General features: G+C 46.5%; 3 protein-coding genes across 7 annotated transcripts; 1 reads left to right on the top strand and 2 right to left on the bottom strand.

The window, feature by feature from the left end:
• The first annotated feature begins 6,440 nt into the window (after positions 1–6,440).
• On the top strand, positions 6,441–38,950 carry PTPN23 (protein tyrosine phosphatase non-receptor type 23). The gene is made up of 25 exons (XM_058557207.1): positions 6,441–6,574; positions 17,238–17,312; positions 29,908–30,035; positions 30,290–30,366; positions 31,061–31,110; positions 31,270–31,401; positions 31,674–31,754; positions 31,848–31,979; positions 32,067–32,114; positions 32,539–32,595; positions 32,725–32,783; positions 32,965–33,044; positions 33,158–33,272; positions 33,368–33,433; positions 33,843–33,988; positions 34,301–34,612; positions 34,696–34,850; positions 34,954–35,105; positions 35,195–35,374; positions 35,470–37,222; positions 37,303–37,487; positions 37,608–37,712; positions 37,800–37,938; positions 38,032–38,145; positions 38,220–38,950. The coding sequence occupies exons 1-25, from the start codon at positions 6,491–6,493 to the stop codon at positions 38,697–38,699; spliced, it is 4,905 nt and encodes a 1,634-aa protein (XP_058413190.1). The 5' UTR covers positions 6,441–6,490; the 3' UTR covers positions 38,700–38,950.
• A 355-nt stretch (positions 38,951–39,305) lies between these two features.
• SCAP (SREBF chaperone) lies at positions 39,306–100,978 on the bottom strand. 5 transcript variants are annotated; one of them, XM_058557233.1, is made up of 23 exons: positions 100,919–100,978; positions 72,510–72,729; positions 63,304–63,433; positions 53,606–53,763; positions 52,557–52,777; positions 52,266–52,371; positions 51,220–51,392; positions 50,708–50,834; positions 49,109–49,221; positions 47,905–47,999; positions 46,354–46,452; positions 45,973–46,191; positions 44,754–45,130; positions 44,054–44,242; positions 43,780–43,981; positions 43,580–43,695; positions 42,926–43,451; positions 42,743–42,828; positions 40,717–40,799; positions 40,443–40,609; positions 40,180–40,260; positions 39,773–39,979; positions 39,306–39,690 (listed from the first exon to the last, which is right to left on the bottom strand). In XM_058557233.1, the coding sequence occupies exons 2-23, from the start codon at positions 72,629–72,631 to the stop codon at positions 39,445–39,447; spliced, it is 3,843 nt and encodes a 1,280-aa protein (XP_058413216.1). In that variant the 5' UTR covers positions 72,632–72,729; positions 100,919–100,978; the 3' UTR covers positions 39,306–39,444. The 5 variants fall into 5 exon arrangements, with proteins under 5 accessions (XP_058413216.1, XP_058413231.1, XP_058413205.1 ...); XM_058557248.1 differs by lacking the exon at positions 100,919–100,978 and adding an exon at positions 80,806–80,972 and having other exon boundaries at positions 42,926–43,448; XM_058557222.1 differs by lacking the exon at positions 100,919–100,978 and adding an exon at positions 80,806–80,972.
• A 9,547-nt stretch (positions 100,979–110,525) lies between these two features.
• On the bottom strand, positions 110,526–121,710 carry ELP6 (elongator acetyltransferase complex subunit 6). Its single transcript, XM_058557391.1, has 7 exons — positions 121,583–121,710; positions 119,725–119,803; positions 118,636–118,706; positions 117,578–117,696; positions 116,284–116,485; positions 113,992–114,138; positions 110,526–112,797 (listed from the first exon to the last, which is right to left on the bottom strand). The coding sequence occupies exons 1-7, from the start codon at positions 121,634–121,636 to the stop codon at positions 112,669–112,671; spliced, it is 801 nt and encodes a 266-aa protein (XP_058413374.1). The 5' UTR covers positions 121,637–121,710; the 3' UTR covers positions 110,526–112,668.
• Positions 121,711–122,766: the final 1,056 nt, after the last annotated feature.

A 122,766-nucleotide genomic window follows, 5' to 3' on the forward strand; every position in this document is an offset into this window, starting at 1 on the left:
GGAGATATTACGGGACTATGTAATTACCCTGCTACTTTACTTCTCAAGTCCACTAATTTTAAGTCTATTGATGATTTTGCCTGAATTATTAATATGATGGTTGCTGAATAGTGGTTTTCTAATTTCATCCTTCCTTGTACATCTAGTAATTGGCTTTCTGCTGTAAAGAAGGGCTTTTCTCCTCCCCCAATTATTTATTTATACCTGTATAAATTCATGTATTCTTTTATTCAACGAGTTATAATCCCTTACTATCCTTATTTTATTTTGATGCCTAATTGCCCTAGATTTGGCAGGGGAAACCTCTTAGGCTGACTCCTGTGTTTTATGATGTCTTTTGTGCAACAGAATTTCCTAATTCAAATGAAGTTAATTTATTGATCTTCCTTCATGGCTGGTGCTTTTTATAGCTTAAGAAATCCTTCCTTCTTGGCTTTATAAAGATATTCTCCTATGTCCACTTTTAAAAGTTAGAATTTTGGTTATTAATATATCTGGAATTAACTTCTTATGTTAACTTTTTATTGAACTATAACGTATATACAAAAATGCTCAAAAGAGTACAGCTTGGTTTATTTACCTCTTACAGGAGTAAGTACCAAACAAACTCCCGTAACCAGCATTCTGTCAAGAGACAGAATTTTCACAGACTCCCACAAGCATCTCTTCCGTCCCCACTTCCAATCGCTGCTCTCCCCCGTCTCTCCTGACTTCAGACACTACTGGAAACATGGTGTGAAGTACGCTCTGTTATCAGTCAGGATTTTCCAGAGAAACAGAACCAACAGGAGATGAATAGATAGTTGATAGACAAATAGATAGTTGATAGGAATTGGCTCATGTGATTGTGAGGTTTGAAAGTGAAAAGTCTGTAGGGCAGCCCCGCCGGAAGCTGGAAACTCAGGCATGAGTTGATGTTGCAGTCTTGAGGCAGAATTCCCTTTTTTTTTTTGCTGAGGAAGATTTTCCCTGAGCTAACAGCTATTGTCAATCTTCCTCTTTTTTGTATGTGAGCCAATGTCACAGCACGGCCACTAACAGATGAGTAGTGTAGGTCCGCACCTGGGAACCGAACCCAGGCTGCCAAAGCAGAGCACGGCAAACTTAACCACTAGACCACTGGGGCTGGCCCAAGAAAATTTCTTTTTTCAAGGACACTAGTCATTGGATGAGGGCCCATCATAATCCAGTACAGCATCATCTTAATTTGATTACCTCTGCAAAGAGCCTATTTCCAAATAAGGTCACATTCACAGATACCCAGGGGTTAGGACTTCAACATACCTTTTTGGGGGATACAATTCAATCCATAACAGACTCCAACATAATTTTTTTATATGGATGACCAATTGACCTGCATCCTTTATTCAATAATCCCTCCTTTCCTCACTGGCCTGCAATGCTACCTCTGGAGTCCATTAAGTGGACATGGAAGTCTTCAGTCTGTTTCTGGGTTCTCTATTCAGCTCTGACGGCCTAATGTTATGTTCCTGAGCAAATACCCACACTATTCCAATTACTCACCTAACAGGTCTTCTCATTTTCTTTCTCTTCTTTAAGACTGTATAGACTCTTCTATGGCCTTTGATTTTCCACATAAATTTGAGAAACACCTTGTCAACTTCCACGCACACACAAAAGTGGGAGTTTGACAGGAATTGCACTGAGTCTATGGATCACCTCTCTTCTTCCAGTAAGCATTCCCTCCTCACCAACCCGATTAGGCTCTCTGCCCACTCTGGGTTTGCATTTTCCCCACCCCATTCTGTGGAGGTGATTCAGCCTAAGCACACCAAATCCCACCCCAATTCTTCCCCTGTGGTATATTCCTTTCTCAAGTCCTCCTCACATGTTCCCTGTGTGTGTCCATATATGCCAGACCTCACTCTGAAGACCCTGAAGGCAGAATCTGAGTGGTGCAGTTCTTCTGTCTCCACCCTCCCCTCTATAGGGCCCAGAACAGAGTCCTGGGAATCCACAATTCTTGATATGGGCCCTTCCTCCTAGTCACCACCTCCCCTCCACAGTTTATCAATACAGCAGCCAGCGTAACCCTTCAACTTAGGTCAGATCATATCCCTCCCCTGTTCCAAACGCTCTCATGGTTCCCCAGGTCATCCAAGGAAAAGCCCAAATCTTCAACACAGTTTTTGAGACCCTACCCCATCAGCAACCCCCCACCTCACCCCTACCCATTGCCTCTCTGACACCATCTCCTGCTATTCTCCACACTCATTCAGCCTCAGCCACTCTGGCCTCCTTGCTGTCCTTCAGGCATGTCAGGCACTGTCTTGGCTCAGGGCCTTTGCATTTCCTGTTCTCTCTTTCTAGAATACTTTTCCCCTAGCTATGCGCCTGGCTTGCTCCTTCACTTCCTTCAGATCTCTGCTCAAATAGTATTCCCTCAGTGAAGGCTTCCACGACCACCCAATATGAAAGATATAAAATTGCAAATGGCCCCCTCCTCATACTCCCATCCTCCTTTCTCTGCTTTTTCTTCTTACCGTAGCAGTTATTGTCATCTCATATACTGTATATTCTTTATTGTGTTAATCTATCTCCCCTAACTAGATTGTGACCTTATGAGGGCAGAGATCTTTGCCTGTTTTATTCAGCAGCGTGTAAAACAGTGCCTAGGACACAGTGAGTGTTGAATAAATATTTATTGAACAAATGAACTGGGAGGGAGGAGACCCACGCCTAGCCTGGACTCTTCCATTCACTTGCTGGGAGACTTGAGTGGTCCACTCCCCAATCCAGGCCTCAGTCTCCACATCGATAAAATGGGGGAGGACGTCTGTCTGCCTCTGAGGCCCTTCTAGGTCTGCCGAGTGTGATGGATGTGTGTCTGTATGTGTGTGTTGTCTTGAGAAAGGGGTGAACTGACCTGGCTGAATGGGGTGTTTGCTGTCCCCTTGTGAATGGGCCTACTCTTCCCCAGTCCTATTGAGTCTTATGCTTCCCCAAACTCCCAACTCTGCCCATCTCTGTGAAGAAATATGTGCACTAGGAGGGCACCCCAGAGACATCTTTTCTGCTGTCTCATCTCCACTGGCCCATCCCCAACCCATTGCCTCAGCATTGAGGCCTCCTCACAGGGCCTCTTGGTCTCTGATGCCTCTTATACCAATTGCCCTTCATGTCACTGTGACCCTGTGTTATGGGCTGAATTGTGTCCCCCCCACCAAATTCAAATGTTGAAGTACTAATCCCCAGTACCTCAGAAGGTATCTGAATTTGGAGATAGAGTCTTTAAAGAGATAATTAACATGAGGTCATGAGGGTGGGCCCTAATCCAATATGACTGGTGTCCTTAAAAGGAGATTAGGGGACAGACATGCATAGAGGGAAGACCATGTGAAGACACAGGTAGAAGACATCCATCTACAAACCAAGGAGCAAGAGCTCAGAAGAAACCAACCCTGCTGACACCTTGATCTCAGACTTGTGGCCTCCAGAATTGTGAGAAAATTAATTTCTGTTGTTTAAGCCACTCAGTCTGTGATACTTTGTTATGGCAGCCCTAGCGAATTAATACACCCTGGCACTCACAGGGTATGTCTGTTGTAGTTCAACTGCAGAAGCTTCATGTAGGGCCAAAGGGGTCCCTTTCTATAAAGAGGGCAAGTGAGGCTAGAGGAAGGAAAGACAGTAGGGCCAAAGGGGTTGCTCTGGTAAGCACATGTGGGAGGGACCCAGCTGCCTGGCTCCTTTGAATCCTGGAGCCTAGCCCCAGAGCTCCCATTTGCAACTGCAGTTCCACCCACCTGAGATGCCTGCCTCTACAGGTGCTGTCTTACAAGGCCCAACTTAGGGCTTCCTACTCCTCCCATCCCCTCCTGACTGTTCCAGCCCATACTGACCTGCAACTGCTTATCCTGATCCCTTGCTGGCCTCATGCTTGGGGCCTGAGCTGTGTCCTGTAGCCAAACTGCTTCCTGTGGCTGCCTCCCTCCTTAGTCCCACGTCCCGAATCTTGCTTCTTTCCTTGCTCAGTGATGCTATGCTAGAGTCTCCCACCCCCTAGCCTGCTCTGGTCCCAACTGCCGTGTCTACGCTAGCAACTCCCCTATGGCTCACCACTACCTCACCCTCAGAGAACCTCAGGATGGGCTCCTGCATTTAAATTACTATAAATTGTGTTGGGGCAATTTTCTTCCCTTCCTCATTGTTGGGATTTTTCAGAGCATGGGCCTTATCCTCAATTCCTCCACCTCTGACCAGGTGACCCCAGGATGGTCCTCCAGAAACAAGCTCTTTCAAAATGCTGGTAAATTTTTCTCTTTCCTTAAAAATAAATAAATAAATAAATAATCTGCAAGGTCTTGCATTTTCTTTTCTAAAATTTTTTTATTGTAGTAAAATATACCTAAGTTTACCATTTTAACCATTTTTAAGGGTACAGTTCAGTGGCATTAAGTACATTCACATTGTTGTGCAACCATTACCACCATCCATCTTCAGAACTTTTTCATCATCCCATACTGAAACTCTGTACCCATTAAACAATAACTCCCCATTCTCCCATCCCCCAGCCCCTGGTAAGCACCGTTCTACTTCAGTCTCTATGAATTTGACTACACTAGGTACCTCACATAAGTGGAATTATACAACATTTGTCCTTTTGTGTCTGGCTTATTTCACTTAGCATAATGTCTTCAAGGCTCATCCATGTTGTAGCATGTATCAGAATTTCCTTCCTTTTTTTTTTTTTGAGGAAGATTGGCCATGAGCTAACATCTGTTGCCAATCTTCCTCGTTTTTTCCTTTTTTCTCCCCAAAGCCCCGGCAGATAGTTGTATGTCATAGTCGTACATCCTTCTAGGTGCTCTATGTGGGACGCCACCTCAGCATGGCTTGATGAGCAGTGCCTAGGTCGGTGCCCAGGATCCGAACCAGCAAAACCTGGGCTGCCAAAGCAGAGCACGTACGAATTTAACCGCTACGCCATGGGGCTGCCCCAAGAAATTTCCTTCCTTTTTAGGGCTGAATAATAGTCCATTGTATGGCTATACCACATTCTGTTTATCTATTCATCCATTGATGGACATTTGGTTTGTTTCTACCTTTTGGCTATTGTGAATAATGCTGCTATGAACATTGGTGTACTCACATTTTCTTTTGCTCTCACTCCAACTGGCATGAAGGCAGGCCCTCGACTGAGTCTTGAAAAGTTCTGGAGTCTCACTGCAAAGGTGATCTAGACCCTACAGTGTAGGTGAAGCCTCTCTTCTGAGCCCAGGTCCTGCATCCTACAATCCCCTCCACATCTCCTGTTGAATGACTCAATGACATCTGTACCCAGCTTAACACAGACAGACCTCAACTTTTGCTCTTCCTCCCAAACCTGTTCCTTCCCCTGTTTTCTCATGTAAACAGCCCTGCAGCCACTCCGCTACACTAGATGGAAACTTGAAAACCATCTTTGACACTCTCATTCCCCTACATGCATTCACCCCAAGTTCTGACACCTTTTGTCTCCAAAACATTTCTCAAATCTGCCCACTTTTCACCTCCCTCTGCCCTAACATCCCCTGTCTCCTGGATGACTACAAAAGGATCCTCACTGATTTCCCTGCTTCCACTTTTCCCCTCACTATCTCCAACCTATTCTCCATCTTTTTCTAAAGATAGGTAATACATACACGATTTTAAAATTCCCGCTCTACAGGTCACCTCTCCAGAGGCAACAACTGTTCTCTGTTCCGTGGGCCCCTTCCAGACAGTATGGGCGAACCAGGTACTCACATGGCTGTACATCCTCACCCCCACTCCATCTACCCACATTGCTCTGGGCCTCCTTTTTTCGCTTTACACTCCATCTAGGCGTTCTTTCCCCACCATCACAAATGGATGCGTCCGTCTCTTAGGCAGTGAGTGCCTCGCCTTCCAGGTTGGACCGAGTGTGCCAATCTTCGACCAGTCACCCCTCTGTTCCAAAGCTCGGCACTTCGGGCGAAACCTCTTGCTCTCTCCTTAGCCTCGTCTCCCTCCCGGCCAGGCGCCCACCCTCCCAGGGCTCAGTTTTCAAGTCACGTCTACCGTAGACATGCCTCCGTCCTCCACTGAACTCGACACTGCTTGGGACTACAAGTTTATACGTGCTTTCTCTAACGCCCTTCTCGGGACAAGTGCGCCGCGGCCGGAGGCAGGCCCGGCCGGTCTATTTGGCCCGGAAGAAGTTCAGCTTGCGCCCAGCCCGGCAGCTAAGCAGAGGAAGACTATCACTCCCAGGAACCATCTCGCCCCGGGCTGGAGACTCGCCCTCCACGCGCTCCCTGCGGAGGAGACTTAGCATGCGCGTCGGAAGCCGAGCCTGTGCGAAAAGCTGCGCGGGCGGGGCAGGGACTGCATCTCCCAGCAGGCTGTGCGGGCATCTTTTCGGCCCCGCGTGATGGGTGACTTCCGGCGGGGAGGGGCGGGGCGCGCGGCTGAGCCAGCGGCTGGAGCAGCTAGGGAGAGGCCGGGTGGCCGGCGGGCGCCAGCCGCCATGGAGGCCGTACCCCGCATGCCCATGATCTGGCTGGACCTGAAAGAGGCCGGTGACTTCCACTTCCAGCCGGCGGTGAAAAAAGTGAGTGCGCCTCGCACCCCCTACCCCCTTCTCCCGCGTATCTCTGTCGTCTGCCAGCGCGTGACGCCCCCTGCGAGTCCATCATTTCTCCAGGCCCTGTCGCAGGGTCAGGTGAGGCCAGGATGGGCCTCCGCTGGCTTTGCTCAGCCTGGTCCACCCCTACCCGCCCCCCCGGGCGCCTGCACACCAACCTCTCCCTCCTTGCCCGCCCGGGGCTAGCACCGGCAGTCTCCTTGGAACTCGCTTTCCGACTTCTGCCCCGGGCCTTCCACGGTTCCCACCGAGGCACCACGCTTCCTCAGTGTGACGCTCTGGATTTAGTTCTGCTCCGCCCCTCCTCCACGCCAGGACAGCACCGCGGGGAGCGGGGGTGATCCTAACCGTCTGGGTTGAGCTACTGTGCCCGACCCTCTGTACGCTGTCAGTCCACGATCGGACTGAGATGGATGCTGAGGATGGCTCCCGATGTGTTTTAAGACAGGAGCCCCGGTGACCCGGGAATGTCTGACTTCTGCGGTTGGGGTCTCTTGACACTTGGTGCAGTTCTGTCTGGTCTCCTCAGAAGAAGAAACCAATTCGGGAGCCCCTTTGAATCAAAAGATACAGTTCCATACTGCTTTTCATGACTGCCTGCAGGGGATAAACATGTTGTAGCTCCCGGAGAGACCTTAGCAGTCGTTTTGTGGAACCTTCAGTTGGACGGAGGAGACAGGCTGGTTTGGCGTTGGCTGAGGCAAGGGACCTCTGTGGTGAGATCAGGGGTGGTTGGTACAAAGAGGGACCAGGTGTTTTGATTGGGCATCTGAGACATCTGCCTTGGGAGGGACCACCTGGTAGCATTGGTAGAGGATCAGAGTAGAAGTGAAAAAGAACAACCAGGAGTCTGTTGCCGGTTGACGTCATTGTGGTTTTAGCACAGCAGCTGCCAAAGTAAGTCCCAGATAATCTGGATGCTGCACCACTCAGCATGGTGCTTGAGAAAAGAAACAGGAGAAAGAAAATGGGTGTGGAAGTAGTTTCCCAAGAAGCTGTCTCCATTCCTCTCTTTACACTGCCGCTGCCTTAGTTCAGACACTAACAGTTTGTATTCCTTTGAGTCCATCATTTAACCTTTTTGGGCCTCTTTTTCCTCATTTGTAGACCAGGAAATTAGATTAATTGATCTAAAATTCCAGAATTTTTTTACCTCTTCCTCAGACTTTGGTCTCTTTTCCATCAGCCCTTTCGTAAAGTATGATTAGATGAATTTTTCTAGAACACAACAAAACTCCTTTGTTTTCTAGTTCAACTCTAACCCATTCAGAGTTGACCTACCCCGGTTCTTTCAGCATTTTTTGAGGGCCCAGTATGTGCTTGATCTATGTGCTTCTGATACAAGTAGCCCGGATTGTGTTCACAGTCAGCCACTTGCTTCCCTTGACATTCTCTGTATGTGTGTTCTTTTATGCCTTTGGTTGTGGAGTTCCTCCTACCCAGAAGAGCTCTCATCTTTGCCCTGAGGGATGGGGATGGGGCCATTCTTTAATCTCTCTATATTTGTTCTGTTCAGATTTCAAGGTCCAGTTTAAGCTCTGTCTCTTCCACAAGTCTTTTTTAATCCTTTCGTCTGACTTTATCTTTCCCTTCTCTGAATCCTGTACTCTTTTCATTCTTTTCCTGGTGACAGTTATGTGTACTATGTTTTAACTCTGCATTTCAATTGTAAGTGACCTGAGAGGCATTTCCATGTTCCTCACATCATAGCAGGGTCCCCTCTACATAGTTGGCACTCAGGAAAACGTTTTTCAAATGACTGAATTGACAGTTGAGAGGGAATTTAGAAATGGTAACTATAAATTTCTGGAAATCTAGTGGATAAAAATCTTAGCTCAGAAACTCCAAGGAGATATTTTTGTTTGAACTTAGCGTTTGATGCTCTGGTCACACCTAGACTACAAGGTATTATGTGAGCAGTGGCTTCCTTGGGAGCCCCTGGGCTTCCATGAGAGGAGTTGCTCAATAGCCATTTAGCCTGAGGTGATATCAGATGCTGAAAAAGCAATTCCTTTCCTGAATATCAGTTCTTTTTCTTTGTTTCCTCTTTTTTGGGATCAGGAAAGATATCACCGTTTATTTGATAGGTTAAGATTGTGGCATGAACCCACTGAAAAGGAATAGCAGTCTGTGGGTAGGCTGGGCTTAAAAATGGCCAACTCTCTCAGGGTACCATGGAACTCTCTTCCTACAGAGGAGACTGCAGAAGCCACTGCAGCCTGAGAACTCTTCCTGACCTGGGCTCCTCTCTTCAACCTTAGAGCCTCCACTCTGCCTTCTGCCACTGGTACCCTTGTCCTTCTACCCTTGCTTTGAGCTGTGGGAACCTTCACCAATGACTTGGTGCTAAGGGATAGAATTTAATTTAGGATAGTGGGGTAAAAATTGGTTCTCTTCAGGTCAACCTGTTGAGCACTATGCTTAGCCCTGATAGTACAGACGAATAAGAGATACTCCTTTTTTTTTTTTTTGGTGAGGAAGATTGGCCATGAGCTTAACATCCATTGCCAATCTTCCTCTTTTTGCTGAGGAAGACTGGCCCTGAGCTAACATCTGTGCCCATCTTTCTCTATTTTCTGTATGGGATGCCCCTACAGCATGGCTTGCTGAGCAGTGTGTAGGTCCGTGCCCGGGATCCGAACCCACGAACCCCAGACCCCTGAAGTGGAGCATGCAAACTTAACCACTACGCCACTGGGCCAGCCCCTCTTTTTTTTTTTTCATGGAATTAGTAGTATAAATAGAGGAAATTTAAAAATTAGATGGTGACATCAGTGGAAGAGTAGAAGTATGTGCAGTGTACAGAAGTACCAGCCTAAGGAGGGGCCATCAGGGAAGGCTTGCCAAAGAGATGGATTTTGAAGGATGAATAGGAGTTTTCCAGATAGATAAAGGATGTCTTTCTTTATGAGGCTGGGCTTTTGAAAAAAACTTTGGGGGCTGGCCCCGTGGCTTAGCTGTTAAGTGCGCGCGCTCTGCTACTGGCGTCCTGGGTTCAGATCCTGGGCACGCACCGACGCACCACTTGTCCAGCCGTGCTGAGGTGGTGTCCCACATACAGCAACTAGGAGGATGTGCAACTATGCCATACAGCTATCTACTGGGGCCTTGGGGAGAAAAAGGGAAAAAAAGGAGGAGGATTGGCAATAGATGTTAGCTCAGGGCCGGTCTTCCTCAGTAAAAAGAGGAGGATTGGCATGGATGTTAGCTCAGGGCTGATCTTTCTCAAAAAAAAAAAAAAGAAAAGAAAAAACCTTTAATAATGGTTAGTATTGGTTTTCACTCCTGATGGACACGCCTTCAATTATGGAATAATGTGAAATAAGAGTCAGGGGAAGAGCAAGGTGGTTTTGAACTGCAGTGCCAGGCTTTAGGTTGGGATACCTGGACCCACATAATTTTTTTTTTGGTGACAAAGATTAGCCCTGAGCTAATGTCTCTTGCCAATCCTCCTCTTTTTGCTGAAGAAGACTGGCCCTGGGCTAACATCCATGCCCATCTTCCTCTACTTTATATGTGGGACACCTGCCACAGCATGGCTTGATAAGTGGTGTGTAGGTCCGCACCCGGGATCCAAACCTGTGAACCCCGGGCCACCGGAGCAGAGTGTGCGAACTCAACCACTGCACCACCGGGCCAGCCCGCCACATAATTTTTTAGTGGGGAAATGCTGCTGGCCCTGCACCTTCTTTCATGTGTTTTAGAGCCCAGAGTGCTGACTCAGTGGAAACTGATGAAGGATGACTCTTGTGTTCTTCATCATGAGTGATTTGGCCAGACGTGTTAGTGTTTGAAATTCTTTCCTCTTCCAGTTCCAAACACCAGCCCTTAACCAACTGCAGTTGAGCTCAAGTCAAGCTCATTTGCACTGAGGTGTTGCATCTGTCCCTAATTCATTCATTGAACAAATAATTATTGAGTGACTATTATGTGCCAGCTGTGGGAATTCAGGGCTGTATGTGATGACAAAAATCCCTGCCTTCATGGAGTTTACCATCTAGTGATCCACATAGTAACCTCAGGGGCCAATGTACCATATGATAGCCAACCTGCCAACCAAGTGGCTTCTTGGCCTCTCCCTTCCTCCCACTCTGGTTGGATTGATTTCTCTAAATCTCCGCTTTCCCACTAGGTTCCTCCAGAGAAACTGCCTCCTGTTTAAGGCCTGCTGCCACTTTGCGCCTGCCTCTCTAACTTCAACTCCGCCAGGCCTCTCCTACAGCCTCTTTTTCTTCCACATCCGGTCATTGTCCTTGTTCCGGTCCTTGCTGGAAATCTTTTCCTCCTGTTCATCACCCGGGTTGAACCATACCTCTTCAGGGCCCCTTTAGCTGCCTGGCATGTGTACCACCCTCCTCCAGATTCAGACAGGTCGTATAGCTCCTGTCACTCAGTTGACCTGCACCACAGAGTGCACACTCTTGTTGCTTCTTGCTGTTTATCTTATTCACATGTAGATAGAGCCTGATTTTCAGTTTTGTGGAATTTTTCCCCCCCTTCCAGATTTCCCATGGGACAGCTGACTCTCTTGAAAAGCTTGCCCCACACACAGAAAGGGAAGTGAGACGACCAGAGGCCTAAAAGGGCCCTGGCTTCTCAGCAGTGAGGAGCACAGGACGTTGCCAGTTACCTATGGTGGTGACCTGTCTTATCTCTTGTTACAGATTTAGAGTCACTGAGCCAGTCTGCCTGAGCCTGTCTGCACACTTGTGTTTTACACAGAATGGCTCTAGGCACAGATGACCTGGATGGTCAAGTTCATTCTTCTGTAACTTGAAACTCATACACCAGAGTCGTATATCCATTTCGCACCAAATTCTTTCCTTTACTTGGGAAGTAATAAATATTTGTGTGTAAAGAGTGTGTAACAAGTGTTGGTTGAATGACCTAGTCTAGTTCTAGCACCTTCCAGGAGATGTAACTTGAGTCATCCTCACTGGTGTTGTTCAGACAGGTCGAGGGGCCATTCAAAGGAGATGTGGGAGAGAGGCCTTGAGTGTTATGTAGGGTTAGACTAGGCGAGGATGAAGGTCCGCTCTCATCCCTGGGGCTCTTGGCCTGTTACTTGGTCTTAGGCTTGCTGACACCGAGGGACTAAAGATTTCCCTTGGCAATAATACTTCTTTCTCTGAATAAAATTAATCTCATTTGAAATTCAGTGGCAGAGCATATATTGTATTAATTAACAATACTGTATGTGGGACTCAATTTTGTGTGTGTTTCTGTGGAACCACTTAAGGAATGCCGCATATTTGAGTCAACCCTGCAAGTGGAGAAAAAAGAAATATAATGTGTGTGGTGAAAAAGTTAATTCTAATACATGTGATGCCTTTTATTGCCCTTTTTTGGGGAGTTATTGCTTTAACTAGACCCATGAAATTTTAAGATGTTATATCAAATTAAGAGCAAAAGCTAAACACCTCAGCCCAGAGGAAAAAAAAAGAAAGCCTACACAGAAGAATGAGAACATGTGGGTACAAGAGAAAGTGACACAAAAGAATATCCCTGTGTCAGGGGTCCAGAAATGTGGCTTAGAGTTCTAGCACTACCAGTGCTCATCTCTGGTTCCCGTTTTTCTAATCTGCAGAAGAATGGCAGGACCCAGGATGGGTGTTTCCAGTGATCTCATCTACTTAGAAAATTCGGTGCCGTTTATTGCTGAGGAAAAGAGCAGAGTACCATCATGGAAATAGCCTAGACGTTGGAATCAGACAGACCCTGGTGTGGGTCCCACCTCTTCCACTTAATGGCTGGGTGACCTTCAGCTGCTGCAAATGATGACATCACTAATCTGGTCCTCACTTTTCTCACCTGTAACCTGGAACTAATACCTCATAAGCTTGTGAGAACCAAGAGTTAATGCATGTGAGTCCCTAGTACAGGTCTTGGTGTATTGTAAACAATATCTTCAGCTTAGCATCCTCTTTCTCTGTTTAGGAATAGCTTAAGTCCTTATGACAGCTCTGTGAGTTAGACATAGCAGGTACTATTAACCCTATTTTACAGATGAAAAAAACCAAGCCCAGATCTTATAGCAACCCAGGGGCACAGCCAAGACTCAATACTCTGTCTTAGTAAGTCTCTCTGGAAATGGCCTTTCCATTCTCTTTCATTGTTTTTCCCTTGTAACTCCTTCCTTTCCTGTTTTTCAGTGGCTCTAATGACATGCAGTTAACATAGACCTGTCCATATGTCTTATTGTTCCCTCAAAAAAGGATCCCCAACTGCTCCAAAGCCTCGGTGGGCTCCAGAGGTTCTCTGGCACTCCCAACCCCAACCAGCTGTTAGTTGTGTAGGTCTACTTGGGTCCTGTCAGTGCCTTCTAGTTTCTTACTCTTGATCTGTGGTGCCAAGGTCCAGGCTCTACCTGCTGCTGGGCCTTCCTTCTCAGGCTCTGTCAGGAGCCTCAGATTCTGAGCAGACTTTGTTATGAGCTCTGCAGAGTTTTGGACCATAGAGAGACTGTGAGAGGGTTGCTGTCCTTTACTCTAGAACTTTCAGCCAGCCTCTTTCCTCTGTTTAGTAGGGGAGTGATCAGCAGTCCATAGAGGATTTTGTCAGAGTTTAAAAAATAACCTGGCTGCTCCACTGACTATGTGGCCAGAGATTTATTTTCTCTTCCTGTTTTTTAGAGTTATTTGTGAGAACCATATTTAAAAAAGAGAAATGGATTGATCTGATATGTGGTTAAGAAATGGACTCTGGAGCCCAAGCGCCTGGGTTTCAGTTATTGCCCCATCAGTTACTAGTGCTGTGACCTTGGCAAATGCACTGACCTCTTTGCCTCAGTTTCCTCATCTGTAAAATGGTGATAATAGTATCTCCCTCTTTGGGTCATTGCTCAGCACTGTGCCTCGCCTGTGGTAGGAGCTCAGTAAGTGTTTGCTGCTGTAGATCTTGGAGGAAGAATGAGACACAGGTAGAAGGTGACCTCTAGGGACAGTTTTCTGGGGGTGGGGGCAGCATCTCTCCACTTCACCCTTGTGTGAACAGCAGGGACAAATGTTCTTAGTGATATCAGGTGAAGCCTTGTTTCTAGGACTCTCAGATACCCCTCTAATCCCTTTGGCCTCTATCCCATGGGGCCTTGAGGCTCCACTTTTACTCCTTTTCTCTAGCCTCAGAGTGGGCAAACTAAAATATTTTATTAAAAGCAGATTAATCAAAGAACATGTTCCCTTTTTTTTTTTTTTTTTTTTTTTGGTGAGGAGATCAGCCCTGTGCTAACATCTGCCAATCCTCCTCTTTTTTTGCTGAGGAAGACTGGCCCTAGGCTAACATCCGTGCCCATCTTCCTCCACTTTATATGGGATGCCGCCACAGCATGGCTTTACAAGTGGTGCGTTGTTGCACACCCGGGATCCGAACCGGCGAACTCCGGGCCGCCACAGCGGAGCACCGGCACTTAACCACTTGTGCCACCGGGCCAGCCCCCCATGTTCCCATTTATTTTTTATTTTTTTAAACATTTTTTGGAATGTTACAGGATATACTATATATATTTTTTTAATTTTATTTATTTTTTTCCCCCAAAGCCCCAGTAGATAGTTGTATGTCATAGCTGCACATCCTTCTAGTTGCTGTATGTGGGACGCGGCCTCAGCATGGCTTGAGAAGCGGTGCGTCGGTGCGTGCCCGGGATCCTAACCTGGGCCGCCAGCAGCAGAGTGCACGCACTTAACCGCTAAGCCACGGGGCCGGCCCACATGTTCCCATTTAGATAGTCAAGTTTTACCTTACAGCTCAGGCCACATTTTATATTTGTGGTTTTTGGAGGGACTGAGGGGGAGTGGGGCTGGATCAGAGTGAGGATCTTAACCAGGAGCCTCAAAGTGTCTGTGAACCCCCTAAAATTGTTGGCAAATTTGTGGGTTTATGCATAAATGCATAATTGAATATTTCTAGGGAGATTTCTTTAATGGCTTTTATATTCTCAAAGGACCCACAAAAGGCTAAGAACCTCTGACACAGGGGGACATGTTTTTCAGGTGCCATTTAGCTCTTCAGCAACTCTTAAAACATTACAAAGTTCAGACATACAGAAAAGTTGAAAGAAGAATGCAGTGCTCACCCAAATTCTCTCTACCTAGTCCCCCCCGCCCCCGCCAAAGCCCCAGCAGATAGTTGTGTGTCATAGCTGCACATCCTTCTAGTTGCTGTATGTAGGACGCGGCCCCAGCATGGCTGGAGAAGCGGTGCGCCGGTGCGCGCCCGGGACCCAAACCCGGGCTGCCAGCAGTGGAGCGTGCGCACTCAACCGCTAAGCCACGGGGCCGGCCCTCTCTACCTAGTTTTGATAGTTAACGTTTCACCATATTTGTGTGTTCTCTCTATATATACATATATGTACACATACATATGTGTGTGCGTATACATAGCTCATGAACCTTTAAGTTGTACACATCTCAGTACATCCTAAGAGTAAGGACATTCTCCTACATAACCACAATATTAGCATCACACCCAAGAAAACTCACAAAAATTTTCTGCTATAATTTATATTTAAATTTCACCAGTTGTGCCCAAAACATTTTTTATGACTTTTTCCCCCCAAACTCTGATCCAATCAGTGTTCCTATATTCTATTTAGTTGTTCTATTTCTTTAATCTCTTTTAATCTAGAATCGTCTCCTGCTTCCCCCCTCCCCCACCCAATGACATTGATTTTTCCAAGACTGGGTTAATTGTTGGGTGAAATGTTCCATCTTCTGAATTTTTCTGAGTGTCTCATTTTACTGTTATTCAATTTGTTTGTCCATCCTCTGCATTTCCTGTAAAGGCAACCATTTGCTGGGTATCCAGCACATCTAATGAGGCCCCTACCATTCCTGACGCACTCATTATTTGAGATTGGGATGGGGTCACTGGCATGACCCTAATGTGGGGCACACAGTCTGATGGAGGAACGTTCAGAATGTGAGGAGAGCAGCAGCTAACATTCAAGGAAGTGACATTTCAGATGACTCTTAGTAGAGACGGTGGGGACAAGCATTGAGACCTGAGAACAGTAATTCCAAAGTACTGTTGGCTGGGTGTGTCCCTCGGAGGTGCCAGAGGACAATCTTTGAAGGCTGTTGGGAGCCTCGTAAAGGGCCGTGAACTCTGTGCCGAGATTAGATTTGGTCCTGGAGGCTTTGGGGAGCCACTGTTGCACATTCTTTTCAGATTACAGTTTTTGTCTTTAGATTACAACTCGTTTCCCATAATCTCACTATCCTGAGAAAAGCATGTTTTGATTTATTTTTTCCCCCAGAGGTGTGTGCTTTCAGAAGGATTTAAAGTTAGGAGTGACATCAGAGTTTTGTTAGAAAGACAATTCTGGCCACTAGGTAAGGGATGGATTTGAAGGGCTGGATTTGTCCAAGCCATAGGTGGTAGGGGGATAGAAAAGAGAGCTCAGGGACACATGGGACTTTCACAAGCTGAAACCAACAGAAGAGGGGTCAGGGTCAGAGGTTTGGGAACATGGCTGGATGGTGCTGAAATAAGCTCAGTGGTAGCCTCTCTTCTGCCTGTCCCTCCCCTTCCTTTCCCTCCCAGGGCAGCTAGGAGCTATCGTGCAGCCTTCTAGGTTTCCATATGACTAATTCCTTAGCCATGTGTCATAGACACTGGGAAGGGACCCCAGAAAAGGTGAGTGGGCCACAGACATGGTGTGAGTGTGCTGCTTGACAGAGCAAGCCACATCTTCTCAGCCTTGACAGCCTTCTTCCATCTCTACGTCACATACCGTGGTTACGGTCTTAAGGAACCTTGTGAGTTGGGCTTCAGTGCCCTTAGTGTTTGTGAAATGAGTGGATCTGGCCCCTTAAATTGCTAACCCAGACACCAGGCAGCAGGTACTGCAACAGGGGTAGTTCCAACTGCCTTAGTCTGTTACTCTTAGGTGAAAAGAGGGCCCTTTGGTCCCCACTGTGCCTCCAGGCTGGTAAGTGTGCTCAGTGTCCAAGACAGTCAGCTCTTGAGGTGGTGAGAGCTGTTGTGGGCAAGCATGCCAGTTTCCTCTCTGATGTGGGCAGTGACCTTCCCTTCTCCCATCTGGGTCATTCCTGTCACACATCCGCAGGCCTTTCCTCACATATGAGGACACTGCAGATCACTTATTTCTGTGGTGCCCTTTCCCAGCCAGGAGGGCAGGCTGGTGAAGAAGGCTTTGCACACCCTCTCTTGTTTGGTGCGTCTTCCTACATTTGCTGTCAGGTTAGAATTATGGTTGTGACGCTAGAACACAGCAGGGTCTGCTCTGTGAGGGAGGCTTGAATTTGTGGTCCGTTTTGGGATGCTCAGTAGGATCCCATTTCAGCCAGCGAAGTTCCCTGGCTTCCTGAGCTGGCAGAGTCCTGGACTTCATAGAGAGGGCTGAAGCATGATGAGGACCAGCCAAGGTGTTCATGAAGGGTCATCCGGTCTTATTTCCCATTTTGCTCAAAGGAGGAGGCTCCCCTGGTCAGCATCTTGGTGCTGCCCCATTTATGCTGGTAGAGGTACCGATGGTCCAGGAGATGAACTCATGGTTGTGGGCCTGGACTTGATCCTAAGCCCTGACTGGTGATTGCCGAGGACTCAGAGGGCAGGAGTGGGAGCAGAGGAGTCTTCTGTATCCTTGGTTTACATTCTTCTCTCTCTCTAGTTTGTCCTGAAGAATTACGGAGAGAACCCAGAAGCCTACAATGAGGAATTGAAGAAGTTGGAGTTGCTCAGACAGGTAGGAGGATGGTATTTTTATGCAGATGTGAACGGGATTGGTTTGATAGGGAAGTCAAGAAACCACCTGGAACTGTGTTCTTATTTTAATTTAGAATCTTTTCCTCTGTAAAAGCAGCAAAATTAATGATAGGAAAATTTGAAAATACTGAAGAACAAGAAAAAAAAACAAAAACAAAAAAGAAAAACCAATCTTAAAAATCCTTTTCACAATTTTTTGTATATATATTTTAAATTTTTATTCATATATAATATATATAGTATGTAAAACCACAGTAGGATCATATGTCACCTATACTGCTTATGTAGCCTGCTTTTTCCATTTAACACATTGTAGATGTTTCTGTATCAGTGAACATACAACAGTATTTTTAATGGCCTGCAATTATTATGCTGCACTGTAATTTAATCAGTCTCATCTTGGAGAATGTTCGGTTATTTCAGTTTTTCACGGTTGTAAATGTAACCCATGTCTGTGCATACTTGGGTATTTATAGGATAGTTTCTGTAGGAGTTAGTGGGTGAACAGGAGCACCTGTTTCAGTTTACAGCCCCCAACAGGGTGTGCACCTGCTCCTGCTGTTACTTTTCAATTCTGGCAGTCTGACAGGTGAAAAGGGTATTTAATTTTAATTTTCAGTTATTTGGTCAATAGTAAGGTTTCACAATTGTTAAGGTGTTTGTTATGTGTCTTCTTTTAGGAATTGTCTGTTAATGTCCTTTGTTTTTTTTATTAGGGTATTATACCTTTTTTCTTATTAATTTATAAGACTCATTCATACATTAATGATATTCCTCCTTTGTCTTATATGATGCAAATATTTTTATCAGTTCACTGTTTTTGTTTACTGTGTTTTTATTTTTAATTTTTTGGTGAGGACGATTCACTCTGAGCTAACATCTGTTGCCAATCTTCCTCTTTTATTTGCTTGAGGCAGATTAGCCCTGAGCTAACATCTGCGCCAGTCTTCCTCTATTTTGTACGTGGGTCACTGCCATGCGTGGCTGACAAGTGGTGTAGGTCCGTGCCCAGGATCTGAACCAGCAAAGCCAGGCCGCCGAAGCGGAGTGTGCCAAACTTAACCACTACATCACGGGGCTGTACCCTGTTTATTGTGTTATTAATGCAGACTTTTCAGATTTTACTTTTCAGATATATTTCAAAAATATAAATGTTTAAATGTTTATAGGGCCAGCCCCATGGCTTAGTGGTTAAGTGCGCGCACTCCGCTGCCGGCAGCCCAGGTTCGGATCCCGGGCGCGCACCGATGCACTGCTTCTCCAGCCGTGCTGAGGCCACGTCCCACATACAGCAACTAGAAGGATGTGCAGCTATGACACACAACTATCTACTGGGGCTTTGGGGGAAAAAATAAATAAATAAAATTAAAAAAAAAAAAAAAAGGGCCGGCGCCATGGCTTAGCGGTTAAGTGCGCACGCTCCGCTGCTGGCGGCCCGGGTTCGGATCCTGGGCGCGCATTGACGCACTGCTTCTCCGGCCATGCTGACGCTGCATCCCACATACAGCAACTAGGAGGATGTGCAGCTATGACGTACAACTATCTACTGGGGCTTTGGGGGGAAAAATAAATAAATAAATAAAATTATAAAAAAAATAAATAAATAAATAAAATAAATGTTTATAAATCGGGTCCATCTCATCAATGCTTTGATATGCACTGAGAAAGCCTTCATCACCCAAACAAGGTGCAGTCACTGATGTTCCTTCTCTGGTATTTGTGTGGTTCTTGTTTTAACTTCAAACTTTATATGGCACTTAAAGTATATGATATGTGAAGGAAGGCTCAAACTTGAACTTTTTCTGCATGGTTTTTCTGCTGTTTTGAAGTACTCTTATGCTGAATTCTTATATATACTTTACATCTGTTCAGAATTTCCTGCTCTCTTCCACCATCTATCTGCCTCTGCCAGGCCCACGATATTTTAAATATTGTATCTGTTATACATTTTACTGTCTGATAAGACTAATCCCTGATAATAAATTTCTTTTTCAAGTTTTCCATGGCTATTCTCACATGAATGTTTCTCAAATGAACTTAGAATCTTTTTGCTAAGTTCTGCAAAATAGTGTTGGGAATTGTATGAGCTCATAAAATTTACAGATTGATTAGATAAGAGTCAACATCTTTACAAGGTTGCTTTCCTCTGCATTTCTTCAGATTTTTTTTCAGGCTTCTCAGTAAAGTTACATACAATTTTCTTCATGTAGGTTTTACACATATCTTGTTAAATTTATTTCTGTATTTTTGTTGTTGTTGCTGTTATTAGTGTCCTTCTGCCCCCATTATATTTTCCACCTGTTACAGTTGGTGTAGAGAAAAGCAATTGAGCGATTTATTTTGTTAATGCTCTTCTTTTTGATAGTATTTCAGCTCATTTTCTTGGGTTTTCCAAGTACACAGTTCATATCATGTACACATAATGATTTTGCCTCCTTCTTTCCAACAGTTGTTTTCTTGCAGTTGGCAGGCATTTCTGGAACAATGTTAATGATTGTGAGACTGTCTGTCTTTGGCTTGCTTCTGGTGTCTGAGTAGTCAGCACTGAGCACAGTGCTGGCTGTTGTGCTGGTTTGAGGCGACCTGTTCCTGCGTTTACAGTGCTCAGTGGTGGTGGGCATCACAGTCCTCTTAGCAGCTCTCATCTCGGGGCAGGAGTGTCAGCACAGTCACTTCCCTTGTATTCTGATGAATTAACAGATCATAAAATCTGTAGAAAACTTGGAAAATAAGAGAAATATAAAGAATAAAATAGCCATGTCCTGAGACAGCCTTTGTGATCTTGTACACATTCTTTTTATTTAAAAAGCCAGAAGTTAAAAAAACATTGCCAAAGCATTAGTAGACTAAATCATTTTAATTGATAAAAGATTTGCTTAAATTTTATTATAACGGTGTTTTCAACCTCTCTTTCTTTCTTTTTTTTTTTTTGGTGAGGAAGATCAGCCCTGAGCTAACATCCGATGCCAATCCTCCTCTTCTTTTTTTTTTTTTTTTTTGCTGAGGAAGATTGGCCCTGAGCTAATATCCATGCCCATCTTCCTCCACTTTATATGGGACGCCATCACAGCATGGCTTGACAAGCGGTGCATTGGTGCATGCCAAGGACCTGAACCCACAAACCCTGGGCCACCAAAGTGGAGTGCGTGCACTTAACTGCTTGTGCCACCGGCCCGGCCCCTCAACCTTTCTTAACTTGTGTCCCTTAGCAATAAACAATGACCAATAACCAGATGTCATTTCTGTGTTTAATGTTATGCAGTTTTTCCATTTTTTTAAATAAAAATTACATAATGTTGAATAATTTCGACCTCAACTCTTCCTTTGCCCCAAGTTGAGGGCAAAGCTTGGTCCCCAAGAAAGAGAACTAAGAGGAGCTGTTTGTCGATCCTCTTTATATACTGGAGTTCCAGTCATGCATTATTTATTCCATAACCAAACATTTATTGAACCCTGTCTTAACCTTAGGTACTCTTCTAGGCACTGTGGATTCAGCAGTGAACAAAGTTCCTGTGGACTAGTGTGGAATTCTAAATAAGATTCTTTGAGCAGAAAGGCGCTGGTGTGGCACCATTGGCATTAGGCTGAGTCTCCAGTGGCAGAGAAGAGGTCTGGGGAGCCAAATCCTGAAAAAAAGATGCCCAGTGAATGAGTGGCTTCACGTGGGATCCAGAGAGTGTGACGCTGGAGTGGTGGTTTCGTTTGGCAGTCTTTTGAGTGAGGCCTTTATTCTTTCATTTCCACGTGGCTCATCAGATGCCTCCCTCAGCCTCCTCAGGTGGTATGGTCCTTCCCCAGTCATCTGTGCCATGGTCAGCATAGGAATAACAGGTATGCAAACTAGATTTGGTGTAGGCTCACTTCTCAAGCAAGAAGCTATTCTACTGCCTACAGCGTTGTGAAAGAGTTGGAAACAGTGTTATCAAGGCCAAGTGCCAATTTGCTTATTTCACTTGGGAAAAATTTGGCCCTGAGTTTGAACAGTGGAAGGCTCCAATTAAGGGAGCAGCACATGAGTCCATTGCGGATCCTCTGGATAGGTATAATATCCATACATTTCTGGATTTGATTGAAGTTACTAGTCCGTGCTGGTACTAATTTCTGAATAGCTGACATAGAAAATGTCAGTAGCCTAGTTGAAAATGTATCCAAAATTAACAGGTCAGTTGTGTACTAAAAACAGTCACCAATACTGCTGGTTTATTGCAAGGATGGCTGCATTGGTGTATGGTCGGTGATAGACAAGAAAATACTTAACACTTAATATTCTACTGTATGGATATACCACATTTTTGTTTATCCATTTATCTGTTGATGGACACTTGGGTTGCCTCCACCTTTTGCCTATTGTGAATAATGCCACTGTGGGTGTACATGAGTTGTATATGTAATGCCCATGGGTGTAGAGATATCTCTTTGAGATCCTGCTTTCTTTTGAGTATTTCTTTTTTTTCTTTTGAGTACCCAGAAGTGGAATTGCTGGTTCATATGGTAGTTCTATTTTTAATTTTTTGAGGAACCACCATACTGTTTTCCACAGCAGCTGTACTATTTTACATCCCCGCCAACAGCGCACAAGGGTTCCAATTTCTTCACATCTTTGCTAGCACTTGTTATTTTCTGTCTTTTTGATAGTAGCCATCCTAATGAATGTGAGGTGGTATCTCATTGTAGTTTTGATTTTGCATTTCCCTAATGATCAGTGTTGAGTATCTTTTCATGTGCTTATTGGTCTTTTGTATGTCTCCTTTGGAGAAATGTCTATGTAAGTCTTTTGTCCATGTTTGAATCGAGTTGTTGTTGTTAAGTGGTAGGAGTTCTTTATATATTCTGGATATTAACCTCTTATCAGATACACGATTTGCCGATTTTCTCCCATTCCGTAAGTTGCCCTTTCATTCTGTTGATTGTGTCTTTTGATGCTCAGAAGTTTTCAATTTTGATGTAGTCCACTTTAGCTGTTTTTTCTTTTGTTATTTGTGCTTTTGGAGTCATATCCAAGAAATCATCCCCAAATCCGTTGTCACGAAGATTTTCCCCTTTGTTTCTTCGAAGAGTTTTATAGTTTTAGCTCGTCTTTGATCCATTTTGAGTTTATTTTTCGAAATGGTATAAGGTAAGGGTATAAGTTCATTCCTTTGCATGTGGATATTTAGTTTTCCCGGCATCATTTGTTAAAGACTATTCCCTCATTGAATAGTCATGGCACCCTTGTCAAAAATCATTTGACCATATGTATTAGTTTGCTACAGCTCCCATAGCAAAGTACCTCAGATTGGTGGCTTAAACAACAGAAATTTATTTTGTCACAGTTCTAGAGGATCGAAGTCCAAGGTCAAGGTGTTGGCAGGGTTGATTTCTTCTAAGGCCTCTCTCTTCAGCTTGCAGGTGGCCATCTTCTACCTGTATCTTCACGTGGTTGTCCCTCTGTGCATGTCTGTGTCCTAATCTCCTCTTGTTATAAGGACAACAATCATATTGGATTAGGGCCCACCTGTATGACCTCATTTTATTTTAATTACCTCTTTAAGGCTCTGTCTCCAAATAAAGTCACATTCTGTGATACTGGCTGTTAGGGCTTCAACATGTGAATTGGGGTGGAGGACACAATACAGCCCATAACACCATATATGTGAGGATTTATTTCTGGGCTCTCCTATTCCATTGATCTATATGTCTGTCTTTATGTCAGTATCACACTGTTTGGATTATTGTAGCTTTGTAATAAGTTTTTAAATCAGGAATAGTGAGATATCCAATTTTATTCTTTTTCAAGACTGTTTTGGCTATTTGGGGCCCCTTGAGATTCCATATGAATTTCAGTGTGGATTTTTCTATTTCTGCAAAAATGTGCTGTTTGTGATTTTGATATGGATTGCATTGAATCCCTAAAAAGTAAAATCCAAAAAAGTAGATCACTTTGGGGAAGTTTGCCACCTTGACAATGTTAAGTCTTCTAATACATGGATACAGGATGTCTTTCCATTTGTTTATGTCTTTAATTTCTTTTGGCAAAGTTTTATAGTTTTCGGTATACAGATCTTTCACCTTCTTGGTTATGTTTATTTTTAAGTAATTTATTCTATTTTTGTGTGTGCGTGAGGAAGATTAGCCCTGAGCTAACACCTGTCACCAATCTTCCTCTTTTTGCTGAGGAAGACTGGCCCTGGGTTAACATCTGTGCCCATCTTCCTCCACTTTATATGGGACACTGCCACAGCATGGCTTGATAAGCAGTGTGTTGGTGCGCGCTTGGGATCCGAACCCCGGGCCGCCGCAGCAGAGTGTGCGCACTTAACCGCTGCACCACTGGGCCGGCCCCATGTAATTTATTCTTTTTGATGCTATTGTAAATGGACTTGTTCTTTTTTTTTTTTTTTTTTTGCTGAGGAAGATTCGCTCTGAACTAACATCCACTGCCAATCCTCCTGTTTTTGTATGTGAGCTGCCACCACAGCATGACCATTGACAGTCAGATGGTGTAAGTCTGCGCCTGGGAACTGTACTCAGGCCACTGAAGCAGAGCACACTGAACTTAACCACTAGGCCACCGACGCTGGTCCTGGAATTGTTCTTTTAATTTCCTTTTCTGATTGTTCATTGTGATTGTATAGAATCAACTGATTTTTGTGTACAGATTTTGTATCCCACAACTTTGCTGAATTCATTATTAGTTTCACTGATTTTATTTTGGAATCTTTATGGTTTACTGTGTATAAGACCATGTCTGTGAACAGAGATAATTTTGCTTCTTCCTTTCCAATTTGGATGCCTTTTATTTCTTTTTCTTTTTTTTTTTTGTGAGCAAGATTGTCCCTGAGCTAATGTCTGTGCCAGTCTTCCTCTATTTTGTATGTGGGATGCTGCCACAGCATGGCTTGATGAGTGGTGTGTAGGTCCGCGCCTGGGATCTGAATGCGCAAACCCTGGGCTACTGAAGCGGAGCATGTGAACTTAACCACTCCGCCACCAGGCCGGCCCCATATTTCTTTTTCTTACCTGATTGCTCCAGCTGGGATTTCCAGTACTATGGTAATAGAAGTGGTGAAAGTGGGCGTCCTTGTCTTGCTCCTGGTCTTAGAGGGAAAAGCTTTTCAGTCTTTTACCAATTTAGTATGATGTTAGCTGAGGGCTTTTGATATGTAGCCTTTGTTATGTTGAAGTAGAGGAACTTACCTGAGTTTTAAAGAAGGTGACACTTTCTTAAGAGAAGAAAATTGTCAAAAAGGTGAATTATCTCACCACTGTGTTTTAAAGTAGTTAAAGACAACTTTTTATACTTGAATAACACTAGAAGGTTTAAATAAAAATTTTATTTATGATTTCAAAGTATAGGAGATTATATCTTTCCCCTAAAACAGGGATAATTAATTGGTATCTTTATATATGCAAAAGAGATATTCTTTAAAAACTACTTTATATAAATTGAATTTTTTAAAAAATATTTTAGTCTCTTAAGTAGAAAACAGAAAGTAGAGTCACACACCATTGTTACAATAATATTAGCTTTTATAATTGCCATGTATATACCTTTACTGAGATCTTAGTTTCTTAAAGTGGCTTCAAGTTACTATCAAGTGTCCTTTCCTTTCAATCTAAAGGACTTCTTTTAGCATTTCTTGCAGGGAAGATCTGGTGGTGATGAATTCCCTCAGCTTTTGTTTACCTGGGGATGTCTTAATTTCTCCTCAGTTTTGAAGGGCAGTTTTGCTGAATATAGGATTTTGGTTAACAGTTTTTTCTTTGAGCACTTTGAATATATGAACCTACTGCCTTCTGGTCTCCAAAGTTGGTGATGAGAAATCTGCTGATAATTTCATTGAGGATACCCTGTATGTGACGTGTCACTTCTCTCTTGCTGCCTTCCAGATTCTCGTGTGTTTCAGCAGTTGGATTATAACGTGTCTTGGTGTGAGTCTCTTTGAGTTCATTCTACTTGGAGTTCTTTGGGCTTCTTGGATGTTGATATTCATGTCTTTCATCAAATTTGGGACATTTTTGGCCATTATTTCTTCAAATAGTCTCTCTGCCCTTTTCTCTTTCTCTTTTCCTTCTAGATTTTCTACAGTGTGTATGGTGGTCTGCTTGATGGTGTCTTACAGGTCCCTTAGGCTCTCTTCACTTTTCTTCAGTATTTTTTCTTTCTGTTCTTCAGACTTGATAATTTCAGTTGTCCTATCTTCAAGTTCACTGATTCTTTCATCTGCCTCCTCAAATCTGCCTTTGAATCCCTCTAGCAAATTTTTCATTTCAGTTATTGTACTGTTCAGCTGCAGGATTTCTTTTTACATTTTCTCTTTCTTGATATTTCCGTTTTGTTCCCTACATTGTTTTCTTGACTTTCTCCACATCTTTCTTTAGTTCTTTGAATATCTTTAAGTCAGGTGTTTTAAAGTCTTTGTCTAGTAGGTCTCCTATCAAGTCTTTTTCAGTGACAGTTTCTGTTGGTTTATTTTTTTCTGTTGAATGGGCTGTAGTTTCCTGTTTCTTTGTATGCCTTGTGATTTTTTTTTTTTGTTGAAAACTGGACATTTGAATCTAATGATGTGGTGACTCTGGAAATTAGATCTCCCCCTTCCCCAGGGTTTGCTGTTTTTTTTGTATGTGTGTTTTCATTGTTGTAGGCTGTCTCTGTGCCAAGAATCAGCCTGAGGTGTGAACTTAAGGTCTTCTTAAGTTTTTTCTGAGCTTTTGCTTTTCCCTGGGTTTGCATGATGACTTTATAATTTCCTCTATATGTGGTTGCTTTTGAATATAATAGTCTTCAATGTTTGGCTCCCAGAAGGGAAAAAAGAAAAATGAAGGGATGAAGGGGAAGAAGCACTAGCACTTGAAATCCCCTTGAAGTCCCTTCAGCCAGAGCAGAAGTTGCAACAACGTCTGCCTTCCTCTTTGCACCTCAGAGATCAGAAGCAGTAATTAGTGATCAGAGCACAGATCTCTGATATTTGGAGAACAGAGTCCTTATTGCCTACCCTGGCTCCCACAAACGGTGCTAGCTGCTCCAGGAACATGTGCAAGGCTGCCTGTACAGGGCTGGGAGCTGGGTAGCTGCTACTGTTCTAAGAGCTGATAGTCACCAAAATTTATCATCCATGCTTTCCTTTGCAAGTTGCAGGCCTTCAGTAGACTCCAGAGTTCCAAAATAGTTATATCAGACAGATTCTGCCAGTGCGATTGTTGTCTAGGTGAGGAGACAGATTTCTGGTGCTTCCTACGTCTTTCCAGAATACTCCTCATAAATTAAAAGTTTAAAAAAAGATTTTATTTGAATAGTTTGAAAACCAGCAAGATAATCTTAACCCCTAGGACCACCATTTTATACACACAGGCGCATATGCACACAACAACCCTAGGAGGAGTGTTGTCACTCATCTCCAAAGCCTCTTCTGAGGCGGCTCCTTTAAGGTGTAGGACAGGCAGCCTGCACAGAGCAGTGGGCTGGAGAGAGCCACCCTCACGTGAGCTCCAGAACAGGACCCTCTAAAAAAATGAATAGACCAAAAATCTCCCAGACTCAGCAATATATAAAGTGAAAATAAAATATAGTAACTAAACTATTACAGCAATTTTAGGACTAACATTGGTCTAGTTTTTAGTGAATTGCAGAAAATGTATCAAAGTATGGAGACATACAAAGCAGAAATAGCGTAAGTCAAGTTAACCTTTTACCATAAGTCAGTGATTTGCAATGGAAATGGAAGGTGGATATAAATTTGGGAAGCTGTCGGCAACCTCTTTTCCTGATCTGGGCCTCTGTTTCCTCATCTGTAAAACTGGGGCTGGGATAGTTGTCCCTAAGAAGACTTTCCAGTTGTAATTCTGGAATAAATTCTTGGCCCTATGATTATAGGGAATAACACTGACAGGTGTGGTGAGGGGGTTGTTGAAGGGGTGGGGGAGTGGGTATGGTATGGTGTCAGAGCTTTCTTTCTGACTCTCCTGTTCTGCTTGCTCCTCCCACATGCAGTTCATCAGAGAGTGTGACAGCCCGGGGTGGGACAAGAGGGGACTGCGTTCTTGGTTGGATTAAAGGGTGCAGGTGGATCTGTATGACCTGGAGGGAGGTTTGCTTCCATTGTTTCCCAAAGATGGTTTTAGGAAGTTATCAACTTAAAAACTAAATTGGCCAGTTGTTTTACCCGCAAAAAGAGTTTATTTGGGAACAATCAAAAAGAATTGCAATTCGGGATATAAAGGCTGTGGCAGACCATAGGCAAATCTGGAGAACAAAGGAGGGGAGCTTGCCTTTTTTTTTGGTAAGGAAGATTAGCCCTGGGCTAACATCTGTTGCCAATCCTCCTCTTTTTGCTGAGGAAGATTGGCCCTGGGCTAACATCCGTGCCCATCTTCCTCTACTTTATATGTGGGACGCCGCCACAGCATGGTTTGATAAGCAGTGCATAGGTCCACTCCCGGGATCTGAATCTGTGAACCCTGGACCGCTGAAGCAGAGCCTGCGAATCTAACCACTACGCCATGGGCCAGCCCTGGGAGCTTGCTTTTATAGAGAAAAAAGGGGAGTTGGGAGGGGCTGTAGTAAACAAGTCCTTTGGAGGAAACTGGGAGTCTAGAGTATAGAGGCTTCTCATTGGCTAGATTGCTGCAGTCTCTCATTGGCTGGCCTCTTGCCAGGCTGGGAGAGAACTCTTCCTTCTCCTGCTGGGTAGTAAAGTAGAAAACACCTTCTTGTCGGAGATGCAAGCCAATATCTCTTCCTGTTTGAGGTAATTGACCATGTATGATAGGGCATGAGAGGCCCCCTACAGGCCTTCCTGACTCCAATTTAGTTGAAGTTTCTTTTATTAATTTCACAAAGTACGAAGACAAATATTTTTTATTTTAATCTTTTTGTATATGCTTTAGTGAGTATTAAAAAAATGTGTAGTTAGCACATCAAACCTGTTATTTCAGAGATGTAGCTGCTTACGATGTGGCTCCACTTTAAAAAGTGGGTTGACTTAAAGAAAAATGTTAAATACAAGTGGTATTTGATTGTGGCAGAGATTATGATGGGGAGGGAGGCTGCTAAGAATGACTAGATTCAAGAAGCCCTGGCCTGTGGGACAGGCCCCTTGAGGTGGCACCTCAGCAGTGTGGCTGTGACATGCCTTATCCTTGCACTGGGCATTCTAAAGGCCTTACCATAAGGGAGCTTATCGTTCCTGTTCAAAGAGGAGACTGAGGCCCAGAGGGGAGATGGTCTCCCACGACACTGTGGGGAAGTGGTGTTCAGTGGGACTAGTGCCGGGCTTTTCCTGCTCTGCTGTCCCTTCTAAGAGCATCCTAGGCAACAGGCTCAGAGCCCAGCTCTGGAATGTAGTGTCCTGGAGGATTTCCTCCAGCTGGTGCCTGCCAGCTCTCTGCTGGGCCCCTCGGCTGCTGGAATCCTGGTGAGGGACTCTGGTCCTCTCCAGCAGGTGGGGCGAGAGTATCACAGCTCTTCTAGCCGATCTCCTTTGTGCACCTGCTTCTTGGAGGGTATATTGTCTGCTCTTCTGTTTGTTTGAGCAGAGAGTTCATTTGCTTTCTTTTGTTTATTCCCAAAATGGGAATAGCTTTATTGTTTATTATAAAAATTGAAATATTCAATATAAAGACTACATTAACAATATAAAGAATTAGATATATGTCTTTATATGTGTGTATAGAATAAGAGAAATTACTTAAACCCTCTTATCCAGGGATAATCACTTAACATTTTGGTGTATAACTTCTCTAGTTGTCTTTTTGTCTATATACTTAGTTGGATATCAATATCTATATAGTTTTACATAAGTGAAATCATACGGCTCATCTGTTACATACTTTTTTTTTGCGCAACAATAGACATGTCATGGACATCTTAACATCTCAATAAATAAAGATCCTTGTCTTCAGTTTTTGTGGCTGCAGAGTATTCTCTTTTGTGGGTAGCCTTGACATAATTTATTTATTTATTTATTTATTTATTTATTTTTTAAGATTTTATTTATTTTTATTTTTCCCCCCAAAGCCCCAGTAGATAGTTGTATGTCACAGCTGCACATCCTTCTAGTTGCTGTATGTGGGACGCGGCCTCAGCATGGCCGGAGAAGCGGCGCATCCGTGCGCGCCCGGGATCCGAACCCAGGCCGCCAGCAGCAGAGCGCGCGCACTTAACCGCTAGGCCACGGGGCCGGCCCGACATAATTTATTTAAACAATCCTCTTAAATGGAAATTTTGGTGGCATCCAGTATTTGACCCTGTTAATAATGCTGTGATAAATACCCTTGCATGCTCATCCAAGCATTTGCTTTTCTGGATATCTTACTGTGTATTTTTAGATATAGAACTGTGAATCAGACATTAGGTATATTAAAATTTTTAATGCATGTTGTAAACTGCCTTCCAGAAAGGTGGGAGTGATTTAGTCTGCCAGTGCTGGCTGGTGGGATAGTTGTTGAATGACTGCAGGTGAGCTGTGGGCTTTCTTTGGATCCCTTGGAGTCTCCCAGCTCTGGTGCATATTTCCTGGGCATTTGTGTGGGCAAACAGGCCTGCCTGTCCTCTACCCCAAGTGATGGCAGGCCTGCTTCTCCCATCTGCCTCCCAGAATGCTATCCGTGTCCCTCGGGACTTTGAGGGCTGCAGCGTCCTCCGCAAGTATCTAGGCCAGCTCCACTACCTGCAAAGCCGGGTCCCCATGAGCTCGGGCCAGGAGGCTGCCGTTCCTATCACCTGGTGAGAGCTGGCAGGCAGGGCTGGGGGGAGCCTGGAGGGTACCTGGGACAGCCCAGGGGTGTCTGGGTGGCGGGGATGCCCCTTCCCTCCCCTCCCCTTTCCTTTCCTTGCTGCGCAGGATGGGGAGCGGCTTGGTGTGGTCTCCCCAGGCCTCCCTCCCTCTCACCCCACATTGGGATGGCTAGTTCCCTCACCTGGCCTCAGGGGCCTGGCCAGCTCCTTCCCTCAGGATGACTAGGGTGGCATTTCTACAGGACTGAGATCTTCTCAGGCAAGTCTGTGGCCCATGAGGACATCAAGTACGAGCAGGCCTGCATTCTCTACAACCTTGGTGAGCTGCCTGGCCCCTTGCCCATGGCCCTACCTCCCAGCCCTGCCAACCCAGGATCTCAGCTCAGCAGAAGGCCACAAAGGCAGTGGGCTGAGGGAAGGAAGACACCTGAATTCTGGCCCCTCCACTGCATTCCCCTAGCTCTGCTAGCCTCTTTTCTGGGCCATTTGGAGCAACCCTGCTGGGAGAGGCTCTACTGGGTTGGCTGCCACATGGCGTTGTCGCTGTGTGCTCTAGCCAGTAGAGATGGCCTCTCTTCTTTGACTGGGCAGCCCCCAAGCCCCCTTGTGGCTTTGGGCTGCTTCAGGCAGAAGGAGAACAAGGCTGGACTCAACCAGCTCTGCTATCAACCCTGATGACTCAGCCTCAGCTTGGCTCAAGGGAGAAGCCTGGGGAGCCCCAGAGGTCTTCAAGACCGGACCTGTAGGCTGGGGGCTATGGACAGGAGTCTCTCCTTCCTGCACTCCCACCCCTGCTTGGTGCAGAGCAGGAGACTGAGGGGCTTTGCTGGTCTTCTCAGTTTCCCCGTTTGCTCCAGCTTTGGTGTCCTTGGACCAACTGCCTCGTTCTCAGACCCCTTTTTTCCTGGTCACGAGTGACAACACTACCCCCTCTGCCTTACCCTCGACACAGGTGTGGGCAGCCTGGGGAGTAACCACAGGCTAGCCCTGACACCATGTCTCTGCCTCGCCAGGGGCACTGCACTCCATGCTGGGGGCCATGGACAAGCGGGTGTCTGAGGAGGTGAGGAGGAGGGGAGGGGCAGTGGGTGGGACACAGGACATAACCAGGGAGGGGTGCTGAGTGTTCTCAGCCTCCAGAGTTTGAGTCCTGCCCTGTGAGAGTGGACACAGGCAGCTATCTGGCTCTGCCTCTGGCCACGCTCCCCCTCTTCCCTCCCAGGGCATGAAGGTCTCCTGTACTCATTTCCAGTGTGCGGCAGGCGCCTTCGCCTACCTGCGTGAGCACTTCCCTCACGCCTACAGCGTTGACATGAGCCGCCAGATCCTCAATCTCAATGTCAACCTTATGCTGGTGAGGAGGTGCCCTTCTTGGGGCTGAGTTGAATCCAGGGGAGGGGACAGTTAGGGCTGGATCCTAGACCAGGCCCTGTGCAGATGGCAGTGAGGGACAAATAGAGGGCCTTGGCCTTAATCTTTTGAGCCCCAGGAAGCTGGGGCTGTGCTTCTTGGAGTGGCGGAGGCTGGAAGAAATAGGACAGTGAAGTGGGGATCCCTGGGTCTGCCCGCTGGGAAGGGCAAGGCCCCCAGGTCAACAAGGGAGTGCACCTGCATTTGTTGTCCCAGGGCCAGGCTCAAGAGTGCCTTCTGGAGAAGTCGATGTTAGACAACAGGAAGAGCTTTCTGGTGGCCCGCATCAGCGCACAGGTAGGGACAGGGGTGGATGGTGGTCCTCAGGGGACTGAAGGCAGGCTTCTGGTTTACTTCTGACCCCCCACTGACGGCCCCTTCCTGGCTCAGGTGGTGGATTACTACAAGGAGGCATGCCGGGCCTTGGAGAACCCAGACACTGCCTCACTGCTGGGCCGGATCCAGAAGGACTGGAAGAAGCTTGTACAGATGAAGATCTACTACTTTGCGGCTGTGGCGCACGTGAGGGCACTGTGGCCACTGGGTCTGGGCTGGGCTGAGTTACCACAGCTCAGAAAATAAGTAGTGAGGTCTCTTCTTCTTTTCCAGCTGCACATGGGGAAGCAGGCTGAGGAGCAGCAGAAGTTTGGGGAGCGGGTGAGTAAGCTCTGACAAAGAGGGGACTCAGAACTGGTTCTAGCCCTGTTAGTGAGATCCTGACGGAGTCCCCTCCCTTACAGAATAGATAAGGCAGTCTTCCCTCTGTCTCACCCCCACATCCCTGGCCACCCCCCTGCTGCAGGCCTTGTGTTTCTTATGTGTTGTCCCACCTGTGCAGCCCTCATCCCTAGGGGACTGAGGACGTGTAGCAGGCTCCCCTCAGTGGATGGGTAGTTGGAAGTGTAAGGTTTAAGGTAGAGCAGGGTGTGATGCTAACCTTGGTGCCCAGCACCTGACTGCCTCCTCAGCTTCTTGTCTTCTAGTGGGTCATCTGATAGCCAGGCAGGGTTCGGTGGGTGGCAGAAGGAGTACAGTCCAGGCAGGGAAGGACGGACCAGGCTCTGCCCGCTGCCCCCCACAGGTTGCATACTTCCAGAGTGCCCTGGACAAGCTCAATGAAGCCATCAAGTTGGCCAAGGTAAAGCTGAAGAAGAGCCTGGCTGCCCCTCAGGGCTCTGAGAGTACAGGGAGCAAGCCTAGGGGGGCTGAGGAGTCTCCTGGCACTGGCCTTGGTTGGTGCTGAGCACCCTCCATCCCTACCCCACAGGGCCAGCCTGATACTGTGCAAGATGCACTTCGCTTCACTATGGATGTCATTGGAGGAAAGTGAGTCTGGGGGGCTAGGGATGGCCCTGGTTCCTTCTTATTAGGAAGGGTCTTGGCCCTCTGCCTGCATCATTGGGAGGAAGCCACCAGTGCCAGAGAGCAGTGGTCCACATCGGGGGCTAGGTCCTGGATCCCCACTGATCGCCCAAGACTCCCCACTCCCGCTTCTCCTGACTCCCAGGTACAATTCTGCCAAGAAGGACAACGACTTCATCTACCACGAGCCTGTCCCAGCACTGGACACCCTTCAGCCTGTGAAAGGTCTGAAGCTGAGGGGAGGCCAAGGATTGGGGTAGGAGGAGAAGACAAGACAGAACAGAGGCAGACTCAAGGTTTGTGGGCTTGGTCTCCACAATTCTTCCTTCCCCTCCCAGGTGCCCCCTTGGTGAAGCCCTTACCAGTGAACCCCACAGACCCAGCTGTTACAGGCCCTGACATCTTCGCCAAACTGGTACCCATGGCTGCCCATGAAGCCTCCTCGCTGTACAGGTGGGTGGGAGGGGCTGGCCCTATTCTTAGCACAGGTGGAGTTGGGATGTCTCAAGGGACATAGGCTTCCAACAACTGCTCTGTCACTTCTGCAGTGAGGAGAAGGCCAAGCTGCTTCGGGAGATGATGGCCAAGATTGAGGACAAGAATGAGGTCCTGGAGTGAGTGCAGGGCTGGGAGTGGGAGGCGTGGGGAGTACAAGCCAGACCTCTGTGGGGTCCCCAGTGCTGCCTGCAACAGAGAGAGGAGTAGTGAAATGTCTGGTCGCACCACAAGATTTCCTTGCTCTGCCCTCCCTGCCCAGGGTCTCGTGGGCTATGTGTGTAACATGAGTCATGTGTCTTGGGAGAAGAGTGTCCCTTCTGTCCCATTGTTTTCAGCAGTGCCCTCAGCATGTTCTCTGAAGCCAGGCCAGACCAGACTGGTGCTGGAAGTTGGAATGTTGATTTGCTCTCTGCTAGGACCTCAGACCTAGCTTCAGTGGTGGGGGACTTCAGTGGTCTGGGACTGGCCTTAGTCAGCTCCTTTTACATGTCAGCACACAGCTCCTGGTCCTGTTGTCCCCCACAGCCAGTTCATGGATTCAATGCAGCTGGATCCTGAGACAGTGGACAATCTTGATGCATACAACCACATCCCGCCCCAGCTCATGGAGAAGTGTGCGGCTCTCAGTGTCCGGCCCGACACTGTCAGGAACCTAGTCCAGTCCATGCAAGGTGAGCGAGGGGGAGAGCAAGCAAGTGGAGTACGGGAATATGGAAGTCATCTGCTATGGCCTTCTCCATGTCTCCTGTTTGCCGAGGATGGAAGTTGCACCTCTCCAAGCACCTGACGCAAGCACCCACCCCCCACACCTCCATGGATTGCTATACTCTATGTGCCCTACATCTACATTGTTGAGGGAGCATTGGGCCATACACAAGCCCTTCACTAAGTGGGCAGTCCTGTCTCCTGGGGGATGGGCCACAGTGGGTGCCTGGCCTACTTGCCTCAGGAGCTGTTTCCCCCTTTCCCACACATACCCCCAGTGCTGTCAGGTGTATTCACGGATGTGGAGGCCTCCCTGAAGGACATCAGGGACCTGCTGGAGGAGGATGAGCTGCTAGACCAGAAGTTGCAGGAGGCAGTGGGCCAGGCGGGAGCCAGCCTGGCAGTCTCCAAGGCTGAGCTGGCAGAGGTGAGGCGAGAATGGGCCAAGTACATGGAGGTCCATGAGAAGGCCTCCTTCACCAACAGTGAGCTGCACCGCGCCATGAATCTGCACGTTGGCAACCTACGCCTGCTCAGCGGGCCGCTGGACCAGGTCCGTGCTGCTCTGCCCACGCCAACCCTCACCCCAGGTGAGCCCCACCCCTCCCAAACCCATGGGGAGAGATGTGGAGCTAGGAGTTTCTCTGGCCTCACTGACCACTACTGCTCCCAGAGGACAAGACTGTGCTGCAGAATCTGAAGCGCATCCTGGCAAAGGTGCAGGAGATGCGAGACCAACGCGTGTCCCTGGAGCAGCAGCTGCGTGAGCTTATCCAGAAGGATGACATCACTGCCTCGCTGGTTACTACAGACCACTCAGAGATTAAGGTCAGGTTGGGTGAGCAGGGTGGAGGGGCTCTGACATGGGGCTCCACCGTGAGATGGTGAGGCCCTGAGTATCTGTCCTCCACCCCCCAACACACTCCCTCAGAAGCTGTTTGAGGAGCAGCTGAAGAAGTATGACCAGCTGAAGGTGTACCTGGAACAGAACCTGGCTGCCCAGGACAACGTCCTTCAGGCACTGACAGACGCCAATGTGCAGTATGCGGCAGTGCGGCGGGTGCTCAGTGAACTGGACCAAAAGTCAGTGTCTGGCCCTCTGCTCTTGCCCAGAGTCCCTCCTGGAGCTAGGCTCCAGCTGCTCACCTCCTGCCGGCCCTTCTGTCCACCAGGTGGAACTCCACACTACAGACCCTAGTGGCCTCTTATGAAGCCTATGAGGACCTGATGAAGAAGTCCCAGGAGGGCAAGGACTTCTATGCGGACCTGGAGAGCAAGGTGACCGCTCTCTTGGAACGAGCGCAGTCTATCTGCCAGGCCCGCGAGGCTGCCCGCCAGCAGCTCCTGGACAGGTGAGAGTGGCCTGGGGCCCAGGCACGGCTGCAGCCCAGACCCAGGCTGTGCCAATGGGAGTTTGGCTCCACTTCTTACTTACGTTGTCCCACAGGGAGCTGAAGAAGAAGCCGCCACCACGGCCCACGGCCCCAAAGCCGCTGCTGCCCCGCAGAGAGGAGGGTGAGGCAGTGGAGATAGGAGACCTGCCCGAGGAGCTGCGCAGTCTGCCCCCTGACATGGTGGCTGGCCCACGGCCACCCGACACCTTCCTAGGAACTGCTGTCCCACTCCACTTTGCTCCCAGCCCCTTCCCTGGCTCTGCAGGACCAGGACCCCACTATCTCTCAGGCCCCTTACCCCCTGGTACCTACTCGGGCCCCACCCAGATGTTGCAGCCCAGGGTCCCCCAGGCACCAGGGCATCCTGCAATTGCTGTGGTACCTGGACCTGCTCTCTATCCAGCCCCTGCCTACACACCGGAGCTGGGCCTTGTGCCCCGATCCTCCCCCCAGCATGGTGTGGTGAGCAGTCCCTATGGCGGGGTAGGGCCACCCCCAGCAGTCACAGGTCTGCCCTCAGCCCCACCTCCCCAGTTCTCCGGCCCTGAGTTGACCATGGGGGTTCGGCCAGCCACCACCACAGTAGATAGTATCCAGGCCCCCATCTCCAGCCACGCAGCACCACGGCCAAACCCCAGCCCTGCTCCTCCCCAGCCCTGCTTCCCAGTGCCCCCACAACAGCCACTGCCCATGCCCTACACCTACCCTATAGGGGCCAAGCAACCCCTCCCAGCCCAGCACCACTTTTCTCCTGGGATCCCTACAGGTTTTCCAGCCCCAAGGGTTGGGTCCCAGCCTCAGCCCGCACAAGCAGCATTTGGGACCCTGCCCCCCCAGCAGCCCCTTCCGCTCCAGCATCCACACCTCCTCCCACCCCAGGCTCCAGGACTGGTAGCCCCTCAACCCCCCTATCCCTTTGCCCCCCAGCCTGGTGTTCTGGGGCAGCGACCACCACCCCTGCACACCCAGCTCTACCCCAGTCCCTCTCAGGACCCGCTGCCCCCCCATTCAGGGGCTCTGCCTTTCTCCGGCCCTGTGCCCCCTCAGCCTCCCCATCCCACCCTGGCATATGGTCCTGCCCCTGCCTCCAGGCCCCTAGGCCCCCAGGCAGCCCCTCTCTCTATTCAAGGCCCCCCGCCTGCCAGCCAGCCTACCCCCAGTCCCCACCTCGTGCCTTCACCTGCCCCATCACCAGGGCCTGGCCCAGTACCTCCTCGGCCCCCAGCAGCAGAGCCACCCTCGTGCCTGCGCCGCAGCACTGTGGCTGCAGATCTGCTCTCCTCCAGCCCTGAGAGTCAGCATGGAGGCACTCAGCCTCCTGGGGGTGGACAGCCCTTGCTGCAGCCTACTAAGGTGGATGCGGCTGAGGGCCGGCGGCCACAGGCCCTGCGGCTGATTGAGCGGGACCCCTATGAGCACCCTGAGAGGCTGCAGCAGTTGCAGCAGGAGCTGGAGGCGTTTCGGGGCCAGTTGGGCGATGCAGGGGCTCTGGACGCTGTCTGGCGAGAGCTGCAAGATGCACAGGAACACGATGCCCGTGGCCGTTCCATCGCCATCGCCCGCTGCTACTCACTGAAGAACCGGCACCAGGACGTCATGCCCTATGATAGTAACCGTGTGGTGCTGCGCTCGGGCAAGGATGACTATATCAACGCCAGCCGTGTGGAGGGGCTTTCACCATACTGCCCACCCTTGGTGGCCACCCAGGCCCCACTGCCTGGCACAGCTGCTGACTTCTGGCTCATGGTGCATGAACAGAAAGTGTCGGTCATTGTCATGTTGGTGTCTGAGGTTGAGATGGAGAAGGTGAGAGGGAGAGGTTGGGTGGGCGCCCAGGAGGGACCCTGGAGAACCAGCCCTAACTGCCCCATCTATTTGCCCCTCAGCAAAAGGTGGCACGCTACTTCCCCACTGAGAGGGGCCAGCCCATGGTGCACGGTGCCCTGAGCCTGGCCCTAAGCAGTGTCCGCACCACTGAGACCCACGTGGAGCGGGTGCTGAGCCTGCAGTTCCGTGACCAGAGCCTCAAGCGTTCCCTCGTGCACCTCCACTTCTCCACTTGGCCTGAGTTGTGCGTATGCCGCCCCGGCTGGTGGTTGGGGTCCTGGGGGCTGTCTGCTCCTTGGTGCAGGTAGGGGTGGTGAGGGCCTCAGATCAGGTCTGGCTCAAAGGCCCTGCCCTGCCCCTGCAGAGGCCTACCCGACAGCCCCAGCAACCTGCTGCGCTTCATTCAGGAGGTACATGCACATTACCTGCACCAGCGACCCCTGCACACACCCATCATCGTGCACTGCAGGTAGGGTGCAGGTAGGGGGTGGGCAGCTGCCTGAGGTTGCTCCTCTATGGGCTTTTGGGCTGGCCTTACACTCCCTTCCTGCTGCAGCTCCGGGGTGGGCCGCACGGGAGCCTTTGCACTGCTTTACGCAGCTGTGCAGGAGGTGGAGGCTGGAAACGGGATTCCTGACCTGCCTCAGCTGGTGCGGTGTATGCGGCAGCAGAGGAAACACATGCTACAGGAAAAAGTGAGGGTCTGGGCAGGCGGGTGCTGGGATGGGCCTTCTGCCCTAGGGTCACAGGGCCCTGCCCAGCTGACCAAGCCAAATGCACCTCTGCAGCTGCACCTCAGGTTCTGCCACGAGGCAGTGGTGAGACACGTGGAGCAGGTCCTGCAGCGCCACGGCATGCCCCCTCCGTGCAAACCCTCGGCTGGCACAAGCGTCAGCCAGAAGGTGAGGAAGGAGTCCCTAGGGGCTATTGGGCCAGCCTCGTGGACCCCCGTTTTCACCCAGTTCTGTCTTCTCAGAATCACCTTCCTCAGGACTCCCAGGACCTGGTCCTTGGTGGAGACGTGCCCATCAGCTCCATCCAGGCTACTATCGCCAAGCTCAGCATCCGGCCTCCTGGGGGCTTGGATTCCCCAGCCCCGAGCCTGCCAGGCCCCGTAGAGCCCCCTGGCCTGCCGCCAGCCAGCCTCCCAGAGTCTACCCAGCTCTCATCTTCCTCCCCACCCACTCTCTCGTCACCCCTGCCTGAGACCCCCCAGCCTGAGGAAGAGCAGCCAGTACCTGAGGTCCCCAGCCTGGGGCCCCCCTCCTCTTCCCTGGAGTTGCTGGCCTCCCTAACTCCTGAGGCCTTCTCCCTGGACAGCTCCTTGCGGGGAAAGCAGCGGATGAGCAAGCAGAACTTTCTGCGGGCCCATAATGGGCAGGGTCTGCGGGCTGCCCGGCCCACTGATGACCCTCTCAGCCTTCTGGATCCACTCTGGACACTCAACAAGACCTGAACAGGCTTTGCCTGCCTGGTCCTTACACTACATCACCTCCCATGCCTGTCTGCCCATGCTCAGCAGGGCCTCTCGGGGCAGGCCTGGTCTCTTACTCCCATTCCTGCTGCCTTCAGCCCTGCCTGGCCCAGCCCGCACCCCTGTGGGGTGGAGATGCATCACGGGCCTTGGGTCAGGTTCTGCTCCTTTGTGGGACCTAACATTTTTCAGCTCTTTGCTATTGAAGTAATAATAAACCAACCTATTCTGTGGCCAGTGTCTGTCCATTGTTGCCTCAGGGAGGGAGCCTGAGCCCCAGTAGCACCATCTGAAATGTGGTATGTTTAGTGGGCTTGGATGTGGATGGGTAGAAGGATGACCTTGAGCCACCATTGGTTTCCACACCTCTGAAATGGTTAAGTAAGAAAGCCTCTAGTGCTCGCTTGCTGTGCCTCCCCCACCCTGTAACTGTCCCTATCCGCTTCTTGTATAGCTCCTGCCTGGAGCGGCTCTGAGGTGAGAGAAATCTAACCAAGTGCTAAAGTTTAAGCACAGGGAGGGAGTATCTTAGTGACGCAGACTCTCCTCTAGGGGAAGAGGCAAGTAGAGCACAAGGCCTCTGGCAGATGTGATTTAAAAAAAAAAGTAGTTTAATAATATTACAGTCATGAGGCAGCTTGCAGAAGACTTGTCTCCTCCCCCCAGTCTAGGTCCAGTGCATTGGCCCTGTGTGGCTGGCTGAGAGGGGCGCAGCTGCTGCCCACCCTCAGTCCAGCTTTTCCAGCACAGAGGGCACATACACCAGGCTGAGCTCGCTGCCAAAGTTGCAGACGATGGCAGCATTGTCCAGCACCAGGATCTGGCGGGCAGGCTGGGCCTCACTGTTCTTCCCCAGGTAGACTGTCTGTAACAGGTCCCCGTAGTTTAGGTCCCAAAAGGAGACACAGCCCTGGCCGCCGGTCACCAGCAGGTTGTCTGAGATGACACCCAAGCTTGCACCACAGCCCAGGTCCTAGAGGCAAGGACATGACAGGCTCAGTGTCTTGAGTCCTTCTCTAAGACACGAAGAATACTGTGGCTCCCAACCTGCCTACCTGCTGAATGGAGTAGAGCTTGATGCCTGTGCTGCGGTCCCAGATGCTGATGAGGTCATCCAGGCCACTGCTGATGACGCAGGAGGTGGTACAGGTGAGGGAGGTGACATCCCCACGGTGAGCGAACATGTGGCTGACCCGGCTGCCAGTCAGCACATCCCAGAGGCAGATGGCCCCATCTTGTCCTCCACTGGCCAGCACCATGGTCTAGGGGAACAGGCCCAGGGAGCCGGGTCACTGAGGTGGAATACCTTGATACATAAAGGTGTCCTAGGGCCCTGGTGGGTGTGGGCCCTCACTCTACTTTCCAAAAGGCCCTTGGTGGCCAGCTCCCAGGAATCAGAAACAAGGGCCATGGCCTGGCTTGGTACTCCTGCACCCCCCACAGCCCCCCACAGGCCCCTCACCTGGTCAATGTACACAGCTGTGATGGCCCCTGAGTGGCCCTGCAGGGTGAAGAGGCAGCATGAGTCCTCCAGACGGAACACCTGGGGGCAGGGACGGGCATCAGGTTCTGGTCTCTCCGGTGTTTTCCAAATTATACTTTGGCCAAGAATTCCCTTGCACAATTCATCCAGGACACCTCCAGGCTCTCCCTGACTGACCCCAAATGCTCCTCGTCCCTTGTGCTAGGCCACCCTGGCACCTAAGAGATGGAGCCAACACTCACTCTCAGTGTGTGGTCTTGGCTCCCAGTCACAAGGCGCCCGGCAGCGGCCTTCAGGGCTGTGATGGGTTTCTGGTGTGCACAGGGTACTGTGTGGGTCAGGCGACAGGCCACCGTGTCACTGCTGCTGTACACGGGGGATGCAGGGGAACTGCCCCGCCCTGGGGTCCCTTGGGGACAAGAGGCCAAGTGAGAGATCTCGGAGAAGACACCTTACAGGCAGCCCCTGAACTCCACCCACCAGGTGCAGGCACCTGCCCAGCCCAGGCCCTCTGACCTCGGAACTGCAGCGGGCTGAGGGCAGTGTGCGTCTCCAAGGAGAAGAAATCAAGAGAACCATTGAGCCGGGCAGCCACAATCCTGGAAGAGAAGAGCAGCTGCCAGGGGGCTCTCCCTCAGAGCCCCCAGCCTTGAGGCCAAGCACCACGGCTACTTGACAGGCTCAGCTCCACTGAGCATGTGGGAACAACAGAGACAGGAGGGACCATGGCCAAGAGAGAAGGACAGGTGCTGGGGAACAGATGCTGAAGCTGGATGGCCCAGGTTGCAACTCTAATTATTAACCTCTCTGTGCCTCAGTTTCTTCATCTGTGAAACGGGGACAACGGTACGCACCTCACAGGGTGGTCACGAGTAAATGAGCTAATAAATGTAAAGTGGTACCTGGGGAACATCACCTAAGACTGCAAACTAAAAGGAAAAAAAAAAAAAAAAAAAGAAAAAGCATGGGGAGGGTTCCTCTTCATAGCCTGGAGCTAAAGGAAAGGCTTCTGAGCAGGGGAAATAAGACCTGAGGTGGGGCTGTGTTCTGCAGCTGCAGGAGGTACTGCTGTCTCCAGCACATAAAAGCAGCTTCGACCCAAGGACCACCCACTCCACTTCCTTTTTCCATAAAGAAACAAGAGTTTTCTTCACTGCCTAGGAATTCCTAGGCACAGGCTGACAGGCAGAGATGAGGACATTTGCCCAGTGGCCCCAAAGCCTCGAAGTGAGTGGGGCTCAAAATCTCACTCAAGCAAAAGGCAATGCATGTCTACAACCTCCGCCCAGGAACTGGAAGGGCCCACGGCAGAGCTGGGGAAGGCTTGGTGTACGGAAAAGGGGAGGGCAAGGAGGAGAGACCATGGTCACTAGGAACTCTGCCCGTTGGACTGAGACCATGGGCTTTCCCTAAAACTGAAAAAAAAAAAACAAGAAGCAAGGGAGAATTTCCAAGCTTGGGGATCCTAATGAACTTGGCGAGGCTGGAGGGTAGGATGCTGAACAAGGCCTGTGCAAGAAGCCTGGTGGTGGCAGGAATGACAGCAGCAGCCAACAGAAATCGAGAGAGGGGCCAGCCCGGTGGCATAGCAGTTAAGTTTGCGTGTTCAGCTTTGGTGGGCCTGGGATTTGCCAGTTTGGATCCTGAGTGTGGACCTATTCACCGCTCATCAAGCCATGCTGAAGTGGCGTCCCACGTAGAGGAGCTACAACTCTACAACTATGATATACAATTATGTACTGGGGCTTTGGGGAGAAACACGAAAAAGAGGAAGATTGGCAACAGATGTTAGTGCAGTGCCGATTTTGCTTAAAAAAAAAAAGAGAAAGAAAGAAATTGAAAGAGCTAAGGACAAGGGGTACCCCCTAGCCCAAGAAAAAAAAGCTCAAGCTCTAGCTTAGATGGTGGTGCCACATATGGTCAGGGACCCTGGAAGGAAGAGCCCATATGAGATAGGCAGGTGAAGCACTCAGCAGGAGGCACCTGGTCATGGGTGAGACCTGGGTTTATGAGCCCAGAGGTGGAAGCCAAAGCCCAGGTGGCTGAGACCCTCCCAGCCAGATGGAGATGGAGCCCTGGGAATACCTACAGCCAAGAGGCGTGCTACGGAGGGAGGTGATAACAGTGTCCAGCATCAAAGAGAAAGAAAAGTTTTAACAAGAAGGTTCTTCTGAAAATGCATTTTTCTATAACTGAAAATGCAGCCAAGAAACCCAGAAAGGTCAGTATTGACAGGCTTATTAGAGATACTTTGGCTTCAGAAGGGTGAGCCACTCCCCACTGTCACAGTGGTTAAGGGCCCTGGGAGCTCACCATTTGCCAAGCCCTATTCTAAGTGCTTCCTACCAGTTAACTCTTTTGGTTGTCACCCCTCCTGTTGAGGTGGACTACCCACTGTTCACAGGTGTGGGGCTGGGCACCGAGAAGGGAAGTTGAGTCACACACCAGTGAAGGGGAGCCAGGACTCAAACTCAGAGAGTATGGCCTGGCCAGGAAGGGCTGGGGATGTCTGGGGTTGAGCCAGGCAACCCAGCACTCACACCTTTTGTCCAGGAAGACGAGGGCCGTGATGCCCGAGGAGACCTCCTCGCTGCTGCAGTGTAGCAGGCCCTCGATGGCATCCCATACCTGCAAGCCCAGAAGCTGTGAGCACCTGCGGGCCAGGAAGGCCCATAAGCCCCCAGTGTGGGGGACCCCTCTGCCCACCTCCAGCCCCTCTGCCCACCTCCAGCCGGCCACTGCTCCGCCCCACCACGATGAGGTTGCCCTGCAGCTCCAGGCTCCAGATGGAGCCGTCTGCGCTGGGGGCCCAGGTGAGGGAAAGGGAGCCCTTCTCTGGAAGAGAGCCCCCCTCATCCTCAGGGGCCTGGGGCAGTGTAGGCCCAGGTGAGGAGGGGCGCAGGGCTGGTGAGTGGACGGGCGCCAACCCCTCCTCCTGGTACACTCGCTGCACCAAGCGGCTGAAGTCGTAGCCCAGGGAGTCCCGAGTGCGGCCGCAGCCCGCCCGGTGCCGGGGCTCTGGCTGAGCGGGTTCTGAGAGCTGCAGCTGCGCTGAGAAGTTGGTATCAATCAAGCAGGTGAGGTCCGGCTGGTCCCCGAAGAGGGAAGGTGGTGGGGGGCCCCGGGGGCGGTGCCGCAGCGGAGGGCTGTCCCCAAGCTCCTCTGGGCCACCCTTCCCGCCATCTGACAGCCGTTCCCAGCTCTCCTGAGCCTCGAACACACTGCCAACACCACTGTCCCGGCGCTGCCTGCTGGGGGAGCCAAGAGGGCAGAGTGAGGACAGTGGGGGATGGCAGGGGATGACAGGGAATGGTGAGAGGTAGGGGGGGACAGAGTCGGGGTTGGGACAGGGGAGGGGCGTGGAAGGGGGGGCCCCTACCCTGGGCGTGGGATGCGTGTGAGGCAGTCCCCAGTCTGTGCATCCCACACGCAGACGTGGCCCGCCAGGCAACAGCTCACCAGCAGCATGCCATCACTGGCCAGACATTCGATGTCCTGCGGAAGCGTGACATGCACATGGGCATGGGCACTGGCATTGGCAAGGCCCCAGGCGCCCCCCAGGCCCTGGGTCACACTCACCATGAGGTGCCCACGCAGCACCAGGGGCACAATCTCTGTCTCAGGCGGTGCATAGCCATAGTCGTCACAGGGCAGGTCCCCGCGCCGCCGCCGGCCCGGCCCACTGCCGGGCTGCCCGTAGTTGCGCGGGCAGAGCACGCGGTAGAGGCAGAGCAGCAGCAGCACGAGGAGAATGCCCGCGGCCAGGCCAAGCGCTGCCACCCTGTGCCAGGTGGGACAGTGGTAAGGCGCGTCCTGTCTCTCCCACCACCACCCCCGCCCCCACGGGCCTTACTTGTACAGAGTGACATCTCCATGGGCCTGCACCACACCTGGCCCCTTGGGGCCGGCCTCCCAGAGCCCACCTGGCCCGGGCTGCAGCGGGGGCCAGGCACTGCGGCTGTCCTGAGGGTGCCGCCCCTCCAGGGCCTCCTTCGGGTTCAGGTGGAGCGTGACCGGGATGACAGGCAGCAGGCTGATGTACCTGGGACCGGGCAGGTGGGGAGCCTCAGAGGGGATGCCCTCAGAAGGGTCCCTCCTGCTGCTGCCCCAGACCCCTCCCTATTCTCCACGCAGGACTCAGCTCGACCTGCCCGACTCAGCAACCACCACCCTCTCAGTACAGTCTTCTCAGTATGGGTAGTGGGGACAGAGGTAGGCCTCTCCCCAGCCCAGCTCTGGTACTCCAACCTTGCTCTGTCACAGACACCAGCACTCAAGCAGCCATCCTTGCAGTGCGGGCTGTCTCCATCACCCATCCTGGCACACAGCGAGCAGTAGCAAGTGGGTGGATCTCATTCTCACCAACAGGCAGCAACCTGTGACTCCCCAGAGCAGGGCCCAGGGCCACCGTCTTGGGTTGTGGCTGCCTGGAGCACTGGTTCCTACCTCACAACCTTATGGGTATTTTATTATTTGAAAGGAAACAGAGAATTCAAAGCAGTGGGTCTCCTACCACCCAGTGAGGAGGTGACTACTGGCACAGCCCAACTCACCTCTTTGCCAGTGTGATGTTGTAATAGCTGAAGAGCGTCGGCCAGTGGCGGAAGGACAATTTCCTCCAAAGTTCCTCGTCCTCAGGCCCCCAGGTTACCTCTGGGACTGGACTGTCATAGACACCCTCTATCGGACCACCAGGCTCGGGTAGCTCCCCTGGCAATGTCTGGTTCTCAGGTAACTTAGGGGCATCAGGTGGGAAGATGGAAAAGGCAGGGTCCGGGTGGCTGGCAGGCAGCACACCACTAGGCACAGGCATGGGAGTCAGGGCGCCCTCGCCCAGTGGGCTCTGTTCTGTCACCTGGGCAGCAAGGTAGGTGCGTAGCCCTGCTGGGTCTGTGTACACCAGGATGCCGATCCAGACAACAGTGCCAGCCTGCAGGGGGACATTAGGTGCTCAGTGGGGCCTCTGGGAGGAATAGGCAGCTCCAACCCCCAGCAGACTTGGACTTCATGCTAGAAGGAGGCAGCATGGGGACCTCAGGCCTGGGGTGGGGAGAGAACACAGGCCCGTATCTGTCCTTCCCTTCTGTTTCCCCAGTCCTCCCACTATCACCTGGGGCCAATTGCCATTGGAGGGACCTAGTTCCCCTTCTATGGTCACGGTTTGGGTTTCCTGGCCTGGAAATACAGAGGAGCACCCTTGAGTTTGATACAGAACTTTTCTACCCCCAGTGCCCATCTCAGCGAGGGCCAGAAAGCTGCCACCATTCCCATGGCCAGAGGGAGCGGCTGCCTGACCTGCTCCAGAGACAGCCACGGGTCCTGGTCCTCAGACGGCCTCAGTCTTGCTGCCCTCCCACTTCCATTCGTTGGGAGAGGTGCTGTCGGCCAGCAGCCATCCCAGCAGGTAAATTACTTTACCCAGCATTTTCTGATGTCTGCACACTATGTAGCAGCCAGTGAACCCCGACTCAGGGAATCGTGATGGTTCCATCTCAGAGCACCCCATTTAGCAGGTTCCTGTCCCAGGTCATTCTGGGGAGATGATGACTCCTCAACCTGACAACCTCAGGGCTGCTTCTCCCAGAAATAGGCTTATCACCTCAGAAACCATGGGGCCTGGGCAGGAGGGTATGGTGGGCAGCTTCCCAAAGCTGGGCTTCAAGAGGCCACAAGGGCCTGAGGAGCATCCCCCACCTCCAAGGCAAAGTACAAAATTCAACAGGGAATTGAGTGCTGGCCCTTGGAGGAGGGCAGGGCAGGGAAGGCAGGTACCATGATGAGGCGCTGAGCCAGGCGGGTGCGGGCCAGGAAGTAGATGACACGCAGCCTCTTGGGCAGCCGCAGGTTCCGGAAGGAAGATGGTTGCAGCGTGATGGTGTAGGGTGTGGATGGCCGCACAGCCAGTTGCCTTTCGAAGCGTGCTGGCCGCCCCACTGGCTTAGCTGGGGGCAGGCAGGCCTCAGGGGGCAGCCGTTTGTTCAGGTCTGCTAGCTGTTGGGGGTGCAGTGGTCAGGGCCTGAGCGTGCTGTCCAGAGGCTGCCCACATGGGGCCACTGCCCCTGCCCAAGGTCTGTACCTCTCTCACCCGAGATCCCCTGAGCACAGCCAGGGCTGAGGAGAAGGTGGGTGGGGCAGGGCTCAGCCCTCTCCTACCTCCATCCGGCGAATGTCAATGGACAGGACAGTGGTGAAAAACAGCATCTGAAGGAAGAAGTCAGACACCAGGCCCACAACAGCAAAGAGACAGAACTCCTGGAATTAGAGCAGATGAAGGGACACCATGACCTCATGGCCCAGCACCCTAGAGAAGCAGTTCCCTGCCTGCGGGCACCTCAGAATCTGCAGGGCAGTGGCAGGCAGGGCAGAGCAGAGATAAAGAAGAGAGATGCTGGTAGTTCTGAATCTGGGAGTGACCAAGGACAGGAGGGACAGTGCCAGCGGCTCCCTCCCTTCCCACCAGGGGGCAGCAGAGACCCCTCACACCCTTATCCAGAGAAGGCTGAAGGGTGGGTGCTCTCCCTGAACCTTCTGATCCCCCTAGAGAGGAGGGCCTGACCCAACTTGGAAAGCTCTGAGCCCCATCAGCCTGCTACCCAAAAAGCCCTCCCCCACTGAGCCCGTGGCCCTGCTCATCTGCCATGGACCAACACATACCCAGAGCCCAGGCCTGACCCGATTTGAGGGCACTCGGAAAGGTTTCTGGCCAGTGACTACAGTGGACCAATGAAGGGAGGGAGAGAGGCCAGGAGGGAATTAATTCTGCCCTAAAATTGATAAAATGTAGTCTCTGCTCCCCAAGCTCTGTTGATAGGTGGAATTTTCTAAGATTTAAGTTTTCCTCCCCTGCCCTTGTTTGAGACCTCTGGCACATCACCACAGCTTCTACTCAAATCTGGGGTAAGATGAAGGATCTAGCACATGATGGCACAGTAGTCATGATGGCTCTAATGGCCCAAGACTGCACTATGTCCTGCAATTGCTCTCTGGGCCATCTGGGGGAAAAGCTTGGAGCCCTTATGCTCCCTGCTCATCCCCACACCTCAGCAGGCCTACCAGCCCTGGGAGAAGAGGAGGGGGGAGATGAAGCATCTTCTCTTTGTGCAATTCCTCCCAGAATGGTCGGCAACAGTCTGGGCTTCCGACACAGTAGGTCCACCTCCACCTCTGCTCACAGCTGAGTGAGGGCACTTTGCAAAGAGCAGGGGCAACTCTTGGCAATGGCTGGTGGCCCTCCTACGGGGAAGCCATGTGTCTGGAAGCTGCAGCTGTGGCTCAGGGCTAGGGCCAGGAAAGACAGGACCAGTTAAGGGGCCCCACAGTGTTTCTGCCTAAGAAATAGGGAACCAGATCTGACTGGAACTGCACTGGCAGTGCAGGCCAACCGCCAGCCTCCACTGTGCCCACCAAGCCCCCTCCTGCCACTTAGCTGAATGAGAGAGCATAAGAGGACAAAGCCAGAGGCAGAGCCTGCTTGGCTGGGAGCTCAATGCCATATCCCAGCCAGGGCTTACTAAGTACTTCTCCTCAACCAGGCATGCTGGGAGCACCTTGTGCACAGTAACAACCATCTTGGCAGCAAAGAGGCCCCATCTCATAGACGAGGATGCCTGTGTTGAGACGGGTGCACCCTATGCATGGCTGCACAGCTGGGGAACCCAGCAGTTGGTTCCACGCTCACCCAAGTGGCAGGCCTTGGGGCCTTACCTGGATAGCGGGCACTAGGGTGAAGTAGCCAATGAGGATAATGCCCAGCTCTGTGGCCATGTTCTTCATGATGGACCAGCTCTCGCTGCTTAGGCCTGCAGAGAACAACAGGGCCATGGGGCCAATACATGACCTCTGTCCACTATACGTCTGCACACAACCTCGTGGTCCTCAGAGGGTGGAGGCATGGGGAGGGCACCCAGCCTTCTGAGGCAACCATTCCACAAAAGTACCCAACCCTCAGGACTGCCAATGCCTGGGCTCCAAGGTGCTGCCATCACTGTACAGCTGCTGCAGGTAAGGGGGGTCTTGGAGGGTACAGGGAAGAGCTATATCCATCAGGGGCAGGGAGAAGCAGATGCTGAGATAAGCAAACCCAAGAGGAAAGCCAAGTGCTACCCACTCTGGCACATCCAGCCTCCACACACTGTCCTTGTCTGGTCTGCATAGGCACAGCGTGAGTGTGTCTGCCTGCCACGTGGCAGAAGGGCTCCAGGGACAGAAGAGTTAGCTGTGTTCTTCCTCAAGCCCCTCCCCATGGCAAGCCCCTGGGCCTCATGCTATTACACGGTTGCAAGCGTAAGGCTCTGAGCACCTAGTGGGTAGAGGCCACTTTCCTTCATCTCCTCAGAACTCCACATCTAGCGCAGGGCCTGGCCTCTCACAGAAGCTCAGAAAGCTCTGCCGAATGAATAACAGCTCATCTCCAGCCCCATTCCCACAGATAATGGGGTTAGGAGGAGAAGGCGCAAGAGTTCAGACCTCCAGGCCCAGGCTCTTTTTTCTCGCATTCTCCAGAATCCCAGATCCCCAGCTCCTGCCACTGAGGCCACAGGGGCTTTTCTGGCAGGGTTGGAGGCAGTATCTCTGAAGTGGCCAGCCCCAGGGGCCTGGGCCTAGTGTGGTGGAGTAAGGCAGGAAGAGAAAACACCAGGTGCCAGTCTGGATGAAGGGGCACACATGAGCCTCACAGCAGAGTCCGGTTTGCTTTCTTATTGACACATGAAACAGGACAAAGTATAGCCCAGTGACTCCATGGTTCCTCAGGACATGTGCTAACAAGCTGCCAGAGCCTGGTTGCCCACTCCATATTATGCAGGAGGCCAGAGCAATGGAGGCCATATTATGCTGGGGCTCCCTGCTTCCTCAAGCGTAGAACAGGCCCCTCCCCCTACCTTATCCCCACGACTCCCCACTGTATTACCTTGGGCGATGCGCAGCTTCACCTCGAGGTCCACTGGGGTCGAGACCACCGACTTGGTGAGCACCAATACGTTCTCTAACCCAATAACCACCACAAGGTAGGGGAAAATCTCACTGAGGAAGAGAGGGAGAGGGTGAAGACAGCGCTGAGGGCCCCCAACACACAGCTGGTTCTCAACAGGTCTGGGCCCTGCAGAGGCTGTGGGGTCTGCAGCCTGTGGTGGAGGCTGCTGAGTGACTCCCACAAGCACAGGGCAGAAACACCCCCTCCCCACCCGCACCCAACAGGGCCTCGGTCTACAACAGCTCTCAGCTTTCAAGCAGGCTTCAAAGCCTTGCCAAGTGGCCGGCAACCATCCCTGTCTCCACCTATCCAGCACAGTGGAAGGAGGGCCAGAGGAGGTGCCCCCTGCCGCCCAGCTGCCAGAGCACACCTCCCCCTGCCCTTCCCACACCAGACTGCCGGCCAGAGGAAACAACCATGGCCAAGACCCCACAGCAGCACTCCAGGCCAAGCCATCAGGACTAAATGGAAGTGGGATGAGACCAGCCTAAAGCACTACTCACCTCTGTGGAGAAGATGTGTTTGAAGAACTGTTCCTAAAGAAAACTCAACTAGCTATCCGAGACCACAGGCTCACACTACTAGTAAGTGGACTAAGAGAAATCTACACACAAGGAACACAAGCGGAGGTATACCTCACCAGGATCTCCACTATGGAGCGGTGCAAGTGAGGGGTCTGAGGAGGGCACAGCAGACAGCTATGGAGGGAGGGGGTGTTTAGCACTGTGAGGTTCAAGAAAGGAAGCAGGTGTACTATGAGCAATGAAAGTAACAGAAAATACAAAATCGCTGTTCCTGCAACCAGCCTGGCAATCCATGGTAGGGGATAGGCCAATCGGTTAGTAATCACTAACGGATAGACAGGTGGGGCCTAGCCAGAGCCGAGGAGAACGAAGCCTGAGGACAAATTCAGGGCAGGGCTTCCAACCCAAGATTCAGAGAGAAATGGGAAGAGAAAGCAAACATCAATGGAGAAGTGACAAATTAGAGTGTGCTTGTATCTTTTAAAAAGCTTACTCTAAAATGACCTATTTTATTAGGCATGTAAATGTTTTAATAGAAAAAAAAAGAAGCAATGTACCCTTCTCTATCTCACACCCATCTGCGGCTTAAGCCATCAAGGAGCAGTATGCACGTGTATATATAATATATAAACACAAACATCCACATACACACTTTTATATATATATATACACACACACACGCAATAACATAGTCCTATATATATATATACATAAACACACACTTAAACACACACACTCTATACATACACATATATACACAAATATACACATATAAGTACATATATACACATATCTATATATTATATGTACATATAGATATACTATACATACATATGTACGAATACAAGCCAGGTAACTTAGAGAGGAAAAAAATGTACCTCTTAAATGTCAAAATAACAATGTGAAGAAATGGGGTAACAGCAAGTGTCCAGTCTAGGGCAGGTCCAGAGATGCAAGGCTCTCTGGCCTGAGGACCTACCCTGTGGCCCAGTGGAGCCTGCTGGGGACCTACCCGCCATTGAGGGTGGGCGTCAGGCCGAAGAGTGTGCAGAGCCCCACAGACATGAGCAGCGAGCTGAGCACTGTGACCACGGCGGCCAGAGCCAGCCCCCACTTGGACTTGACCATGTCGATCTTCCCTGGAAGGCAGAGAGAACACATCAGGGCAGCATCTCCCCCAGACCCTGGCACACACGGGCCCTTCTTAACTGAGCTCCTAGGAGTAGAGTGTGCCCTGAGAATCAAGGAAGGGAAGGCTTCTGGTTTAACCAAAGATAAGGATGACCATGTACACTTCCCAGTCTCAGGAACATAGTGTGTCTTTTGGGAACCCTAACCCAGGGTCTTTTCTTGAGAAGCGAGAGGAGCCCTGAACCCACCCCTGAGACTTTGCCTGGGGATGTGACCATCCCACCAGGCATGTTCTACATTTTTCCAAGCCATCTCCAGAGGCAGGGAAGTGGGTGATCTAGAAATGCCCATTTAGCTTGCAGAAAGCCCCCAGCCTCCTTGCCGTGGACCTACGTGTGGAGAAGTAGATGTAGGCAAACAAGATGATGTAGGTGGTCACAAGGGGGATGAGCTCGGCGATGCCAATTTCCTCCTTGAAGTGCACATGGACCAGGTTCTCTGCCCGAAGGCTGCAGTTGGGGCTGGGGTGCAGGAGCATCAGGCGGGCCCGCAGGCTGCCCAGGAACCTGGTCATGGAGCAGGGTAGGGTAGATGGACTGTTCCTCTCGGTCCAGGGGACAAAGACAATCCCTGGAAGGATGGTCCATCAGGGCTTCCCTCCTCCCCTTGTGTTGCAGGGAGCTCATCTGTGGTGTCTAAGCTTCTCGGTAGTTTCCAGGGGCGTTGGAAGAATTATAAAACTGGCAAAGTTGTCTCAGGAGCTCCCCCTGCTCCTTCCTCAGCACCCCTTTCCTGACCTGTCACACCACTCCAACTGCCAAAGGCCCATGACAGCCAACTGGAAGCATCTTTTTTTTTTTAATTTTATTTATTTTTTTCCCCCAAAGCCCCAGTAGATAGTTGTATGTCATAGCTGCATATCCTTCTAGTTGCTGTATGTGGGACGCGGCCTCAGCATGGCCGGAGAAGCGGTGCGTGGGTGCGCGCCCGGATCCGAACCCGGGCCGCCAGCAGCGGAGCACACACACTTAACCACTAAGCCACGGGGCCGGCCCTGGAAGCATCTTGAGGGCCCTCGCCCTTGCTGGGGAGCTGCCTGCAGTGCTCTGTTGGGAAGGACTCTGAGGCCACGAGGAGCTCAGTAGTAATCAGCTGGGGACCCCTGCCCTAGGCTCAAGAGAGACCAGTGGAGGCACCAGGGCACTGAATTTTCCCAGCACTGCCTTAGTCCCTTATTCTTAACCAGCTATCAGGTCATCCCCACACAAATGTGAATAGACAGCATCCTTCATTCCAAGGGACATACACATTTCAACAGGAGGTCTGAAAACTGCAAGTTCCCAGGGGGCATTCTAGACACTCCAACCAGAACAGGGACTACTCAAAGCCTCATGTCATTCTACAGCCCAGTCAGCAGCCCCAAAAGCTGAAGGCCTTACTTGGCATGGTACCGCTGGAAGACCAGGGTAATGGTGTATGAGACCATCCTCTTCCTGGTATAGAGGCTCACTCCGCTGTACTTCCCAGGAACACCAAACAGCAAGTCTGCAGACAGAAACCAGCAGGTACTGACAAAAGAACGGCAGCTGCCGTAGAGCCACCTAGGACCCCACCCCTCCTCCACCCTTGGAAACAAGGGGTAACCTCTGATCTGCCAAAGCACCCATCAAAGAGGACATGGAGACCGACAGGCACTCTCGCAGGTCCTCGGGCAACCTGCCCTGGCGTACCTTTGAGCGTGGCTGAGGTCTGCAGGGTTTTCGGCTCGTGCTGATGGATGGTTCTGATGATGTCAGGATCAGCATGGAAGCGTTCCCGGTCATTCTGCCAGAAGTTTCCAGGGGACAGCAGCAGGCATCCATGCTCAGGGAGCAGGTTCCGGAGCTTCCTAAGGCCTGGCAGCAGGTCGGTGACCTGCAGGCACACCTCCTCCAGGCTCCTGGTCCCAGAGCTGTGCAGGAGATAGGATGAGGCACTCCCTGTGTCTGCTAGCACAGAGCCGGCCCACTGTACTTACGGGGTACCCTCTGTCATCAGGTTCCCAGATGTCTCCTATCTCAAAGAGCCTGAGGATTAGGGCAGCAGGGGAAAGTTCTTCCAGGTGGTCAACAACCAAACCGTGTGGCTGTCTGACCTCCAAAGTGCATCCGGAGCCCAAAGGCCAGTCACTTCCGAGGAGAAGCAAGTTCTGGGAGCATACACAGCCCCACCCATTAAAACAACTTGGCCAATTCAGTAAGCAGAGGGGATAGGATAAAAATTAGGGGCTTTGTTTCATTCACCAAAATGCCCATCAAAGCCCTCAGCTAACTAAAGCCTGGCGGGTGAAGCAGCCCATGAAGCCAGCATGCTCAAGATCTACTGATGGGATGGGGATACCACTTGGGTTAGGGCTTCAGAAGCATATCCCCAGGTAGAGCATGCTTCTCGTCAGCACGGCCACCACTGTTACATTCACATCTTATGACCCTTAGGCAGCAAGCCATCTGAGGCATGAGTCAATCTGTTCTCAGTCAGCTCACCACAGGGTCACCTACTCTATCTGAGACCTGAGGATGAAGCTCAGGGCTCTATCTGTGCCATCTGCAGAGGTCCAGGGGGAATGCAGCCACAGTGGACGCACAAGGATGCTGGGAAATGCAAAGCTGGCTCACTCACCATCCTTCTTGTTTGCTCAGTTTCTGCAGAGCTGGCTGGCTCAATGGAGTTACACTGAGGACTGTACCCTCCTTCAGTACAGAACGGGATTCAGGGAGGCTGGGGTCCCTGAGAGGAATACCTGTCTCTGAGCACATGGTTCCGGATCTCCTCCACCAGCTGGAATGCCCGGGACAGAGGTGAGCGGAACACATCTACTGCCAGGAGGTTCTTATGCCAAGGAGACACTGAGGACTTCACAAATATCTGCTGGATATAAGCCACCGGGGCACCCACATACTGCAGAAGAAATGGGGGAGGGGTAGAAAGGTCAGCTCAGCATAGGAGGGACAAAAATGGGTCCATATTCAGTAAGGATTTACTGAGCATCTACTATGGGCAAAGCACTGTGGGGCCAAAGGGACAGGCCTTCAAAAATGAAGATGTCCACAAGGGGCTTTTTACCATTTATGAACCACTTAGGAAGTGGTTACCCAGTAGACCAGGGGTAGGCAAACTATGGCCCACAGGCTAAATCGAGCCCAGCACCTATTTTTTTAAATAAAGTTTTACTGGAATACAGCCATGCCCACTCCATTCTGTACTGTCCGCGGCTGCTTTCACACAACAGCCGAGGTGAGTGTTCACAACAGAGACTGTGTGACCCACAATGCCTAAAACATCTACCATCCAGCCCATTATGGAAAATGTCTGCTGATCTTGCAATAGACCCTAAGCTCCCAAAAGGGTGTAGCCTGCCTTATGGACCCTGGTTTTGCCACTTGCAGGTCAGCGGTTTTTGAAAATCAAAAGACCCAGTTTTAAATCCCAGCTCTCCAATATGGCCTTGGAAACGTTTCTGACTTCTCTGGATTCCAATGTTCTCACTGGGATGGGGCATAATGACATTCACCCTGCAGCATCAAGAAGATGCACACACACACTGACACATATGCACACATATGTGTATAAATGGTACATGCAGAGATTAAGTATTAATGAAAATATTAGCAATAAACAGTTGTGGCACATCATTTCATTGACCCCCATGACAGTCCTATAGAAGCACGGTGATTGCCTAGGGTTTCATTACTCAAGCAGAGTGCTGTGAGGACTCAAACCCAGGTCTCCTCACTGAACATCACACACTTTTCTCACTAGAACCTGCCATCTGCCCTTAAAAAGCTGACAACAGGCACTTAAGTGACCAAAGTGTTCATATGTGTAACAGGCAAGGAGTAACTCCCAGCGACGGACGTGTCATGGAGCACCCCCAAAACGAGGTACCGGATTAGCCATGGCAGGGTTATGGCCAGTGTAGGAGCTGTGGTGCCATAAGGTAGGGAAGAACTGGTGGGGGGTCCTCTGAGGAGCAAGAGACACTGAGAGCACAGCCAGCCTGGTCAGCACAAACGAGGCCAGGGGGAAATAACAGCTAAGATGAGAGGTGGCTAGGATGACGCCTGACTGAGCTGTCTGGATTTTAATCAGTTGACAAAAGCCGCTCAGTGTCTCTGACATGGAGGGGAGACCTGACAAAAGCAGTGCTCTGCAAGACTACCCGGGAGTTATAGTACCATCCAACTAGAGAGACAGGGAAAGACCGCCCAGAGTCATGACCCACTGTGGGAGCTGGGCCTGGCTGAGGAATGAGGGGCTGTCTCCAGGCCTGTTCCACAACCAGGAACTCCAAAGAGCAGGTGCATAGATGAAAGGAAGGCCATTTAGCCACTTGATGCCATACTCCAGGTTATCACATGAGCAAGGGTCAAGATGCTGAACACACATAGCAAGTTAAGGCCTCCTTGGCCCCTAGGCACGAAGGAACAACCTGGAGCAATCATCTGAGCCTTTGTGAAGTTTATGTTTATGAAGCCATGTCTTAGCAAAGGCTCTGGGGACAGAAGGCCTCACCCACTTTGTCTTCTGCACCTGACTCAGTCTGCTGGAAGCAGGAGGTATAGAGGTACCTGGACAGAGCTGGCTACCACAGGCTCTGACCTGAATAGCAGTTCATCCACTCAACACATCACACAGGCCAGAGTTGGGGAGGAGCTATCCAGAGACCAACTATTCTACAATGAGCCATTCCCAGGCTGATCATCCTCAAGCCCTATAAAGGACATGGCATATCACCCAGAGACAGCATGGCACCATGGAGCCTCCAGCCCTGGTTTTGTTCCCATTTGGCACAAGCCTGTGACTCTGCACATACCACCTTCTCTGTCCACTGCCCTTCTCGGGCCCCCACCCCCACCCTCAGGCCCACTGAGCCTGTCCAAACGAACCCTTAGTCAGTTTCCAGGTCCTGGAAACTGTTTACAGTTTACAGCTCCTTGGCCCTCCAGTCCATCTCCAGCCCTCTTCGCATCCAGGTGCCTTCTCCCCAGCCAGGACTATTCAGGCTACCATTTCAACAAAGTACTAATGGGGCTGGCTCCGTGGCATAGCAGTTAAGTGCGCATGCTCCGCTGCAGGCGCGCACTGATGCACCGCTTGTCAGGCCATGCTGGGGTGGCGTCCCATATAAAGTGGAGGAAGACAGGCACAGATGTTAGCCCAGGGCCAGTCTTCCTCAGCAAAAGAGGAGGATTGGCATGGATGGATGTTAGCTCAGGGCTGATCTTCCTCACAAAAAAAACAAAAAAACAAAAACAAAGCACTAATGAGCATATTTCAGAACCAGAGCTCTCTTTCTGGGCTCTAGGGATGACTCCAAGAGCTCTATGAGCATGTTGCTCCCCAAATTCGTTCAAATTTCTGCTTGGAAGTGTATATTTTATTATTACCATCATCACTTTAGGGGAGAGAATCCATGGCTTTCATCAGATTTTCATAGCAAGATGTAACCCCTTCGCCCTAGACATCTCTTTCTCCTTTGACCTTCCACCAATCCTGGGTAAAATCCAGCTCATTTGTTCTCACTCCTGGGCTGGTAAGAAAAACTATGTAGAAAAGAGCCTACTATACAGCCGTGCTCTCCAACCTTGGTGGCTTGGCCTCCCTCTGCTGGCCAGCTCTTGATTCATCCTCACTGACTTCCAACTGAACTTTCCAAGCAACTATTCCACATCTTTCTAACTCTTTCAAGATCTTGGTCTAGTCATTTAATGATTGTATCAAACTCATCATCCAACGTGTGTGTCCTCAACCTCCTTCTTCTGGGCATCAAAAATCTCTTACACAGGCCGGCCCCATGGCTTAGCGGTTAAGTGCACGCGCTCCGCTGCTGGCGGCCCGGGTTCGGATCCCGGGCGCGCACCGACGCATTGCTTCTCCAGCCATGCTGAGGCCGCATCCCACATACAGCAACTAGAAGGGTGTGCAGCTATGACATACAACTAGATCTACTGGGGCTTTGGGGGAAAAATAAATAAATAAATAAAATTTAAAAAAAAAATCTCTTACAGTGGTATATTCATTAGGCATTGGCCTAATTCTTGTCATCACTATCTTAGTTTGGGTTTCCCCAACAGCAAACCCTAAGACAAGTGGTTTATCTGGGAGGTGCAGGAAACTCAGTGGGGGGAATAGGGACAAGAGCAAAGAAGGGAAGACAGCCAACGAAGAGTTTATTACTGAGCATGTGACCTCTGTGGATAACTCGATTGAGCTGAGTTACCCAACCTAAGGGATTATAGAGCTAAGGTGTTACATACCAACTCCTGCAGTTACTGGTCAAGGGCTGCTCCTAGGGGGCGTGAATTCTCCAGCACCTCAGGCCTTCTGTACCAGACATCCTTTGACAAATGAGATGCAGATGCTGATGGCTGGAAAGCAGGCTGGCAGGCACTACTCACTGTGCTGGGCCCTATCATAATCCCCATTTGAAATTCAAGTAAGAAACAGACATGGAAACAGAGATGACATGTGGTATCCAAAGGGAGTGACTAAGGAAGCATACGGGCCCAGTGGAGTCCAGATGCCCCAGGGCACAGAAGGAAGACTCCTCATTACATGGAGGCTGTGGCAGGTAGTCTTCTAACGCAGCCCCAGTAATCCCCACTTCCTGGTGCTCACGCTCATGTGTAATCCCCCTCGAGAGTGGGCTGGACCTGGTGACTTGCTTCTGACAAACAGAATACAGCAGAAGTGATGAGATGTCATTTCTGAGACTAGGTTACAAAAGGTTACAATTATGAACCTTGAGGACATTATGCTAATTGAAATAAGCCAGTCACAAAAAAACAAATACAGTATGATTCCATTTACATGAGGTACCTCAAGTAGCCAAACTCATAGAGACAGAAAGTATAATGGTGGTTACCAGGGGCTGAGGGAGGAGGAATGGAGAGTTACTGTTTAATGGGTAGAGTTTCTGTTTTACAAGATGAAAAGACTTATGGAGATGGATGGTGGTAATGGCTGCACAATAATGTGAATGTATTTAAATACCACTGAACTGTATACTTAAAAATGGTTAAGATGGTAAATTTTATGTTGTGTGTATTGTGCCACAATAAAAAAAATAAATAATTGGAAGGAAAAAAAAGACTATGACTCCTCCTCCTCCGCCCCCCCCGCCCCTTTTTTGGAGCCACCACTCTGATGAAGTCAGCCATATTGTGAGCTGTTCCGGAAAGATCCATGTGGCAAGAAATTGAAAGGACTTTCAGCCAATACCCAGTGAGGAACGGAGTCCCTCAGTCCAACAGCCTGCAAGGAACCTGCTGCCAGCCGGCCATCTGAGTGAGCTTGGAAGCAGATTCTCCCCCAGTTGGGCTTTGAGATGACTGTAGCCTTGGCCGACACCTTGACTGCAGCCTATGAGAGACCCTGAGCTAGGGGACCCAGATAAGAAAACCAAGGCTCAGAGAGATAAAAGGATGTGCCCAAGGACACACAGCTGATAGGCAGCAGAGCCAGGATTAAAGCCCAGGGCTGCCGAATTCCCAAGCCTGTTTTTTCTCTACAGCCAACCTGCCGGGGTAGTTGTGAACCATGCGAGTTCCCATGGAGAACAGGACATGGATGGAAAGGCCCAGCACAGTGTAGGAGGGGAACCGAGGTTCTGGGGACTCCTGGGGTCTCTGGCCACAACCATTCACAGCATGAAGCCCCTAACCAGGGCTCCTTGGAAACCCTGTGTCCAGGCTCAGATAGCCACCACAAACACTGCAACGCTGGCCCTGGAGGCCCAGCCACCTCCATGGACCTGCCAAGCAGGGCTCGGTGTGAGGTTCAAGTTTCATGAAGACCTGGTCTAGGGGAGCCAGGTCAGTGCAGGAGACCTCAGGCTTGTTTTTGTTTTGTTTTGCGTTTTAGCACAATCTTTCCTTCCCATTTAGATAGAACAACACAGAGCTCCAGGTATTTTACCTTTACAGTGACACACCCAGGGGTTCCCTTCAGAACATGATATAGAGGACTCCTGTTACTCAGCTCATCTGGAAAACAGGGCTCCTGATCCTTGTCCTCCAGCCCTGGGCAGGCAGGGTGGTATGGTGAGGTGGGAAGGGCAGGTTCAGGGGATTCACCTGGGTTCAACTTCTAGCTCCACCCCTGGCTGTGCGCCTTGGACAAGAGTCTCTACACTCTCTAAGCCTCAGTCCCCTACCTACTCAGGGAAATGGGAATAGAATCTCACGCCTCACTAGATAGACAGATCACTGTGAGGACCAAATAAAACACACACAACCACCCAGCAAAGAGTTTGGCCGAAAACATGTTAGTTACATCTAGTTATATTATTATGTCTTAAAACTATTAAAACTTGATTTGACATCTCCTTAAGATCAATACCTCCTCGCCCTTTCATATTTCCCCACCCTTCTCCTAGACATGGCCATCTCAGTATCGAAGTTTCTCCAAGTACAATAAGATTGATCTTCTTACCACCACTTTCATGTCAGTGCGTCTAAGGGAATGGCTTCCCACTGCTTACAGAATTAAAGTTTAAACTCCATAGCCCAGGATTCAACTTGGTCCCACCTACCTTATCACCAAACCATGTTCCAAGAAAAATGCCTCACTTCAGACTCCGTCTCCTAAATAAGACATGCTGTTTCTTTATTCAACAAGAAACCTTTCTTGAGCATCTACTATCTGCAAAACACTAAATTATACAAATTTCAATGAAACATGATTTCAACTGGATCAAAATACAGAGCAAAGAGGAGAAGCAGGGCACGCATCTGCAAGAGAGCTGAGGAAGGCTTCCCAGAGAGAGTGATATCTGAGCTGAGGGGTAAGGGACAAGGAGTGCATGTCTGTTGCACACTGGAGGGCAGTCCAAGCATGTGAACCTTTGTTCTCCTCCTCTCTGCTCTGGCCAGATCTGGCCAATGATAGTGATGACAATGGTGATAGCCACAAACACTTGTCGAATGCAAATGATGGGCAGGCATTGCACTAAACCCATGCATTCTTTCACTTAATGCTATGACAACGCACAGTGTAGGTATAATTATTATCCCCATTTTATGAATGCGGAAACTAAGGCATAAAGGTGTTAAGTAACTTGCCCAAGGTCACACATCTGGGAAATGGAAAGTCTCTACCGTTTCTGCTTTGCTCTTCTCTTCCTCTGTTAAAAACATCCCTCTTGGGGCTGGCCCGGTGGCGCAAGCGGTTAAGTGCGTGTGCTCCGCTGCAGCGGCCCCGGGTTTTGCCGGCTCAGATCCCGGGCCCGCACCGATGCACTGCTTGGCAAGCCATGCTGTGGCGGCGTCCCATATAAAGTGGAGGAAGATGGGCACGGATGTTAGCCCAGGCCCAGTCTTCCTCAGCAAAAAAAGGAGGAGGATTGGCAGATGTTAGCACAGAGCTGATCTCCTCACAAAAAAAAAAAAAAAAATCCCTCTTCGCAGAGGGAAGTGACCCCCCCTAAACCTGCGAGGGCAGTGATCTCAGTGACTCAAACTCAGGGGGGCCTAACTCAGAGCACAAGGACCTGGCAGAGTTGATTAGAGTCCTCTCTGGAGGAATATAAAGGCCAACTGCAGGGTGCAGCCATCATCCCACTAGGGGAACATTTCAGCAAAGGGGGAGAAGGAAGGCTATATAGAAAGAGAGTCATCTCCAGCATAGAGAACTACAATTCAATAGAAACAAAACAACTCCATTCAAAATGGGCAAACAGGGGCCAGCCCGGTGGCGCAAGCGGTTAAGTGCGCGCGCTCCACTGCGGCAGCCCGGGGTTTGCAAGTTCGGATCCCGGGCGCGCACCAACGCACCGCTTGTTAAGCCATGCTGTGGCGGCGTCCCATATAAAGTGGAGGAAGATAGGCACGGATGTTAGCCCAGAGCCAATCTTCCTCAGCAAAAAGAGGAGGATTGGCAACGGATGTTAGCTCAGGGCTAATCTTCCTCACACAAAAAATAAATAAATAAAAAATAAATAAACTGACATCTTTGTCTTCTCTTCCCAACCAGACTGGGATCTCCTCGGGGACAGTGAAGCTCTAGGTATCCTCTATGTTATACTGCTGGGCACACTGCAGACACACAATAAACGTGTTGAATAAAGGAATGAATGGAGGAAGGAAAGACATTTCGGTTCCTTTGTGTGGGCAGTCGATGCCGTGCTGTGCTGCCTAGCACCAGAGCCTCCCAATTTTCCTTTGGAAATCATCCTCTCTCATTCTCAGCCTGCTGAGGAAGACAACTAGGTGATGAAGCTAATCAACAAAACAACCCCCTTGGCCATAGGATTTGGGATGGGGACAGGCAGATAACCCCATTAAGAGTCAACTGGGCACCCTCTTGTCCTCCACTGGATTGGATGTTACAAGAACATGGGACTGAAGCTTCTGGAGCTACTGTCAGGTAGACCAAGGGTGGAGCTGACCCAGAGCTGAGGGACTCCTTTTGAGACCCAAACCATGTTATCCTTGAGTCAGCCCTGCCCCTCAAGTTATATGACCCACAAAATTCCCTTTTGGCTTACTCTAGTTTAGTTGATTTTTCTGTCCCTCATAAATAAAGCAAACCTTAACATTTCTGTATTGTTGGCCTGTATTTTTATCACAGACAGTCAATGGAGGTGAGATAACTGACCACTGAGGTGCATGACACCAGGTGACAGAACCGAAGCCTGGGTCTCCTTCTCAATCCTTCAGGGGATAGAGACTTCAATCAGAAAGAGAGAAAATGGACAATCCCCTGATTCTCGAGCCCTCAAGTCATTTTGTATACCCACTTACTATCCTCATCCCAGACCAAAGAAGGGCACTAAGGAAGTTTAAAGAGCTCACAAACAAGTAAACCCCCCTAGCAGTCACATCATTAAACATCTGTTCTGCACCATCAGGCCTACTGAACTCTACTAGTCACAAAACATCCACAAACACAGACTACCTTGTTGTGACCAGGAACCATCAGTTCCATTACGCGGTAAAACTGCATCAAGAGGTTAATGAAGGTAAAAGGTTTGAACTAAGAAGGTCCCATAGTGAGCCAATGGTCAAGCTGGGACATGAAGTTACAGAACTGGTTTCTGCCAGCATCAGATCATGCTCCCTCTCACCTTCATGGACAAAGTCCCATGAAGCCCGGATTGTGTACTTCCCATTGACACCATGTGTAGTTTAACACATACCTATCTTACCACACATGTCTCTATTTCAGCAACAGTACAGCCAAGTTTATAACAAGTTACCTGGCTGCTACATTACCCAAAAAGGAAACGGGAAGGAATGTGCAATCACTGTCAGAGAGAAGGTGGGAGAGGAAGAGTTCTGTTCCCTGAGCTTTGGTTTCTCTCCTCAACAACAGACTCGGCGAGTCCAGCACCAATCCATGGAACCAAATCACAACACGTGAAGGAAGGATACTTCCTTCATTATCTGGCAGGCAAAAGGCTTAGACACAAGCTAATCAAGCTTGTAAGATTTCCAAATTTTTGAGTCCAGAGTTACAGTGAGTTATGTCCTACACCTGAGACCCTCAACTGGAGAGACTATTTATTCCTAGTTTAGATCAGTGCTCAGCTCAGAGTCAACTGAAAACAGTACAGTATGGTACAGAAGAAGCAGGGCGCTGAGGGTCAAGAGACCTGGAGTTCTGATCCAGTGTTGACTCCATGAAAACTAAATTACTGAGACATTTCATCACTCTGGGCCCCAGCTTAACTGTAACAGAGATTAAAATTAAAACAAAAACAGGGTCCGGTGCCGTGGTGTAGCGGTTAAGTGCGCGCGTTCCACTGCTGGCGGCCCAGGTTTGGATCCCAGGTGTGCACAGATGCACTGCTTGCCAGGCCGTGCTGTGGCGGCATCCCACATAAAGTGGAGGAAGATGGGCACAGATGTTAGCCTAAGGCCAGTCTTCCTCAGCAAAAAGAGAAAGATTGGCGTGGATGTTAGCTCAGGGCTAATCTTCCTCACAAAAAACAAAAACAAAACCTATACTTTTTACCTGACTGAACTGTGAGGATAAAATAGGACCAAACAGATTTGAAAAAATTAGGTGTACACTGCAAATATTAGACAGTGTCAGGACTCTAATGATAGAACATTCTCTAGAGATGCTCAGTGGTTCTCATGACCACCTGGGACAAGGAGGAGATGGCCTGTTTGCCATGGCACTGCCTGGCAGCTGTGCATGGTGTGTGAGCAGCCCAGGGTGTGAACCCAGACCCAGCTGGCCGCACCTACAACCACCACAGACCCCAGTTTTTCTAGGACAGTCACACTTCTGTGTCACTTGACATTTCCTTTCAAAAAAGGTTAGTCACTAAATTTATAACAAAATATTTTTGGTGCCTTTGTAAAGCTGTTCAAGTACATGTTTTCACCAATCAGAAGTTGACCACCCTCAGTTGTCACTCATGAAACCCCTGCCTCAGCCAATCTCCAGCCAATCCCCAGGGCTCTCTTCAGCAACGCACTAAGCACCTACCCACTCCGGCTGCTCAATAGGCTCTCGTGGTTTGTGGTCAGAGGCCACAGGCGGGGGCGAGTAATCCTTCATAGGAGTGGTGAATTCCACAGGTCCTGTTCCTGGCAAGGGGAGTTTCAGCAGTGGATAGCTGGGATGAACAAAAAGGAGAAAAGAATTAGGACATGATAGGTGGTAAAGTCTGCACTGATAACAGTGACACAGGAACCACTGCAGCTGCACTAAATTCTCCCTGCTAGGACTGTATAAATGCACAAAATACTAGAATCATAAAACTTCAGAGCTAGAAGGAAACTCAGATGCCACCTAGATCAGAATTTTTCAAACTCATTTTTAGTCATAGAAAGCTTACAAGAAGCCCAATTCATAAAATAGACTGAATATTTTTAGATATGTAATAAAGGCAACATGCTAAAAGAACAAAAAATCTTCTTGTCAAATTATACGTAAGTAAGACAATAATAAAAAAACTTGGGGAAAAAAACAAAAACCCAGAAAGCCCAGGGCAGACCCCTGGGCTCTGGGTGCAGAGAGAAGTCATGGGGCCCAGAGCTAAGACTGTTGGTGCTTTAGCTGCACAAGATGAAGGCACGCAGCACATTTTATTTATCTACATTTACTTTCCACACAGTAGCTCCTCAAAACACACTGACTAAACTAAAAGCAGCCTGTTTCTCAAGATTTGAAATATTAAAAACATCTGTGAATTCCAGGAGTCTAAACATTCCAATAGGAAGAGAAAGAAGGGCAGCACACTGCAGGGCATCCACTTTCTTAGGATAAAGTCTCTTAGGAACAAGTCCACAGGCCTTGAAATGCTTAAAATGGCGCACAGTCATTCTCCAACCTTGCCCTGGGGCCATACACAACTCCTCTCTTACTTCTGAGGCTCTGCACCTGCTGGAACACTCCTGCCCATTCTCCTCCTAGATAACTCATCTTCAAGGCCTCAGCTGTAGTATTACTTGCCCCCAGAAGTCTTTCCTCTTACCCCAAAGTCTGGGTTGGCGCTCCTGCTATGAGCTGCCAAAGTGCCCCATACAGGCACACACCTCAGAGATATTGCAGGTTCGGTTCCAGACCACTTCAATAAAGTGAATATCACAATAAAGCAAGTCACAGACATTTTTTGGTTTCCTAGTGCATATAAAAGTTATGTTTACGTTATACTGTAGTCTATTAAGTGTGCAATAGCCTATTTCTAAAACAAATGTACATACCTTAATTGAAAAATACTTTATTGCTAAAGAATGCTAATCATCATCTAAGCCTTCAGCGAGTGGTACTCCTTTTGCTGGTGGAGGGTCTTGCCCTCCATGCAATACCTGCAAAGCCCAATAAAGCGAAGCACAATAAAACAAAGTATGCCTGTACTCATGCCAACATGGTTCTTATCACTGACAGTGGACGTGCCTGTTACTGTCTCTGTACCAAATGATGACGGTTTCTAACTCTCACTGAGCACGTACTGTGTGAGGCACCAATCCAAGTGCCTTCCAACTATTTGCTCACTTAAGCCTCACCACAACCCAATGAGGCATGCAGAAGCTATATCCCCACTAGAAAATGACAGAACCAGTATGTAAACACAGGTCTGTGCTCAACATCACACTATACTACCTTGTATTACATTTCTGTTTTGTTTTAAAATTTAAATGACCATATATTCCTTTTAATATAGGCAAAAGAAAAACATCAAGAAAAATATTTTATAAAATTGCAAAAGGCCAAGGGACTAATCACCATCTATGGCCATCAAATTCTAGACCAAAAGGAAAGCTTAGAAGAAAAGTGTCAATTTTCAGAAGCAAAAATACTCACTTTTCCAAGGTCAAAAAAAAGACTAAAGACATTTAAAGAAAGAAGCTGTCTGGGGATTTCTATTACTACCCCCACATTGCTTCCGCAAAACTCATTTCTAGGACCAGATTACATCTTGGCTTACTCTGATCTCACAGGGGCAGAGGAAATTAACAGGTCTCTAAAACCTCCCCCGCCTTTCCTGTCTCAGCTCCACCCATCCAGCTGCTCAGGCCAAGCATTTTGATCTTGACTCCTCTTTCCCTCACACTCCACATCTGGTCCTCAGAAAATCCCCAGGACTCTACCATCAAAATATATCCAGACTCAGCCACATCTCACCACCTCCAAGGCTTCCACTCAGACCAAGCAACCATCAACTCTCACCTGGAATAATACACTGGCCTGCTTCTACTCCTGAAATCATTTCCTTGTCTCCTATTCAGGTACGGAACCGCAATCCAAATCTCTCCCATCCCCCGGCCCACACACCTTTCTGCTGCCATGCCCATACAGCCTTCTCCCCACATCTGGCCACCTAACACATCCCTACAGGTTACTGGTGCCCTACCCTTATCCCCTCTGATCTTATTTCTGGGCACGCTGGCTCAATTTCCAACTGCCAGCACTTGCATCTATTTGCCTGAGAGTGTTGTATTACTGCTGGAGGCCTCTCTGTCTAAGTGAGACAGGCCACAAATGCCAGGAATTAATGCTAGCCGGAAGCAGACCTCAAACAGTGGTTGATGCTGTTATTGTACAGACTAGGGGTCAGCAAACAGTCCATGGCCTGTTTTTGTGTGGTCTGTGAGCTAAGAATGGTTTTTACATTTTTAAAGGGTTATATAAAACAACACAAAAAACAAAGAAAAATATGCGAAAGAGACTGCATGTGGCCTTACTATCTGGCTCTTTAGGGAAAGAGTTTGCTGACCCTGACACAGACAGTCCAGCTCCCTCACACACAGGTGGGGAGCTCTGGGGTGGATGTCCTGTACTGTTTCTCAGCGTTCCCCAGTGAGATTACTCTCAGCTGCCCATGGCGGTAACTTGTTGGATAATGCACCTTCTCTTCCATCTCACTTTCCCACCTCCCTACCAGTGTCCATTTCATTTTACACACAAGCCACATGTACTCAAATCTTTGTCTCAGGGGAAGCCCAAACTAAAATGCTCCCCCTGCCCCCAAAATGCTAGCCAAATTCCTGCTTATCCTCAAGGCAACACTGCCTCTCTACTCCTCCACCTCTAGGCAGTCAGGCACACCTCTCTTCTGTACTCCCATGGTAGCCTGCAAACACCGACCCCAGAGACTTGTATTCATCTGCTTGATTAATATAAGAAACGTGTGGGAAGGGGACACGCCATTTTAGTTTCGGTATCACCAATACAAGGCACATGGAAGATGTTCAAGAAATGTGGTAATTATTTATCTACCAGATGCTTTACCCAGGACTGGCCTCATGGGTGTGCAATCTGTATGGCTGCACAGGACCCCACGTTCAGAAGGGCCTAGAGCTTGACGTTTAATGCTCTGCAGTAGCTGTATGGAAATTTTTTTTTTTTGCTGAGGAAGATTTGCCCTGAGCTAACATCTGTTGCCAATCTTCCTCTATTTTGTGAGCCACAGTCACAGCATGGCCCCTGATAGATGAGTGGTGTAGGTCCACACCTGGAAACCAAACCCGGGCCACCAAAGTGGACCGCACTGAACTTAACCACTAGGCCACTGGGGCTGGTCCTGGAAATTCTTAACAAATTTACCTTTAAACTTGTGTTTTGTAAGTGAAGTCCATCACAATGGAGCATGTGCTGAGTATTTAGAGTGTAGGTTCACACATGGTCCCTCCTCCCTGGGATAGGTTCTTGACTACCAGCTCCCCTGCCCCCTTGCATCCCTGGACCTGGCCTTCCCTACTCTGTCCAGGTATCCCATTTGTTGCTGCCCCCTGGCAGGGGCGTGAATGCAAAACAAGGAGGGTTGGGGTCAGATGTGCATACCCCGCTGTAATCTGGGGCAGGGTGAGGTGAAGGCCAGCTTGACAGCACCCCAGGTTGACAGCACCATAGTACATCTGGTGGACATTCTGGCAGGGGCAAGCCTTTCACCCACTCCCATCCAAGCATATTTTAGTACCTTTAATGGTACTTTTTCCCTGCCTTTGGAATAAGCAGCCTGTATTTTCATGTTGCACGAGGTCCCACAAATTACACAGATGGTCTTGGCTCTACATCTCCCATTCTCACTCGCAGTTATCTGTGATGGGAAGCTCAGGAGACACTGAAGATATACAGAAACAGCAACCTCACAAATGACACTCAGAAAAGATGTTGCAGAAGACGCTTCCCTGGAGACATCAGGGGTAGGAGGTATTTTCTCTCCTCCCTTCTCAGGGGAGAACAATACAGGATCAGGGGTGGGGCAGTGCAAGACTAGAAGAGGATATTTCTGAGATCTCCTGATCTCTCTTTTGTGAGGAAATTTGGAGTGCTCAAGACATCTCACAGCTTTTCTGGAGCTTGTTTGTGAGGTCAGGAGTAACTTCTGCTTGGGGAGAGGTTCTAGCTTTGAAATGCTGAATAGGTCAGCACTCTGGAGCAGCTGCAGGAGGCTTTAGGGCAGAGGTCAGTGGTGCTTTGGGCCTTCCTTCTCAGCTCTCCAGCCAGGCTCTTCAAAGCGCAGGTACAGACAAGGCTTCAGTTACTTAGCTTTCTTTCTTGTTCATGAAAAGAGAATATTAATGTGTCTAGAGAGTGGCCACATGGGCACAGAAAGAGGGAACCTGTGTGCACACCCCCCAAAGGGGCCATGGTGATCAGGAGGAAACCTGAGATGTGGGCAGACAAGGGAGAGAGGTTGACAAGCAGAGGCCACTACAACCGAGATGTCCAGCCTCAGCCTGAAGGTACTTCTTTCCTCCAGAGAAAAGAAGGAGAAAAGGGATCAAGTCTGTTCTTAAATTATCCTTTAAGGATACAGGATTATTATCCTTCAGGAGACTTATAATATCCTCATTATGATTCCAACTTGCTCTCCAAGTTAAAAATCCACCTTCTATAACCATGAGTAGCAGGTTGTGGAATCACAAGTGACCCTCACATTAACCTCAGACCTGTACATAGGGCAGTCCAGCCAGCCTGGCACCTAGGCACTCTTCCTTCACCCCACAGTGCTCCCACCACTTCCCAGGGCAGGTCTGGAGCAACAGCACTCTCTATCCCAGGTCCTGGTGACCTAACCTCTAGGAAATGTAAACAGACACCTCTTGCCACAGAGCCTACTTACTACCAGTTTCATCACATTTTCCCAGAGGAAAGAGCATTCCCTGCTCCCAGGGTGATCCAGGAGTGAAGAACAGGGTCCATAGCTCAGGCGGCTAGATCTGAACAGGGATATCAAGTGCAGCAGTCCTTTGGTTTCAAGCTGAACATGTCTCATTCCAGGAAGAATAAGAGGTAAGCAATTAAACGGAACCTAAGTTTCTAAGAAAACTACTAAAAGCTGTCTATTACTCATACTTTGTTTTCTGCAGGTAAGCTGAGGCTCTGGCAGAAGAGGGAGCTCCCTGGACAGAAAAGCTTTCTGGGGTAGAAGACGATAGCAAAGTTTGTGCCCTGGGTCCACAATCTCTGGTCTCCTGGCCATAAAGGCCCAGAATCTGTGACTTCTCTGACAGAACCTTTATCATCTTTGGAGGCTGGGAGACTACATGTAGCCTTGGAAAATTTTTCCTAAGCCAATCACATTTTAAGAAAAAATTTTTAAAAACTCCTTTAAGATCACATGACAAAGATGCTGAAAATAAGTACACAGCACTAAAAATGTGATAGGATAGGCTGGTTTTTCTTTTCAAAGAAAAACAGGGTGACTACAAAGACAAGAGGAAACCATAGTGCCGTCAGAGGGTGGGGGTTCTTAGAGGGGCATGCCGTGGTTTCAGCTCCCTGTCCTTTTGTTGGGGGAGTGGTGAGCTGAATGACCACCACCATAAAAAGGAAAGGAGGTAAGGAAGATGCCACTCATCCTTCCGGCAGGGCTCAGCTCAGCTGTTCTCCTCCCAGGAAGCCTCCCTGGTAATGTCTCCCTTTGCACCGAGGCGAGGCCACATCTGCCATGCGCCATATCAATGGCATTGCAATCGTCTGTCTCAGGCCAAGACGGAGGGTTTTTGAGGGGAGGGATTGTGTTCTACATCATCGGTCTGGCATAGTGCTTGGGATATATTATAGCCATCTTTATTGTGGTGGCTATAAACCCAACTTTATGCTCTCTTCAACTTCTGTTACGTAGGGCCACTGCCTCAAAAAACGCCCCCGTCCCTGTCTAAGCAGATCCTGCCGGGCCCTGCTCCTGGCCCACTGCAGGTGAGAGCCTCTTTCTCAAGCTTCTTATTCAAGGAGCAAACTCCTTACAATCAAAGGTATCAGCACCAAGCAGTCTTCCTCAAAAAATTCCTATCACCATGCTGAAGTGGAGAAAGTACAGATTTTGATCTGCCACACGGACCTGCGAGTGCAGCGCTTACCACTTACTAGCTCTCCACTCTAGTTTCACCATCTTTAAAAGAACTAGGGAATACCACCACCTCCAAAGGTGTTAGGCAACCAAACAAAACACCATGTGTGGAAGCACCTGAGGACCTACAAAGCTGGTGGTCTTCCTTTCCTTCCTATCAGCCCAGCCCTACCTTTTCTCAGGACTGATGTTCAGCCAAGAGTACCAGCGGGTTATAAGGCAGGCGTCTGCCTGGCTGGGTTGCATCCGGGCTCTACTGGTTGTTACATATTGTTATTATCACATCTGCCTCTTCCCTACCCTCCATCCCATTCTAATTCACCCTGAGTCAAAGAGGTGTCCTCCATACTTGAGACCTCAGCCATCTCATAAAATTTTCACACCAGAGGCCCAATGTCATAAATCCAAGGATAGTCTGTTTTGAAACACTTGTGTGATATCAAATTATTCATTTAAAGATAAGGCCCAACTGTACCCAAGTAGCTACTATACATATCCTACATTTCTCTGTCCAGGAAACTGCCTGGTCCCAGCTGGCTACACTTCAAACCCCAGAAGATGAATGGCAAAGAGGAAACAACCTTTCCTTTTCCTATAGCTAGAGCTCTCTTTGTGGAGGGGAATCACAACTACCACCTCTTCAACTCAAACTGCCCATACAGAAAACAAGTTTAATTCAATGTATTCACCCATCATGTATTTACTTACCACCTTCCCATGTGCAAAGGCACAGACAAAGAGGCCATCAAGGAACTGAGAATTTAGTGGAGGGGGAGCTGGATCCCAACTCCTCAATAGAAGGCAATAGGAGTGATAATAACCATGAGTGTCACCACAAACTGCTGCTCCAGACATTAGAATAAAAGAAAAAACACTTTTAGCTGAGACACAGTAGAACTTCACAGAAATCTTCAAGAAAGACACAGCAGCCTAGTGGTTCTCAGCATGTGGTCCCTAGGCCTAGGAACTTGTTAGAGATGCTAATTCTCAGGCCCATCCCAGACCTGATGAATGAAAAACTCTGGGGTGGGGCCTAGCAATCTGTGTTTTGTTTGTTTGTTTGTTTTGTGAAGATCAGCCCTGAGCTAACATCCATGCTAATCCTCCTCTTTTTGCTGAGGAAGACTGGCCCTGGGCTAACATCTGTGCCCATCTTCCTCCACTTTATATGGGACGCCGCCACAGCATGGCCTGACAAGTGGCGCCTCGGTGCACGCCCGGGATCCGAACCCAGGCCGCCAGCAGCAGAGGGCGCGCACCTAACCACCAAACCACGGGGCCGGCCCCGCAATCTGTGTTTTTAACACACCCTCCTGGTGATTCTGATGCTAGCTCAGGTTTGAGTACTACTGCTCTATCATATAGGCCAGGCCTAGAAAAGTATGATTTTTCTTTTTTTTTATAATTTTATTTATTTATTTTTACCCCCAAAGCCCCAATAGATAGTTATATGTCATAGCTGCACATCCTTCTAGTTGCTGTATGTGGGACACAGCCTCAGCATGGCCGGAGAAGCGGTGCGTCGGTGCACGCCCGGGATCCGGACCCGGGCAGCCAGCAGTGGAGCGCATGCACTTAACCACTAAGCCACGGGGCCGGCCCTAGAAAAGTATGATTTTGAAAGAGAGAGATGGGTCAATTAACTTAGAGGAAAAAATAACACCAAGAGTTGGGTTCTCAGAGCATTCCTAATTCATCAGTTACAGGATGTAGCCACAACTATCTTATTTTGTACAACACAATTCTTTTTTAACAAAGTTTAAACATCAGTACAAAATACACTGAGCCAGAGTGAGGAGTACGGGTGACAGAGTGCCACAGGTATAGGCACCAGAATCTCTAGGCCTGGATTTGAACTCCAGTTTCTCTACTTACTAATTGTGTAGACCAGGCAAGTAAGTCTCTAATCCTCCATCCCTATTTGGTTAAATGGAAATATAACTGGATCACTTCCCAAGGTTATTATGAGGATGGATGAGACATTTAATTATGTACCTGAAGCACCAACATGGCACTCAGCAGGAAATTCTCAATGAATGGTGCTCATCTTAGTCCTAATTAGGGAAGAAGTTGGGATCATTAGCGAGTTCAGTCCTGAGCCATCGTCCTTCCAGTACAGCACTGAGAACATCTATAAACATTAGATATACAATGAATCTGGAAACCAGAATTCTTTCCAGAGGCAAGGATAATAAGGTGGGCTCTTTTCATGGCTATTAGTGTTTTAGAGCCAAAGGGCCATCAGATATCATCTTATATCAAGCCTCCCCTTTTACAATGTCATCATCAGCCACAGTCTTCAGACTTCTACGGGGCCATGTGACAGAAAGACAGACTTGGACCAAGGGCAGCTACAGTTCTCACAACAGTCCTTGGTGAGCACAGAAGTCCCCAAGAATCAACAAGAGGGTCAGAAGTAGGCTCCATGTGAACATAAGAAAATGACCAGATAGCAAAGAACCCAGTCTCAGAGGTTAGCCTGCAAGAGGGTGCCCAAGGAATTGTTCAAGTAGACTTTGCTTTGCAACACTTGAAGGCTCCTGCTCTTAACCAGGTACCAAAAGGAAACTGCACTGTTGAGAAGGAAAATTAAAAGATCATGCCTTTCAATTATTTCAGTTTCTTACAAGTGTCTAAACATTATTTTGAGACTGACTACCAGTGATGTGAACAAATTTGGTGAATTACTAAGTCAGGGCCAGCCTGGACTGTTTTAGGATAGTTGCTAAACACACCAGGACTAGAGCTCTGCACTCAGCAGCTCCAATGAGCCTCAAGCTCCAGTGTGTAAAAAGCAAACATAGTCTAAGGGTTACAGACCAGTCAGGGTTAGGAAACCTATTGTCCCCAGGCTCTGGCCCACCATATCCAGGGTAACTCTGAAACATACCAGCAGGCTAAGATGCAGAGTCCCGTGAAGAGGATGATGGGGATGGGGTAGGATGCACAGAGCAGCCCATGGTTGTAGAAGGCCTGAGATATCTTCTCACGTAGCCTTTCAGTCAGGGTCATCCTCAGCTGAAGTCACCTTGCTGCCATCCCGGAAAGTGACCATGGATCAGCCTGGCACACGCTGGACAGCACTGACAATGGAAACCATCTGCAGGTACCTGCAAGAAGGGAAAAAAGCCAATTAACAAAGAATACTTGGCTCTCTCTGCACACTAGGGTTGCTGGGGTAGGTAGCAGCGATGTGAGTGGGGAAGTGTTTCAGGATGCCTACATGCAACGACTGGAGACATCAATCCCAACACACACACACACACACACACACACACACACACACACCCCTTTGGTCAGCTCTTAGTGACTGTGGCAAGTTTCTAAGTCAGTCTAAACAAAGAAGCCAAAAAACTGCCCCTCTGGCTCTGGCAACAAACTCTCAATCCTCTTCCACATTAGACATTTCTAAAATGGTGGCACAGGAAAGCACACCTGTGTATCAGACAACACCTTCAGCTGCTCTCTGCCAAATGGGAGTTCTGGACACCCTCCCCCATCCTTCTCTGTGCACAGGCAAGACTGAGAGAAATTCTTGGGGAAAACCTTTACACAGGGCTAACCCCTCAAAAACCACATTCTTGCACAGTCATTCACTGATAAAGAATGTTCAATGGGGTCAGTCCTCAACATAAAAACACCAAAAAGCCTAGCGCCCTGACATAAAACAAATTTCACTCTGGCAGCAGAATACTGCTAATAATAATAATAAGGTGGAAACCTCTGCTCCTGGTCCCACAGCTGTTCGTGGTAGCATGCAGGCAAAGAACTCCTCCTGTTCCTTCCTTTCCCAGCAGCTGTCTCCTTTTGTGAGTAACAGCAGCCTGGTGTGTCTCAAGGGAACCACCTCTCTCCACAGGATTCGGCCTGGACAGACTGTCAGTCAAGGTGCCCCTCCCTGACCCAGGCCAGGCCGGTTGGGCCTCTTTCCCTGGACTTTGACTTCTGAGTAGAAAGAAGCAGGAACTGAATGTGGTAGTGCTTATACGTCCCCAAGGGGTTCCTGCTCCCAACATCGCAAGCTGCTCCGACTCAGTCCTTTCTGAAGACGAGCTCATCAGCCTTTCTTTCCAGTTCTGTAAGGCATCCATATCCTTCCAGTAAATCCTCTTTTCACTTGTGTGAGCCAAGGTTAATTTCTGTTGCTTCTAAGCAGAGAACTTTAAACCAATAAAATCAGAATAGAAAACTCCAATAAAAGGCCCAGGGATCTAGAATTCCTTTCTTACTGAGCTCTGCAATGGAATTCAAGTTTAAATCACTTCTGTTCCATGTTGCTGTTTTCTTTGGTCTGTGCTACAGGGAACCTGCCCAGACATGTGTCTTGGCTTGATTAGGCTCACTGATGAAAACTCAGCCCAAAGAGATGACTCCTAAGAAGTGTCAAGACCAGAAATGAGAAGCAAAAGGAGTCCCACCACAGCCAATTCACAGGCAGCAACACTATCACTCCTTCTACCTTCCTGGAAGCACAAGCCTTAAGCGCATATGCAATTTTCCAGTCCAGCAACCTTCTAGGGAAATACAAAGAACTCTCTGTGGGTCAATTCAATAGGCAATGGATAGAGGAGTCAGTAGCTGACAGCTGCTGGCCCAAGGAGCAGAGGTGTTCACAATAGTTCAACCATTCACAAGCCTCACCTGGAGTATGACAGGTCAAAGAAGTCTCAAGCAGCAGACCTGCACCAGGGGACCAGCAATAGTGCTCACCACCCAGCATAAACAAGGACTCTGGTGAAGCAACATTTCTGAAACAAACACTAATGAGATATACACATGCAGAGAGATGCTGGCAAGAGGATCCCTGAAGACTGATGGCCATAAACCAGTTTAGTTTTTCCAGTCTCAGTCCTCTGACAAGCCCCACAACTTTTCCCATAAGTGAAGCCCTCCAGGAAATTCTGATCCTACTAATCCCACTCTCCTCTCAGGCCTCTTCTGCAAACACATTTGCAACACAGGAGCTGGTGGGGAGGGTCCCACCTTTGCAGTCAAGTTCTTATATGTGAAACTACTAACGTAAGAAAAAACTATCTAATTCACTTCCATTTTGCAGCAAATACAAATCTTTCTGACATGGCCTTAGTCAATTTCAGTTTCCATTAGTCTTTATTAGTTATACTAATCGTTAATTTTCACAGCACCTGGAAAACAAAGCTAAAAAAAAAGAAATCCAAATTCTAGTTCATTACACAGCCCACCTACCTGAAACTAGCAAGAGGAGACATTATTCATCTCTGCTCCACTGTATACATCTTAATGCAAAGCTATTACAAAGCAAAATTTACTCAACTTGAACCAAAAACCTGTTTTTCTTACATTGCTCCACACTTACAGGTTTCTTCAGATCAAAATCTACAGTTCTGTTTCCTGAATTTAAAGAGACACAATATATGGAAAGGATGGAGGCCCTGGAGGCCTGAGTGGACCACATTACATAAAAACGTAAACAACCTGCCGCCTGCCTTTTCAGGAGACCCCACTACAGGCAAAAACGAAGGAGTCTGTTATTAGACACCCAAATTATAGAGCTGTACACATAAAGAAAAAACTACTGGAACCAAGACAGAAGAACAGCCCTGAGGGAGTCTACACAGAGGACAAGCCCAGATCAAGTCAGATCCCCTAGCTCACAAGATAAATGGCACTAAGGAATGGAATGAGTCCATGAGAGCAGACTGGGGAGGCAAGCTCATCCCACTTTGTCATTAGCTTGCTTAAGGTGCCCCTGGTTCTGAACCTGCCCCAAATGCGAAAATAAATGAGGAAGTTTTAGAAAAATCCATAAACACACAATATATTAACATAAGATACAAAAAAAAAAAAATGATGGTTTATTTATTTTGTGCCTATACTCATCAAACTCTCAGCATTTGAAATTCTCTTCAACCAACTTGCACATATTAAGAATCAACCAAGAAAAATAAATGTGCCAAAGGCCCAAGGGAGGTGAAAAAGTAGGAAAAGAGATGCAGAAAACTATATAGACTGCAGGCTCTGTCCCACAGCTTTCCAGGATCATTTGTTGAAAATCTTTCCATCTCCCTCAAGCTTCAGCCACAATGGACCTATCACGCTTGTTCTTACCACAAACGTTCACTGACTATCCCATTTCTCTGGAATAAATGCCCTAGAGTTTAAGTTTTCTAAGAAACGGCTAAAATATTTTCCAGAGTATCTGTACCATTTTACATTCCCATCAGCAGCATATGAGAGATTTCATATCTTTGCATCCTCAGCAGGACTTGGTATTGTCACTATTGTTTATTTTAGCTATGCTAATAGGTGTGTATTGATATCTAATCGGGTCTTAATTTGCATTTCCCTAATGGCTAGTGACACTGAACACGAGCACGTGTGCATGTATCTGCATGTGTATTCCTTAGGATGTTATATATATGAGATCACGTCAAATACAGATAGTTTAATTTCTTCTTTTCCACTCTGGATACCTTTTATTTGTTTTTCTTGTAAAATTGTCCCGGCTAGAACTTCTAGTACAATGTTGAGTTGCAGTGCTGAGAATGGAATCCTCATCTTATTCCTTATTTTAGGAAGAGAGCATTCAATCTTTGATGATTAAGTATGATATTACATGGGAGTTTTTCATAGATGCCCTTTATCAGGTTAAGGAATCCCCTTCTATTTCCAGTTCGTTGAGTGTTGTTTTTTTTTTTGTGAGGAATATCAGCCCTGAGCTAACATCCATGCCAATCCTCCTCTTTTTGCTGAGGAAGACTGGTCCTGGGCTAACATCCGTGCACATCTTCCTCCACTTTATATGGGACACCGCCACAGCATGGCCTGACAAGCGGTGCATCAGCGCGCGCCCGGGATCCGAACCCGGGCCGCCAGCAGCAGAGCACGCACACTTAACCGCTACCCCATGGGGCCAGCCCTGTTTTTTTTTTAAATCATGAAAGGGTAGTACGCTTTTTTTGTGTCTTTTGAGATGATCATGTGTTGTTTGTTTATCCTACTAATAAGGTGTACTTCACTGATTGATTTTTCTCATGTTGAACCAACTTTGCATTACTGGGTATAATCCCTTTAAATGTTTCTAGACTCAGTTTGCTAATATTTTGTTGAGGACTTTTGTGTCTCTATTCATTAGGGATACTGGTCTGCAGTTTTCTTTTTTCTTTGTCCGGCTTTAGAATTAGGGTATTGCTGGTCTCACAGAATGACTTGGGAAGTGCTCCCTCCTACTTTTTTGGAAGAGTTCATGATAAATCTTCTTTAAACATTTGGTAGAATTCATGAGCAAAGCCATCTGATCTGGTGTTTTTATTTGTGGGAAGTTTTTAAATTATTAACTCAATCTTTTTACTTGTTAAGTCTATTCAGACTTTCTATTTTTTCTTGAGTAAGTTTTGTTTCTAGGAATTTGTCCATTTCATCTAGGCTATCTAATTTATTGGCATAGTATTTACTGTTGATAGTGTTTCCTTGTAATCATTTTTATTTCTGAAAAGTTGGTGGTAATGTCCCTACTTTCATTAAGGATTCTAGTAATTTGAGTCCTCTCTTTTTTTCTTGGTCATTCCAGCTAAAGGTTTGCTAATTTTGTTATCTTTCAAAAGAACCAACTTTTGGTTTTATTTACTCTATTGTTTTCCTAGTCTCTATTCCTTTGTTTACACTTTAGTCTTTATTATTTTCTTCCTTCTGTTTGCTTTGGGTTTATTTTGCTCTTCTTTTTCTATTTTCTTAAAGTAGTTAAGGTTATTGATTTGAGATCTTTCTTTTCTTTCTTTTTTTTTTTGTGAGGAAGATCAGCCCTGAGCTAACATCCATGTCAATCCTCCTCTTTTTGCTGAGGAAGACTGGCCCTGAGCTAACATCCATGCTGATCTTCCTCCACTTTATGTGTGACACCGCCACGGCATGGCCTGACAAGCAGTGCGTCGGTGCACACCCGGGATCCGAAGCCGGGCCGCCAGCAGCGGAGTGTGTGCACTGAACTGCTATGCCACGGGGCCGGCCCCTCTTCTTTCTTTCTTTTTTTTTTTTTGTGAGGAGGACTAGCCCTGAGCTAACATCTGATGCCAATCCTCCCCTTTCTTCTTGAGGAAGATTGGCCCTGAGCTAACATCCATGCCCATCTTCCTCCACTTTATATGGGACGCCGCCATGGCATGGCTTGCCAAGCAGTGCGTCGGTGCACACCCGGGATCCGAACCTGCGAACCCCGGGCCGCCGCAGCGGAGCGCGCGCACTTAACCGCTTGCGCCACTGGGCCGGCCCTGCCTCTTCTTTCTTAATATAGGCCTATATTCTTAATATAGGCTATAAATTTCCCTCGAAACACTACTTTAGCTACATCCCACAAGTTTCCATATGTTGTGATTTTTGTTTTCATTCATCTCAAAGTATTTTGTAATACCTTATGCTTTCTTCTTTGACCTAATGGGTATTCAGGAGTTGTTATTGAGATTTCCTTATATATTCTAGATATGAGTCTTTAGTTGTTTGCAAATATTTCCTCCCAGTCTGTAGCTTGTCTTTTTTTTTTTATTCTTTTCACAGACTCTTCAACAGAGCCAAAGTTTCTAATTTTGATGAAGTCTAATTTACCCATTTTTTTTTTCTTTATGGATCATGCTTTAGGTGTCATGTATAAAAATTCTACACCAAGCCCTACTTTTGAAAATTTTCTCTGCTGTTTTCTCCTAAAATTTTTTATAGTTTTACATTTAAATCTCTGATCCATTTGAGTTACTTTTTGTATAAGATGTGAGGTTTAGGTCTAGGTTGTTTTTTTTTTTTTTGCTTTCCTATGGATATCCAATTGTTCTAGCACCAATTGTTGAAAAGACTACCCTTCCTCCACTGAATTGCTTTGGCACCTGTCTTAGTCCATTTGGGCTGCTATAACAAAAATACCATACACTGGGTGGCTTAAACAACAAACATTTATTTCTCACAGTTCTGGAGACTGTGATGTCCAAGATCTTGGTGCCAGCAGATTCAGTTTCTGGTGAATGTCCACTTCCTGATTCATAGATGCCGTCTTCTCACTGTGTCCTCACACGGCAGAAAGGAGACTGAGAGTTCTCTGGGGTTTCTTTTATAAGGGCAGTAATCCCATTCATGAGAGTGGAGCCCTCATGACCTAATCATTCCCCAAGGGCCCTCACTTCCTATTGCCAAGGGCCCCCACTTTCTATTACCATCACATTGGGGGTTAGGATTTCAACATATGAATTCTAGGAGGACATAAGCATTCAGTCAAAAAGCAGTTGGCTGTACTTGTGTGGGTCTATTTCCGGATTTCCTATTATGTTCCAGGGATCTATGGGTCTATCCCTCCACCAATACTACACAGTCTTGATTGCTGTAGCTATAAAATAAGTCTTGAAATGGGTAGAGCTATTCCTCTCATTTTCTTTTTCTTCAATACTGTTTTACCTAGAGTCTTTTTTGTAGATTCCTTGGGATTTTCTAAGTAGACTATCATGTCATCAGCAAATAGGGACTTATTTATTTATTTCTTTCCATAATTTCTTCAAACATTTTTCTGCACCATACCATATCCTCTCCTTTTAGGATTCCAATAACATGAAAGATAAACCTTTTGTTATTGTCCCATGGGTCCCTGAAGCTCTGTTCATTTTTTTTTTTCTGAGGAAGATTTGCCCTGAGCTAACATCCGCTGCTAATCTTCCTCTTCTTGTATGTGAGCCACCACCACAGCATGGCCACTGACAAATGAGTAGTGTAGGTTTGCACACGGGAACCAAACCCAGGCTGCCGAAGTGGAGTACACGAACTTAACCACTAGGCCACGGGGGCTGGCCCTGTTCATTTTCCTTCAGTTTATTCATATTCCTGTTGCTCAGACTGGATCATTTTTATTGTTCTATTTTCAAGTTAGCTGACTTTTGTGTTATCTCCATTCTGTTACTGAGTCCATTCAATGAACTTTTCATTTAGTTTTAGTTATAAAATTTCCAATTTTAAAGTTAAATGCCTGATTTTCCATTTGTTTCAAGAGTGTTCATCCTCACTTCTCAGCAAGGTTTTAATTAATATTTCAATTATACTTTTTGCTTTAAATTCTTCGATAATTCCAACATCTCTGTCATATCATGGTTGCCATCTATTGACTGTCCTTTCCCCTTTGGAGATGGTGAGATTTTCCTGATTCTTCCTATGTGGAATAATCTTGAATTTTGGGATATTATGTTATGTTATTCTGAATCTTGTTTAAATCCAATGGAAAATGTTGGACTGTTTGTTCATTTTAGCAGCAATCAACTTGATGAGGTCCAATCCACAAGCTCCTATTCACCTTCTGTAGGCTGTGGTTCCAAGGTCAGTTCAGTTTTCAAAGCCCCTGTAGTACTTTTTTGATCTGTCCCATGCATACCACACAGTGGCCAGCACAGGACTTGGGCAGTAGTCTACTCCACAGTTCAGTCCTCAAAGCCTCTGGTATGCTGTTTAGGGTCAGATGCACGTATGCTATTTCGGAGGAGAACCCAAGAGTTCACACACAATATTATGGGTTCACTTTGCTGACTTCCTTCCTCCCTGCAATCTTCCCGACACTTTCTAGCTTCCAGGGCCCCTTTTCCAGTCCTGTGGCTAGAAAGGAAGGACTTTAGTTTCCCTGCTCTGCTGAGCACCTCCCACAACTGTGACTGCCTCCGGGGTAAAGTGGTGAAAGGATCAAGAGAACAAAATTAGAGAATCTCTCTATGCTCTTGGGACCATAATCCCTATAACTAAAAGGATTCCTCTCCCACCTGGCTGCCAATGCCATTGCTGTCTCCACCACTAAATAATTTCATGGGGGCCAGGGCAGGAGAAAATGGGAAAAAACAAAGCAAAAATAAAAAACCCACGAGATTCTCTTCCTCCATCCCTACCCCTTGACCCATAGGTATCCCTATTTCTGTTCCTCAGACTAGAAAGAGAGGGCTTCTCTTGGATCTCTTTCTGTCTGCACCCAGTGCCCAGTTCCAGGTGTTGGGCTACCTTTGATTCCAGGCGGGAAGGTATTCTACGAAGAGAAAAAACAGAAACAAAAATAGTCTCCTTTCCCAATCCATCTGCTACCATATCTTTCAGGTACTCAGACAGCTAATCCACGCAGTCTGTGCAGGGATTTTAGTTGTATTCAGTTAGAGAGAAAGGGCAGTGTGTGCTTACTACATCTTGACCAGAATCAGAACCCTTACATTTTTTAATGTAAAAATCTTCATAAATGTCTGGATTCTTTGCCATTGAAGAAACTTTCTATACTATGGCTGTTGGCATCTCTGTCAATCATATCATCATTCCATTGTGAGAAGTATGTAGTGCCTTACTGTGTTTAACAAGTTTTCTACACAGGGCATGTATTACTTTTACAATCTGAAAAAATAAAATAAAGGTTACAGGCAAAAAAATGCACAACAAAAGAATGGAAGGAAATGTTAGTAGTAGCTGCTGGTCTTCATGTGGCATGATTATATGGAAAGATATTTTAATTCAACTATGTATACTTCAAATTTTTTTATGATGAGTACTGACTTCTTTTCTTTAAATAAACTTCAAATTTAGCACAAAGTATAACAGAAAAGTATACAAATTATAAACATATAGCTCCATGAAATTATACATAGCCATTTAACCTAAACACCATTCATACCAAGCAATAGAGTATTACTCCAAAGTTCCCCTTTACGAGCCACAATGGTGATTATTTTTCAACTATAAAAGTAGTAGTACATACACATATTTATATTAATATAGTACTGGAATGTATTTCTGATTTCAGTTATTGTGATGCTTATCTCTTCATATGTTATCAAGGTTTATAATATTTACTTTCTCAACTGTTTAAAAACCTCCCATACACTTTCTATAGGTTGATTCTAATACTTGACAACCATTTAAAAAGCATTTGGAATATCTGATAATGCAAGCGTCATTCACTAAGAAAGCCTCTAATTCCCTAGCAGAGCAGACAGAAGGTATTTCTCTCCCAAAGCCAATCAGTAAAGACTGGAGATGACTGCTTCGTCAAATGCAAAAACAGCAATACAAGACTTCAAGGAACATGAAAAATGAAGGAGACATTACACCACCAAAGGAATACAATAATTTTCCAGTTACTGACCCCAAAGAAATGTAGATCTGCAATCTGCCCAATAAAGAATTCAAAATAGTTGTTTTAAAGCTCAGTGAGCTACAAAAAAACACAACTCAGTGAAATCAGGAAAACAGTACATGAACAAAACGAGAAGTTTAACAGAGAGATAGAAATCATAAAAAAGAACCAAACAGAAGTTCTGGAGCTAAAGAATACAATGAATGAAATGAAAAATGCAACAGAGAGCATTAACAGCAGACTTGATCAAGCAGAAGAATTTGTGAAGTCAAAGGTCATTTGAAATTATCCAATCAGAGGAGAACAAAGAGAAAATAATAAAAATAAAAGAGTGACGAAAGCCTATATGAATCATAGCATACCATCAAGAGAAACAATTTAAGCACTGCTGGAGTCTCAGAAGGAGAAGAGAGGCAGGAAGGGAAGCAAAGCTTATTTAAAGAAATAATGGCTGAGACTTTCCAAAATCTGGGGAGAGATCCAGACATAAAAATTCATAAAACTCATAGGTCCCCAAAAATATTCAACCCAAAAAGATCTTCTCCAAGACACACTGTAATAAAATCATCTCATATCAAAGACAAAGAAAATTTTAAAAGCAACAAGAGAAAAATTCTTCACATACAAGGGAATCCCCCTAAGGTTATCAGCGGATTTCTCAGCTGAAAGCTTGTGGGGCAGTAGAGAGTGGGATGATATATTCAAAGAGCTACAAGAAAAAACTGCCAAGCAAGAATACTTTACCCAGCAAAGTTGTCCTTCAGAAATGAAGGCGAAATAAAGACTTTGCGAGACAAACAAAAGCTTAAGAGAGTTATCACCACTAGACCTGTCTTACAAGAAATGCTGAAAGGAGTTCTTCAAGCTGAAATGAAAAGACACTAATTAGTAACATGAAAACATACAAAAATATAAAACACACTGGTAAAAGTAAGTATATAGTCAAATTCAGAATACTCTAATATTGTAATATGATGGTGTGTCAATCACTTAATTCTAGTATAAAGGTTAAAGGACAAAAGTATTAAAAATCACTACAGCTACAAGAAGTTGCTAATGGATCGATACACAATATAAAAAGATGTAAACTGTGACATCAAAAACATGAAACGTGTGTGTGGGGTAAAAGCACAGAGTTTTTGTATACTATTGAAATTAGGTTGTTATTAACATAAAATAGACTGTTATAAATATAAGATGTTTTATGTAACCCTCATGGTAACCACAAAGCAAAAAGTACAGCAGATACACAAAAGATAAAGAGAAAGGAATCAAAACATACCATTACAAAAAGTCATCAATTTAAAAAGGAAGACAGCAAGAGAGGAAAAAAAGAACAAAGGAACTATAAAACAGCCAGAAAACAATCAATAAGATGACATAAGTAAGTCCTTACCTATCAATAATTACTTTAAATTTAAATGCATTAAATTGTCTAATCAAAAGGCAAAAAGTAGCTGATGGATAAAACAAGACTCAACTTGGGGCCGGCCCAGTGGCGCAAGCAGTTAAGTGCGTGTGCTCCGCTGCGGTGGCCCGGGGTTTGCCAGTTCGGATCCTGGGCGCGCATTGACGCACCACTTGGCAAGCCATGCTGTGGTGGCGTCCCATATAAAGTGTAGGAAGATGGGCACAGATGTTAGCCCAGGGCCAGTCTTCCTCAGCAAAAAGAGGAGGATTGGCAGATGTTAGCTTAGGGCCAATCTTCCTCACAAAAAAAAAAAAAAAAACAAGACTCAACTGTATGCTGCCTACAAGAGACTCACTTCAGCTTTAAGGACACAAAAAGACTCAAAGTAAAGGGACAGAAAACGACATTCCACGCAAATGGAAACCGAAAGAGAGCAGGGATAGCTATACTTATATCAGACAAAATAGACTTTAAGTCAAAAACTTAACAAGAGACAAAAAAGGTCATTATATGATGAGGGAGACATCAATTCATCAAGAGGCTATAACAATTATAAATATATATGTACCCAACATCAGAACACCTAAATATATTAAGCAAATACTAACAGATCTGAAGGGAGAAATAGACAACAATACAGTAATAAGAGGGGACACTTCAATACCCCACTTTCAACAATGGATAGATCATCCAAACAAAAAATTAATAAGGAAACATTGGACATGAACTATACTTTAGACCAAATGGACCTAACAAACATATAGAGAACATTTCATCCAAACAGCAGCAGAATACACATTCTTCTCAAGCACACATAGAACATTCCCCAAGATAGAGCATGTGTTAGGTCACAAAACAAATCTTAGCAAATTTAATAAGACTGAAATCACACCAAGTATCTTTTTTGACTACAACAAAACTAGAACTTTGAAAATAGAAATCATTAACAAGAGGAAAACCAGAAAATTCACAAATATGTGGAAATTAAACAACACACTCCTGAACAACCAAGCCAAAGATGAAGTCAAAAGAGAAATAAAAACATATTTTGAAACAAACGAAAATGGAAACACAACATAGCAAAACTTATGGCATGCAGCAAAAGCAGTTCTAAGAGAAAAGGTTACAGCAATAAAGGCCTACATTTAGAAAAAAGAAAGATCTCAAACAGACAATCTAACTTTATACTTCAAGGAACTAAAAAAAAGAAAATAACAAACTAAGCTGAAAGTTAGTAGAAGGAAGGAAATAACAAAGATCAGAGTGGAAATAAATGAAATAGAGTCTAAAAAGACAATAGAAAGGTTCAATGAAACTAAGAGCTGGTTTTTTGAAAAGATAAACAAAATTGACAAACCTATAGCTAGACTCACCAAGAAAAAAAGAGAGAGGACTCAAATAAATAAAATCAGAAATGAAAGAGGAGATGTTACAACTGATACCACAGAAATACAAAGGATCATAAGAGACTACTATGAACAATTATATGCCAATAACTTCGACAACCTAGAAGAAATGGATTAATTCCTAGAAACACACAACCTACCAAGAATGAATCATGAAGAAATAGAAAATCTGAACAGACTGATTACTAGTAAGGAGACTGAATCAGTAGTCAAAAACCTCCCAAAGAAACAAAAATCAAGGACTAGAGATGGCTTTACTGGAGAATTCTACCAAACATATAAATAAGAATTAATACCAATCCTTCTCATACTCTTCCAAAAAACTGAAGAGGAGGGAACAGTTCCAAACCCATTTCACAAGGCCAATATTACCCTGATACCAAAGCCCAAGAAGGACACTACAAGAAAAGAAAATTACAGGCCAATATCCGTGATGAATATAGATGCAAAAATTCTCAGAAAAATAACAGCAAACTGAATCCAAAAGCACACTAAAAAGATCACACACTATAATAAAGTTGGATTTATTCCTGGGATGCAAGGATGATGATTCAACATACACAAATCAATAAACACAATACACCACATTAACAGAATAAATGATAAAAATCATATGATCATCTCAATAGTTGCAGAAAAAGCATTTGACAAAATTCAACATCTTTTCATGCTACAAACCCTCAACAAATTGGGTATAGAAGGATTGTACCTCAACATGATAAAGGCCATAGATGAGAAGCTCACAGCTAACATCATACTCAATGGTGAAAACAAAGTTTTTTCTCTATGAGCAGGAACAAGACAACGGTGCCCACTTCTATTCAACATAGTACTGAAAATCCTAGCCAGAGCAATTAGGTAAGAAAAAAATACTCAAATTGGAAAGGAAGAAGTAAAATTGTCTGTTTGTAGATGACATGATCTTATGTCCTAAAGTACACCAAAAAAAAACTGTTAGAACTAATAAATTCAGTAAAGTTGTAAAAGGATACAAAATCACTATACAAAAATCAGTTGTGTTTCTATACACTAACAACAAACTATCAGAAAAAAAAATTAAGAAAACCACCCCATTTACAATAGCATCAAAAAGAATAAAATACCTACGAATAAATTTAACCAAGGAGGTGAAAGACCTATACACTGAAAACTGTAAGACACTGATGAAAGAAATTGAGGAAGACACAAATAAATGGAAAAATAGCCTATGTTCACCGATTGGAAGAATTAATATTGTTAAAATGTCCATACTACTCAAAGCAATCTCCAGATTCAATGCAATCTCTTTCAAAATTCCAATGGCATTTTTCACAGAAATAGAAAAAATAATCCTAAAATTCATATGGAACAAAAGACCCCAAATAGCCAAAGTAATCTTGAGAAAGAAGAACAAAGCTAGAGGCATCATACTTTCTGATTTCAAACTACATTAAATAGCTATAGTAATCAACAGTGTGATTCTGGCATAAAAACAGACATACAACCAATGGAACAGAACAGATAGCCTAGATATAAATCCACATGTGTAGGGTCAACTAATCTTTGACAAGGGCACCAAGAATACACAATGGGGAAAGGATAGTCTCTTCAATAAACGGTGTTGGGAAAACAGAATATCCACATACAAAATAATAAAACTGGATCCTTATCTTGTACCAATCATAAAAATTAACTCAAATGGATTGAAGACTCAAATGTAAGATCCAAAACCATAAAAGTCCCGAAAGAAAACATACAGAAAAGGCTCCTTGACACTGGTCTTGGCAATGATTTTTCGATATGACACCAAAAGCACAGGCAAAAAAAGCAAAAATGAATGAATAGTACTACAACAAATTAAAAAGCTTCTGCACAGCAAAGGAATAAATTAACAAAATGAAAAGGCAACCTACGGAATGGGAGAAAATATTTGCAAAACCATATATTTGTTAAGGAGTTAATATCCAAAACATGTAAGAAATTATATCACTCAATAGCAAAAAAAAAAAATACTCAATTAAAAAATGGGCAAAGGATCTGAACAGACATTTTTCCAAAGAAGACATACAAATGCCCAACAGGTACATGAAAAGGTGTTCAACATCACTAATCATAAGAGAAATGCAGGGCCAGCCCCATGGCTTAGCGGTTAAGTGCGCGCGCTCTGCTGCGGCGGCCCAGGGTTTGCAGGTTTGGATCCCGGACACACACTAGCACACCACTTGTCAAACCATGCTGTGGCAGTGTCCCGTATAAAGTAGAGGAAGATGGGCACGGATGTTAGCCCAGGACCAATCTTCCTCAACAAAAAAGAAGAGGATTGGCATCGGATGTTAGCTCAGGGCTGATGTTCCTCACACACACACACAAAAATTTTTTAAACCAAAAACCAAATTACCATATGATCCAGCAATCCCACTTCTGGGTATATACCCAAAGGAAACAAAATCATTATCCTGAAGTGATATCTCCACACCCATGTTCACTGCAGTATTATTCACAAAAGCCAAAAAAAAACCTGTCCACCAATAGATAAATGGATAAAGAAGATGTAGTATATATATACAATGAAATATTATTCAACCATGAGAAAGAAAGAAATCCTGCCATCTGCAACAACATGGAAGAACCCAGAGAACATGATGGTAAATGAAATTAGGCAGAAAGAGAAAGATAAATACTGTATGATCCCACTTACATGTGGACTCTTAAAAAAAAGTGTCAAACTCACAGAAACAGAGAGTGGAATGGTTATGGTCATTACCAGATGGTAGCGGGTGGGGGAGATGGGGAGATGCTGGTCAAAGGGTAGAAGCCTTAAGTTATAAAATGAATAAGCTCTGGGGATCTAATGTACAGCCTGGTGACCATAATTAATAATACTGTTGTACTTGAAATTTGCTAAGAGGGCCGGCCCCGTGGCTTAGCGGTTAAGTGTGTACGCTCCACTGCTGGCGACCCGGGTTCGGATCCCGGGTGCGCACCGACGCACTGCTTCTCCGGCCATGCTGAGGCCGCGTCCCACATATAGCAACTAGAAGGATGTGCAGCTATGACATACAACTATCTACTGGGGCTTTGGGGAAAAAAAAAAAAAAGGAGGAGGATTGGCAATAGATGTTAGCTCAGAGCTGGTCTTCCTCAGCAAAAAGAGGAGGATTAGCATGGATGTTAGCTCAGAGCTGATCTTCCTCACAAGAAAAAAAAAAAAAAAGACACCGCAGGATAATTTTTCATACTCTTCTACTAGGAGGATCTTTCTAGGTACGACAGAGAACTCACCTTAAAAGGCCAATAAATATGACCCCAGTAAGAACAAAATTTTTTTCATGACAAAACCATCCTAAGTAAGAAGATAAATAACAATATGGAAAAATATAACTGCCATTCATATCACTGACAAAGTGATAAGTTCTTTGATAAATAAACAATTTTTACAAAACCAATTAAAAAAACACCAAAGCCCAATAGAAAAATGGGCAAAGAATACAACCAGCTTTTTCACAGAAAATAAAATAGAAATGGTCTTTCAACCTTATAGCAACAGGAGAGAGACAAATTAAAACTATCCCTGAGAGAGACAAATTAAAACTATCCCTGATATAATGTGAATGCTCATTCTATTATTATTTTAACTTTTCTGGAGGTTAAACTTAGAAGTTTGGGGGGAAAAAAATCTACACAAACTATTTTTTCACCTATCAAATTGGCAAAGATCAAACTGTGTGGTACCACAATGCTGGTGAGGGTGTGGACAAACAGGCACCGCCACACACAGCTGAGACGCATACGTGGATAGGACCTCTATGAGATTTATCTAGTGAGAACTATCAAAGTTACAAAAGTACATACTCACCAAGCCAGCACTCCTGCCTCTGGCAAGTGATGGATAGATGCATTTGGCCATGCATGGACTGATGCATATTGGAGGTTACTTAGCGTTGTCTGCACTAGCAAAATTTAAAACACCTTACATGTCCATCAATAAAGCTCTGGCTAAATTAAATTAAGGTACATCCTGACAATGGAATATTATCAAGTTGTAAAGACAATGAGAAAACTCTTACGTATTGATAATGACTATCACAAACAGAAAAAACCAGAGTACAGGGTGCTACTTTCATGTAGAAGAAATGAGCTCTCTTGTATTTGTCAGTATTAGGCACAGAACACCCCTGAACGGACACCTGAGAACTGGTAACACTGGATGCCTCTGGGGAGAGGATCTGGTGGCCAAGAGTAAGATGGAAGGGAAACTTTCCCGTGTATACTCTGTTATACCTTTTGAATTTTGTGACATGTGAATGTATTACTGCAGTGAAAAGCTAAAATTTAAAAATGATGAATAAGGGCCGGCCCTGTGGCTTAGCAGTTAAGTGCGCGCGCTCCGCTGCTGGCGGCCCAGGTTCGGATCCTGGGCCACGCACCAACGCACCGCTTCTCCAGCCATGCTGAGGCCGCGTCCCACATACAGCAACTAGAAGGATGTACAGCTGACATACAACTATCTACTGGGGCTTTGGTGGAAAAATAAATAAATAAATAAAATTATAAAAAAAAAAAACAACACTAAGATATCACCTCACGCCCGTTAGAATGGCTATAATCACCAAGAGAAAAAACAACAAGTGTTGGAGAGGCTGTGGAGAAACAGGAACCCTCATACACAGCCGGTGGGAATGCAAACTGGTGCAGCCTCTAAGGAAAACAGTATGGAGATTCCTCAAAGAATTAAAAATAGAGACGCCCTATGACCCAGCCATCCCACTACTGGGAATCTATCCAACGAACCTGAAATCAACAATCCAAAGAGGCTTATGCACCCCTATGTTCATTGCAGCACTATTCACCATAGCCAAGAAGTGGAAGCAACCTAAGTGTCCCTCGACTGACAACTGGATTAAGAAGATGTGGTATATATACACGATGGAATACTACTCAGCCATAAAAAAGACAAAATCGTCCCATTTGCAATAACATGGATGGGCCTGGAGGGGATTATGTTAAGTGATGTAAGCCAGAAGGAGAAAGACAAACACTGTATGATCTCACTCATATGTGGAATATAAACCAAAACACGGACAGAGAAAACTGTATTATGGTTACCAGGGGCAATGGGGGTGGGAAGTGGGCACAAGGGGTGAAGGGAGTCATATATACGGTGATGGACAAACAAAAATGTACAACCCAAAATTTCACAATGTTAAAAACTATTAAAACATCAATAATAAAAAAAAAAACTTTCAGCCAAGAATACTGTATCCAGCAAAAATATCCTTCAAATATGATGGAGAAATAGTAACCCTCCCAGATAAACAAAAGCTAAGGAAGTTCATGGCAACAAGACCCCCACTACAAGAAATACTCAAGAAGGCCCGCAGGCCTGAAAAAAAGAAGAGAAAGGGAATACAAAGCTTGGAGCAAGGAGAAAAATAGGTAGATAAACTCAGAAAAATAGTAGATCTTTACCGGAATAGGTTAGCAACCACTTAAATACCAAAATCAAAGATCAAAGGAAGGAATTCACCAAAAATAAATTTAACCTCGTCACTGTAAACACATAGCCACAACACAAGATAGAATAAGGTATAACAAGAACGACGTAGAAGGGGAAGAGGACAGTGATTGAACTGACTTAGTATAAGGAAACAGGAGGCCATCAGATAATGGACTATCTCATACACAAGATTTTTTACACAAACCTCAAGGTAACCACTAAACAAATAATCAAAACAAAATCACATATGATAAACAAAGAGAAAACTAGAAGAGTCATAACACAGAACAACCAAACTGAATTGGCAGTCCGAAACAAATGGGACAAGAAACAAAGGAAACACAAAAGAACCAGAAAATAAGTGACAAAACAGCAACATTAAGCCCTCATATATCAATAATTACCCTAAATGTAAATGGATTGAACTCTCCAATAAAAAGATTCAGAGTGGCAGGACAGATTAAAAAGCAAGACCCAACAATATGCTGCCTCCAGGAAACACATCTCAGCTCTAAAGACAAGCACAGGCTCAGAGTGAAAGGATGGAAGACAATACTCCAAGCTAATGGAAAACAAAAGAAAGCAGGTGTTTCCATACTCATATCAGACAAAGTAGACTTCAAGATAAAACAGGTTAAGAAAGACAAAGAAGGGAAATACATAATGATAAAAGGGACACTCCACCAAGAAGACATATCACTTATAAATATATATGCACCCAACATAGGAGCACCAATGTACACAAAGCAACTATGAACAAACCTAAAAGGAGACATTAACAACAACACAATAATAGTAGGGGATCTTAATACCCCACTTACATCAATGGATAGATCATCCAGACAAAAAGTCAATAAAGAAATAGTGGACTTAAATGAAAAACTGGACGAGATGGACCTAGTAGACATATACAGAGCACTCCATCCAAAAACAGCTGACTACACATTCTTCTCAAGCGCACACAGAACATTCTCAAGGATAGACCATATGTTGGGAAACAAAGCAAGCCTCAATAAATTTAAGAAGATTGAAATCATAACAAGCATCTCTTCCGACCATAATGCTATGAAACTGGAAATGAAGCACTAAAAAAAAACGGGGAAGGTGACAAAAATGTGGAGATTAAACAACATGCTACTGAACAACCAATGGATCATTGATGAAATTAAAGGAGAAATCAAAAACTATCTGGAAACAAACGAAAATGAAGCTATGCCATACCAAACCATATGGGATGCAGCAAAAGTGGTCCTGATAGGGAAACTCATAGCAATACAAGCCCACCTTAACAAACAAGAAAAAGCCCAAATAAGCAATCTTAAATTACACCTAACAGAAGTAGAAAAAGAAGAACAAACAAAGCTCAAAGTCAGCAGAAGGAGAGAAATAATAAAAATCAGAGCAGAAATAAAAGAAATTGAGACCAAAAAAACAGTAGAAAGGATTAATGAAACAAAGAGTTGGTTCTTTGAGAAGATAAACAAAATCGACAAACCCTTAGCCAGGCTTACTAAGAAAAAAAGAGAAAAGGCTCGAGTAAATAAAATTAGAAATGAAAGAGTTTGAGAAATTACAATGGATACCACAGAAATACAGAGGATCATAAGAGAATACTGTGAGAAATTATATGCCAACAAATTGGACAATCTAGAAGAAATAGATAAATTCTTAGACTCATACAACCTCCCAAAACTGAACCAAGAAGAAATGGAGAATCTGAATAGACCAATCACAAGTAAAGAGATTGAAATAGTAATCAAAAACCTCCCAAAAAATAAAAGTCCAGGACCAGATGGCTTCTGCAGTGAATTTTACCAAACAGTCAAAGAAGATTTAATAACCATCCTTCTCAAACTATTCCAAAAAATAGAGGAAGATGGAACACTTCCTAAATCATTCTATGAGGCCAACATCACCCTGATACCAAAGCCAGACAAAGACAATACAAAGAAAGAAAATTACAGGTTAATATCGCTGATGAACATAGATGCAAAAATCCTCAACAAAATATTGGCAAACCGAATACAGCAATACATTAAAAAGATCATACATCATGATCAAGTGGGATTTATACTACAGACGCAGGGATGGTTCAACCTCCGCAAATCAATCAACGTGATACACCACATCAACAAAACAAAGAATAAAAACCACATGGTCATCTCAATAGACGCAGAGAAGGCATTTGACAAGATACAACATTCATTTATGAAAAAAACTCTCAACAAAATGGGAATAGAAGGAAAATATCTCAACATAATAAAGGCTATTTATGACAAACCCACAGCCAACATCATACTCAATGAGGAAAGAGTGAAAGCCATTCCTCTGAGAACAGGAATGAGGCAGGGCTGCCCACTCTCACCACTCCTGTTCAACATAGTACTGGAGGTTTTGGCCAGAGCAATTAGGCAAGAAAAAGGAATAAAAGGAATCCAAATAGGTAACGAAGAAGTGAAACTGTCACTATTTGCAGATGACATGATTTTATATATAGAAAACCCTAAAGAATCCGTTGGAAAACTATTAGAAATGATCAACAACTACAGCAAAGTTGCAGGGTACAAAATCAATCTACAAAAATCAGTTGCATTTCTGTATGCTAATAATGAACTAACAGAAAGAGAGCTCAAAAAGATAATACCATTTACAATTGCATCAAAAAGAATAAAATACCTAGGAATAAATCTTACCAAGGAGGTGAATGACCTATACAACGAGAACTATAAGACATTATTGAAAGAAATCGATGATGGCATAAAGAAATGGAAAGATATCCCATGTACATGGATTGGAAGAATAAACATAGTTAAAATGTCTATATTACCTAAAGCACTCTACAGATTCAATGCAATCCCAATCAGAATCCCAATGACATTCTTCACGGAAATAGAAAAAAGAATACTAAAATTCATATGGGGCAACAAAAGACCCCGAATAGCTAAAGCAATCCTAAGAAAAAAGAACAAAGCTGGAGGCATCACAATCCCTGACTTCAAAACATATTACAAAGCAATAGTAATCAAAACAGCATGGTACTGGTAGAAAAACAGACACACAGATCAATGGAACAGAATTCAAAGCCCAGAAATAAACCACACACATATGGACAGCTAATTTTCGACAAAGGAGCCAAGAACATACAATGGAGAAAGGAAAGTCTCTTCAATAAATGGTGTTGGCAAAACTGGACAGCCACATGCAAAAGAATGAAAGTGGACCATCTGCTATCGCCATTCACAAAAATTAACTCAAAATGGATCAAAGACCTGAAGGTGAGACCTGAAACTATATAACTCATACAAGAAAATATAGGCAACACACTATTTGACATTGGTCATAAAGGAATCTTTTCAGATGACATGCCTACCCAGACTAGGGAAACTGAAGAAAAAATAAACAAATGGGACTTTATCAGATTAAAGAGCTTCTACAAGACAAACGAAACCAGAATCAAGATGAAGAGACAACTCACCAGCTGGGAGAGAATATTTGCAAAACATACATCTGACAAGAGGTTGATCTCCATAATATATAAAGACCTCACACAACTGAACAACAAAAAAACAAACAACCCGATAAAAAAACAGGAAGAGGAAATGAACAGACACTTCTCCAAAGAAGATATACAGACGGCCAACAGGCACATGAAAAGATGTTCAACATCATTAATCATCAGGGAAATGCAAATCAAAACAACACTAAGATATCACCTCACGCCCGTTAGAATGGCTATAATCGCCAAGACAAAAAATAACAAATGTTGGAGAGGCTGTGGAGAAACAGGAACCCTCATACACAGCCGGTGGGAATGCAAACTGGTGCAGCCTCTAAGGAAAACAGTATGGAGATTCCTCAAAGAATTAAAAATAGAGCTACCCTATGATCCAGCTATCCCACTACTGGGAATCTATCCAACGAACCTGAAATCAACAATCCAAAGAGGCTTATGCACCCCTATGTTCATTGCAGCACTATTCACCATAGCCAAGAAGTGGAAGCAACCTAAGTGTCCCTCGACTGACAACTGGATTAAGAAGATGTGGTATATATACACGATGGAATACTACTCAGCCATAAAAAAGACAAAATCGTCCCATTTGCAATAACATGGATGGGCCCGGAGGGGATTATGTTAAGTGATGTAAGCCAGAAGGAGAAAGACAAACACTGTATGATCTCACTCATATGTGGAATATAAACCAAAACACGGACAGAGAAAACTGTATTATGGTTACCAGGGGCAATGGGGGGGGGGGCACAAGGGGTGAAGGGAGTCATATATATGGTGATGGACAAACAAAAATGTACAACCCAAAATTTCACAATGTTAAAAACTATTAAAACATCAATAAAAAAAAAAGACCAAATTTGAATTTTGTACCAGCTTACTTTTGATATTAAAAATCATTTACTTAAAAAAAAAAAAAGCCTCATGACAATATCAGATAAAAGGCAACTCAACCAAAAAGCTTAATTTTTAAGAGGTCAGAAATGGCTGGATAGCCACAGCTATGAGAAATTACTATGTTTCTAAATATGGTTCTGCTTTGCATATGTGCATAAACAGCTTAGAGGTGAGCCCTAATTTCCAGTGACACACTTAGGAGGAGAACTGGCTGTGACCTATCTTGCAGCCAAAGGCTTCACTCTTCATCTGTCAGGAAGCACTGTAATATGCAAAACTAAAATACCAGCTCTCTTTATCATGGAATTTCTATTTTTATTTAGTAAGTTATGGAATTTTAAGTATTTAGATTTAGAGGTTAAAGATCTAAAAAAATAGATTTTGAACCTGTTCTCATAGACGACCATTTGGAAACTAATGGTTATATTCTATTCATATTTAAGCTGCTTATTTAATTTGGTTTCTTACTGGATACTTAAATTGCAAACTTCAATTGCAAAATTGCAAAAATCAAGGCATGTTTTTAATAAAACAAAACTGGCAAGAGTCCTTCCCTGAAGAGAATAACTCTTCCTTCCCCCCTCTTTGAAATAAAAGATTATTTTCAGTGAAAAAAAAAAAAATGAGCAGCAAGAAAAAGAATGAGTACACACGAAGGCATAAGGGAAGGCAGGGCTCAGTGAGATTCAACCGTACAAAAAAATAAAAGGAATGTGGAGAAAAAGGAACCCTGGTACACTGCTGGTAGGAATGTAAATTGGTACAGCCACTGTGGAAAATGGTATGGAGATTTCTCAAAAAGTTAAAAATAGAAATACCATATGATCCAGCTATTCCACTTCTGGGTATTTATCCAAAGAACTAAAAATACGAATTCAAAAAGATATATCCACCTCTATGTTCACTGCAGCATTATTCACAATTGCCAAGACTTGGAAGCAACCTAAGTGCCCATCAACAGATGAATGGATAAGGAAGATGTGGTATATATATAAAACGAAATACTACTCAGCCATAAAAAAAAGATGAAATCTTGCCATTTGCAACAACATGGATGAAGCTCGAGGGTATTGTGCTAAGCGAAATAAGTCAGCCAGAGAAAGAAAATTACCATATGACTTCACTGATATGTGGAAGATAAACAAATAAACACATAGATACAGAGAACAGATTGGTGGTTACCAGAGGGGAAGGGTGCAGGGGAAGGACAAAAAGGGTAAAGGGGCACATATGTATGGTGATGGATGGCAACCAGACTTTTGGTGGTAAGCACAATGCAGTCTATACATAAGTCAAAATATAATGATGTGCACCTGAAATTTACATGATGTTATAAACCAGTGTTGACTTCAATTTAAAAAAAAGGGAAATACGGCTAGGAACAAAGATTTGGCTATAAGAATATAATCACAGTAATGTTTAGAATAAGGATGAAATGTGTTATATATTTTATGGTAAAATCTGAGACAAAGAGCAAAATATCCAGCCATTAAAAACAATGTTATACGCCAAAAGTAAGGTTAATACAGAAAGAACAAGCCCGAGGACTCTGAATACAGACTGGACTCTGAGCTCCCTAGTGGCAAAGCCAAAGAGGGAAACATTACTGATACAGTTCACTGTATACTTTAGACAAAATCAAACCAGTGGCCCAAAAGAAGGGCACTGGACCTGGAGGAAATTTCTAATTGGCCTCACAGATTTTCTTGGGGCCAGATATACTTTCAATATACTTTTCATATAGATTTCAATGCAAGCTGATGGGGCCATGCAAAGTTAAGTTTAGTAAAAAGCAACTGGAAGAGGGGCCAGAATTATGCTGCTTCCTAATGATCCAGCTTCATCCAAAAACAAAACGTTGCCTGGAACGGGTGCATTGAAGCACCTTCCAGTACAGGCCAATGGATGTTCTTTCTCACAGATGAGCTTGGGATGGCTTTTGGGAGGTAAAGAATTCAAGATTATCCTCCCTGACAAGAATATGATATACAACATTCTCTGTTGCCTGCTAAAGACAGGTCTTGATTTTTTTAACAGTCACTGTCACTGGGGTGACAAATGCAAACGAATGTCAAACCCAACCAGGGCTCAGCCCAGAGAGAAGAGACCTAATCACCTCACGGAGATGAGGCAGCATAAACATGACCTGGTAGAGGGAAGAAGGATCGGGTGGGCCAGCTTAAGGCAGATCATGAGAGTACGGAGCTATGAAAGATTGCTGAAGAGGAAAGAGACCGTGATTGGAGACTTTCTGAGTGATAGTTCAGTCTTCTGAAAGGTGCAACCCAAGCCCAAAGCCAAATGCAGCAAGCTGGGTTGGACGAGGCTGAGCAAAGGAGAAAGTTATTGGAAAACATAAAAATAAATGAGATTTTATGTTTTACAAAACCAAAAATGTACAATAGTTTTTCACATGAAAGATGTTCACACAATAACATAGAAAATGGATACAAAACCGCATGATCCTATGATATATACAGAGAGAGAAAGAGAGAGCAAGGGAATGAGGAAGAAGCCTAAGAAGCCAGCTAGTGGTTACCACTGGGATTACAGACTATATCAACTGTGTATGAGTACAAGTGTGCGTGCTTGCCTATTAATTTTTCTAAATTGCGGATGACTTGTATTAAAAAAGAAAAACCTTTAATCCCTCAAGAAATTTAGAAATATAGAATTGCAGGAAAAGACAGAACCAGTACTGTAATTGAGAATGCAATCTTAATTATGACATCATCTAAAAATAAGGAGAAAATTGGCTAAAAACAACAGCCAGTTATGTACTTGGCAAAACTATACTACAAGACTGACTAATGCTGATGGGATTCAGCATGAAACATATATGCACTAGCAGCATGCTCTGGTTTTAGGTATATCTGTATGGAGCCACAGCTCTCGAAGTATGGTGCCCCAGGCCAGCAGCAGCTGCACCTGGTAACTTGTTTGAAACTCAAATTCCAGGGCCTAACTCTGACCTACAGAAAGAGCAACTCTAGAGGTGAGGTTAAAACAAGCCCTCCAGGCAATTTTGATTCACACTCAAGTTTGAGAACCACCGGTATGAATTAATGATATCACACCTAGATAAAAATACCTTCTTTAGTTAGGAAAATATATTTCTTGCTCAAAACCCATTTTGCTATTTCAACTTAACTCCTGAACAAGTACTAATCTACTGAATTGTGAAGTGATAAGCTGGGAGATAATAAAGATATTTTTTAAATTAGGTAGAATTCTGGAACTGCTTATTTTGAGATAATGTACCAACCACTGCAGTGGAATGAACTAAAAAAAAATCAAATCTAGTTTTTAAAACTTGATAAGGAATCAATGTATTTGAAATTTCAATATCTAGATGATTTGAAAATACTCTAACGTTGAGGAATAGCACAAATACAACTATTACAACTACCACATTTTCGTGAACTGATTATTTTAGTCTGACTTCCAACTAAAATTAACTAATGTTTAAAATAGCAGAGATTCAACAAAATCTAACTTTTTTTTTAAGATTTTATTTATTAATTTTTTTCCCCCCAAAGCCCCAGTAGATAGCTGCGTGTCACAGCTGCACAGCCTTCCAGCCGCTGCATGCGGGACGCGGCCCCAGCATGGCCGGAGAAGCGGCGCGTCGGTGCGCGCCCGGGATCCGAACCCGGGCCGCCAGCAGCGGAGCGTGAGCACCCAACCGCTAAGCCACGGGGCTGGCCCCAAAATCTAACTTCTAAAGGGCTTTATCAGTCACTATAGCTTCAAACTTAAGCTTGGTGCTATATTTGAGACATAAAGACTATTGAAATACCAGATCCTCTTTCCTACTTGTGACTGCAATTTTTTAAATAATTTATAATTGGTTATTAATATGAAATACCATTCTCTCTGATAATGAGGAATTACACTGAGTTTCACTGGACTTCCAACTCAGGAACAAATGGTTAGCACCTTACATGTGCTAATGTAAGGCTAATAATTATGCCTTACGTAATTTATGCATTCGGAAAATGCTAAAATATCAAATAAACCAGTGGTTATCAAATGTTTTTCATTATGAATCCCCAACAACAAAAATCTGAGTATATGTCCCCAATATATGTATATTTATATATAAATTATATATGTACTGTGATAATATAGTGTACATTATAAAATACATAATAAAAATGAAGGCCGAAATAAACACAAAGATCAGTTTTAATTCTTTTTTTCCTGAGACCCACGTGCACCCTTCATGCTCACACCCTCCTCCTCTTTGGACTCCACTGCAAAGCTTATATATGGCCCAGAAACCCTGCAAGCATCCTCCGGCAGTGCCCCTGACCACTCAAGTGGAAGCTGTCAAATGCAGGGGCCAAATTGCTATCTCCTTTCTGAGTTCCACCACCGCTGACTGAAGTCTATGATGCTGGATTCCTCCCTTCACCTCGATCACCTTCTTCTGCTAGCTCTCACCTGCCAATGGGCAACAGAGCAGACTGTGAAGCCAACAGATGCAAGAACAGCATAAAGCACGGACTCCGTTGCCGGACAAACCTGGGTTTACGCCTGGGCTCTGCTTCTAATTCACTAGGTGACCCAGGGCCAGTCAGATAACATCTCTAAAACTCACCAGTAAAGGGGGTGATAACAGTATCATCTCACCTGGTTATTATGATGATTAAGTGAGATAAGCTATTATTAGAGCACCTAGCACAGTACCTAGACAGCACAAATGCTCAATAAATATTTCACCCAGAATTATTACTTCAGATGGCAAAAGAAGTCACCTGGACTTTGTTTCATCGGCCAGCTCAGGAAGGGACCAAGTTACAGTGGAAGTAGCTCAGGTAGTACAGTCAAGCACATCTGGTTTGCAGGCCTGATCCACCACTTACCAGCTGGGTGACCCTGAGAACCCAGTTTCTCTATGAGGGACAGTCTTCTCATCTGTTTATTGTGAGTGATGACAGAAACCATATATGCAGTACCCATTAGAGCCAGTGAAACTACCACTAGTGGCCAGCAAATGGCCACCAAAGTGAGGATAAGCAAACAGTACATAAAGCTAAGTGTCATTCCAGGGTCCTTGAGACGCATTCACGTGCATGGCTAGATACTAAGAGAGTGAGCATCCCTAAAGTCTACCACCAAATGTTAATAAATGCATGTGTACTAATCCCCACAGGTATGGTTTGTTGCCCACTGGACAGCTTACTTGCTCATATATGACCTCAGGCAATTCACAATCTTTATGCCTCCATTTTCTAGTCATAAACTGGGAGCAGACTTTTTACCCACCTCACAACAGTAAACTCATCTAGATAACTGGTGGGGGCAGGGAGGATTATGAAATATACGGAGACCTCTGGAGAGGTGCAGTTTTGCCACAACAGCAAAAGAAGAGAGAGAGCTCTCAAACACCAGACTAGTTCCTAATAAATAAGAAGTAATTCTTTCAATTTCAATCTATTACCAAAAGAATAAATATGGAGATACATTTACACATATTTTGTGTTTTTTACATCGTTTGTCCAGTGGGAATGCTGCAAATGTGTAAAACACCTAAAACCTAAACTATATTAACATACATTTTAAAAGATACGGGTCATCAATTAGGTATCACTCGGGAACACCTAAAATGTACTCAGTGCTAACCAGACACCCTTGACCCTGACTCCCTTGTAAAAGCTTCAATCTTTAGCACAACACCAGTAAGGACACTGCATAACCAAACTCCACAAAACATGAGGCCAGATAAAAGAAACACACACAAAGCTAACATCATTAAAGAAACCTCTTCTGTGTTCTCTTCACAAAAATTATTACAAAATCCTCACAAAGAGTTTAGTCACACAGCTCTGACTGTCACCTCAGAACGTGGGGCAGTAAGTGGCCCAAATTAGGGGGAACCCCTCCCAGAGCCCCCCCAGGGACTCCCTGTCCCTTCAGCCAACAGCATTTCTACCTGTACAACTTTCTGTGATTCAAACAGTCTGGATCCGAGGCTCCCTGCAACTAATGCTATCGTGACATTATAATCCTGTATGATATACTGAGCTAACAGACCCACCTAGAAGTAAACAGGTAACATCCGTGAGCAAAGTTTAGGTTTGGGCAAAACAGAAAACCCAAACAAAACCCAAAAAAGCTACGTGTTGCCTCTCAATTAGATCTTCCAAAAGAGGCAGGAACAGACAGCATGCTCTCCCTCTCACTCTGGAAAACCCAGACAGCCCAAAAGCAGGTTCTAGAAGCAACAGCTTCCCGAGGAACGGCGAGGCCAGGAGGCGCAACGGCGCGACCACCTCTCCAGGCAGAGGTCACCCGGGGCCAGGGATGGGGGGCGCAGTCGGGGTGGGGACGCGGCGGCCTGGTCCCGTCTCCCGGCTGCCGCCTCCCGGCCCGGCCCGGCCCGCACGGCTGCTGGACAGCGCCCACGCCTGCGCGCCCGTGCCCCCGGCGGCCCCCATCCTGGAACTCCCCGGCTGCGCGGCAGGAGGCCCAACTCCGGACCCGTGGCGGTACCTGTGGCAGCAGCAGCTCCCGGGCGGCGGCGCCGGCGGCAGGGCGCGGCGTGCGCGCTCCCGGCCCGCGGTCCGGTGCGTAGCGCGCGCGCCCCCTCTCTCCCGGTAGCCTGGCGCCCGCGCAGCTCTCCGCCCCTTCACCTCTCACCTCCTACCTTTCCCCTCCCACCCCCGCAGCTCTCCACACGTGCTCCCGATGGCGCGCGCATGCGTAGTCGAGCCCCGCCCGCGGCTCCCGCTCGCCCCCTGGCGGACGCCAGTCACACAACCCCAAGGGAGGGAGAGGTGGTGGTACAGGGCAGAGCCGGGCCGTCGGGGCGGGGCGTCAAGATGGGATAGGGCTGTAAGGACCGCACCAGGGCTTTTGACTACACGTTCCTGAGAATTATCAAGAACATGCACATGGGGCCGGCCCGGTGGCGCAAGCGGTTGGGTGCGCGCGCTCCGCTGCGGCGGCCCGGGGTTCGCTGGCCCGGATCCCGGGCGCGCACCGACGCACTGCTTTGGCAAGCCATGCTGTGGCGGCGTCCCATATAAAGTGGAGGAGGATGGGCACGGATGTTAGCCCAGGGCCGTCTTCCTCGGCATAAAAAGAGGAGGATTGGCGGATGTTAGCACAGGGCTGATCCCCTCACAAAAAAAAAAAAAAAAAAAAAACATGCACAAGATGCCCATGTTCCCTGTTTTATAACAACGAAAAATTAAAAGCAGCCCAGAGACACAACAAATGCAGATGGGTCGAATAAATTACGTCCATGAGTTTCTCTACAGCCTTTAAAAAGATTAGTTTTACAAATACTGTTGTTGAAAGTTCTTGAAAGATGGTTCAAAATGAGTTGTAGAGTCTGAGCTCATTTTTGCTAAGAACAATCCAAGGAGAGGGGTCCAGGGTGACACTGATGTGTGGTCAGTGGAGTTCTCTGGGTGGAGGAGTATGGGTGTTGGGTGTTTTCCATTTGCTGATGGGTGTTTAACCATTTTCTACATGGAAAGTGTATTTGTTGTAATAGCAATAGCAATGTCCACTGAATGGTTTTTTTTTTATAATTTTATTTATTTATTTATTTTCCCCCCAAAGCCCCAGTAGATAGTTGTATGTCATAGCTGCACGTCTTTCTAGTTACTGTATGTGGGACGCGGCCTCAGCATGGCTAGAGAAGCGGCCGGGCGATGCACGCCCAGGATCTGAACCCAGGCTGCCAGCATTGGAGCGCAAGCACTTAACCGCTAGGCCACGGGCCGGCCCAATGTCCAATGAATGTTTATTCTTGTGTCAAGTGCTGAGCTGAGCACTTCGCACACTTTGTCTCATCCCACCTTCCCGAAAACCCCGAGGTCTGTCTTGTTATTGGGTCCCACACAACGGGAAGGGGAGGCTTCCCCTGGGCTAGGGGTCGGGTCCTGGCCCGCCCAACGCTGGCCCATCCCAGGATGCTGCCCTTTGATCACACCACCCCACGCCCTCGCGGACCCGGGTCTCCAGTGTCAGGGGTCAGCCCCGCCCCACCCTGCTGCCCTAGCCATGCTCAGCCGCTCAGTTCACCGGCACGGCACCCAGCGGAGGCTACTAGCATATAGCAGACTCTGTTCCTGCCCTCAAGGGCTGCAGCGCTGAGGTTGCTTTAAAGTGCAGATATAGCCACAATGCAAGGGAGAAATTAGAGGCGGCCCTTCTGGCAGCTCCAGCCGCCTTGTCTTTCCTAGGCCTTCTTCAGAGTCTATCCTCTCCCTCAACCTTGTTCCCACTGGACTCTAGGCCACATCTCCAAGGCCGCCAAAGTCTTGCCTCCCTCCCTGCCCACCACACTATTGTCACAGTGAAATTAAATAGTAATGGGGACAATTGGCCTTGGCCCAAAGTGACCTTTAAGATTATGCCCTGTGGGCCGGCCCTGTGGCTTAGCGGCTAAGTGCGCGCACTCCGCTGCTGGCGGCCCAGGTTCGGATCCGGGCGTGCACCGACGCACGGCTTCTCCGGCCATGCTGAGGCTGCGTCCCACATACAGCAACTAGAAGGATGTGCAGCTATGACATACAACTATCTACTGGGGCTTTGGGGGAAAAATAAATAAATAAAATTATAAAAAAAAAAAAATTATGCCCTGTATTCAAAGTTGGCTTTCTGCTTTAGATGAGAATTTTTATTCTATAAAAGAAGAATTCTTTTTTTGTTTGTTATTTTTAGAGAAAGGCAGCAAAAGAGTAGTGTGAGGGAGTCTTAGACCCCTTACCCATCCTCACATCACTCTGTCCACATCTAATCCCTTGAAATGCCATCAGCCGGCCCCTCAGAAGTCATGAGCAAAAAGGATCTCACTTCTTTGTCACCAGTTCTTCCCTCTCTCTCCACTGCCTTGTTCCTTTGGGCAAATATAAAGTCAATCCAGCTTTTTTAGTTTTCTGAGTGAAACTACCGTGAGCCTGCATGACTGAGTCCCAATCCCTTTTACTGCCAAGTTCCTACAAAGAATGTGGTTCCAAACTTGCCTCAGCAGAATCACCTGGGAAATATTTAAAGTTAAACCAATAGTCTTCCTGAGCCGTACCCTAGACCCACTGGACCAGAGTCTTCTCTCTAGAGAGGGCCTGGCTTTTCACAACCTCCGCAGCAGGGACTTAGACAGCCAGACTGTATTTTGGGGACTGCTGTCACCCTTCCTTACTCACCAACCCCTTCCCACCCAACCAGACCACTCCACCAAACCTGTGTTTGCAGGGGACTGAGCCTCTGCAAGGTCTGGGCACTTTCCTCCAAACACAAAAGCCCCCAGAACTGACAAGCACTTAGCTAAGTACCTCTGTGCTTACAGCGCTATCAAGTGTCCTCCACTGCCCAAGGAGAACCCACCGAGGCCCTGTTACCGGCATGTTGGGTCCTTCTTGTCCGCCAGGATAGAAATCAAGACAGATAACAAACAGAAGTAGAAAAGTAAAAGTTTATTAGCTTGTGCACAGGAGAGGCACAAGGGAGCCGGTGCGGAAAAGGGGCAGGTGACAGGTTCTTTAGGGAGACAGATTTTCGGGCATTTTATTAGGCAAAGGCTAGGGAATGAGTGCCTCATCCTGGCATGTAGAGGTAGGGTTGTGCTTGTGCCTGTGCTGTTGTGTAGCATGCTACTATGTGTGACGCATGTATTATTAGCATCCTGGCTCTCCACCCCTGGCTGTGATTTTTAATATGGTAATGGGGCTAGGGTCACCTTCAGACAACTGCTTGGTGCTAGGGCACATGCGTAAGCCCAGGAAAGTCTCGAAACTGCGGAATGTGGATCTTGGTGGTCTCTATCTGATTCTCCTAGCTTGCGGATGGGTTAGGAGTCTTATCTTGCTAGGCCAGGGGCTTTGCAGATAGCCCTGTCTCCTAGGCTGGTTCCTGTCTCAGCCCTGTGGGGAAGCTGAGGCTCCTGAGCCCCTGGTGAGACTGCCACAGAATGCCCCCCAATCAGTGGCCATGATTTTAGGGCTTCTCTTCCAACATTTTATTATGAAAACAGGGAATAGTTAAAAGAACCATACAGTTAATGACTATATGCTCTAGATTTTACAACTGTTAATGTTTCACTTAGTATCTTATATCTATCTTAAAAAAAAAATCTATCCTTTTATCCACCTACCAATCATCTTATTTATTATGCATTTCCAGGTAAGTTGCAGATAGCTGATTTTAGTTTTTAAATGTAATTCAGGTGGAACAGCTCCATTTAGCCCTAACTAGCCAAAGCTGAAGCTTACTTCAGATTGCTCCTCATGGGAATGATCAATTCAAAAAATTTTAAAACTAAATGGAGCTTAGAGATCATCAAGAAGTATTAATTCCCAGTACTTCAGCTTCCAGGCTGGGCAAATCCTCATGACAATCTTGACAAAATAGAGGCTGGGTCTATTTCACAAATGAAGAAAGCTTCCTCAAGAGGGGAGATTTGCCCAAGGTCACTCTGATAACCGACCAGGCAGCCACAGTCTAGGACCCAGGACTCTGGGTTCCAGCCCACTGCCCAGCCACCTCAGCTTGTTATGGACACAGAGGAGGATGTTTCATAATGATAACGGTCTGTCTTTGCAATTGCTTGCACTAATAATCATGCTCACCATGAATTAAGCATTAGTGATAGCAGCTGGCAACATGATAAAGTGGAAAGGGCTGCCTCAGGGCCAGACTTCTTGGATTTGAATCCTCGTTTTGACATGCAGCAGCTGCTCTGTGGCCAGGAAAATTAATTTAACCTCAGGGAACTTCGACTTAGGAGTCAGGTTCCAAGACGCAACCAAGAACATCAACCACTGTAGTTTTCAAAAAAAAATTAAATCAGTGTGAACACATGTAAAATGTCTAGGTACCAATAAACAGTAGCCATTCTAATAGCCATGATACAATCACTAAAAACATTTAAAATCTCCAACTTGTACTGATACTCATTCAATTCCTTTATTACCTATCAAGTTCCTACCATGTATGAGACCAGGGATATAAGAAGTTAATTCCCTGCACTAGAGAAGTTGTCTTAGTGCATATCTTTAAACAAAACCTTGCAGGCAATATGATAAAGGTTATTACAGAGGTCATAATAGCAACCAATAATAATGACAAACTATTGATTGTTGGCTCCTTGCCAGCGACAGGGTTTATAATATAATCCTCATGATGGCCTTTAGAGCAGGTAAAATAAACCCCGTTTTAAGGATGCAAAAACTGAAGAACCCACAGCTTTAACAACTTGCCTGAGGTCACGCAGAGGCAGCATCAAATGTTGATCTGCCCAACCCAAAGCCCCTGAACTTCTCCCACTGAGCTTCCAAGTCCTACGCGTGGAAGGGAGTTGGTTGGCAGGAAACCAAAGAGCAAGAATCACCAAGAGGATGCTGTATGAGTGCCTTATAAGGTGCGAGTTTGCCAGATGATAAGAACAGCAGCAGTAGCTAATGCTTAAACCATGTGCCAGGTCTACTTTACACGTCATCACTTATTTGACCCTGACAACTCTTTAAAACCCATAAAACAGGCACTATTGTCTCCCCTTTTTGTAGATGATAAAACTGAAGCCTGGAGAGGCTAAATAACTTGGTAAGGTCATTATAGTCAATTATTTCATTATTCCTCTCTCTGTACGCAGATAACACACACAGCCCTGCCCATTGTCAAGTGACTGGTGCCTCCCCATAGGGTGAGTGTACTTCTCCTTTCCATTGTCAGCCTTGGCCACATGTCTTGCTTTGGCCAATGGAGTGTGAGTGGACATGACCTACACAGGTCTAGCAGAAGCTTTAAGAGCCATTGCTTGTGTGAAGGGGCCTCTTGTTCTTTCCCTTGGCCAGGAGAAGAGTAGTCCCACATTGGGACTGCTCCTTCCGCCTGGGTCCCAGAATGAGAGGCCATGGAGCAGAACCATAGCAATGACCCATAGTCTCCAACATGTAATGTGAGTGAAGAATGTTTGTTGTTTTAAGTCACCGGGATTTGAGGGCTGTTACTACAGCAAAGCTGTAAGTGGTAAAATCAGGATCCTAACCTCGGTAGGTATAAATACCATAAAATTCACCTGTTTTAAGTGTACAATGAGTATATGTAGAGTGCAACTAGCACCACAATCTAACTTGAGAATATTTTCATCATACCAAAAAGAAACCTAGTGGAGTCATTTCCCATTCTCACCCCGTTCCATGGAATTGTGCAACATATGGTCTTTTTGTGTGTGGCATAGTGTTTCTGAGGTTCATCCATGTTGTAGCATGTATCAGTACTTCATTTCTTTTTATTGCCAAATAATATTCCATTATACGGCTATACCAGATTTTGTTATCCATTCATCAGTTGGTGTACATTTAGATTGTTTCTACGTTGTGGCTATTATGAATAATACTATTGTGAACATCCACATACAAGTGTTTATAATGCACATATGTTTTCATTTCTCGAGTAGATACTGAGGAGTAGAATTGTTGAGTCGGGGGCCGACCCAGTGGCGCAGCAGTTAAGTGTGTGCGCTCCACTGCTGCGGCCCAGGGTTCACAGGTTCGGATCCCGGTCGTGCACCGACGCACCACTTGTCTAAGCCATGCTGCGGCAGTGTCCCTTATAAAGTAGAGGAAGATGGGCACAGACGTTAGCCCAGGGCCGGTCTTCCTCAGCAAAAAGAGGAGGATTGGCATCAGATATTAGCTCAGGGCTAGTCTTCCTCACAAAAAAAAAAAAAGAAGAAGAAAAGAACTGTCGAGTCATATGGTAACTCCATGTTTAACCTTTTGAGGAATTGCCAGACTGTTGTCCAAAGTGACTGCACCATTTTACATTCCCACCAGCCGTGTATGAGGGTTCCAATTTCTGCATATCCTTGATAATACTTGTAACTGTCAGCCTTTTTGATATAACCATTTTAGTGATTATGTAGTGGTATTTCCCGGTGGTTTTAATTTGTACTTCCCTAATGGCTAATGACATTGAGCATCTTTTTACGTGTGTGTTGGCCATTCCTATGTCTACTTTGGTGAGATGTCTATTCAAATCTTTTGCCCATTTTTTAACTGGGTTATTTGTCTTCTTATTGAATTAATTGTAAGAGTTCTTTACATATTCTGGATACAAGTCTCTTATTGTATATATGATTTAAAAATACTTTTTCGGAAAAACAGAATGGATAACTATTTCAGAAATAAGTAATACTAAAACTGACAAAACAAAGTAACTATATAAATAAAGACCAATAACAAAGAAAATTTTTGCAATTACCTCCAAAAAGTTACCTGACCTTGACCAATGCAAGTCCTAACTTGGAATAAAAAGCACTAAGACTTTCAAAGCATATAAAAGGCAGCAATTTCCTCAACATGGCTTATGAGGCATGTGTTGTTTTCACGCTCAAAACTGACCAGGCTAACACAGATAAACAAATAAGTATAGGTCATTTTCGCTCACAAATATAGATGGCATAATATCACAATAACAAAAAAAAATCTCAATAAAATAAATATTAATTTAAAAATTCTTAGCAAGCCTAACATAAACAGCAGGTTATAGAAAATACAACAAATACCAAGACAAGACTGTAAGAGAAATTCAAGGCTCATACGACAGAGGGAGGTGTTACCGTGCTCACCACATCCACTGGAAAACAGTGCCATTATCTCAATGAGGGTGAAGAAGTCTACAGAATTCAATAATGATTACTGGTTAAACTTTTTTTTTTTTTTTTGCTGAGGAAGACCGGCTCTGAGCTAACATCTATTGCCAATCCTCCTCCTCCCCTCCCCCGCCAAAGCCCCAGTAGATAGTTGTATGTCATAGTTGCACATCCTTCTAGTAGCTGTATGTGGGACGCGGCCTCAGCATGGCCGGAGAAGCCGAGCGTCCATGCGCGCCCGGGATCCGAACCAGGGCTGCCAGTAGCGGAGCGTGCGCACTTAACCGCTAAGCCACTGGGCTGGCCCCTGGTTAAACTCTTAAAAAGAGGACAGGAGATTGAAGAGGAAGATTCTTTCTCCTTTCCCTCTCCAAGCTTATTTGTTCTTTTTTTTTTTTTTTTCCTTTTTTTTGTGAGGAAGATCGGCCCTGAGCTAACATCTGCCAATCCTCCTCTTTTTTGCTGAGGAAGAGTGGCCCTGGGCTAACATCCATGCCCATCTTCCTCCACTTTACATGGGACGCCACCACAGCATGGCTTGCCAAGTGGTACATCGCTGTGTGCCTAGGATCCGAACCGGCGAACCCCGGGCCGCTGCAGCAGAATGCGCGCACTTAACCGCTTGCGCCACCGGGCCAGCCCCAAAGCTTATTTGTTCTTAACAGACTTGATAATTAGTATACACATTTTAAAATTAAGGATTATTATATAAAATGCTTCTTATTCCCTTAAAAACAGAAATTAGACAACAAATACCTTCACGCTCTTATTTAACAAATTTTATATGCTGCTTAAAGTTATTCAAGGGAAAAATAAGCGAGTTTGGTATTATCTGCAGAAGTTAACAATGTCTAAAAAAAAGAAAAAAATCTAAAAAATTCAAGAATCTCAATCAGAAAATTATTAGAATAGTTTAGAAAAACTGTAGGATGTTATAAATTTTAAAAAGTCAACTGCATTCCTATGTCAAAGACACTATAGGAAAAAAAAAAAAATCAAAGAAATCAGATAAGTCCTTTTCCAGTAACAAAAAGTATTAAATAGGAGGGTATTAATTTCTTCATTAGTTTCTTAAATAACATTATACAAAAACGAGAGAACAGGGCCGGCCCGGTGGCATAGTGGTTAAGTTCGCCTGCTCTGCTCCAGTGGCCTGGGGTTCGCAGGGTTGGATCCTGGGCACCGACCTACGCACCGCTCATCAAGCCATGCTATGGCGGCATTCCATATACAAAATAGAGGAAGATGGGCACAGATGTTAGCTCAGGGCTAATCTTACTCAGCAAAAAGAGGAAGACTGGCAACAGATGTTAGCTCAGGGCTGATCTTCCTCACCAAAACAAATAAAAATTAAAATTGAAAATGAGAGAAAAAGTCCCTGAAGAATACTTTCTAGAGCTTGATAAAGTGCTGGTTAAATTTATCTGGATAAATACGTGGGCACAATATCCTTTTAATAAAGACTCTTGGTAGCAGACATACACTAACTTTTCAATACCTACTAAGGACAAATTTCCCACAGAGGTTTATTTTTATTTATCTATTTTTGGTGAGGGAGATTGGCCCTGAGCTAACATCTGTTGTCAATCTTCCTCTTTTTGCTTGAGGAAGATTGTCCCTAAGCTAACATCTGTGACAATCTTTCTCTATTTTGTATATGGGATGCTACCACAGCATGGCTTGATGAGTGGTGTGTAGGTCCACACTCGGGATCTGAACCCGTGAACCCCGGGCTGCTGAAGCAAAGTGCATGAACCTAACCACTATGCCACCAGGCCGGCCCCAGACCAATTTCAGAGGGGCTGAATTTTAAGAACTTTACATGTAAATAATCAGAACTACATAAAGAGAAAGGAACATTACTTTTCAGTAAATACTGTTGAGCTATTTAGTTGTCAGCATGGAGACAAATTACGATACAACAGATTCCAAATGAGGCAAAATCTTAAGCTTATCTTAAAAATTATTTTAAACTAGGAAAAATAACAAAACAAAGAATAGTACCTTTATTCCAGTGAAGAAGAAAAATACATTTCTGAATCTCGAAGAACTAAGATACCATCAGACACAAAATAGGAACATTCCAAGGTTCATAAATTCTTCCCCAATTCTCTGCTCCCTCAATTCAAAACGAAAAAAAGTGAGGGGGAAATAATTGCTCTTTTCTGTGACAATCAGCCTATCAGCCTCCCATCACTTGAATTGCTTCTATGGCCCTTGTCACCTTCTCCACAGCATCACATTATTTAAGTTCCTGTTTTCTTTCCCCCATTACACTGCAGCAGGTGCCTTTAGGATTGTCTTTAACAATCCCTTATATAAAACAGGTGTTCTACAAATAGTTCTTGAACTAATGCATATCTGAATACAAAACAAATTTTTTTTATTTCTGAAGATAAAATATTTTTTAAAAACCAGAATGTAGAAAAATAAACATGAACACAGACAATGATAAAATCTTACTTTCCAAAATATTATAAAGAATTAATAAAATAAGATTGACACCAGATTTTAATTGATAAGTGATTAAGGGTGAGGAACAGATTCTGTACACACAGGAAAATACAGACAGAAAATTACATTCTTTATTATCCATTATTAAGGAAATGTCCATTTCCACACAACTATTAAATTACTAAAAAATAAGTTAAACTCAATGTTGGTGGAGGAAAACCTAGATCACTGTTAATTGGCTCCATTATTCTGAAGAACAACATGATAACATGTGAGTGCCAGCCCAGGCTTTAATTCAGAAATTCCACTTTGGGCAGTAGACTCTAAAATTCCATCATCCCTCACTCTTCTTGGGCCCCTTCCCTGCTTTTTTTCTAGCACTTACTATGGTCTAACTCTAGCTATATTACTTCTCAATTTTGTTGCAGGCAGGACCTGTTTTGTCACTGTCATACCCTCAGTGCCTACAGCAGCCTGCCATATAGATGGTGCTCAGTATTTGTTGAATGAATGAATGAATGGTCTAAGGAAACAAGTTCTTGCCTCCATACCTATATATGGGTATAGTATATAAAATTCATAACAGCATAATCTATAATTACAAAAACTAGAACCTACATGCCCAGAGAAAAGCTAAGCAAATTAGAATATAATGACACCATAAAATGCTGAAGAGCCATCAAACATTAAAAATTTAGTGAAAGTATTTACAAATTAAGTAGGAAGAAACATAACAGCAACATTCATATCATGTAAAAAATGTTTTGTGGTGCTTTGTCCATTAAGAACTGTAGTTCATATGAAGCTTGTATAAATACTGAAGTATTAATAAAAGAATCATTAGATTCTTTAATAACTACTTTAAGTTACTTACACTTATAATTTTCAAATATTCTATCAGGTCTGCAGTATGTTGAGAAGACAAGCAGCTACTGTTTCAGTGGGATAACTAACACACAATAAAAGGCACCCATTTTGAGAATACCCCTGGTGTCCACTCTGAAGTGACCTTGACTGAGGGGCTGAGTGGGGCAAGTTGTCAGCTACAGGATGCTAAAGCAACAGTTCACCTCCTGTGGTCTTCACAGATGAGAGAGGCACCAGCTCGTCGCCAAGGCCCCATCCCGCTCAGCTGCAAGAACATTCCTTACCCCCTCACCAAGGCCATACACAGTTGGGCCCTACATAAGGCCTCATGTGACCAAGGCCAGGGTGCCAGGCCTTTGATGGCTAGGTCTCATCAGCATATGGGCCAGGCACCACAGAAACAGGAGGAACCGGGGGCCGGCCCCATGGCATAGAGGTTAAGTGTGCGCGCTCCGCTGCTGGCGGCCCGGGTTCGGATCCTGGGCCGCACCAACGCACTGTTTGTCAGGCCATACTGTGGCGGCATCCCACATAAAGTGGAGGAAGATCAGCACGGATGTTAGCTCAGGGCCAGTCTTCCTCAGCAAAAAGAGGAGGATTGGCAGGGATGTTAGCTCAGGGCTGATCTTCCTCACAAAAAAAAAAAGAAAGAAAGAAACAGGAGGAACCGAAGCTGTGAACTGGGCTGGGAACCTGCCTCTGGTTTCCTTGAGCGTCAGTCAGCAAATGTGGACTTGAGAGTCAGGGGTCCATTACCTACAGCCCGGTCTACAACCTTGAGCATGCTTTCAAACCTGTTTAAGCCTGTCTCCTCACTGGACTTAAGAGAAAATACCTTTGCAGGATGAAGGTGAAAATTAAATGAGACAATCCATGGGAAGCCACGAGGTGGGACCTCACTTGATACTGGCCATGACTATCCTAGTTGTCACCTTGGATGCCTGCCATCCAAGACTGTCTCCCAGCTGGCACATTCATACCCACTCTGGCTCCGGAAGGCACTCAACTGGAAACAGGTAGTTGGGGCTAAAGCAAATCTACACGGAAGGCTCCAAAGGACCCCTTTTCACCCAGGTTCCACATGCAGCGTCTCTCAGCAGAGGCAGGGCTGCAGAGTCCTCACGTGTTTTCTGAGCAGGGCCCAGGGGAACAAAGGCATACCGTCACAGCACCATTCGACCATCGTTGGGTCACGCGGAGCTGCCAGTCCAGCCTGAGATACTACTACAAAGGTGTAAAGATCCATTCCTACTCGGCTGCTTTATCTTTCACATCTGAAAATAGTCAAGGTATCTGCAGCTGCCTCTAAGTGAGGTCACAGAACAGCAGGAGACATTCCTTTGGCGAAAAAGGACACACTCTTGTCCTGTATCTTGTACTGGTAAGTGAGGCTCCGATCCCGCTGGGCTGTGAGCTGTGATGGTCTCCTCCACAGGATCCTCAGCTACAGTGACAGGGAGAAGAATGAAAGAGGAGCGCCCACCCCAAATACCGAACCCCATCTGCCTCCTCCATAACCTTCATTTGAGGCCCCTATGAGATAAGTTTCATGAGCCATGCCATAATGGGACCAATTTCTAAAACAAAGCTTATCACCAGCTAACTAAAAATAAAGGTTTCCCCTCCATTACAATAGTGATATTTGCTCATTACAGAAAACATGGAACAAAAGAAAAGGAAGAAAAAAGTCATCCAGAGAAAAACCATTAAAGTATTTTTATGTATTTCCCTTTGGTCTTTCTTCTATGCATGGGTTTGTACTTGTTGGCTTGTACTTGTTGGCTAGATTGTTGGCTTGTACTTGTTGGCTAGACTGATTATCAAAATCAACACATCAGAATCTATATTCAATTCAGAGGCTCAGGCAGGCTAGACATTTATTTTGATGATGTCACCGCCTAGAATGCTCGGGGGACTGGCTTCAGAGCCAGGCCACAAGCTGCCCAGCACAACCCTCTCCTCACGCTGTGCCACAGGCGCCACCAACACAGCATTTTTGGGCTTGCTCATTTGCTTTATTTTCCATTGCTGCCTCTGCGTGACTCTAGGCCAAAATGCCTACCCACCCTTAACAGGTCAAGAGTGGTCAACACAAAGTTAACCTGGAAGCTGTGGCAGAGTCTTTGGGGTGATTCCAAAAGAGAAGTTTCAGAAAGGAGACAACCATGGCAGCCCCTTGGGAGGAGCAGAACCCGACCTCCCTCCCAGAGCAAGCCTCTCGGCTTCTGCCCGAGTACTCCAAACCTTCTGGTCAGAGGCGGCAGCAACCCTAGCCGTGGGTCCAGCCTCCCCAAGTCTCTATTTTAAAAGGAAGAATGTTGACCTGAATATACAAAGCCTATTGTAGTCCTGCATAGAAATTTTACTGTTTGATAGCACTGCCCCTGTACTCCACTCCAGATAGCTGTCTCCTCTTTAGGAGCCTCACAGACGGGATACTGTGGAAACCTGCACTGGCGTGTGGGGCTAAGCACTCTCCGGAGCAGACTCTGACTTGCATTCACACAACTTCCATCTGAAGCAATACCCCAACCAGACAACCCCTTGAGCCCAACACTATCCCATGTGAAGTTTAGACTGAGGCACAGAGGCAAGCAGCCCGCTGCCCAGTAAGGCCCTGGCCCCAGCCCCTGCGCACCTGCCCATGAACATCCCTGCAGAAGCCAGTGGCCAGGCCCTCGGCCCGCAGGATCAGGTGGCTCTGGTGACTAAGGCCATTCAGCAGGATGTCGTTCTCCTCGTCCTCAGCGTCTCCACTGTCATGCACAAGTGCCACTATGTTTCCCTGCAACAGAGATACAAGAAAGAAACCTGACTGGAAGGGACACCAGGATCAGGGAGCATTGGGCTCTCAGTGCCTCCACACCCTTGCACACCCTCTCACAGATCAGCCTCCCTGCTGCTGCTGCAACCAACCCCTTTGTGGGAAGGACCCTTGCCTGGGCTCCAGGACCCTAATTCCAATCATCTGCTGGATAGTTTCACCAGCACATCTAACCGGTACTTCCAGCTCAGTCCATCTAAAACCAAGCTAAGCCTGTGGTCCTCCCTAATGTTAGTAAAAGGTGCCACCATTCTGCCAGGCACCAATCCATCCAGTCAACAGTTCCTAAGTGCTTACCATGTGCCAGACCCCACCGTGGGGATACAGGTGAGAGACGTGGACCCTGGAGACAGACAGATACTGACAATACAGGATATAACACCCGGAGGAGGGAAGCACGGGGTGCTGGGGCAGCACAAAGAAGAGGCATCCTGTCTAGCTTGGAGGAGAGGACCAGGAGGTGGGCACACCTGAGCTGAGTCAGAGGACAAGTAGGAGCTGGCCAGGCAGAACCAGAGGGGAAGGTCAACCCCATCAAAAGGAGACTCCTTGAATAAGAAGTCCGTTCAGGGCCGGCCCCATGGCTTAGCGGTTAAGTGCGCACGCTCCGCTACCAGCGGCCCGGGTTCGGATCCGGGCGCGCACCGACGTACCGCTTCTCTGGCCATGCTGAGGCTGCATCCCACATACGGCAACTAGAAGGATGTGCAGCTATGACATACAACTATCTACTGGGGCTTTGGGGAAAAAAAAGGAGGAAGACTGGCAATAGATGTTAGCTCAGAGCCAGTCTTCCTCAGCAAAAAGAGGAGGATTAGCATGGATGTTAGCTCAGGGCTGATCTTCCTCAAAAAAAAGAAAAGTCCTTTCAAAGGAATACTGCCCAGGTGTTAAAAAGAATGAAGCAGATCGTGTGTTCTGTTTTCAGGCAATGGACACCAAAACATACTGTGTATTATTAAATGAAAAAAGTACCTAACAGTGTGGATGGTAGGTAACCAGTAATGTGAAGAAAAATGCTGGGAGATAAATATACATACAAATATGTTCATAATTGCATAGACTCTCTAGAAGGATATACATTGGAGGGAAGGGGACAATTTATCTTTTATACTATTTATTTCCTCTTTTTTCTTTTTTCAACTATTCCCAAATTTTACCTTTTCAACTAAAAGAAGTATTTTTACAAAAAGAAGGTGGTAGTGGGCCACAGAGCAAGCTGAGCTGCAGAAGGTGGCTTTGACTACTTCACTGTCACCCCAAACCCCACTGAACTATATCCTCCAAACCCCTTCCATTCTCTCCATATCACCCTTGTTCCTGGCCCCGTGACTGTAGCCAGGACAGCCTGAAGTCCCCTAGACACAGCTTCCAGGCAGGACCTTGCACACAGGAGGTGCTCAGCATGCAGTGCTGGGTACATGCACCCCTGGCTCACTCAGTTAGCTCTCTCTCCTACTGCTCTGCACACTCAGCCTGACCACACCGTGCCAAGGTCCACAGTTCCTACCAGCTGCACCATCACACACTGAAGACTGGCCACTATGGGCCAGACACTGTATATATAACTATATACTGGCGTGTTATAAGCTTCATCTCACTTAACTCTTGCAGTCGAGTTCCTGTGAGGTAGGCACTATAGCTATTCCTATTTTATAGGCTGGCCTACTATTATTGTTAAAATCTCTATAATGGCAAAATCTCTATTTCTGCCTCATAACTTGACAACAAAGGTTACATCCTATACTCCTATTGCACCTTATAATTTTTAAAGCAGTTTACACCCATTATCTCAGCTGATCTTCAAAACACACTCAGAGCAACAATGACTTGCCCTAGGACACGCAGGACTGCTGCAGCACCACACGTACCCAGCCCCATTACAGACAGTGCTGGCCAACCCTTTAGTTTTGAGAGCTTTACTTTTTAGCAATGGCAAGTACCAGGAGACAAGGGTGAGTAGACCAAAAGATTTCTGGGCCTGCCAGAGCAAAGCCAAAACCCAAGCAATTGAACAAAAAAGATCACTGCAACTGAGTGAGGTCTGGGCCTGTCTGGGCCCTCAGAGGTCACAGGTGGGAGCACGAACAGCAGGTCCATCGGTACCTTTAGTTCACAGCACACAGTGGCTCTGCAGTAGTGGATGAAGTCCAGCACGGCCACTGCCCCCACACCCAGGCTCAGCAGCACACTGAGGTCGTCCACCAGCAGCACCGGGCACCTCCACGCAGCCTCCCCATTGTCCACAGGCTTCAGGGCCTCTCGCACAAACTCATACAGTGGCTGCAGGTTCTCAGCGTTGGCCTCCCTGGGACACAGGGCAAAAGTCACCAGAGAGTTCACTCTGGAAAAGTTTATTTGGGAACGAGCAGCTCCACAGGAAAGTTAGGGGGACGCAAAGAACTGGATCCCAGTACTTGGAAGCAAGGGGTTCACGATCTGGTTGGGAAAAAAAGGCATGCATGTGCACAAGAGTAAGCTGTACTTCAAATATTCCTTGAGGCCTACTAGGTACAAAGCACTGTGCTAGAAACTGGGGGACACAAAAATAAATAGCATGTGGGGCCCTTAAGAGACACCACACAGCCTCTCAATCCAAAAGCTGAAGGCATCTAGAAGATTAATTTGGACTGGGCAGGCAGGAGAAGTCTTCCTATGAGGTCATAATTGGGTATAAAAAGCTAAACAGCAGTTTAAGTGCCTTGGTGGTGAGGAGCAGTGGTCTAAGGGCTGCTTGTGCACATAAGAGATTCAACCTGTTTCTCACACAAGCTGGCCCAGCTATCTCCATCTCCCCAATGACTACCCTCCACAGGAATTTCCCAGCAACAGTGGAGGCTCAAAGAGCACCAGAGGACAGGCCCAGGCACCTGCCCACTGCCCCATGCTCCAGGGCTGAGCCCCGCTAACAGCAAGGATAACTCCCTGCAGCCTGGGCTCAGGTGTAACCAGGCCCATCATTCAGGCGAAGATACCCAGTTCAGAGACGCAAAAGGCTGTGTGTGAGGCCACATGCACAGGGCCAGGGCACATGGCTTTCGGACTCCACACTGCCTCCCAGCCACTGAATAAGGTTGAGTCTGAGAGAGGGCGCAACGGGGAGAGTTCCTGTATGGACTGCTTTGTGGTGGAGTAAGCACAACAACCAGGCAGGGAGTCTGCACAGAGCTGTTTACGGCTGATGCTCATAAAGGATGAGAAGGAGGAAAACTACTCTCAAATACCAAACCAGCAGTTGACAAACTTTTTCTCCAAGGGCCTGTTGCAATACCAGAGAAGTGTCTGGCTCCTGAAGCCAGCTCTGTCCTCTCACACCTGAGGAAAAGGAATCACACAGCAACCCCTGTCTAGGCCCAGCTACCAGGAGTACACTTCTGGGCTGGGCTGCAGGCTGACTCACCTGAGAAACTGCAAGGGGTGTGGCTCCTCCTGAGCCCTGAAGAAGACATCCACTGAGGACTTGAGACCCTCGAGGAACACAAGCTGCCCACGTTCCCGTGCCGTGGTCAGGCTAACACCCTAAACATGACCAAGAGGAGAGTGAGTTACTATGCTGTGCAGGGGAACCCATCAGAAAGGCTAGACTCCAGCTCACAAGGGGACACAGGACACATTCCAAAGCCTGCACATGTGTACCTGTCCAACCGACATACAGGGCCCATGTCTTCTTTCTCCTGGGTGTTCCCAACCCACAATCCCCGTTCCGTTTTTCAGATGTGCATTTACATTTAATTGTCACATTTCTTAAAAACTTACAATCTTTTTCTTATATATTTATTTTTATGATTACCTAACACCTGTTTTAAATTCATAATAGTAATATAAAGTTTCCTTTTTAAATGCAGGTATTTACAAAATTAAGCAAATTTAAAAACAATAAGTAAATAATAACAATAAGATGGTGGGAGAATGACCAAGATCTGGAAAATGCTGATGCAGGAAAAAGGGCCAGACTTCTGGCTTTGACCTTCACAAACCCTCTCGTTTACCCATCAGTAGCACAGGACCTCAGGGCTGTTCTGAGGTTTGAATAGGCCAAGAGGAGGTGAGAGGCAAGTGACAAAAGCACCTCTCCCACTTGGGTCCTAAGCCCTAGACTTAGGAAGAGACAGTGGGGACATCCAACTTGGCAGCAGACCAAGCTGTGATCTCTAACCCAGCAGGACCAAGATTCAAGTCCACACTGAGAAGGAGAAAACCTTAACTGGTGTAGAATCAGTAGAGGTAGGTTTGATTAATTAATAACAGATCTGGTTCTACAAACCCTAAATTAATAAAACACGCAGAGATGCTGCCTTAGCCCTTCAGATAAGGGGTTCAGGATCCTACAATTTCCTTAGTCCCTTCTTTGCTAAGTTCTCTACAACCCAACCAGGGAAGCCCAGCCTTAGACCACGCTCACATATGCATGACACACACACACTCAGGGACCTCACCACCAAGTTCTAAAATATTTACCAGCTTCTGTGCCACGATATTGTAGTGACTGAAGGATTGGATGAATGCCACAAAGCAGACTTTACAATTAGCTGGAAAACAAAATAAATTGATTTTTAATAAAGTCCCTGCTTACAACCAGTTTTGTACACTTCATACCTCTGGAAACAAAAGCACTGAGGCAGGTCTAGAGGCCCAGAGGCCTTGCAACTTGACATAACCAATTTGATTCTAAGATGCACTTTTTTTCTTATTTAATAGTTATACCTATTCCATTGATTCTGAGATGCACTTCTTCTGTTAGACGTATTACTAGGTATCTTATTTTGTTCTATTGTAAATAAACTGTGGTTTTTAAAAAATTATATTTCTCTGCTTGTTATTGGTGTACAGGAATACAACTGATTTTTTAAACTGGTCTTATATCCAAGAGGATATAAGGGGAGCACAAAGAAGCTCTAGCTACTTTACTGAACATAATTCATTCTAATAATTTATCTGTAGATTCTCTTGCTCTTTCGACGCTGACAATAACATCATCTGAAAAGAAAATAACTTCCAAAGATGTAAATTATTACAACTAAGAGTGCCAAGGTCTACCTATATCCTGGCCTGGTTCAGTAAGTACTCAAGAAGAATCAATTGATAAATGAGTCTTTTTTTCATTTGGCTGTTTTCCTATTCTAATATATTTCCATGTGTAAATTGCAGTGGCCATGCTGTTTTCCTCCCTGTGTTCTTTAGGAAGCGTCTACTGCCAGGGCAAAGTATCAATGGGTTGAGCGCCCTGAGATCTCAAGATATACAAGGACTGAGGAGCAAATAAATCAGGAGGCCACATAAACACCTCAGTGAGGCAGTGCCTGTGCAAAGTGTGGAGAAGGGGAAGGTAGGCTATGGATACAGTGAGCACATGCCACTCCTTGGCAGGGGTGGGGAGGGAATGAGATGGTCCAGTAATCTATTACCTAATAAACAGCCCTCTGGCTACCCAGACACCAAAGCTCTGGCTAGTTAACAATACTCCCATTGCTTTCTGAAACAGGGGTGTTGTTCTGTTTTGGTTTTTGCCTTGAGTTTCTTTTTCTACAGCATCAATGAGATTCATACCTTTGAGGTAGAAGGAGAGAAAATGGTGCACCAGGAAACTGCCATCTGTCTTGGCATCACACAGTAGAGTCAATTTCCCCTAAAAGTTAAAAGGAACACAAAAAGGTGAACTAAGATTCCCTGGAAAGAGGTCAGTTGAGTATAGAAATCTAGTTGGTTGTGTCCACTTCTAAATTTCTACACCTGGAGAGTCTATTTTTTAATTATATATATTTATTTTTAAATTATATATATGCTAAGTTTACAGAAAAAAAGAAAAGAAGTCAAAATTATGGAAAATTTGACTTCACTCCTCACCTTAGTAAGTCAGTGACCAGTCTTGGGGATAATTAGATCCTGAATACACGAAGTTTTTGCCATCAGACTCCAACAAAAATCAGACTGCCAGGTCTGGATGGGACCTTCTAAAAGGTCAACTGATCCAATTTCCTCCCTATTTCTAATTCTGATGCCAATTCTGTCCTATAGAGAGGAGGAGAGGGAAGAAGTAGTTGTTGACAGAGACCTCCAGTAACAAAGTTCTCCTCCCAATTGCCCTGGACACTGCTTCGGGCAGAGCTCTGATCATGGAGAGTCCTGGAAAGACCACTAAAGACGGCCCTGCTCCAGCCACTTCTAGTTCCTTGTCAGTGTCGGGGAAGGTCAGGATCAAGTGGTATTATACATGCCACCTCTGTGCTGTTGTGACTTTTTTTCACTTATAAAATACAAAAAGATCAGGGGCCAGCCAGGTGGCGTAGCGGTTGGGTTCCTACTCTCCGCTTCCGTGGCCTGGGGTTCACAGGATCGGATCCCAGGCAGCATCCCATATAAAGTAGAGAAAGATGGGCACTGATATTAGCCCAGGGCCAATCATCCTCAGCAAAAAAGAGGAGGAATGGCAACAGATGTTAGTTCAGGGCTCATCTTCCTCAAAAAAAAAAAAAAAAGACCACACTATCAGGCCTTAAGGGTTATCCCCAGCGCTGTCATTTTCTGGTGCCCACTTCCATCCTCCATTCCTTCACTCCGGCCCTGGGCTGAGGTCTTTGGAGGTGCCAGTAGTAACTGGCAAGGTAACCAGCGCCATCTGGAGGCACGGACAGACAAGAACTGCTGGGCCACTGAAATCTACAAGATCTATTGAAAGCTACAATCTGCCTGGCACTATGGGTCATAAAAAGGCTTTACACACATGGTGCCTTGGCTATCTGGAGGAGTTCATCATTTCATTAGGAAGACAAAGGTCATGAAATAAACCAAATATCTTACTAGGAGAGGTAAACTCTGTGCTAAAATGCGAAAATTTTCGAGGTGCCCTAGAGTGCGGGAAGCAGGGTGGAGAAAAGTGCCGAGGCTATAGTGCCAAAGGCAGACTGGATACAACCCAATGTTGGCTGAGAGCAGCTTCAAAGAGCACTATTGGAGTCCATGAAGAGGACGGGGGTGAGCAGCGCTCACTGCGACCTGGCAAATGCTCCCGGGCCACAGAGCGGTTAAGAAGCTGGCCCCATGTGAAGGGTGGAGAATCAAACTCCCCTCTCCTCTCCGGCAACCTGCTCTAGGCGCCGGGAACCCCCAGCCCAGTGAGCACGCACAGGGCTCCCTGGTACACGTCTGTGAACGTAAGCCAATCCAAACGTCGAACATGCTTCCCGGGAACTTTCAAGAGCACACACGGCCTCTAAGAAGACGCGAGAAGGTCCAGAAGCCCACCTTCGGCAGGCCCAAGTATCTAGCCCAAGCCCCGAGGCGGCCGTCGCCGCACTACAACTCCCAGACGCCGCCGTGGCCACAGAGGTCGCGTCTTTCTCCCGGAGATGCAGTCTTCCGCCACGCTCCCGAGACCAGCCCCCTTCCCGACCGCGCGACATCTTACCTGCTCCGCCCTGTCAGGGGTGGTGTTGAGAAGGTTATTGAGTTCCGGGAACATTCCGAGCCGCGAAGACGAACGCCCCAAGGAGACGACGGAGAATACGGAGCAACCCACACATTGCAGGGTCGCGCGGAAGGAGCGCGCATGCGCAACGCCGCGTCTAGGCGCTTGCCGCAGCCAATCAGGCGGGCGCCTTGACCGGGGCGGCGCACGCACGAGGACGCGCCCCTGGCGGGCGTGCTGGAGAGTGAGGCGGTGTGTGGATTTTTGCCTGAGGGTCCGAGGCTCCAGAGCCTTCGCAGTGGCCCCCGGCGCCCCACGCGACTGGGTCTTTTTCTCCTTCATTTGGCCTCACTCTCTACCCGGCCCCGGACTTCTGGGCAGTACAGTCCGTCCCTCCACACGTGCCAGTCGAGTTACTGCTGTGTGTCCCACACTACTAGAAGTTCGGGCTGCTTCGGTGAGCGAGACGCGCGAAGGTGCGTGCCTTCGCGCAAAGTAGAAAAGCATCCAATCCAAACATACTAAACACGGAATTATATGCTGTTGAAAAGCTCTATGGAGAAAAGCAAAAGCAGAATAAGAGAGTAACAATGGGGGAGGGATAGGTTTTGAAATTAAAGAGGTTGTCAGGGTAGGCTCACTAAGAAAATGGAGTTGGAACACGCCCTGTATGCCCTTCCTCAGGGCCTTTACACTACCTGTTCCCTCTTCCTGGAATGCTCTTTTCCCAGATCCTCAGCCAATTAAAAAATTAAAAAGATTAAAAAATTCCTTCAGGTCTCTGCTCAGATGCCACTTTGTCAGCAAGGCCTTCCTTGAGCACCCTATTTAAATTGCAAACTGCCCCTTTCCCAAGGCGTCTTATCCTTTTCTCCTGCTTTTATTTTTTCCATAGCATTTCTATCTGGTGTACCATATATAGGTCTAGCCCAATCGGCGTCAGATCACCAGGGACAAACCTGTAATTCGACAGTCAGGTTTATTGGCTCACTGCAGTGAGGAAAATAGCACACTAGTGGAGTCCTGGGGCCTGTCACCAAACAAAGGAAAGAGTTGTTTTAGGATTTGCGGAAGGGTGGAGTTCAGGTGAAATATAAATGAGGCAGTGTTTTGATAGGCTCAAAGCAGAGCACAGCTATGTGTAAAGGGGTCAATATCTGGCCTGGACTGCAAAGTGGACCAGA

The sequence above is a fragment of the Diceros bicornis genome, chromosome 2, assembly GCF_020826845.1.
Source record: "Diceros bicornis minor isolate mBicDic1 chromosome 2, mDicBic1.mat.cur, whole genome shotgun sequence".
Classification (NCBI taxonomy): domain Eukaryota; kingdom Metazoa; phylum Chordata; class Mammalia; order Perissodactyla; family Rhinocerotidae; genus Diceros; species Diceros bicornis.

Excerpts from the sequence above, each read along its gene's own strand:
- PTPN23 (XM_058557207.1), top strand. The coding sequence starts at position 6,491 with ATGGAGGCCGTACCCCGCATGCCCATGATCTGGCTGGACCTGAAAGAG. Across the intron at positions 37,223-37,302 it reads CTGAGGTTGAGATGGAGAAG|CAAAAGGTGGCACGCTACTT; the intron begins GTGAGAGGGAGA and ends TTTGCCCCTCAG. Across the intron at positions 38,146-38,219 it reads GCACAAGCGTCAGCCAGAAG|AATCACCTTCCTCAGGACTC; the intron begins GTGAGGAAGGAG and ends CTGTCTTCTCAG.
- SCAP (XM_058557233.1), bottom strand. The coding sequence starts at position 72,631 with ATGACCCTGACTGAAAGGCTACGTGAGAAGATATCTCAGGCCTTCTAC. Across the intron at positions 44,243-44,753 it reads AACATCACACTGGCAAAGAG|GTACATCAGCCTGCTGCCTG; the intron begins GTGAGTTGGGCT and ends GCCCGGTCCCAG. Across the intron at positions 40,610-40,716 it reads CAGCCCGCTGCAGTTCCGAG|GGACCCCAGGGCGGGGCAGT; the intron begins GTCAGAGGGCCT and ends CTTGTCCCCAAG.
- ELP6 (XM_058557391.1), bottom strand. The coding sequence starts at position 121,636 with ATGTTCCCGGAACTCAATAACCTTCTCAACACCACCCCTGACAGGGCG. Across the intron at positions 117,697-118,635 it reads ATATCGTGGCACAGAAGCTG|GGTGTTAGCCTGACCACGGC; the intron begins GTAAATATTTTA and ends GGTCATGTTTAG. Across the intron at positions 112,798-113,991 it reads GCAGGGATGTTCATGGGCAG|CTGAGGATCCTGTGGAGGAG; the intron begins GTGCGCAGGGGC and ends CTGTCACTGTAG.